This window comes from Hyaena hyaena, unplaced genomic scaffold (genome assembly GCF_003009895.1).
Source record: "Hyaena hyaena isolate Hyena2069 unplaced genomic scaffold, ASM300989v1 scaffold_891, whole genome shotgun sequence".
Classification (NCBI taxonomy): domain Eukaryota; kingdom Metazoa; phylum Chordata; class Mammalia; order Carnivora; family Hyaenidae; genus Hyaena; species Hyaena hyaena.
Window position 1 is genome coordinate 581,383 of NW_024081525.1, and position 144,179 is coordinate 725,561.

General features: G+C 43.3%; 1 protein-coding gene and 1 long non-coding RNA gene across 3 annotated transcripts; both read left to right on the forward strand.

The window, feature by feature from the left end:
• Nucleotides 1-27,045: 27,045 nt before the first annotated feature.
• On the forward strand, nucleotides 27,046-114,231 carry KIT (KIT proto-oncogene, receptor tyrosine kinase). Of its 2 annotated transcripts, none has more exons than XM_039220464.1 (21): nucleotides 27,046-27,193; nucleotides 63,608-63,877; nucleotides 66,661-66,942; nucleotides 68,043-68,179; nucleotides 72,444-72,615; nucleotides 77,531-77,720; nucleotides 80,667-80,782; nucleotides 96,825-96,939; nucleotides 98,582-98,775; nucleotides 100,188-100,294; nucleotides 100,390-100,516; nucleotides 100,799-100,903; nucleotides 100,993-101,103; nucleotides 102,345-102,495; nucleotides 104,593-104,684; nucleotides 105,171-105,298; nucleotides 106,358-106,480; nucleotides 110,037-110,148; nucleotides 110,263-110,362; nucleotides 110,733-110,838; nucleotides 111,953-114,231. In XM_039220464.1, the coding sequence occupies exons 1-21, from the start codon at nucleotides 27,127-27,129 to the stop codon at nucleotides 112,082-112,084; spliced, it is 2,937 nt and encodes a 978-aa protein (XP_039076395.1). In that variant the 5' UTR covers nucleotides 27,046-27,126; the 3' UTR covers nucleotides 112,085-114,231. The 2 variants fall into 2 exon arrangements, with proteins under 2 accessions (XP_039076395.1, XP_039076396.1); XM_039220465.1 differs by having other exon boundaries at nucleotides 27,072-27,193; nucleotides 98,582-98,763.
• LOC120222582 lies at nucleotides 43,287-49,975 on the forward strand. Its single transcript, XR_005526083.1, has 2 exons — nucleotides 43,287-43,374; nucleotides 49,534-49,975. It is a non-coding gene; the product is annotated as an uncharacterized LOC120222582 (long non-coding RNA).
• Nucleotides 114,232-144,179: the final 29,948 nt, after the last annotated feature.

Here is a 144,179-nt window from a genome sequence, read left to right on the forward strand (position 1 = left end):
CCTGATTCCTATCGGGTGCATTTGCCTGTGAAGTGACCCATTCAGCTGTAATGAGGTGTGGTTATTGCCTGGGGCTTTGGGAGACCGCCCTGGAGTGCTCTCCACCCACTGGTTGGGGGCAGGGGTAGAGCCGGTTTCTGGTAAGGCTCCTGGGTTAGACTAAGGCTTCTTTTGTTTTTCTCCGGGAGGTTGGCTGCAGCGTCCAGAAACTTGCCTGTGCCTGGTTCTCCTGCCAGGTAGGTGACTCTGTCCTTGGGAAGGTGTGGACTGTGAATGTAGGGACAGATCAGTTAGGACACACCGTTTGTAGTATTAAAGTGATCCTGCATTTCTTCACGTATACAGAGTCTCTCTCCAAAATCACTCTTTTCCCTTGACCTCAACCATAGAAATGACTCTCATTTGCTCTCCTTCAGGGATCCTGAGCTCATTAGTCTGACTTCCCAGCTTTTGCCCATCTTACCCATAAGCCCCAGATCAGAGTGTTCTGCCCACCCATGTCCTCAGTTTCCACAGGAGCCCCACTTCCTCTTAGCGAGGATATAAGTGGGTTTGGGAATCTCGTGGATTGAGTCCCTCTAAGCAAGTGTCGGGTCTAGTCATCCATTGCTGCCCAGCAAAACAAGCACTTTGTTTGTGCTTGATGGGGATAAATGATCAGGAATGGATAGAAAAAGCAAATTTCAGGAAGTAACAGATGACCACACATTCCTTTCTTAATTCCTTCGTCAACTCCTTCTGTGACCTCCAGTTTCTAAGACTTATCACAAATACAGAGAACCTCAGATAACTTCCCAGGGCTATTTTGAGTAATACACATTAACTGGCTAAGTAGTGCAGTGATTACAAATCATTCTGTAAAAACAAAGCTTTATATATACTAAGCAATTCATCTGCATGACGCACCAAATGATTGGACTGAAAACAATGGAGGAAGTCCACGTTGTTCTATGATAATGGATAAAATGTATAATATATATAAGAAGATATATAATAAGTACCCTATCATATGATAAGAGCTAACAGATATTAACTCTTTATGTACCAGGTGCTGAGCTTAGATTATCTCTTTTAGTTTTCCCAACAACCCTTGCTGCTCAGTACTTTCATTTACCCCACTTTAGAGATAAGGACCTGAGGCACAAAGAACTTAAATAATTTCCCCCAAGTCTTGCAGGCAGAAAAAACCAGAACCAAGGTATGGACTCCAGCATTTCATTTCCATGATTCCTCTTGCCTACTCCTCTGTAGTCCCCACCTCTGTCTAGAAGTCTCTCAAACCACCGTAGAAAAGTTTGGTAATTCTGTGTCATTAAGATCTTCAGTGCATTGGATGAAATGCCATTGACACGTGTTGAACAATGACCTTGGATAGTTACACATATTAAGCCATTTAATTCTCACATCAACCCTATGAAATTGGTACTTGTATAATTTCTAGTCTATGAATGAAACACAGAGGTGTAAAGAGCTTGTCCATGGTCATGCAGTTAGCAAGTGGCAGAGGCTGGCTTTGAACTCTGGGTGGTCTGGATTCAGAGTTCTTTATCAATGAGGAGCCCAATCAGTGACTGAAAGTATAGAGCGGCTTGTAGAATCCTATTACTGACCCAGGGGGTAGACTTGTGTGATCTTGAGCCCATCTGTAAAGTGGATGAACACCGTGCCAGCTCCATAATTCTTCAAGTTCTTCAAAGCCCGTAAGACTTTAAATGTCTGTGCTTCTTAAGAGGGGTCTGGAGTACAGTCATCGCAGCCTCAGGAACTGCGGATGGCCAACACTGAGGTTTTAGCAATTTGAAAAGAGACAGGAAGTCTGCACAAGTTTGAGTTTTACTCAGGAGCCATGGGACACTTGAATCCAGAGGTGCTGGTGAGACTCACAGGAGATAAAAGCACTGGGCAAGAGAGTGGTGTTGTGATTCCAGGGAAAGTGAGAGCCAGTGTGGGGTGTAAATGTGATATATGGGGGCACCTATAGAAGGAGGAGGGCATATGGTTTTTAAGTACATATCTACACTGGCATTGGTGTTTTGTGAATTTGGAGATATGCTGGAAGAGGACAAGAAATTACAATTGTATCATTTTTAAAGTATTAGTCTTACAGTGAGGGCAGCCCGTAAATCGGAAGCCGGAGGGCTTGGAATGAAACCGATTTCATTCCAAGAGGCTTGCATCCGCCTCTGCATGTGCCTGAGCAAGTGCCTTCCTTTTCTCCTTGATAAAAACAGAGATTAGACTGACACCGAGCAGAGACTCCATAAATGTTCCCTTCCAGCAGGCCAAGATTGCTTCTCTTCCCAGCTTCACCCCGAACCTAAAAAAGTCAATACTTAATTAACTCTTAGCCACGATGAAACGCTCTGATCTTCAAGAGGGATGAAGTCGTCATATCTGCCGTGTTTCTCCTTTCGGCTTCTCAGAGAGCCTGATCCCAGAGATAGGGAGGGGAACATGGTGAAAAGCAGCCAACCAAGCACCCCCAGATCAGAGGAGTCCCCCTGACTCCCAAAGGGCAAATACAGTGGGGCTCTGCTAGAAAAGTCATAATAGGAGTGTGCCCTCCTCAGGCCCGGGTCCTCACCTCCACCCTGGGTGGGGCCTGGTGTAGAAGCCCCCGACCGACCTGCTAGACTGATGGCTAACAATGTCCCCTACAATGTCCCTCCCCCTTCTCAGCGCACGCTGGACAGGCATTATGGGGTAATGGTTGGAGGAGGGGGTTGGGACACTTGGTGGCAGTCACGGGTTGGATTCCTGGGAACACAGACTTTGAGATTTGGGTGCAGGAAGTCCATTGGGGAGTGGTCTTAGGATCAACACCGGGGGGGGGGATGGGGTGCAGGAAGCAGGATTAGGAGGAGGTGGGCTGCTATTGCAGATGCATCAAAGGCCTCGACAGTGGGGGACTCGCAGTTGACTGGAGGTAGGATGGAGGGCCGAACTTCCATATCTTTACATCCTTGTACATGGGTTGCCTGGGGAGGGGCACGACATTGGCCTAGGTGGCTCTCTCCCACTGAGGGCGACCCTGGAGAGATACCGGTAGTCTCCAACCTGTCCAGCAGCTGGGAGGACAGATCCAAGTCCTGCAGCGGGGACCCGGGGACTGCATGACCGCATCCCCTACAGCTAACCCTCTTGTCTTATTGAGTGAAGACCAGAGAGGAAACAGATGATGAGCCCTAGCCGGGCGGGTAGATCACAGGCTAAGAGGCTGACAGTTTGTGCTCCCGAGCGAGTCAGCCTGACTTCCGATATCTTTTTTTTTTTTTAATATTTTTATATGTTTGTTTATTTTTGAGAGAGAGAGAAAAACAGAGCATGAGCAGGGGCAGAGAGAGAGGGAGATACAGAATCCAAAGCAGGCTCCAGACTGTCAGCACAGAGCCGGATGCAGGGCTCGAATTCACAAACCGCAAGATCATGACCTGAGCCAAAGTCAGCCACTTAACCGACTGAGCCACCCAGGCACCCTGAGTCAGCCTGACTTCCAACCTGGGTTCTGCTTCTTTGTGTCCTGTGATTTGGCGATGTTACTTAACCTCTCTGTGCCTCAGCTCCCTCATTTCTCAGTTGGGGGTAATAGCATTGATCCCTGAGAATTGTTGCAAGGATTAAATGGATAGAAATGCAGAATTCTTAGCACATCTGATGGGTCCCCTACATGTTAGATGTTGTGGTTAATACTATTCTCACAGTCTCCTTCCTGCATGAACCCTTAGACACAAACCCACATGTGTAAGGCGTTAGCTGGAAAAGAAAGGGAAGAATCCTATAGGAATACTCATCAGGACTTAATATACATGTCAGGAAAGCCAGCGTGGGGGCAGGATTGGGGGGTAGAGGGCAGGAAGAGGGGCGTTAAAGGCAGACACCTGCAGGCTTGCTGCTTAAGTGCCACTAACCAGCTGTTTGACCTTGCGGGCCATTGTAAGAACTAAAAGAGGTACTTTGAGTAAAGCTCTCAGGAAGCCGCCTGACAGCATAGGCACAATATGCCTTTGCTGTTCTCATCCTTAAGCCACAGCATGTCTACAGAGGCAACACTGAGGAAAGAAGCCCTTGATTCAGACCTTACAGGTTCCCCAGGATTTAAAACACTGGGGAGCATACAAGTTGAATTCCTGAAGTTGACTACAAACCGTTTCATCTGTTACGAAGTTAGCCCTGTAGGAGCCTGGATTCCCAGGATTCAGTGTTGGATCGTTTACAGTTGTTAACAGGGTGGTCAGAGAGGATGGTGGTGTTTTCTTTAGTCGGAGGTGGGACTGGCTGGAGAAACGAGGTTTAGGACGAATGACTCCACAGATCAGCTAAAGGAAGTGGTGTTCTTGGAGAGTCTTGGGCTTCCCTGCAAGGTAACGTAAGGTGTGGTGAGGTAGGCTGCACTCTTTATGTGTTTTCAACCTTTTCTTCCATCGTTTTGCACCTGGGAAGTTAAAAACTTGAGGAATTTCAAACACCTCAACCCTAATAAATCTGCCATGTTCTCTTGCATTAGATATGCCCCAATTTTTTTTTTTAATTTAAGTTTATTTATTTTTGAGAGAGCATGAGCGTGCGTGAACAGGGGCAGAGAGAACAGAGAGAGAGAGAGAGAGCATGAGCGTGCGTGGAGTGGGAGAGAACAGGATAGAGAATCTCAAACAGGCCTCGCACTGTCAGCACAGAGCCCGATGCAGGGCTCGAACTCCTGAACTGTGAGATTATGATCTGAGCCAAAATCAAGAATTAGATGCCTAACAGACTGAGCCACCCAGGCATCCCAGATACTCACCCATGTTCTTTCTCAGTTGAAACCCGTGCTGGAAAGCATTGCAGAAGATGGGAGTGATCAGGAAGAAGTAGGGTTTGGAGGCAGAGAGCGTGGGTGTAGAACATTCTGCACGCAGAGGCTCCTTGCCCCTTCTGCGTATCAAGTTGAAAAAAACATCAGATATTTACTTTGATTTATCTTTTCAAATATGCTTGATCTTCAAGCCCACATTGCTGGGAGTCCTGGGCCAGGCTCGCTTGACTGAGTTCCTACCACATGGAGTAAAAAACTGAGTCATGGGAATCCCAAGTCACAGCGTGATCAGGTTTGATGGACTCATTTAAACTTTCTCCAAGACTAACTCCCCACTCATTTTGTTTGGTTAAGAGTCGCAGTAAGGTTTCTTCTGCAATTATGGTGTCAGATTTATTTTAAATAAGTAAACAATAAAGCAAACACATAAGATATTTCAATAAAAGGGACAATCAGGCGGTTTATATCTTTCTGAATCCCAAGAACTCCTAACAACCCAAGTCTTTGGCTTTTAGGGAGATACTTAGAGAGGATCATGCCCTTGATTTTTATCTTTGTGAACTTAAAGTCCATGAAAGTCAGTTCACAGAGATGTCATTACGAGGCCAAAATGGACCCTCCATTTCCTGCACTGACCTTTCATATCAGAAAGCAGAGTTGACTTAAGTTCGTGTTTTTATTTCTTAGAAAAAAAAAAAGAATCGACAAAGAGAGTCATGAGACTTAAGAGGAAACTCCCTAAACCAAATGTATCTGAAATCTGTGTCCTTCTGGCTCCAGTGAACATTATCTTAGGGCACTCAACCATTATCTCTGAGACTACTACTTACAATGGCCTCCTAATTGATCTCCCCATATCAGTGTTTGCTCGACTCCTGTGTGTTTTTTGCATACACAATGGCCATGGTGATTTTCAAAAAGTGTAAATCAGATTATGTCACTCCCCCAACTGAAACTGTATGATAATTTTCCTTGCACTTAGAGTAAAAGCAAAGTTCTTATTGAGGACATGTGGCCCTGCTTTCCTGTCCAGGTTCAACCCACTATCTGCTAGCCTCACTAGACTTCAGTTCTTTTAGTAAGCTCTTTCAAGCCTCAGGACCTTTGCACATGCTGTTTCTTCTATTTAGACATCTTTACCCTATCCTCTCCTTTCAAGTGACTTTCTCTTCTCATTCTTCAGACCTCACCTTAAATGTCACTTCCTCAGGCAGAACTTGTCTATCTTCTCTAAACAAGGCTTCTCACGCTGGTCATTGGTCTCTATTGCATCATAGCATTTATCATGATTTGTCATTATTTTTACTTATTATTGATTATTAATTAGTTTTTTTTCTGATTTATTTTCCGTTTCTGGCACTTGAACATAGATGGCTAAAGTCATGTTTCTCTTGTTCACCATTGCACCCTTTCTGTCCAGCAAGCCACTTGGCACGGACTCCACAGATACCTGTCAGATGAAGAGATACTTTATTCTGATAGGGGGTTTTAAACATGGCTGCATTTTCCATGAAATAGTTTGCTTTTAGAGTTTACTCTTACTGAACTCTACTTGACATGCTCAAGTCTCTGGTAAAATTATCTAGTTCTAAATTTCACCAAGATTGTCTCTGTTGTTCAGTTTCTCACGTTTCATTGTCTTGTCCTTTATGAATTCAATGAAAATGAATGTATGCTAGAACGTTAGCTTCATTTTGTCTGTTTGGTCCACTGCTTGTATGTTTAACAGTGTTCGGCGCGCATAGTAGGCATTATATACATACTGCTGTTACCTAAGAGCCATCCAGGCTGAAATTTCTAAACTGATTTAGCATGAAGACGATAAATCTGCAGAGCAGTGGTTCTTATAATAGGGAATTTGCAAACTGGTACTATATTAGTTAGAGGCATCTTATAGAAGTGGACTGCTCGACTTGGATAGTATTTTAAATGGTTTTAAATCAGTTGCCTATGCTTTAAAACTGGGATTTCGTATCAGTATCCTGACATCAACCTTTCTGGAGAAACCAGAAGATCTAGCCACACAGGGGCCTCTTTGCCACGTGGCCTGATGGGCTGAACCTGGATAGCATCTGCCCCTTTTGTAGGTACACATCCTCTCTGTTTGCTTTTTCTACCAGTTTGTGTTGATGCAAGCATCCTGCCCCATTACAATTATTCTGAAAATAATAATAGGGGATTTTTGAAGTAGGTAAATATAGGGTTTCATCAGAAAAACCCACCAGAAACGAAGAACCAACTTAGGGAATATTGAAGATTGAGATGGAGTTAAGGGCTGATTAGTCCTTCCAAGATTTGTTCAAAGCTCTCTGTAAGTGGTAGTGTGGGTAGTGGCTGGAATCGAAATGATTTTCTTGAGATCTTCTACGTTGTTAAATTTTGGGCATGGCGTAAGAAGCTAAACTGATTCCTTTATCTTAGGACCAAGCTAACTCAGCTCATAAAAATTATTCAAGGACATCACGCCCCAACTTCCAAAGAAAGGAGGAAACAACTACAGGCATGATTTAAATCTGGTACTGGGCCACAGGCATTGAAAATTGCCGAACAGGGACGCCTGGGTGGCTTAGTCGGTTAAGCGTCCGACTTTCGCGTAGGTCATGATCTCGCGGTTCGTGGGCTCGCGGTTCGTGGGTTCGAGCCCCGTGTCGGGCTCTGTGCTGACTGCCAGCTCAGAGCCTGGAGCCTGTTTCAGTCTGTGACTCCCTCTCTCTCTGACCCTCCCCTGTTCACGCTCTCTCTCTCCTAAAAATAAATAAAACATTAAAAAAAAAAAAAAGAAAATTGCCGAACAGCTAGCCGGTCCCTGGAGAAGACAAGTCAAAGTGCATTTTTTATCAATTGATGATGAGTTAGCAGCGACAGAGCCCCGACATCATCCTATGCTCATCAGCGAAATCTGAGCGTTCGTCTGGGCATTTGAAAATCAGTAAGCCCCCCCCCCCCATTCAATATAAGCAACTGTTTGAACTTGATATAAAGAGGTTCAAGTTACACTCCATCGGGAAACACTTGAGCCATGCCGGCAATAAGGGCCAAAACAACAAATGATTTATGAGACCTAGAAATGAGTTCTTGGCCTAAATCAATCTGGGTTGATTTTCCAAGTGATAATTAAGTTTATTATAAGCATTTTGTCTTTGGAATTTAATTTTTTGCCTCGATTCCCTTATTGTTTTGGTCACTTTGGGGAAAAAAAAATAGGCCTGATAAGGGCAAAAACATCCAATTACCATGGAGTTTGATTTAGTCTGGCAATTAGATAGATTTTTTTTCAAGTGCTACTAATTGTCCCTTAAAATAAACTGGAATGCTATGAAAATGGATGTTGCAGTCTAAAATTACTCATCTATTTTGAAATCTAATTCACAGCTTCCCCTTAAATGTTTACAAATTATAGTTTAAAAAAAGAACTATTAAAATTATAAAATGTGGAAGTATGATTTATGAGGAATCTATCATTCATGATTTAATTAAGTAGATCGTCACAGCTGTTAAGGTTCATGCTGGAATAAAAATATCTTGCACCCAGCAGTACTGTTGAAAACCGAAAGTTTTACCACAACCGAACTAGCTTTTCTTTTTCTACCTAAAAGTGTTTGACACAAGAATCTAGGAAATTGGAGGGGCGCCTGGGTGGCTCAGTTGGTTAGGTGTCCGACTTCAGCTTAGGTCATGATCTCACGGTTTGTGGATTCGAGCCCTGCATTGGGCTCTGTGCTGACAGCTCAGAGCCTGTAGCCGGTTTCAGATTCTGTGTCTCCTTCTATCTCTGACCCTCCCCTGCTCATGCCCTATCTCTCTCTCTCTCTCTCTCTCTCAGAAATGAATAAAAAAAAATTTAAAAAAATTTTTAAAAAGACCTTCTTTAAAAAAAGAATCTAGGAAATTGGAAAAGAATGCTTTTTACTTTTTATTTATTTTTTTAAATTAAAAAATTTTTTATGTTTATTCATTTTTTGAGAGAGAGAGAGACAGAGCGTGAGCTGGGGGAGGGGCAGAGAGAAGGAGACACAGAATCGGAAGCAGGCTCCAGGCTCTGAGCTGTCAGCACAGAGCCTGACGTGGGGCTCGAACTCACAAACCATGAGATCATGACCTGAACTGAAGTTGTATGCTTAACCAACTGAGCCACCCGGGTGCCCCAAAAGAATGCTTTTGAAAGCCTGGGAGAAATGAGTGTGTGGTCACTCACTGGAAGAGTCACGCTGCTCCAGGCTCAGGGACCACAGGCTTGGAATGGGATTAATCTGGAATTCCTCGTCTGGTCTGCAGTTGACTCCTCTCCTTGTGTGGCCAAGCCTTAGACTCCCTGAAAATCACTGATGGAGCTTATTAACAATATGCACGTCCCCAGAGGTCCAGATTGCTCAGTTCCAGGAACCTGCAGATCTATCGCTCTGAAGATTCCCTGGGTCTATCTAATGGTCAGCCACATTAGGGAAGGGCTGGTCTGGTTCCAGAGGATTTGAGGCAAGAGAGGGGCCTGAAATGGATCTGTTATCCTGGTATCTTTCAAACTGAGTGAGTTCTGAACCACGTTCTGAGCCAGGATGATTTGATCCTTACACTACAGTTGTCTCAGATTCAAGGGACTGATCAGAGGTGAGGTAGGAGGATTGGCAATCAGAAGGCTGAGGGTCCAGCCATCTTTATGCTTCCCCACGAGTCCTGTGAATTTCTCTCTCTTGCAGCATTACCGTCTATAAAATGAGGGAGGTGGGCTAAATGGTCTCTGAGAGGAGGCTTGCCATCCGGGGGCCTCAGGCCACATCTAGCCTGCGGATTGATTTTACTCTGACCTACGTGATGTTTGAAAATAAATTTCAGTTAGTTTCCCAATAAGGAGATATTCCTCCACACCTACATTTTCAGCTTCTCTTGGAAGATTGGAAAATCTGGGCATCGATGGGTCCCCTTCATTCTTACCCAGCAACTGTCACCGGGGAAAAGTAGGGTTTGTTCCTTTTATTTATTTTTTTAGTGTTTATTTATTTTTGAGAGAGAATGTGAGCAGGGTAGGGGCAGAAGGAGAAGGAGACGGAAGATCTGAAGCAGAATCTGAGCTGACAGCAGAGAGCCTGATGTGGGGCTCGAACCCATGAATCATGAAATCATGACCTGAGCCAAAGTCGGATGCTTAACCGACTGAACCACCCAGGGGCCCCGCGTTTGCTCCTTTTAAAAGGGCCACCAGCTCATGTGTTCCAACAGTAGCCATGTTTCCTGCTGACCAGCCTGTCACATATCGATGTTTCTGCTGGGCATCCGGTGGTGATCTCACAGCTGGCTCTTGCAAAGGTCATTTTCCACACTAACCTCCTTCGATTCTCTCGATTACGTTGTAGGGGTGGATCCTTTATCCAGGCCTGTGCCTGCCTGACACCTCAGCAGCTGCTCCTTCCCCCCTAATTTTTGAGTCAGGAGAGCAGTTTCTGCAATTCCAGTTTGGGGGTGTAGGGGGGTCTTTAAAGAAGAAGCAAGGGAGTAGGAGCCTTGGAGGACTGTAGTGACTACTTCTCCAGAAAGGATCCAAAGGACTAAAGTTTCTGTGTTTACAAATTCCTAAGTACAATATACCCAAGTGGGCCTTAATTTAGGCCAAATGTTTGGATCACTGGTTATGTGCAATTCCAGCAAGAGTAAAGGCATGGCTAAATTGCCAGGTTTTTGCAAATTATAATGAAAATTGTATGGCACTGAGTCCAAAATCCTTGTATCAATATAATAATTACTGTAAGACTGGAATTACTGAAAGGAAGTGGCTTTTCTGGGAAAACACAAGTGGGAAAAATTCTTTTAGGTTTCACAGAAGCATCTTCAGCCTAAAGGTGGGCAGCTGGGATTGGGGGTCTCAGCAGAGGCCTTTGAACTGAATGAAACCTGATTATGAATTACTCAGATCTCGTGGCGATTAGAGGGACCAACCTATTTGGGATATGGCTTTCTCACCACTTCTACCTAAATCCTTTCAAAATACACCAGATGTGAGGAATGGCCAGTGTAGGGGCGCCTGGGTGGCCCAGTAAAGTATCCGGCTCTTGGTTTCAGTTCAGGTCATCATCTCACACTTGGTGAGTTTCAAGCCCCTGTGCTGACAGCGTGGAGCCTGCTTGGGATCCTTTCCTGTCCCTCCCTCTCTGCCCTTCCCTCACTTATTCTCTCTTTCTCAATAAATAAATAAACTTAAAAAAAATTTTTTTAAAAAGAGTGGCCGGTGTAGATCTCATTCTCAGCTTGCCAAGGCAAATGAGTCCCAAAAGCATACCCCCTGTGGTCACTTGACTCAATTCAAATCAAACATTTCTAGCGCCCCCCCCCCCCCCATGATGCACACGATTCTAGGTTACAAGAGAGAATTCACTGGAACCGGGAAGGCATGGTATGTTACAGGTAGCTATGCAAGTGAGGAAAATACCTGTTGGCTGTTTAAAGGATTCTGTTGTTGAGAAAGGAGCCACAGACTATGGGAAAGGGAAGAAGGCACCATTTAGGTTGGAGCTAGGAGGGTGGATGGGTGGAATTGGGTGGTGAAGGGACAAGGAGCATTTAGGCAAAGGGCCTGCCAATAGGAACACGTGTCTGGGGACCCTTAGGGGCCTGCTGTGACTGGGGGGGAAACTTCCTGAATGATGAGAGAGAGAAGTGAGAATTGGTCTGAATAAGGCTAGAACGCCAGATCGAGACGGCCATGCTGAATGAAGCCTTGGAACTTGATTTTTCGGTAATAGTGACAGCCACTGAAGCTTTCTGAGATGGGCATGGGAGGGATCGTATTTTTATTTTAGAAAAAGAACTCTCTCTGCAGGGTGCAGCATGGATTGGAGGGGTGGGGGTATGGGGCAGGAAGAGTCACAGTTATTTTGAGGGTGTTGAGTTGGGCTTGTTTTTATCTTCTGCCTTAAATCTAAGAGACAAAACATTTATTAATTTATACTTGCTCTGTGGGGTGGTTTTGTGTCAACTTAATGTTTATTTGAGTAACAGGCCTCCTAGCAAATGGAGTTATTTTGTTCAAGTATATATATATATTACTTTGTTCCAATACTCTCTGTCATTAAAAAGTAGTAGATGTGAAGAAAAATACCTAGAGTTCGGTTATTAAAAGTCATCCCCTTCTTCTTCATGATTTTTCTTTTACCTCTTCCTCCTCTTCTCCCCTTCACCGTGTTCTGCGCAGTTTGGTGGTATCTCTGGAGGAGTATGGCAAAGTCTGGGCGTTGGAGCAGAGATGGCCATGTTTCAGATGCAGTCTGGGGCTCTGAATGGCCCTCAGTGTCCCTGTTCTCTTTTGCTACAGAGACTGGAGAGGTGTGTGGGATGGAAACTATCAAATCAAATGAGGAATAAACCAATAAACAAGAAATCTGATTATGACAAGGAGTAGGAATGAAAAAGCATAGCCCGCTGAGAAGGGGAGAAACATAGCGCACATACTAATATTTCTAATATGTTTTATATTGGCCCATTATATATGGAACCTGTTTCAGCCGCATGGAAAATGGATGATTTCCAGTGGAGTCTACCAAGGACAGGCCTTTGGGGGCTTTGAAGAGAAAAGGGAGCCCTCACGTCTAAAATACAATTACAGCCGTGTGAAATACCTTATTGCTGCGTCTGGTATTATTGCCCTGCACTGGTAGAGATATACTTTAATGTTCAATTCTTGTAAAATATGGAAAATGACAGCGGATAAGGACTAAAAGGCTGTTTCTTGAATTTCACATAACTTGAGACACATTCTGCCCATGGATGTGCATGGCTGAAGAACATTCCATGGAATGAGGAATGGCTGAATTTAATATTTCTTTTTTTAAGTTATTTATTTATTTTGAGAGACAGAGCACATGGAGGGGCAGAGAGAGAGAGAGAGAGAGAGAGAGAGAGAGAATCCCAAGCAGGCTGTATGCTCTCAGCACAGAGCCCTACATCGGGGCTCTAGCCCACAAATCGTGAGATCATGACCTGAGCTGAAATCAAGAGTCAGACTGAGCCACCTAGGCTCCCGTGAATTTAGTATTTCATTATTTTTCTAGTACTTATGTTATTTTAGAGAACTATTTGTTTTCTTCATGTTTTTATTAACTAGCATTATTACTCATTATAACTCATTATCTTAATAAAAAAAGACTACAGTTTCAGAATGTTTTAGTTGAAAGACGGTAAAGAGAGTAAATGTACTCACAGAGTTCACATTTGGGGTCCAGAGAAGAGGTGGAGCCTTGGAGTTCTTAAAGAGGGTCAGCGATGGACACATGGGCCTATGGTAGCTATTCTCTGGTATGCAATCATAAAATCCACAGCGAATCCAACATCATCTGCTTCTTTCCCACCAATACACAGTGTCAAGGTGAGGTCATCCAGAGCCAGACAGGCTCGGGCTGAGCAGTCGCTCTGCGGCTTACAAGCTGTGTGGCTAGAAAGAGCTACCTAACCTTTCCATGCCTTGGTTTCCTCATCTGTAAAATGGAGACGATCCTGTTCTGGGGATGTTTTGAATGCCATGGGAGATAATTCATCTAAAGCAGTTTATTAACAGTTTATTAACCGTAGCACTAGCAATAGTTTGAGCTGGATAATCCCTTGTCATGGGGAGGTAGTCCTGTGCAGTGTAAGACGTTTGCCAGCACCCCGACCTCCACCATCTGCCAGGATCACTTCTCTTGCTCCCCTCTCCCTCGGTTGTGACAGTGAATATCTCCAGGGGTTGCCAAATGTTCCCTGTTGGGCAAAACCACCCTCACCCCTCAACCAATGGTCTTGGTAAAGTACTTGACACCTAGCAAGTGCTCTAAAGACATTCTCTATTATTATTATCATTTCGTATTGCTTTTAAGGAACAGCAACTTCAGCTTACAACCTCTCTTTGTTTCTTTCTTCAGCCTCCGTGAGAATGTGCAGAGAAATGGCCAAATACAAGGAGTAGGGAAGGATGGGCTACAGACTATATAATCAGCTCCTGACAGTTTTGTTAAATGCAGTGATTTTCTTTCTTTCTTTCTTTTTTTTTTTTTTCCTGCCACTAAGGAGAAGAAGGTGACAGAACCCTTGGATCCTCGCTCATATTTTCCAGATTTTATCAGATGCTCAAGTTAAGAGAACGTTGTCACTTTACCGAGGCCTGCCGTATGAGGAAAGGGAGCAAGATAATGCGGTTAAGCCACTAGCAGGCTATTAGATGAGTTGCGCTCTGGCACTGTCCCCGAAAGTAATTTCCATATATTTCTTCACCTCTCGCCTTCCAGCATCGCTATTACTTAACCCACTGACCCAGATAGCTGCTTATTAACATTTAATACATGTTGAAGTGTTAGTGGGCTTTGAACCAAACATGAAGTTTCTGACTTGCTTTTAGCTCTTTGCCCTTGAACCATTACATGAGTAATTCTTTAAAGCTCTGCTCTGCCATCGCTATGACTGTGGTGTGGATTTTCTTTGAGATACAAACGAACAGTTTATGAAAGGAGTTTATCCCCCTGATGCAGGCAAGCTTTCATCCATTCAGCGAATGTTGATGAGCCCCCATGTGCCGAACACCGTACGCAAGGGAGGGCTCGGGAGCAGATGTGGTGGCTGTGTTTGTGTTGCTTTTGGTGGTGACGCCAGGGAGGGGAACTCTGGGAGACACAGCACGTACTCACAGAGAGTGAGAAGTGGGGAGACACAGATGTGTCGCTGAGGCCAGCACGTGGTGGGGCCCCTAACTCAGTCTTCAGGGGTTAGAAATGTTGCCTCCATTTAAAAACACATGAAAAGAAAACTATCCCCACTGCCCTCTCCTCCTCAATAAAGTCACACCGGTGAGAAAAATACAAAGTTCAGTCGAGGTGGGGAAGCTGGAAGTTTGCGACAGCTGAAGTGCATATAGCCCTGATCTATGCAAAATGCAAACATATTTGAGAATAGGAATGTTAAATCTGACTTAATAAAAATTTATTAATTCGTAAGTTCATTCCAGAAGATGTTGGATGTAGCTAAAAGTGGCCAAAAACCCCTACCTTATTCTTTCATTTTTATTTTTTTTACTTTTATTATTTTATGTTTATTTATTTTTGAGAGAGTCAGCAGGGAAGGGGCAGAGAGAGAGGGGGACAGAGGATGTGAAGTGGGCTCTGTGCTGACAGCAAGCCCGATGTGAGAGGCTCGAACTCACAAACTGTGAGATCATGACCTGAGCCAAAGTCAGATGCTTAACGGAATGAGCCACCCAGATGCCCCTTTCATATTTAAATTATAAAAGCAATACATGAGCATACTTGAAGGAGAGTTCCAACAGCACAGAAAGGAAAGGGACCAGGGAGTGAACTCCCCTACTTACCCTCCCTCTTCCCCAAATCCACCCCCCTTGCCAAAGACGGGCACTTGACGGTTTGGTATGTAACCTGAAGAGATACAATTATTTATATTATACATTAGCCACGTAAAATTGCTGGTTTTATGGCTTATAAGTAGTCAAATTTGCAGCGCCTTTGTATATTTCCACCTAATATTTAATGCTTTGCATCATCCGACACATATTGTTCTGGGACTTCCTATTAAACAATAGATCTTTACACCTGATGTGCACACATAGAGATCGCCTTGAATTTTTGGGCACGTAGCATTTCTAAAAGTGTTACTAAGAAAGTCATCTTGAGAAGATAAATTAATGCTACAGAGAAGTGGAGAGGCTGACCATGGTAGAGCTACTAGAAAAATTACTCAGAATATGCTAGCATTTGGAAAATATCCTGGGCACCTCAGGTCAGCCTGCTCAGAAGTCCCAGTTCTTTCCAAGGGGCCCTGCGTACATGACGAAGATGATTTTTGGGAGGCAAACAGGAACACCCCCCCGCCCCCACCCCCAGCCCCTTTCCGGTGCTGCCTCACTTTTGCTGCTTCGGGTAATTTACCTCTCAGCCATCCAGCCTCTCAGGCTGCCCTGTGCAGGGCTCCAGGCTGTCTGGGAGAGGAGGCTGTCTGGCTCCAAGACACGGAGGCGGTAGTCTGCAACTCAGACTAAGTTTTTGTGTTAACAATAAATGTTAACTTAGCTTCTGATGACTGCTGGAGTCTTCGGCTAGTACCTGACCCTCCCAGATTGTTGTTTAGTATAATTTTTCATGATTGCTATTTTTCATAATAATGCCCTCAGAAGGCAATTTGAAAAGTGGAAGTAGCATTAGATTTATGGTCAGAAAACTCGCCTTTAATGCCTGCTCCGTTGTTTATTAAGACTGATAGACTAACTCACTTCTCCTTGCTGGACCACAATTGGTTTTAGTAGCTATGAATTTAAAATAATAAAAAAATATTGTATCGTTTGTTGGGTGCTTACTGTATACTGGGCACTGTTCTTAAGCACTTTCCGTATATTAAGTCATGTAATTGTCATCGCAGCCCTAGGGGGTGACCCTGTCCTTACCCCATTTTATAGATGAGGAAACTGAGGTGCAGAGGTTAAATGGCTTCCCCAAAGCCACACAGCTAGGGAGGAAGAGGAATGGAAGCAAGAGACACTATGCTTGAAGGTTAGAGAGAAATGAATGGTTTGAGCATCTTCGCTTGGCCACCACGGCAAGAAGTGGGTGACTTTTTTTCCTTCCACTATTGCCCCCAAATCAGAGAATCATAAAAACTTTGGAGCTGGACGGGACCTCAGAAATTGTCGAGGGCATGGGACGCCTGGGTGGCTCAGTCAGTTAAGCATCCTACTCTTGATTTTGGCTCAGGTCATGATCTCATGGCTCATAAGTTTGAGCCCTCGTAGCAGGCTCTGCACTGACAATGCAGAGCCTGCTTGGGATTCTCTCTTCCCCTTCCTCTCAGTCCCTCCCCCACTCATGCTTTCTCTCTCTCTCTCTCAAAATAAAGAAATAAACTTGAAATTTAAAAAAAAAAAATTGCCAAGGGCAAACTTTTCCTTTCAAGAGAGGAAGACATAGCCCCAGAGCATTTAAGGGAGTTGGGCAAAGTTCGAGCTAATGATCGTGAGGGGGCATAGATTTTGCCTACTGCCCTCAGTCGTTCCCATGGTTTCCCATTGGCTTAAATACTGCGAGCAAGTTTTAAAAACTGTTTATCGTGGACAAGGTTAAACTTCAACAATAATATAGGGGAACCCCTTGTCCCACCGTCCAGCTTCAGCAACAATCAACCACGTGGCCAATCAAGCTTTATTTATATTCCTGCCCACTCCCTGCTTTTCAACCCCCTCTGGATAATTTTGAAGGGACTTTGAGGTATCACACTCAGTATAAATCTAAACTGTAAGGACTCTCTGTTTTTTTTTAATTTTTAATGTTTTATTTATTTCTGAGAGAGAGAGAGAGAGAGAGACAGCATGAGCAGGGGAAGGTCAGAGAGAGAGGGAGATACAGAATCTGAAACAGCCTCCAGGCTCTGAGCTGGCTGTCAGCACAGAGCCCAATGCGGGGCTTGAACCCACAAACCACGAGATCATGACCTGAGCCGAAGCCGAGCATTTAACTGACTGAGCCATCCAGGCACCCCACCCCAGGACTCTCTTTTTAATATCAGCACAATGCTATCATCACATCTCAAAAATAACAATATTGCTTAATATCATCAAATAGCTTGGCAGTGTTCAAATTGCCCCCTTTACCACACACTTCTTTTTTTTTAATAGTTGGTTTGCAGCAAGCAAGCTTTGAACTTTTTTCTTTTAAAGTTTATTTATTTTGAGAGAGAGAGCAGGGTAGGGGTGGAGAGAGAGGGAGAGAGAGGAATCCCACGCACGCTCTGCTCCATCAATGCGGAGCCCAAAGTAGGGCTCAAACTTATGGAAACATAAGACCAAGACTTGAGCCAAAGTCAAGAGTCAGATGCTCACCTAAGGAAGCCACCCAGGTGCTCCAAGTCTGGAACTTGTTAACAAGTGCGAGACACTGTGGAGGACTCAGGGATGGTTTAAAAACTCCCTACCCTTTGGTTCTGAATACTCAAGAATGAATCTGAAAACCTACTAAGGTGCAACAAATGTGCATCATGGTGCTGGGGAAAGCAGAACATGATGGGGTTTGCCCACCGGCTGCCTGGGCCTAAGCCCACCTCCACCACCCACGCACCAGGTTAGGCACATGGCCCGTTGATGCCCTCCTCTCCTCACCTGTTGATGGGGCTGATAACAGACCAACCTCAAAGCGTTGTTTGGAGAAGAAATGCAATAGCGTAGGCAAATACTTACATCAGCACATGAAACATCATAATTATGCACTAAACACTAGATATTATTATCATATCCCAACATGGTTATGATCCATTAAGTCTTAAAGGCACTTTGTAGTAGAAGAGTGGATCGTTCAGTTATTATGCCATGAATAATAATACATAATAATAATCATTGTGGATGATGATGATGATTTGGGCCAGGATTTATTTTTTTAATCTGCAAGTCAATTAAAATTAATTGACTTTAATTGTCAATTACAAGGAATGTACGAGTGATTTTGCACTCATACTCTCTCTCTCCCTCTCTCTTTCTCTCTTGTTCTGTTCTCTCTCTGTTCACACTCTTGTCCAAGCTGAGGTCATAAGGACTCCATCCTTGAAGCCACATGTCCAAGGAATTTCTTCCTTAAAGGGCCTAAGGTATTCAAAAGATCTGGTTCCTAACTGGAGTGGCATGGCGGCCAAGAGGTTGCCATAATCCTTATGGTCAGGATAACCATTCACCCTGGATTGCTTGGTTTCTACCTGTTGTCCCCTCCCACTCCCCAAACCAGCTCAATTTGAATGATAAATTATACGATCACCCCACCTATACCTAAATCAGAACATCAGGCTTGTTTTCAAGAACGTATGGCTTGAAGTCAACCTTCTCCTATTCACCTCCTTGTCTCCCCCTCCCCACGCCCCACCCAGTGCACCCAGCATCCCCACCCTGCCCTGCATGTGTATGCCCTGGTCTCCACAGTCAACTCAACCCCTGGAGGCCTGTGGACAAGCTATGACCAGAGCAAGTTCGTTCTGTCCCTGGGAATCGTTTATGCTCCAGTCTGGGGCCATGCTTCTGCTGTTATCCTTTCAATTATGGAAATAGTTTCTATGGATCAAGAATGAGCGGTGAGTCCCTATGAGATCATTTAGTTGCAAATTTTAGGAGTTGCAAGTAGATTTAAAAAATTCTGTTTCCCTCTCCCTTAGCAATCAAGAAAATTGATTTAGTTGTACTGTGTGTCAAATACATTTTTTACTCCTTGTATTTACTAAACCATTTAATACTTTTAATCCTTATTTTTTTGTTTTTTAAATGTTTTTTGAGAGAGAGAGGTTACAAATAATCCTTATATAAAGCAATGAAAGATATATGACTTAAGAGAAGAGATGTCTGAACCATGGGCTGTGGGGATTTATGGAACTCAAATGGGACTCTGAAGTTTAGAAATACTCCTAATTCTGGGAAGTAGCATGGATTTAGATAAGAGGCCCTATCATGTTGTTTTTCATTTCTTTATTTTTGTACAGTGGCCCAGGCATATGAAATTTTCAGTGGTGGTTGTTGATAATTACAGTAATCTTGTGGGGTCCTATTTTAAGCACTGTACATATATAGCCATATATATTATATGTACATACATGTAATGCATGTGCATATAATATATATTATACATTATGCATATACATACATATATACTTATATATGTTATACGTATAAGGTATTAGGTGCTATATAAATATATATACAGTCAAACCTTGGATCGTGAGTAACTTGTTCTATAAGCATTCAGCAAGACCAGCAAACATTTCTAGTAAATTGTAACTTGATAAGCACATGATGTCTTGAAATACCAGTAGTATGAGATGCTGAATGTCACTTGATCACAGCTGAGCCTATGGATCTTCTCCCTCCCTCCCGCCTGCCCGCAGGCTGTGGGATTGTGGGTGATAGTCTCTCATGCACAGATGCTTGGTGTTTGGCAGTAATCAATGATGTTTCAGAACATTGCAAGGTGCCCACAATTGGCACTGGTGTGTTTTTGGTCCCTTCAAAGCACCTACAGACGGTCCTTTGCTTTTCCATACAAGAACGGACTTAGAAATACTTTGCTTCATTCTAGGTCATTGGCTGGGTTCTTTGTTGAAGTTGTATGAAAAGAAAGAGAATCTACTGAGCCAACAGATAGCAGTGATTCCGTTAGTGATAGTGAAAGGCGTCCTACACAATAACCCTCCTTTCTCTTGTCTCCCTCACACCAGCCATGAAGGTTTTCAAAGGTAAGTGCAGGCTGATTTATTTTTCTTTATATTTAGTATTTTCTTGATTATTTTGTATTATATTACAGTATTGTAATTATTTTTATATGAATATTTTTGGGTTGGGGAATGAATCACTGAGTTTCCATTATTATGGGGAAATTTGCTTTGATTTACAAGCATGTTTCTGGAACAAAGTATGCTCGCAAACCAAGGTTTTACTGTGTGTGTGTGTGTGTGTGTGTGTGTGTGTGTGTCTATATACAGAGAGAGAGAGAGAGAGTCATACATGTGTATGATTCTAGTGTTATCAGATTGCCCCCCACATTTCTCCCATTTCTCTCTAGGCTTGTCCCTTCTGTTTTCTCATGTTCTTTCCTCCATCTTGGCTTTAAATTGTTTCCCCCTCCCCTTTCCAACTACCATCCCCCACCAGCTGAATCCTCAGTATCTTTCCCTTCTGGTGCTTCCGTCTCCAAGTCCCCAGGCTCCCCTCAATCTCACATCCCATCCTCTCCTTTCTTATACCATTACATTTCTTTTTTTTTTAAGTTTGTTTATTTAGAGAGAGAGAGAGAGAGTGCGTGCAGGCTTTCACTCACTTGTGGGGGCAAGAAAGGGACAGGAGGGGAATCCTAAGCAGACTCTCTGCTGTCAGAGCAAAGCTGGATGGGGGCTCAAAGTCAGAAACCTTGAGATCATGACCTAAGCCCAAACCAGGAGTCCTATGCTTAACCAACTGAGTCATCCAGTCACCCCACCATTACATTTCTTTAAGTCTTATCAAGCAACACATCCTTGGATCTGCCTCTTTATTTTATTTGTTTATGTACTTTTTAAAATGTTTATTTGAGAGAGAGAGAGAGAGAGAGCAGGGGAGGGGCGGAGAAAGAGGGAGACACAGAATCCCAGGCAGGCTTTGAGCTGCCAGCACAGAGCCTGACGCAGGGCCCCAACTCAGGAACCTCAGAGTGTGACGCAGGGCTCAAACTCATGAGTCTTAAGATCATGACCTGAGCCAAAGTTGGAGGCTTAAGACTGAACCACCAGAGCACCCCTCTTCACTTTAAATGCATTGCTTCATCCACCACAGCCTGGATTCTGGCCCCACAAACTCTGTGTGTCTGTGAGTGCACGTGTGAGTGAGTGTGAGTATGTGTTTAGTCACTAAACACCTCTAGGTTAACTAGAGAAGTGAGTTATCACAGTGATTAAACACAGGGACTATGGACTCAGCCCACCATGGGTTCAAATTCTGGTGCAAGTTATCTAACTTCCTTGTGCCTTGGTTTCCTCAACTGTAGAGTGGGAAGACTGAGAAACCTTATCTGATAGAGCTCCTGGGAAGATCAAGTGATTTAATGTCTATAAAGAATTGTCTACAAAGAACTAGTTAGGCATTGTCAGTTCCTCGTATGGTTACAAATGCCACTGGATACTCTTCTGTCCTTATCTGATTTGACCTCCCTAAGGGACTGATTACCACTGAATACTCCTACTTTCCTGAAAATCTCCTTTGCCTCTGCTCTCTCTGTTATGGCCTTTCGGACCCCTGCTTATCAGGTTCCTTTGTGGAATCCTTTTTTCTGCCTGTCCCTTAAATGTGGGTGGTCGCCCTCTGCTTTCCTGGTGGGGTGCACGGTCTGGGGGTTGGGGGGCTCACCTAGTCCTTGGCTGCAGCCACCTCCGTACAGCCTGGTTCTGTCTGAGCTCCGGGCCTGCATCTCTAGCTTTCCAGAAGTCCGAGCACCTTGAACCCCACATGCTCAATCACTAGTCCTTCATCTGACATTCAAACCTGCTTGAAGGACCTGCACTGTAGTTTACGCTGAGAACTGCACTCACTTTCCTCAGTACTGTGATGGGGTCTATTAGGAACCTACCTTCCCCCCTGTTCATCCCCTCACATTCTCCCTTCCACAAACTTGATTCTGTGCCCACCTTATCCCAGGGATCTGGCTCTGTGCTATTTTCTTTAGGCCTCAAGCTTTAGCCCCTTTCAACTCATCCTTCACTGAGCTTCCCCGTTATCTTTCCAAATGCAAATCTCATCACATCAGGGGCCCCAGCCTAAAGTCCTTTAGTGAGTCTTCATCATTCAGAGGATGAAGCTCACGTTTCTCATTTCTCATTTCTCAGCATGGGTGGGTCTTGTCTGCCTCTTAAACAAGCGGCCTGGGGCCACACGACATGGGGGTTTTCAAAGTCCAGGTGTCCTTTCATGCCTCCTGCCCCTTCAGACCCATGCTTTCTACTGTTTGAACATTCTCCCTTCTCTGCTTTGTTTTCCTTTCCTTCTGACGCCTCAGAATCTACCTGCTATGGGGGCACCTGGGTTGCTCAGTTGATTAAGCCACTGACTCTTGATCTCACAGTTCATGGGTTCGAGCCCCATTTCTTGGGATTCTCTGTCTCCCTCTGTCTCTGCCCCTCCCCCACTCATGCTTACACCTCCCCCCCTCAAAAATGAATAAACACTGAAACATAAAAAAAAATAATTTAAGAGCTACCTCTCTGGGGGAGCTTCGCTGTACAATGTGAGGTCGGTGTTCATCTGTGTTCAAACATCACTCTGTGCATACCTCCCTTAGAGTATGTATAATGGGTTAATCTTTGACCCTTTTTTGGTGTGTGTCCCTTCTTCCTCTCCAAGGCCAATGAGGGCTGCATCTGGGTCTTCCCTAACTTTGCATTTCTAGCACCTCTGTAGCACATCTTGCACATTGAGGGTGTTCAATAAATACTAAATGACAGCTGAACCAAGAGCATATATTATTTTCTTTCATCTTCATAAACTGTGAGGTGGTTAGTGTTAGAATAGAGTCGACCAATAAGGATTATACATTCATTTCTTCCACTTAATGGGCAAAAGACTTTCAAATAGTTACTGGAGGGATGCCTGGGTGGTTCAGTCAGTTGAGTGGCCAACTTTGGCTCAGGTCACGATCTCAACATTCCCGAGTTCGAGCCCCGCGTAGGGCTCTGTGCTGACAGCTCAGAGCTGGAGCCTGCTTCAGATTCTGTGTTTCCCTCTCTGTCTCTGTCCCTCCCCCACTCATGTTCTGTCTCTCTCTCTCTCAAAAATGAATAAACATTAAAAAAAATTCAAATAGTTACTGGAAAAGCAAGGACTATTAAAGCAACCTCAGAAAGGATTATACCCCTGGTGTAGTAATTCCACCTCTAAGAGTCCTCCTAAATAGTGAGAGGCAGAAAACCTTTATTCACCAACATGCTCATCACCAAGTAATTTGTGATGGGGGGGAGGGAAGAGGAAAAAATAGAGAAATGTTGAAACACCCAAAATTACGGTAGCTAATACAACTAAAATTATACTGCCATTATACACTTTCCAAAGAAAGTGTAATCATCTGGGACAATGCTTATGTTATGATTAGTAAAAAAAGATGGATAGAAAACTAGCAAACATTGTAAAATCTTAAATTACATAAAGGAAAAAAAAATCTTGTAACAAGCAGAGAAGCAAGACTTAAACATACCAAAATTAACTCTTCAGTATTTATATATTGGGTGATTTTTTTATAATCTTTGGTGTTTCCTAAATTTTCTTTTTTTAAAAATATTTTTAATGCTTAGTTATTTTGAGAGAGAGAGAGAGAGAGAGAGAGAGACAGAGCATGAGCAGGGGAGGGGCAGAGAGAGAGGGAGACACAGAATCTGAAGCAGGCTCCAGACTCTGAGCCATCAGCACAGAGCCCGATGCAGGGCTCGAACCCATAAATCATGAGATCATGATCTGAGCCGAAGTTGGGCGCTCAACCGACCGAGCCACCCAGGCGCCCCTGGTATTTCCTAAATTTTCTATCATAGACATCTTTACTTTTACAATCAGTATAAAAAATTTCAAGTTAGAGATTTTGACTGTGTGACTATAATAAACATCTTTTGTTCTATTTGTGCAGCATTAGTACCCCTTCCCATGAGAGTAGCTCAGTTTTTCTTTGGGGACACAGCCTTCCTCATTTTTAGACCTCATAATGTGGATGAAATACACTTCCAACCCCTGACTCCAGGGGTGGGCATGTGATCCAGACCTGGCCAATCATCATGTTCTACTTATCTGGCTTCAGCGACTGATTCCAGATGGGCATGTGACTTAAGTCAGGTCGGACCTTTCGTAGGAGATGTTCATGGGGGCAGAAAAATTCTTCTTACATTGGTACTAATAAGCTGTAAGCCTGAGGGCACGGGAAAGCCATACAGGAAAGTGCTGCTGAAGGATGGACATGGAGAAAAATGCATGTGTACACACACACATGCACACACAACGCCACTTTCAACTTCCAATGACTTTGAATTCTTGAATCTAGGAAAGTCTGAGATGCTATCATGACTGGACTTTGCAGTTATAAGAAGCATTAAGTTTTAGGTTTCTTTGTTTTTTGTTTTTGTTTGCATAAGTCAGTTTGAGCTGGGTTACCACAAGTTCCTCACTAATACAATTATGAAAACAAAAAAATATGTAAAGTATAATTTATAAAAGCCTCCAGGGCTGTCACAAAAGAAGAGTACAGAATTGGTCCTGTATATCCTACGTAACAAGGTAAAACATTTCCACTGTTGTGTTTCTACTGGGCATGATCTAAAAATATAGTTCATTCCCGTAACACGTCACTTATAGCACCTTCTATGTGCCTTCTTTTTGCATATGGCTGGCATGAGGTATTACTAAAAATAGCTAGGAACCCTAAAAGCACAAGGACTGGAGGCTCTCTGCTAAGCCTGACATTAAACCTTTGTTGCCGGATCGAAGAGATTTGGGGGTATCTCAAGAAAGAAACTGGAGTGAAGAGGCTCTTAGGTGTTTAGGGGAGTGGCTTTTTTTTCCCAATCAGTACAGAAGGATTTCAATATTAAACCCACCAACATGTCCCACTAGATGTGTATTGGCTGAACATAAATCCTGTTAGTAGACATTAGAGTATCTTTTTGGGTGTCTGCTTACCCGCCCAGACTGCGAATTCCCCTAGGCAAGGACTTCATCTTACTGATTTTAGTAGGTCTTGTGCCTACCTAGGTGCTCAGCAGATATTTATTCGTTGGATGGTAAACATGACTGACAGCCCAGCATTGTATAATTCTCTATTCTGCTTTTTTTTTTTTTCCAGAAGTTTCCTGCCTAGAATTAAATTGCAAGGTGGTCTCTTTTCACCCACTCTTCTGAAGACTTGTTATCCTCTCCAATATCAGTTGATTGAAGAAGAAAATTGTAAATTTTCTCTCAGGCATAATGTTGATATTTTAACTTGCAGTGATTTTTTTCTTACTACAAAATGGATTTGAGAAATAAATCAAGATCCCAGAAACTTATGATTGCTTGGAGTGGTACCTTTTATCTCGGTCATCCGAAGAAAAAGATGTGGTCTGATGGCCCAGAGCACAGAGACCTTTGAATTTCAGTTTTCTCACAGCCATATGACTTGACACATTTCCTAGGACATTTGGGTGGGGGGGGTCCTAATCCTGACTATAAAGATTGCAGCAGGGTCCATGTCTATCTATTGACAGTGGCACTCCCAGTTCCTAGAGTAGACACTTAAATGCTTGTTGAATGAATACGTGAATTTAAGGAGAGGCAATCATACGTATTGATCTAGAAGTGATCATTTTTAAGCGATCAGCTTTTTTTAAAAAACTAACTTGGGTCCTATTGATAATAAACAGGGGAGCTTTCAATATTAAATAAAGTGGAGTGGAGGAGCTGATTGATTATAAATTTTGAATGTAGTTTTAGAGAAGAGTCTAGGTGTATCTATATTATTCCACTGCTTTTTCTGATGAGCACCTATTTATTTTCCACTCCTAAGCGCTCTGGTAAAGTGTTTTAGTGGTTTATTAGAATGCACAGGGAAAGGTCATCATACCTGGAGTCAGTCTTAAAATGACTGACTCTCCTCTCTATTTGCTGGGCTACCTTGGGTCACTTTTAAAACTCAAATAATAAACATTCGGCTCTATCTACCTCACAAAGCTGCTGTTGTGAGCATGAAATAATATTCAGAGTAAGGAAGAACTATAAAACCCTATACGGATACTGTTGTTACCTTGGATAAAGCACTTCCCAGGGAGTGGAACCTGGTTTAAGAGAATCATTTAACTCATTTTACTATTATTTTACTCGTGGTACAGGCTAGGGCAGCTAAGAGGACCGCCGGGACCCTCACCCCCACCCCAACTGTCCCCGGATACAGAGGAAGAGAAACCACATAGGGAATGGGGGTACGTTCCCAGAGGACTTAGCACAAAGGTTCTGGCGCAAATGGGTTTAAAAACTCGAGCTCCCAGCGCAAACTTCACTAGGCTCTCTCTTCCCCACTCGAAAGCCAAGCTGGGTTCTCCAGGAAAGTCTTGGCAGAAGCTTCTTTGGCGGGAGGCCACCCCGACCAATAGAAACCAATGGTGTGCTTACGGTTAAGAGCAGGTGGAAAAACTGAGCATGATTACCTACAGTTCGGGTCAGCATTTTACCATGGTGCCAGGCGCCTCTCTTGGGCCACTTGATTAACAGAAACGGAGAAGACTGTGGGGGCCTAATTCGTAATCCCTGCGCCCCAATTCCGGTGGGTTCCCGCACCATCTCCGCCACCAGCGGCGTCCCTTCTCTACCCTCGGGAACGTGCTCGAGGGCCGTGCGTTGGACCTTTATTGTCTGGGGAGCACCTGCCAGGTGGCGGGCCCGTGCCCTAAAGTGGACTGGGTGCCTGGCTTCACAAAGCGCGCGGGCAGCACCTCCCTCGTCCGGGAACCGCCTCTGGTGGCCGGACCGCATCACCGGGGAGCAGGAGAGGTAGAGAGATGAAGAGCCTCCGGGGTCAGGAACTGGCGGCGGGGGCCAGCGTGCGCTCCTCCTCCCCGCCGGCTCAGCCCCCAGGGATTAGCACGTCTAAGGCGCAGAGGCCAGAGCGGCCGACAGGGAGCAAGACCCAGGAGGGAGGGAGGGAGGGGAGGCGAGGAGGGGCGCGGGGAAGAGGCGTGGCCGGCGCGCAGGGGGAGGGCGCTGGGAGGAGGGGCCGCTGTTCCGCGCTCTCGGCTCTGGGGGCTCGGCTTTGCCGCGCTCCGTGCACTTGGGCGAGAGCAGGAACGTGGAACGGACCTCCGATCCCAGCGCAGCCACCGCGATGAGAGGCGCTCGCGGCGCCTGGGATTTTCTCTGCGTCCTGCTCCTCCTGCTCCGCGTCCAGACAGGTGGGAGAGCGCCGCGGGCACCAGGGCCGCGCCCCCCGCCCCAGAGCAGCCTGTGCCCTCGAGGGCTCGAACCCACAGGGGTTCGTCGGCAGAGGTGGCTGACGGCCCTCCGGCGCCTTTGCTTTCCAGCCTCCGGGAAGATTCGAGGCGTCCCCGGGACTCTCCAGCGCCCTGCCTTGCTCACCTGCGCGAGGAGCCCCTGCCGCTCGTGGCGGGGGCGCTGAGCTGGGGGGTGGGGGTGGGGGGCGGTCTTCCGGGCAGGAGGGCGCGAGGGGGCTCAAGAGTGGGCGAGGTGCGGCTGCAGGCTGCCTTCGAGTTCGGGGTTGCTTTTGTTCCGGGGGTGCGCGGGGGCACAGGCGGGCGGGTCCCGGGTCCGCACCCAGCGCGTTATCTCCGCGGTGCGAGGCGCGGCCGCTGCTTCCTTTTGTTAAAAGTTGCGCGTGTGTGACCGGTGCGCTGGAGGAGCAACCCGCAGGTTCTGAGCCGCTCCAAGGGCAAAGTTAGAGAGCCTTTTATTTGCTCTGTGGCTGCCGCTTTGCAAACCGCGGGCGCTCTTTGTGCCCCAGAGCTGGGGACCGACCCGCTGCCGCCCCTGCCCGCTGTGTCCCCCGGGCCCTCCGCTTAGGCATTTTGCCTGGGAAGCGCGCTGTGTGCGGCTCTGGAGCCGGACCCCGCGAACCTAGAGGTGGCGGCTTCAGGGACAACTTGCGCTGGGCGTGTGGAAAGCAGCCGCTAGGTTGCAGACTTTTTGCTTTTGTAAATCCCGTGCCAAAGGCTCGCCCCTTTCCGCCGCGGTGCCGTTTCTTTCCTGCCACGCGCCTCCGAGCGGCTGGTGGCCGCGTTTGCCGCTCCCAGAGGAGGCAGGGGCCGTGCGCTGGGACGCCTCAGGTCCTCGACCCGGTCGCCTCCCGGGTCTAGCCGGAATGCCCAGACAGGCTGGCCGGCCTCTGCAGAGCGGCTGGAATCGGTGTCTGCGACCTGTAATTGCGGGTCCCCGTTTTCTTTGGGAATTCTGAGATCTGCAACACCCTTTCCCACGTGATAGCTACACTACTTAAGGGCCGCCTGGGGCGGGGGTGGGAGGTGTAGTGGAAGTTTCTGCAAAATCTTCCTTGGATCTTAAAGCTGTAGTGAAAATCCAGTTATATCTGCGCGGGAACTTAGGTCTGAAGGTGGAGGAGGAGGATTTGCAGGCTCCTGGAAGCCGTCAGTCGGATTTCTGCCCCTTCGTCTCTCTCTCTCTCTTTTTTCTGGCTGTTGCTAGTGCGCGAGCGAGTGCAGGTCGCCCAGCTAACCCCTGAAACCCTGCACTCTCCCAGGTCATTTTTTAAAGACCTTCAAGGCTTACCCCGATGATGCAATGGGCAGAAAGTGAATCTGAACTGGGATTCATGGGCTACAAAAGGAAGCATCGCTTCGAACTATTGTGGTACTGTATTGACTACCCCTCAGTTTCCCGTAAAGTCTCAAGGTGTAGCCTCCTCACTCGTGGGCTTGATAGGCATTGTGAGGGCTTTCCGGTGGAGGAAGAGAGGCCTTGCATCTGGACCCCGGAGGTGGGGGCAGATCATGAGTGAGCACCCAGATTCCGTGGCGGATCTGACCGCTTTAAGCTCAAATGACACATTTGGTCCTTAGGTCTTTGTGCCGTGGCATTTTTAATTTCAGTTGAGTATGTGTGCGGACCGGAATACGGCACTAGGAAGCCAAAGGCAGAGAATAGTTCCGTGTTTTTAAAATTAAAAGAATCGGTTGCTTCTTTCCTTGCCCTAATCATCCTGCTCCCTCAAACAGATTTTTGGCAAAGGGAATTTGAAGGTCTGGCTCCTGGGGGGCAGTATGGTATAGTGACAGAACCTAGTGCTGCCTTTCTGGTTCTCCTTTTCCAGCCGTTTATTAGCTGTATGCCCTTGGCAGGTCATTTAAATTCTAGAGATCCCAATTTTCCTTAAGGGGACAGTGAGGCATCTGCATCATGAAGGACCCTTTGGGTCCCACATTCTCCTCTTCCAGTGTGCCAAATGTAGAGTACAATTTTTCTGAATTCCTTCCCTGATTCCTTTCTGTCTCCCTGAAATGCCTCTGCTTTTCCTGGCCACAGGGACCCCAGGGGAAGCCTACGGGTCCACCCCATCCCCACTCGCTGAAGCGGGCAGGTGTGGTTTATCCTGAACCTTCCTCAATCCACACGTGTGTCTAGTTTCCCTTTGAATTCAATCAAGGAGGTGCAGACTCTGTAGGACCCTCCATCACCGCCCCATCAGTGTTTACCTCGCCCAGCAAGATAAGCCTGCAAGCAATAGTGAATCATACTTTCCCCTTGTTCCTGCAGGTGTGAGGCCAGAGTCACAGCCAGAAGCTGGACACGGGACATTTTGGAGATGATCCTGCGGGAATAATATCATGGTCTTGGAAAGGGAGCCCAGAAAAGTCACTTCTCCCCATTCTTGCCTTTCCCACTCATCCACACATTTTTTTCTTATGACTTGATAAATTATGTATGCTGTGTTATTACAACACATTTTTCTGATGTGCCTTAACTTTCCCTTTATGTGTGTGTTGTACATAGTTGATCTTTATTCAAAACTGGGCCAGGCTAGTCCTCCCAGCAAGCCCTAGAGGTAGTGCCGTTACCATTCCTACCATTTTATAGCCAGAGAAACTGGCTGCGGATTAGTCAGTTACCAAAACAGTCAGTGGTGAAGCCTGAGATTAGCCCCGTGTGCCCAACTGTGTATCTCATCACATGCCTTAACTGAATCGGTTGTGAGATTCATTCAAAACTATTTAATGAGTACATATTATATGCCACGTATCGTTGGAGGTTCTGGGAGTACAGGTTGGTCAAGGTCATTACCTTCCAAATTTTGGTAAAAAAAGACCTAGAATTGCTTTCCTTTTGATCTCTGAGTGAAAGTGTTCTCAATTTGATGGAAGTATTTACAGGGAAGGGACATCATTAAATGTAGCTTATCTTGGAGGGGAGGCGGTATGTAGGTAATTGACCCTGGATGTGAGGGTTGTATGTGTTAGCTGTGCCATTCCAGAGGCCCTCAGAAATGAAGATAAACTATCTCTGAAACGATGGTGGAAGTCAGTTGAGATATTTTTCCATCCACCCTTCCAATAAATAAAAGTGGCCTTTGCATCATATACTTGGGGCATGCCTTCTAAAAGAGAAAACTCGCAGCAATGCGTTGATATCACTGGTCATTTGCCCCCGAATGGGCTCCATGAGATCTAAGGGCAGCTTACCGCTTAGGGCTTTACCACCCAAACAGATTCTTGTCAGAAATGGGCCGTCTTGTGGGCCCCCCTTGGAGCGCGTTTTGCATGCACATGTTGTTTTGGTGATGGATTTTGCTGCTGTTGTTGACAGCTGTTAGAAGCTGCCCTTAGGATTTTGACTCATTTCCTCAAGGCTCCCCCAGCTGATTAAAGAAGGACACCAGGAAATGAGCTGCAGGGTCCTGAGCGGAATTCTTGAGGCTGGCCTTTGCAGTATGGGAAGGCCCGAAAGGCTTTGGTCAAGGCTGCAGCAGCATGATCCGGACAGAGTTTAGTTTAACAGCTGACAGAGGGGGACGTGGGAAGTGCTGCCTTCTGCTGAATTCCTGTGTGGTAACTTTCAAAACAAGGGACTGAAAGACCTTTGAAGGGACTTTAAAGATGCAAAATTTCATATGCAGTTTCTGTGACCTGAATGGAGGGCTTCTTGGAGGCTGCATCCAGAGTGAGGAGGGCCTATAGGGAAGTTAGCAGAGGTAAGAGTGTGAATCTAGGGCAAAGCCAGTGTAAATCTTTGTTGAAAGTGACGGGACCGAGTAAGCCTGGCCTAGCATCTCTGATTTTGGACATTTTGGACAGGAGACAGCCCATCTTTGACCTCAGATTGTAAATAAGTAGAGCTTACAAGCTGAAAGTCCATGGACCCATTTGGTTTTGCCCCCCCCCCCCCCCACCGCCATGTGATTCTTTTTAAGGAAACAGCAAGGCAATACTTAAAAATCTGAATTTATGTCAAAATCTCGATTTCTCTGTTTCCTTGAACTCAGAGACCAGTCCTCTTTAGGAGGCGCTATGCAATACCATTCTCTCCTGCCCTTGGACATCTAGGCATTTAGCCTCAGGCCCTGGTGAGCGGGATAGGACCACGGTGGTAACTAGCTGTCGGAGCACCGGCCTGGAGAGCGAAGACAGTCTCATATTAGTCTGCTGGCCCCATGGCTGACACATTTGGGCCCTTGGAACAAGTTGGTTACCCTGCTGAACTTACTTTCTCATCCTTTTTTCAGCTGTGTGACTATGGCAAACCCCTTAACTTCTCTGGGCCAGTATACATGTTTCTACATACGAAGTTTTTAGAATGGGGCTGCCTGGCCCGCTTCTAGTACAAACATAATACATGCCAGTCATACTTATTATCTGTACAAGAGGAATTATTGTTATTCCAGAAATGGAAATGATACCTACTCTAAGATGATTGCCTTGAAGATTAGGAAGAGATTCTTGTACAGATGCTTGGCACAGGGCCCGGGATGGGACGGGCACCTAATAAATGAGTAACCTCCATGAGTATGTAGAATTTGACTGCTTCTCTTTGTAATCTTTGCGAGTAGGTAGCAATAGGCACTAATGTGATGGCTTTTAATGTGAAATAAACTTTCATTTTTGAGTCTTAAGCAGCTTTTGACCTAACAATTCAGAATCACTACTCAGAGTCTGAACAGATCTTGGACTTTTTCTTTCCCCCTTCTCCCAGAAAAACAACCCACAAGATTTCTCTAATGAAAACATTCACATCTGCTGATGTTTCCACTCACTTTATACTTTAGCCTTCACGCTTAACATTTTGCTTACGACACACTTTGTTAGATATCTTCCATTGAATATTCTGACAGCTAGGGGTTTGACACTTGCAAACTTTAAGCCAAATTGTTAGCCGGGGCAGGTGGCATCAGAGTTAAGAGCTCGGGGTCTGAAAGGGACAACCTGTTTTTTTTTTTTTTTTTTTTTTTTAACATTTATTTATTATTGAGAAACAGAGACAGAGCATGAACCAGGGGAGGGGCAGAGAGAGGGAGACACAGAATCTGATGCAGGCTGCAGGCTCTGAGCTGTCAGCACAGAGCCCGATGCGGGGCTCGAACCCACAAACTGCGAGATCATGACCTGAGCTGAAGTCGGATGCCCATCTGACTGAGCCACCCAGGCGTCCCAGGACAACCTGGGTTTTTATCCATTTGGCCCCTTGCCAGCCATGGGATCTGGGAGAAGACTTCACCCCTCAGTAAGCTTCTGTTCTTATGTGACCCAGGGATGACTGACCATGGAGTGAGACCACTTGCATAAGATGCCTAGTATCGCGTCCCTGATAGCGACAGCACAGGGACTTCACTATTAGGCTGATTTTATTGTTCCTCTTTCAGGTGTGTCTCTTAGAAAAAAATTGGAAATAGTTTAAAACCAGATTCTGTAGAGGGGTTTTATGGTATTAAGATGAAATGTACACATTTAATGTCCAGTGTTGTGTTTTGTTTTTAAAGTCCACCACTTTTCTCCCTGGTTCTTTGTTTCGCCTTATTCTTAGCCTGTTTTGGTGGATACAGATTCCTGGATGCAAGGTTAGGAGGGGAAAGCTCTGTAATATGACCATTTTCTCAAGGTGAATAAGTAAGGGAAGCCCACGTAGGGTCCATGAACCCTGTTACCTTGTGAAGGGGACATGGAAAGCACCTTAAGAGGGAGGGGCTTTTCTGTGATTGCCTTCCCTAGGAGTGAGGGGCAAGCTGAACTTGGCCGTTGCCCCAGGCTAGACACACAGTGGTGCTCCTGGGTTTAATATCTCCTGTTCTCTAGACTTGTACAGTGCTCTGAATGTAATAAATGCTCAATAAACATTTCAGACTCCGTTTAACAAAGATCTATGAATCCCTAGGCTTTGGTCCTTTCAGAGACTGTAGGTGTGGGCAAGAGGTGGGGGAGGGATGGAGTAAGAGCATAGCGTCTGACTGAAATAGAATTTGGTGTCAAAAGAAGTGCAAAGTGCTCAGGCAGGATTTCAAAAGAGAGGTTTATGTCTTGGTGGGCAGATGATAGCTATCAGAGATCTTTAAAAGTGTCCACATGGGAGGTAATACTTGAGATTAATTTCTGCGCGTTGGAGGGTAGAGTGTCTGTAGTTGAGGCTTCGATTGGAAGAATAGGGGATGTGGAAATAGGGGATAAGACATTAAGATCTTACTTGAGGATTGTCAAATCTTGCAATTGGTGTGATGGGTGCCGGGGGAGGGAGTCAGAGGGGAAGAGGCTGGAAAGGTGGCCTCCTTGAGGGTCACTGCAGGGAGGGGATATTTAAGGCTGAGTTTGGTCCAGATCCCGAAAAGAACTTAGAGGTCAGGGCCAAGGTGGACCTGACCCAGTGGTGGCTCTGTGGGCTTTGCTAAGTAGGCCAGGGCTGCTTGCTCCGCCTCAGTGTCCAGTCCCCAACCTGCTCTGAAAACTTGGGACACCTTGCTATCGGTTAATCAAGACTAAAGGAGGGGCGTGTGTGTGTGTGTGTGTGTGTGTGTGTGTGTGTGTGTGTGTTTACATTTTAGTAAAATACAGCTATCATGACATTTACTATCTTGATCGTTTTTAGGTGCCCAGTTCAGCAGCGTTAAGTACATTCACCTTCTTGTGCAACGCCATCTCCAGCACACTTTCCATCCTGCAAAACTGAAACTCTGTGCCCATTAAACACCAGCTGCCTATTATCCCCTCTCCCCGCCCCTGGCAACCATCATTCTATTTTCCGTATCTATGAATCTGACTATGCCAGGGAATCATTCGGTATTTGTCGTTGTGACTGGCTTAGTTCACTTAACATAATGTCTTCAGGGTTCATCCATGTTGTAGCTTATGTCAGAATTCCCTTCCTTCTTAAGGAGGGAAATGTATGTACATGTGTATGTATGCATATGCATATGCACGTGAGTTAGTTCCTATCCTATTTTGTTTCTCCATTCATCCATCCACAACACTGGGTTGCCTCCGCCTTCTGGCTGTTCTGAATAATGCTGATAGGAACCTGGGTGTACAAATACCTAAGGGAGAGTTTCTCAGGGGGCTCTTCCAGAATGGTTCGTGTCATGGCTAAGCTATGTGCTGATGGGGAGCTGGACAGAGGGACAGACAGACTCTTTAAATGGCCTCTGGGTGAAGGGGTGAGGGCCCGAGTGTTAGGGTGCGTGCTCTGGAAAGAAGGGAGAAATACTTATGAGACATGAAGAAGATAAAGGCGGCTGAATTAATTCACTTGGCAAATTCACAAAAGGCATCTTGGATGTGTCAGGCACCGGTGAGGTTGAGGGGAAGGGGAGCAGGAGTTATTGTAGGCGTGGGTAACTGGGAGAACCGGTGGGACTATAACTCCAGAGGAGGGGCAGCCCATTTGAGGGGGGGATATGATGTGGGATGCTGTTGTGTTTGTTTAGTGGCTATTTACCGGCTGCGTTTACTTGAAACTCCATTTCCCACACGTGATGGTAGATACAAATGAGATTCTTCTTAGATGGTCAGGTCCATGTGAGAGCAAAACTAACCCCCCAAAGTCAATAGAACTTAGCTGTGTAATATCAATGGTGGGGCATGGGGATTATAAAGAATTGTGTGTTGTGTATCAGTCATGTGATGAAAAGTAAATTTTCATGAAAAGAAGTCTATAATAGGAAGGTAATTCTGTATTCTCTGGATTAGGCCTTTATCAAAAAGTTTATTTCTGAGAGAGAAAACAATTGCACAAGTGACAGATAGAGAGAAGGGGGTGCAGAGAGAGAATCCCAAGCAGGCTGTCCGCCTTCACCATGGAGCCGGATATGGGGATGGAACCCATGAACCATGAGATCATGACCTAAACTGAAATCAAGTTTAAGATGCTTAACCCACTGAGCCATGCAGGCGCCCCTGCATTAAGCCATTTCTTTTTTTTTTTTAATTTTTTAAATATTATGAGAGACACCGAGACAGACTGTGAGTGGGGGAGGGGGGAGGGGGCAGAGAGAGAGGAGACACAGAATCTGAAGCAGGCTCCAGGCTCTGAGCTGTCAGCACAGAGCCCCATGTAGGGCTTGAAGCTATGAACTGTGAGATCATGACCTGAGCTGAAGTCGGACGCTTAACTCACTGAGCCACCCAGGCACCCTGCATTAAGCCATTTTTAAAGGATGTTTATTGGTTTTCTTAGAGAACAGAATGGACATTTTGAGTATTGAAAAGGACACAGAGTTGATTAAAGCCTTGGGAAATAGGCTCTTTGAAGGCAACTTAAAGAAATTGGATTTATTAAGCCAGAGAAGATAAGGTGAAGAAGTTTTAGTGAATGACAGTCTTCAAATGTTTGTAATATGTGAGTGAAGAATGGAATGAAACGAAAATAGTGTAAATTGCCCCAGAAGGAAATTGAGATTTTTTTTTTTAAAGGAAAATTCTTTGATTGAGGTTTGGAAAATAGTTTATTGCATTACCAGAGCTAGTTTTAGGGTCTTGGCTGCAAATATGAGGAAAGCCAAATAACTGTCATTTTGAAATAGTTGGACCCTGCTTACCTCGGCTGCTTTGAGGACCCTTTCAGAGTCTGTCTGGGAATCTTTTCTACATAACCAGCCCATTTTGCCTTCTTCACTGCCTTGGTTTTGTGTTCAATGCTTCTCTGAGTTCTGGTTAGACTCTAATATGATCTACCACCCGTCACAATTTTTGGCTGTACCGAAAATAGCCAATAAAGAACTCACAGCTTAAAAACAGGTTGTTGATCGTGGAGGGTAGTGGGGGGGCGTCTAGCCACAGATGGATTGTGCAGTGAGATAACTTTAGCCGAGTGCAAAGTAAGAGGAATGCGTGGAAGTTCGAGGTCTAGAGAAATTGCAGCGGATCATAATTAACCCTAACCTAAGAATGAATTGCTCTTTGATCTCCCAACTGACTGATAGTTTTGAGAGAAAGCCAGCCGTGCTGCATGTAGGCAAGAGATCTGTAAGGATGAAGGGAGTCCTTCTCCCTTGATTACTCAGGGGCGGATTGTTCGCTCTGTGGTTTACCCACCACCCTGACTTCCCGTCCCACCTGTCCTTTCCCTTTGGTCATTTCACGGTCATGGTTCGATGGTACATCTCAGATCCGCCAGCCGTCCGGTAGGGGAAGGTGGTAGAAATGAAATTGCAATTCAACAGCTTCCCGTTGATCACACCATTTCACTTGTGTTGAAATGTGTGATGATGTCTGAGATGTGAGCCCTGTGTTTAAGGAGCCTCGGAGCTATGGGAAGATAAGGGCTGGGGTGGGTGCTAATGTAATACGATTTGTAATAAGATTTAAAGAACAGTCCTGGTCCAGAAGCCGGGATGCATATTCATCACCACCGGATTAGAGGAGTAGGCATCGCTTTTGGGGGAGAGTGGCTGATTCAGAGGAGGATCTGGGGCCCAAGTTAAATCTTGGTTAAGGAACTAGTTAAGGTAAGAATCCAAAAGGGAAGGGTTACAGTTAGCCAGAAGACTCCCAGGGAAAGAATCCACAAGAAGGTGAGATAGGGTAATTTCTTGGGGGTGGTTTTTATACTTCAGTAATTGCAGTATTTCCTATAATGCCATATGTGATGAGATTTTTGTTAAGTGTAATCTGGTCAAGTGGTTACTTATTCAGAGACATTAACGTTACAGAATGGAAAAGTACAGACCTCACTTCTGCATGTATTACACATACTGTATGTACAATGCAAATCCAGAGAAGGTCCACGGATATGTACTTTGAGTTGCTTTTAAGTCCAGGGCTAATTACCCTCCCTCGCCTTCCTCCCTCATCACCGCCAGCGAGATTATAGATTTTGTAGGCTCAAATTCCAATAGTGGCAGTGGATGATTTTTGGTTCTTATTAGCAGGTTTTAAATATTGAGTGAAATGATAATCCAGGCATGTAGCAGTCTGCATAAATTCATTTGTTTAAAAAAAAAAACAAAAAAACAAAAATCCCAGGGGCACCTGGGTGGCACAGTCGGTTAAGCATTGGACTTCAGCTCAGGTCATGATCTCAGGGTTTGTGAGAGTTTGAGCCCTGCCTCAGGCTCCGTGCTGGCAACTCAGATTCTGTGTCTCCCTCTCTCTCTCTGTTCCTTCTCTGCTTGTTCTCTGTCTCTGTCTCTCTCAAAAATAAATAAACATTAAAAAAAAAACTCGAAACAATAACAAGCAAAACCCCCAAAACTTGATAAGGGTCCTGTATGGTTTAGGACATTCTGAGATTCTGCCCTGGGTTCTCCAGCCATGCATTAGAGGGTAATTAGAGGGTGATTAGGGACATTGGTTACTGCCCTTCCCAAAGCAATGAGCAGTGGGTGGGGGAAGGGGCTGTTTGTGGAAGGAAAAGTCAGTCACTTAAAGAAAAGGTATATGATGGTACTTGCCAGGGAGTGCTTTGTTCCTGAAAAATAATAATAGGAAAAAAAAAATAGGAAAAACGAAAAGAGGAAAAACCCTTACTCCTTTTCTTGTTAAAGTTCTTTAGTGAGGCAAAACACCTAGCTTCCTTTGGATTTACCCCAGGTGACTCAGGTTATTTCAAAGGGTGTTAAAAAAATTCTTCAAAAACAATCCCAGGCTGCCAGTAATTTAAATAGAATGACCTATGCAGGCTGGTCAGTAGCAGAATTGCTTAGCAAGGACTCGGAACAAAGGAGGGATTATCACAAAGAACTTCGGAAATTATTTGGTGTGTCTTTTTATTGGAAGGAACTATTTATAGAAAGGAATCTAATATAGATTTGGCTTCTGGGGAAAACACTGGCGATTTTGGAAGTGTGAAGAGGGATGGAGGGGAGGGGGCTTGGGCTCTCTGTTACCCTACTTGGCTAGTGCCTGTTTAAAAGGAAATAAGACCGTGGGGGCGGGGGGAGCGGGGAAAAAAAATAAAAGGAAACAAGACTGTGTTTTAAAAAAATTGAGAATTACTCTACTTGGAAAGACTGTGGGTACTTTTAAAGTGACTTGGGATTTTAGTTTGTAATATGTTTTAAATGCATTTCCATTCTGATTTTCCCAGATTTCTTTTTTAACGGGTGATGTTGAGTCAACGTACCTTGGGAAGATCTTCATTTTACAGAAGGGCCTGGTAAGACCACACGGCCCGGCCTTGAGGCTTTTTGTCATCGTTAAATTAAACCCGCATTCTTAATCCAAAATATGGCATTGGAACAGCGACTCGAAAATGGTTAATTGGGATGTCGAGATGTTTTTTTCTACTTAGGATAGTATTGTCAGGATATTTACCCCAGGGAAATAGTAGACACGTTTGTTTCCAGTTCGACCAAAACGCATCACTTTCATAAAAAAAAAAAAAAAAAAGAAAAGAAAGAACCCCCTCGTCTGCTTTTTAAAATAAACTAGCATATGTAGAAGGGTTTATGAATTTTTTAGTAACTCTGAATGTGTAGCCTAATTTACATTTCTGCATTTTCGAGGGATATTACTTAAAATGATCACCTTAGCTTCAGAATGACTGCGTTCGGAAGAGAGGCTGGCCGAGGGAGCGGAGTGGACCCTTGAGCGCTGAGGTGGGGACCTGCCGGCCAGTGATGACAGCCCTTAGCAGGGTGTAGCCAGCTTCCCTCTCCCTGCGAGAAGTCAGGGGCAGCAGCCCTGGCCATAAAACTGCAGTGCTATAGACTTCGCACCTTCACTCCCTTGGTCCCTTTTGGTATCTTTGAAACTGACCTTGCACCCAGAACTCGTAGCTTTTGTTCATAAACAATTATTAAAGCATTAAGGAGGCTGATGTAACAGTGAACACAAGGAGCAAAAATCTTTGTCGTGTTGGGGCTTCTGTTCCAGAGAATTCTTTCTGTTTCCTGAGCCCAGGCCCACAAAGAACCCAGAAAGAAAAGTCTTGGGGTCTCTTCATAGAAAGCAGCTTAATTTAGATTCATTTCAGTTCCACATTATGGTCAGTTAGGGAAGGAAGCAGAGACAGGTAAGGTTTCTCAGCGAGTCTGGGGGCCTAAGTTCATGGGGACGGAGGGGCTAGAGAAGGCAAGAAGAGAAACAGGGCAGCGGGAAGCGGCCGACTCAGGGAGAGCTTTCTGGAGTCCTATCTGCCACAGGTCCCGCCTTCCGAGGGGCTGAGCTCTCACTTCTCTTCTGCCTTTTCACCGCCCCAGTCTCTGTCACTTCAGAGCCGGGAGCCGCTTGAGCAGTTCCTGGAAGGACTCACCGAAGGGGGCTGAACAAAGTATGTGTCACACGGCGAACACAGGCAGGTGCCTTCCCAACCAGGGCGTCGTGGAGCCTTTCCTGTGCCAAAGTGCGTTGTCAGTCTGGAGGCTTGGAATCGTTCTTCTCAGAATGTACCAGAATGCTTTTTCACAGCTGAGAGAGATGCTTCAGGGGTCCAGGCTGAGAGCTCTTTCTTCAGTGCGTCCCCAGGGATTAGAGGCTCTTCACCTCCATTTTAAAGTCTTCCATCGTTTTCTTGTTAAAATCTGACCATCTTTGGGTTTAATAATAAGTACGATCCACAGAGGGCACTTTGGGTCCGACTCAGTGCCATTCAGCCACTGACAGGTGTTCTGTGCATCACGTCCCACTTTTCTGTTCCTGTAGGTGGCCCGGGTGAGGGGATAGCATGTTGACTTCATCTGACTTTTTTTCATCTTAGCCTGAGAGTGGCCTTTCAGAGATCCATGATACCCTAAGCCCTCCAGTTGCAAATCGAGCACTGCCCCTTGGGGTTTGACCCTGGTGAATTACTGAGAACTATAGAGTTCCTTCTCTGTCAATTCTTGGACATCGAGTAGGACTCTGGTTGCCTTTGGCATTGTTAGTGTTGATCCTTAGGAAGGAATCCAAGATACAGACTGCCTAAGTGATACTCCATTGAGTTACATGGGCAAGAGGGTATTCCCACGGACCACAGCTTCGGTGGAAGGCCGTAAGGGTTCCTCAGGGCTTGGGAGGACATCAGCTAACCGTTTTGATGAAACAGCCCTACTTTGGGCATACAAGCGTGGGTACTTAAGTAATTAGATCAGCTGCTATGATAGACTTGTTCTAGGATATGACTAGTGTTTGCAAGTCAGAGAATTCTTCTTACCCAGTGTCGTCATCCTTGGTTAGTACTGACTGTTTTGGGTGAGCATTTTAGGGCCTCGTTTAAATAGACCCTGTTTAAGTTGGCTATCAGTTAACTAGAAAAGGGTTAAAAAAAAAAACAAACAGTAGGGGGTCTGTGACTTTTAGACTAACTCCTCAGATTGTTTGAAAACCTAGTGGTAGCCATTTTAAGATGGAGCAATCAGACCTCACGTTAACTTTAAGTTAAGTAAATTATGGGGACAGTTGGGACATAGCTAATAGTGTCAGGAACCTTCATATGCCTATCATCCAGCTTCCACAGTTGGATCAACAACCAGTGTTTCTGCGTTATCTCTGTCCACCTCCTCCTGCCATTATTTTGAAGCATACCTCAGCCCTTGTGAAATTTCATCTACAGATGTTCTCAGCATGTAGCTGTAAGATACAAAGATCCCCCCTTCCCCTAAACATAATGATAATGCCAATGTCACAGCCTTCCAAGTGAGTATAATTCCACAATGTTGTTGATGACCCAGCATTCACATTTCCCCTACTGAAATACAATAAATATAAAGATCTATACAAATATGTCAACATTTGAGACTCCAAACAAGATTCACATATTGCATTTGGTTAATGTGGTCTTTCAGTCATTTCTTATTTATTATAGATCCCAGTTCCCCATTTTTGTTGAAGAAACTGAGTGCTGGCCCTAGGCGGTTTTTCGTAGTCTGTGATGGTGGTCAACATGCTCTCTGTTCCCTGTATTCCCTATAAATTTGTGATTTAGAGGTTGGATCATATTCGTATCGAACCCACAAACCGTCACATCATGACTTGAACCGAAGTCAGACACTTAACCAACTGAGCCACCCAGGCGCCCCTGTACCGATACCTTTAATATAATACCGTTGTTTTGCTCTTACGGGTGTGGGGTGGGGGTCATCCTCTCTTGGTTTCCTGCTGTGAGTAACATTGAAATTATCTAGAAGCCTGTTCTTTCCTCTCCCTTTTCTCCCCCTAGCTTGGCATTTGAAGTCCTATTCTTTCACCTCGGTTACTATCTGTACAATCAGCAAGCATATGCTACTTTTCATATAGTCCTCCTGTCCCTAATTTTGCTGATACTGAAATTGCTTTATCATACTGTATAGCCATCCTACATTCTATTTCCTTTGTTACCACTCTTTGTTTTACTAGTAAATATATGTTTGATCCTGGCCACTGGTCCTTATGCCCTGTCTTTCCTGGCACTTTGGTTTTCTGAAGCGCATCCTTAACTAGATGCCTCAGGAAGCACTCATGAGAAGTATCTCCTGAATTCTGTGTTCATAACAGCTTGTCTGTCGCCTTTATACTTCTGAGTCAGGTTGGCTGATAGAAGGTCCTTGGCTCATCTTCTTTGCTCAAGTATCTGTAATATTTTATGGTACTGTCTTTTGCCATACAGCATTATCAAAGTCTGCTGAGAGTCTGATTTTCTTTCCCTCACGTTTCACTTGGTGTGTTTGCCTAGATATCCCAAGGAGTGTATTTTACTTTTGTTCTTTGAAGCCCAGAAGTATTTTGTATTTTACTTTTGTTCTTTGAAGCCCAGAAGTATTTTGTATTTTACTTTTGTTCTTTGAAGCCCAGAAGTATTTGACAGCATTGGGTGCTTTGCACTGATTTTTCTCCAGACACAATGCACCTCTTAAATAGGTACTTATCCAGGGATGTTTTCTTGGGGCAAAGCTTTTGCTGGCTGTTCTAGTCTTTTTCGTTGGCTTTAGGAATGCCCATTATGTGTATGTTAGATCTTCTTTGGCTGTCTTCTATGTTAACCATTTTTCCTAAATCCTTGTAGTGTTTTCATAATTCATGTAAATTTAAAAATTTTGTTCCTCTCCGTCTTCTGGTTCTTTCAAGGCACTATTCACTTTATTTGCTCTTGTGCTTGTTTTTTCTTTTTTCTTTTTCTTTTTAAATTTACCCTTCATTTCCAAAATGATTTTTTTCCTTTTACTTCTAATTCTGTTCTCAGTTCTTTACCTCCAGTCTCAAATCTTCCATTTTCTCCAGTCAACTAATTTTTGAGTTTCGAAAATTCTGGTTTTATGGTTCTTTATATCTTCTTTGATTTCATGTCTTTCAGCTTATTTTGAAAATACTGGGTTATAGTTTTCATCTGTTCTCTTTCCTTCTGGCATGATTTTATTGTCTATGCTAGGGATGTCATTCTGCACCTTGTTGTGTCTTTAAATAACAATTTGGAATTCAACTGTGATTCTTTTCTATTGTTCACCGTCAGTTTCCCTGTACTTTTAGTAGGGCCAGTGTAGCCTTTCTGGCCTCACAATTCTAGAATACCACTTAACGCTGTTTTCATGGAGTGGTATATGGACTCTATTTTCTTTCTTTTTTTTTTTTTTTTTAATTTTTTTTTAAATATTTTTATTTATTTCTAGGCGAGAGAGAGAGACAGCGTGAGCAGGGGAGGGTCAGAGAGAGAGGGAGTCACAGACTGAAACAGGCTCCAGGCTCTGAGCTGGCAGTCAGCACAGAGCAAGACGCGGGGCTCGAACCCACGAACCGCAAGATCATGACCTAAGCGAAAGTCGGACGCTTAACCGACTAAGCCACCCAGGCGCCCCATATGGACTCTATTTTCTACAGGCTAAGATCTTACACTTTCAGTCCCCATTCCTATCCACTCCAACCCCTGCCCCTGTTTTGCTCATCTTAGATTCATTGCCAGTAGTTTCTCCTCCCTCTGGGACTTTCTCCTTTCTTGTTGATTCATAAGAATCAGATTTCCCCCACCCCAGAACATTCCAGGACTTTAGACCTGCATGGGTCACAATTCCCTCTGCAGGTACTAGTGAAATTGGGACCCTCAAAGCCCCTTGCCAGTTTGCGTGGGTGTTCTCAGAACATTCTAGAATGGCTCTCTGAACATTCTAGTGAGCATCTAATGGTGATGCTTGGAGCTGTTAGTAGGCTGGTTGTCCTCATCTTCTCACATACAGGGAACACCTTGCCACCCGGTTTTGTTATCGATGTTGTCCCTCAGTTTCTGGCTCTGCTCTGTTTTTATGGTTAGTATGGGTGTGGGTCGGGTACACTCAATCATTATGCTGCTGCCACTGTAGCTGCCTTGAAAGAATCTCCATAGACTTTTTTTTTTTTTAAGTTTATTTATTTATTTATTTTGAGAGAGAGAATCCTAAGAAGGCTCTGTGCTGTCAGCAAGGAGCCTGAGGGGGCGGGCTCGAACTCACAGACCATGAGATCATGACCTGAGCTGAAATCAAGAGTCAGATGCTTAACAGACTGAGCCACCCAGGCGCCCCTCTCCACAGACTTTAAAAAAAAAAATGTTTATTCTTAGAGAGTATGCGCGAACAGGGGAGGGGCAGAGAGAGGGAGACACAGAATCTGAAGTAGGCTCCAAGTTCTGGGCTGTCAGCAAAGAGCCTGATGTGAGGCTCGATCCCATCAACCATGAGATCATGACCTGAGCCATAGTTGGACACTTAATCGACTGAGCCATCCAGGGGCTTCCATAGACTTTTTAACGTAGGATTTGGTAGCCTTTTCATCTACCAAATTGGGACCAAAGTAGCAAAGTCTTGAAGCGTTACATTACCGGTAGCTGACTTTATAAATCATTTTCTTCCAAAATAAGTTATTAAAAATGTGCCACAGAAAGAAAAGTTTAGTGGTTGTGACTCTCCAAAAGACTGGAACCGAACATTTTATGGTCTACCTAGCATTAGCTTTCTAAGCTTATTGTTTATGACAAAATGTAATGGTTGAAATCATCAGAGTACCAGGAAGCTCATATCTGAGCTATCATTTCTGAGGAAAATGCATAAAAACCGACACACTCTGCCATTGTGTGGTATAATATTCCTTGAGTTCTGAAGGAGATAATGCCTTTTTATGGTTTTAAAAGCATTAGACCACATTTAAACTTTAATATCATCTAATAAAGATGAAATCATTAGTTAATTAGGTGCGTTTTTCACTTTCGGCTTTTTTCCCTTTGTGAAAAAATTTGCATATCTCTAATTATAGTCATTTGAAAAAAATGCTGCCAGGACTTGACATAATATTAATTTAGATTTCCAAAAATACTAAATATGCCTCCTCCAATTTGAGCTTCCTTCAACTGGCTATTGATTTAAATTATGTATTAAGAGGTTACGATTTCAGAATTGACCTCTCCCCCTACCTTTTAAGGGATAGTCATTACTCTAAAGTCATATAAGAAAGAAGTAAAACTTTCTCAGTGGACATACTGGAAACCTAAAAAAAAATTCTGGAAAACAGAGGTGATTGAGTGGCTCAGTCAGTTAAGCGCCGGGCTCTTGGTTTCAGCTTAGGTCATGATCTCGCAATTCGGGAGTTCAAGCCCCGAATGGAACTCCATGCTGATGGTGTGGAGCCTGCTTGGGATTCTCTCTGCCCTTCCCCCGCTCACTCTGTCTCTCTCTTTCTCAAGATAAATAAACTTAAAAAGAATTCTGGAAAATGAAGTAAAATCATTTTCAGACATTTCCTCGTATTTTCTACAAAAAGATCGAGAAGAAATCATTTTGAAAACAGAGCTGGTCATTACGGATTCTTTGCAAGAGAGCAGGCTTAATGTATTACTCTAAGTGAATGTCACCCAAGAAAAATTAAGGGAAAAGTGAACACTCATTAAGCAAATTGACCAGCAAGTGTTCGGATGAATGTCGCAACAAATTTGAATAAACTAATTTTGTCCATTAGTGTGCTTTTAGACCAGTGTGATTGTTTTGGTCTAATTATTTTTTATTTTGTTTATTCAAATGTAGAATGGCTGCAGAATTAACTATTTTGCAGCAATTTTCTGATTAGCAATTTAGAAAATTGGTGAATGGTATCTGAACTCACTAAGCCACGTCTGTACTCGGTAGGGGCTGAGCCGCAAGAAGGCTTCTCGACTCAGGGGAAGCCTGCACTCTCTGCTCTGTTTCTCACCCACTGCAGATGGGGGCTCCGAGGCCCGTGCTGGGTTAGCATGGGCTGTGGGCCTGGGCTCTGGGCCCTGAGACGGAGGGCACCAGATTGAGGTCTGATGTGCTGTAGAAGTCGCATTTGCCACCCAGTGTCACTGTTCTGGAGTCCTGTAGCTGTGCCTGGTGAATTCTGCAACATTTCCCACTTCCAAAGCTTGGGGATTCGAGAAATCTGTGCCCGAGTGGCTGCCAAAGCTTGTCAGGGGGACCCAGCGCGAGGCCGATTTCTAGGTGTAAAAGCCAGGCAGATTTGCTCACTCAAGAAAATCTGTTTTCGTAGGTTTGCTTTGACTTCCAAGATACAGATACTGGTAAAATTTCCTTTCTTTTTCTTTCATTTTTTTTTTCTTTTTCTCTTCTTTCTTGTTTTCTTTTTTTCTTTTTTTTCTCTGCTGCACAAATGCGGAGTTTCTTCTGGTAGCTGTAAGCCTTACTGGGTTGGGGAGTAACTGCTTCTCCAAGTGTGGCCCTGGACCACAGCAGGGGCATCACCTGGGACTTTTCAGAAGGCCAGACTCGCCCCCCACCCCGGACCTGCTGAAATGGGAAGTTCAAGGAGCAGGGCCCACCCAGAGGTCCATTTTCATGACCTTCCAGGTGACGCCGGTAACAGGCTGAGGCTGGCGAACCGCTAGTCTAGTTCCCGGGCTTTGTCGCAGTGTCAGGCAAGGGGCAGTTGAACAGTGAAGGCTCGTGGGGCCTCTTGAGTGAGAGGCCAGGGTGCAATTCTCCGTTCTCTTCTGTTGCGCTTAGAAAGATAGATATGAATTTCGGTTAGTCCAGACAGGAAAACAGACAACTGCAGTGCCGTGGGCTGGGCCTCCGTACAGACTGCAAGGGGCCTTTAGAGCCTGCGTGTGCTGGGGGAGGGAACAGGAAAGCGCCTTTAGAGGTGGTATTTAAAAATGGTTTTTTAATGCATATTTATTTTTATTTTTGGGAGAGAGAGAGCATGAGCAGGGGAGGGGTTGGGAATTGGGCCAGAAGATCTGAAGCTGGCTCTGAGCTGTCAGCACAGAGCCCGAAGCAGGGCTCAAACTCAGGAACCAGGTCATGACCTGAGCCCCTCACTTACCTGACTGGGACACCCAGGCGCCCCTAGAGGTGGTGTTTGAAAAGGACAAATAGGATCTTGTTTGATTAGCTCAGGTGGATCCCACTCAGGGCATCAGTGTCTCCCTTGGATCCCTGTTGTGCACACAGCACCGTAGTGCTTTCTTCCCTCCTTACGGGTGTCCTGCTCCTTTAAGCAGTACTTCTGCAGGAGGTGGCCCTCGGTGGCCCTCTGCCCGCCCGCAGGGGACTGTGTTACTCCCTGGTTTAGTGCACTTCAGGTCGCAACTGGCTTGTTTCCTTTGCAATCCTTTTCGACCCCCCAGGGTGGGTCAGGTCAGCTCCCACTTTACAGTGCGCTTCATCTCACTCATCACATTGTAATTATACAATTGTATAATTATTGGTTCATTGCTCATCGGCAGAGCTAAATATAAATTCCATGGGGGTTGGGGGAAAGACCTTGTCTATGCCCTGCTGCCCAAGGTCCCAGAAGTATCAAGCATGTAGTAAATATTTTCAGGTGAATGAATGAATGAATGAATAGTGGAGGGGGGGCAGTCCCCTTTTTTCCCCTGGGTCATGGGGCTGGTTAATGCATGCAGTTGGAGAGAGGTATCACCAGTAAGTTACTCACAGGAACAATTGCTACCACCATTGCACCCTACCACTGAAAGGGCCAGTCGTTTGCACGCTGGCAGAAGAATCTCATAAGCTGATTCTAATTTGGGGTCTGGCTTTTGGGACCCCTGAGAGAAGCAGTTCTTGAGTGTTACTATGTAGGCATATGGGAAAGGAGAGGAGTCCTCTGCTCTTAGACACGTTCATAATACATGCGCCAGAAACTAGCAGCTGGAGCGGTTAAGGTGGCATCTGAGAAGTTTTCAGGGAAACGCCTGTTGTCCCCTCAGAGCATCCAAGAGGGGCTGCCTGCTTTGCTTATAGATTTTGATGCCAGGGCACTGTATGTCTCCCACCCACTTCCAAATCCATTTAATACAACAACAGAGATGTCTTCCTTTGCCTTATTTTTTTTAAAAAAATTAATGTTTATTGTTGAAAGAGAAGGGAGACAGAGTGCAGGTGGGAGAGGGACAGAGAGAGACATAGAATCCGAAGCAGGCTCCAGGCTCTGAGCTGTCAGCACAGAGCCGGACGCGGGGCTCAAACCCATGAACCGCAAGATCATGACCTGAGCAGAAGTTGGACGCTCAACCAACTGAGCCACCCAGGCGCTCCCTCCTTTGCCTTATTTTAGCCTGTTTGTCTTGACCTGGAAAAAGTTGGCTTTTTCATTTCTGTTCCAGAAGGAGAAAGCGTGGCATATGCTTCCCAGAGGCACCAGCTTCAAGGTGGGGGCATGTGTCTCAAATAAGACACAAAGTAAGCGGTGCTGATATTTAATAGGATTGACAGTAGCATGCACTGGTGTTATTATACAAATACATATATGGAGAATGAGGGCTCAGGGTTTTGGGAAGATAGGGTTTTCAAGACGTAGAGGGTAAAGATGCTTACATGTTTATGGAAAACTTGCTTTTAATAGAACAGATCTATTGCCTATTTGTAAATTAGTTGATTGCTGTGGTTTTTCATTTCTTTATATTTGAGGCACAGCATACTCTCTTATAGTTCTTATAACCCCCTTTTAGATTAAGTGAATGTAATAAATGCAATATATTTTGGAACAAAAATCATAAACACAAATGCCCACTCCAATAGCTATAATCAGAATAGCTATGATCTGCTGAGCTGGCCAGGAGTGTGGATGGTGCACATGGCTATAATTTTATGTTTTGGTGCCTATGTCCTTTGTTTATTAGATGCTATTGTCACTCATAACGGCCATCCATCCACATTCCCCCCACCTCCTTCCCCTGCTTTCCTGCCCAGACTGGACCCCAGAGTGGCTCTTTCTTGGGCACCCCTTATCCTCCTACGGTCATGCACAGTAACTGTAGCTGTAGTAACAGCAAGACCATTCACTGCAGCAAGGCACGTGTAGGATTTGAAGGTGAACTAAGAATCCTAAAATATTGTAAATCACATCGCCCCACTGGAGCTGGGAAAACCGAGGCTTGGAAAGGTCAGGTAACTTTCCCAAAGTCTCACATAGTTTGGATTGGAATCCACCATCGTCTGCCTCTAAAACGAACACCTTTTTTTCATTCCTGTTGCCTAACTTGCTCACCCAAGCTCAGAGAAGCACCACCATCTCCTGGCTCTGAGCTTGCTTGGAGACTTCAAATGTTGCCAAATAAAGTTACAGAAGTTGCAAGATTAGTGCAAAGAACCCCAGGATACCCTTCACCTAGACGCTCTGATTGTTAACATTTTGACACTTTTATGTTGTATATATACATACATACTATTTTTTCTGAACCATTTGAGAGTAAGCTGCTACTATGCCACCCTGAACATCTGAAGGAGACCAACCCTGCCTTATGTTTTATGAGAGCACAGAGGCCACCCAGAACGAAGTCCTTCTGCCCTCCACCCAAGTGTGGTCTTTCCCCTTTTCCTCTAGGATGGGACCTTGGTCCAAGGAGGGACAGTCTGAACTTCTTGCTTTTGCCCTTGAACTTTGTCTGAGTCCTTCAAATTCTACTCAGATCCTACTCCCAGAGATTGGTCCTCTCTAGCACCCAAAAAAAGGAATCTCTTCTTGGCAAGGTAACACAAAGGCAAATAAAAAGGGAGCTTTCTGGATGTTTCTACCTATTCTGTAAAAGGGGGAGAGAGGGGATTCCCCTCAGCTTGTTATCCAGAGCTGCAGGGAAACTGTCATCCATGCTAATTCAAGTCTGTTTGCAAGACAGTTATCAATGCCGGTAACCTTTTTTTCTGGTAACTGCCCTCAGATAAAATTCCCTTTTGAAAAAAATTAATACTTTTGTTTTTACTTCCTTTGGTATAAAGCAGCTCGGTGGCTATAAAGTGACTTTTTGAAAGTAGAAACAGAAGGAAAAAAGGTTCTGTCTGCTCTGTGCAGGGGATGGAGGCGAAGGTGCAATTTCCCTTATCTGATAGGCCCATTAAAAGCAGGATTTACAATTTATTCACTAATCAAATGTATTGATTTACCCATTATGGGTGAAAATTAGCTTAAATCTCTACTTAAGCCAAGCATAATGCCTAGCATTTTTTTTTTTTTAGAACTAGAAAATCTGAGAGGTCTTTCAAAAATGCAGATCACCTTTGAAGATTTGAAAGATGCCTTAGGAAAACAGCCCACAGGTCAAGATGAATGGATAAATACAAATGGGCTTGGACCTGCAGTGGAATATTACTCAGTTTTCAAAAGGAGATTTTGACCCGTGCTAGAACATTTAAGAGCCTTGGAGACATTCTGTTGATTTAAACACAAAAGGACTACTATTTTCTGGTTCTGCATATCTGAGGTTTCTAGAATAGCCCATTCATGGAGACAGAGAGTAGAATGGTGGTCCCTGTGGGGCAAGCGGTGGTGGGAGGGGGAGTTTCTGTTTAGCGAGTACAAAGGTTCAATGGTAAGAAAATTCTGGAGGTGACTTCATGGCGGTGTTGGCCAACGTTGTAATGCCAATCAACTGTATAACAAAATGGTTAAAATGGTGGATTTTATGTCATCTATGTTTTGCCTCAATGAAAACAAAAAAGTGAAGTGCCCCGTTGGCATAGATTTGCGTGTATAAATACAGGCTGACCCCTTACTTATTGGCATATTATTTGATGTCATTAGAATTAGATGCGGGGGAATTAGAACTAGAGCTTATGGCTGGCACACGTATTACCATTTCTTAAAGTTTTCATGTGCTGTGAGCACAGCCTCGTTTCTCCTCCTAAACCCAGGGGTGGTATTTTGAGGAATTCTTAGGTCCTAGTAGGAGGAAATGGTATGGTGATTCATTAGCATGGGAACACGCTGTGCCCACACCGGCCGGCGCTGCCAACTCCGCCCAGGACAACAGTAATGGGACGGTGGGTGATGCCCGACAGGTCCTTCTGCAAAGTCTTGCAAGGATCCGCTACCGCCTCTGTCTCTGGAGCACGCAGCCTGAAGGTGGGCCACACACGGCACTCTCCCTGGGTCCTAGGCAGGTCCTGGGGTAACGCCGGCCTCTGACCAGTATGGCTGACCTTCCCCATGCTCTTGTATGTATTTATTTTTAATTTTTTTTAAATGTGTATTTATTTTTGAGCAGGACAGAGCAGGAGCAGGGAGACGGAATCAGAAGCAGGCTCCAGGCTCTGAGCTGTCAGCACGGAGTCTGACACGAGACCCAAACTCACAAACTGTGAGATCATGACCTGAGCCGAAGCCCGACGCTTAACCAACTGAGCCACCCAGGCGCCTCTCCCATGCTCTTTGGACTCTTTACACTGTTCCCAGTCCTTCTTTAAGTTAAGGAAGTTAAAGTTGAAAGAAGAGCTCCTCCAGCCCCACCTCCAACTTCACAGATGTTGAGGGTCTTGTGGTGGTTATTGTATTCAAATTCTTGATGCTTCTTATCTGGTTCAGATTTCAGTAAGTGCTTTCCAGAACTCAGAAACACGGAAATATATGTATTTACAACAGGAGCTGTACCGGGCTGTTGGGAAAAAACCCCTGGAAATGAGAAAGTTCCTCTTTTCTGTTGCAGGGATGGATCCTAATATATTGTGCTTGTCAAAGCCAGACCTTATCTGATTCCCCAAAGACCGACTTCATAATGGTGGAGAAAAGTTTCCTCTCCTTGTGTGTCTTTGTCTGAGATCAAAAGAGGAAGTCCTGCTTCCTCAAACATTGGGTTGTATTTTTCTTAGGATGAGTGAGTCGGAAGTATATTAAGTAGTCCCATGAAAGCTTCTGGGGCTGGTGAGGTATGCAAATCTAGAAGAAATTTTGCAAAATAATCAGCTGAGAAGGGTCCTTCTTTCAGAGGGTCCTCCCTTCTGCACACTTTCTGCTCACTTTATAAGCAGGAAGAGCCAGGGATCAGATTCCACATTTCGGCCCTTATTCGATGTTCACCCAGGAGTTTTAAAACAAAGTATGTGATTAGTCATATTATTTATATCCTAAGAGAATCACTGCTATTCATTCTTGCCTCAGTTAGTGGAGTACCTTTTAAGTCTAGCCACTGGATCTTGACCCTTTTATGGTTTGATTACAGATCCTAAAATCTGAGGGCTTTTGATGGCTTTTGATGGGCTCTTAAAATTTTTCAGAAGAGGAAACCGAGGCCTAGAGAACCTAAGTGACTTGCCCAAGATTTCGAATCCAGAACTTCTGTATTTCCCTACCATTACATTTTTCCTTCACGCCCTTCAGTAACTGCTGAAGGAGGCAGGGGGAAGCAGTAAGACATTAAAAGTATATAAATATTATTTAGCTTAGCAGAAGCCGAACAATTAATACTTTTGCTTATTTCCCACAACCTGAGAAAAGCTTTGACAGATGTCCTGTCTTTAAAAGACATTTATTGGAAGTTTGAATCTTTGCTCCTGGGTCCTCTTCTTAAGTTTCCTTAGAAGAAAGCAGAATATTTAACATCCCCTTGGTCTGGGGTCTGATTTCTCGAAAAGCACAAACATTTCAAGGCGGGGTGGGGTGGGGTGGGGGTGTCTTCTGCCACCAGATGGCATGCTTGTGAATCAGGAAGCAGTGGATGAAGGAGTTGAGGGTACAGGCGAAGAGAGGCTCCCCGTTGTACAAGGTTGAGGAATCCGAGTGGGGAGGTGCTTTACAGCAGAGGACGAGATGTGAGATCCCAATAACGGCCACCATGAAAGCAGGAAATGCAAATGCTGCAAATAAGGTGCAATCAGCAAGGCGATTCAGTAGTTCTGGCTTTGTCCAAGCACGCACCTTACTGGTTCTGTGGTTAAGGCAGAAAATAAAGGAGCTGACTTGGCCCCCGGAAGGAAACCACTCTCCGTAGCAGAGGCAGGAAGGACCCAAACCACAGGTGAATCCACCCAGACTGAGAGCCCACAGAAAGGTGAGTGGGTGAGAAGGTAGGATGTGGGTGTCGCCAGCCTGGTCCTGGCTTCCGAGAAAAGAGCACCCCTGTTTATGGTGGGACATCACTTTCTAGCACCGGGGAGCCTGGTGTACCTCTCTTCCCGGGGCGTCCAGGAGAATGGAGGACCCACATGTGGCACCCTGTGGATCCTTTTCCTGAAAAGAGCAGATCCAAAGAGAAAAGACCTGGAGGGGCGCCTGGGTGGCTCAGTTAAGTGTCCGACTCTTGACTTCGGCTCCGATCATGATCTCCTGGTTCGTGGGATGGGGCTCTGTGCTGACAGTGCAGAGCCTGCTTGAGGTTCTCTCTCTTTCTGTCCCTTCCTCTCTCATGCTCTCTTCCCCCACACCCAATAAACATTAAAAAAATGAAGGAAAAGGACTTGGAAAATAAGTGTTTTCACCTTAGCTTGCGCGCCTTTGAACCCCAGATGGGCTCCTGCACCTTATGGCCACATTCATCAGCCCCTGAACTCAGGCAGCAGCAGCCCCGGAGCCTGTGACAGGTCAGCGTCCTGACCTTCTCTGCCAGTCACTCCTCTCTCTGTCCCTGCTACCTTTTCTTTCCATTTTCGTTCTACGGCCTCTGTGGATACCCATCCCCCCTTCTAACTCCGCCCTCTAGGACCCACTGCCTCCCATGCTCCAAGAGTCCTCCCGCCCCCTCCTCCCCCTGCCCCCTGTGGCCCCGAGGTTGCCGGCCTTCAACAGTATGTGCGGTCAAGGCTCCTTTTCTCCCACACTCCACACCCCACGACCATTGTAGATTCTGGTGCGAATCGGCGTAGAGTGGGGCTGGGGCGTTGGCGATTCCAGTGTGTGGCCAGCCTCGTAATGAGTGATGTAGGATAGGACATGTCTGTCTGTGCTGATGATCGAGGGCTGACTCTCTGCCCACTTCTGCTCCCCCACCTGCTGCATGTCCTCAAAGACTATGGGATCCATCTAGAAGATCCAATGTACCACTTTATCTGGAATTTCCTCGTTCTCCTTTACCAACGTAGTCATGCCATCTATAGCCTACTCCAGCCACCATGTGTCCGCCATTTCTTTTTTGGCCCCTCTGTATTCTCTACTCCTTCCCTGGATGGGCCTATGGACACAGCTGGTTAGCCCTCCTCCCCCACTCACCTGCTGCCCACTGGTATGTTTGTGGCCCTGACACAGCACCCCCTCCCCCAAATTTCCAGGACATTCCAGTGCCACCCACCGGCCCAAAAACTTCTAAATCTGTTCTTCCTTCTCCAGTCTGTCAGCACCCCATCTCCCCATCACCTAAGCCAAACACAGGTGTCTTGTCTTCTCCCTCTCACTTTTTCACTGCTCAGATGCAACCTACTCCAGGACCTTTACTCACCCATCAGTACCAGCCTTCAGTGCTCCCTCAGAAATCTGACAAGCACACATCAGTAGCTCCCTCTCAGGCTGGGCTCACCCCCTTACTGTGACGAAGGGGGTCCTGCGATGATCTTGCCCTTCAGGACCCTGATGCTGCAGCGATTCTGAATGATACTGTGCTACTAAGCACACACCTTCCTAAGTCTGTGATATTTGCTCTTATGTTCTCCGCACCTAACAGACCTTTCCCCTCCTCTACCCTGGGGCTTGGCCAGGTCACACACGTTCTTCTTTATCCTGAGCTCTGGGAATTGTTTTCTGACCCTCTTCTTGCCCCACCCCATTTCCCTTCTTGATGTGTTGCCTTCATCCTAAGGCTCTGTATTCCTGGGCCCCAGCCCCACCCAGGACAAATAGTAGGAACTCAAGTACCATTTCATCAAAAAAGACCATTTCCGAAGTGCCTGCTTTGTTCCCCGTCCATCTCTGCCACTAATGACTAAGGCTGCAGCTTTTATTTTTCTGCCTATTAGTTCCCTTCTGTCAATTAGTTCATAATCTTTAGACCAACATTGAAATATACTTCAGGAGCTGCTTTAAAAAAAAAAAGTGCTGCAGTGAAGTCTCTGTTATTTTGTGATTTTAAGCTGACTTTCAAATGGCCGATTGTTTTACAGTGGCACATTGCTATGGTTGGAAACCGTAAACTGTCTCAAATACTGAAACAAATTTTGTATAATCACTACAAATCCCATACCTAGTGTAGTACCGAGGCTGGGCATGCAGAGAGAGAATTTCTTTCATTCTTAAGAACTAAGTACAAATTGCACTGTGCCAAGGGATTGGTTTTGAGGCTGTGGCCACAGGAATATTGCAGCGGAAGACCTAAGACCGTGAGATTGTGTCAATTACTTGTTATTTATCTTGTGTCTAACCTGAGGAGATTTTAATAATGAGCTGTATCCCGGTAAGTGCTTTAATCTCGGTATTACAAGGTTAAAGATACATCTGAACTCTCTTACCCAGAAAGTCCTTTGAAAATAGCAGAGTTGTGAATCTGGAATCAGGTGATCCATTAGGACTGTCCTCCAACTTGTCCATGGAGGTGCTGTTAAAGGTTGGGGGCAGTAGGGATTTGGGTGATAGGTTTGGGAGGATGTAGCTGTAAGGTGGTTTGGTTTTGTTAAAGGCTCATGTTGTTTCCACCTGAAGAATGAACTTATTTTACTTTCTATTTCATGATATGTCCTATAAAAGAATGTATAAAATTATTTGTCGCTGAAAGAAATTGACCTGCAGGAAGACTGCTTAAAAAGCACCCTAGACCAGAAGACGTGCCGCTCTGTAGGAGGATGTCCCCAATTACCTTCCGCTGTCCTGCGCCTCCACATTTAATATATGTAGTGATTCCTTCACCACGCGTTTATTGTCACCTTCTGTATTCCTGGTGCTCTGCGAGGCTTTGAGGACAGAGAGAGACACACAGTTAGTTGGCTTTGGATTCTGAGAGCTTATGTGGAGGTGGGGTAGGGGTGAGGTCCTTGTAGGATGAGCTTTTCCTGGCTTCCACACACACCTTCATACTCTGAGAAATTTGCCTTTGCCTTTCCCTTTCGTGAAGACACAAGCACACATAACAGTGACAAGTGCCAATGGACAAGGTCTTACTGGCTCAGCCCTCTCGGCCCCTTCCTCTGGAACTTTTCATGGTCCTTTTGTGTAGAAGAGTAGCTACTCCCTTGGAGTCCTGGGATGTCTTTATTACCTTTCAGTCTTTTAATTTCATTTGTACTGGGTTTGTCCCTGAGATCTCCATCAGCATCTAGTTCACTACCATTGTAATAGTTAATGCAGTGTTGAAGCAAAAGATTTGGATACTTATGGTCGCTCGAACTCTCAACAGTAGGCCGGGGGCCCTCCTGGGATCTTCCGTGGATGGCTTCCTTCACTCGGGGTGATCCAGAGTGGATTTACAGTCTCCCTGCCACTGGGCCAGAGCATTTTTATGATTTGTTTGGTTTTCACTGAGCTCATACTCCCCCTCCCCCACCCCCAGCTTTATTCTATTTCCAGTATCATCTACTTGTTTTTAAAGCCTCACGGGCGTTGCGGGCAATTACTAGGATCCATCTTGGTTTCTATCCAGTTTATTCCTGTGGGGATACAAAAGTATGTCAGAAACAGTAGGATATACACATCATTAGCTTTTTTTTCTTTTATTACGAAGTGTGGCAAAATAGCACTTGAACTAAAGAGTAGTTAGACTACAGTGGGGGCTTTGAAAGCTTTGCCTTAGTAGTGACGACTCCGCTCTACTTCCTCAAAACCAGAGGAGGCCTCTCTACGTGGGTTTTCCTCCCTGCCGTTATTTTACCTGGTTCCTTATATTCATGCCCTTTACGTCCGAAGTAAAGGTTTTGAGATGACTTCCTTAACTTTTAACCCCAGCTATAAATCCAGTCTTTGCAGCTGAGACATCTGTGAAGGGTACAAAGCCCTTAGGAGGCTCTTTGAGAATAGATTTGCAGCAGCAGTTGGCAGGGTCCAGCCACTGCTGAGGGGGGTGGCTCTTATTTACACTGGTCACTGAGAACCTTCTCCAGTAGAAGCACAGCCTGGACTCGTAATTAGTCTTCCTGGGGCTTGTGTTGTACCCGAAGCGGGGCTCAAGCTCACCGATGTGGGATTCGAACTCACAAACTGTGAGATCATGACCTGAGCCACCCGGGCGCCCTCGATTAGTCTTTCAATTGACAGGTCACAAAGACTACAGGTATACCTTGAATATCTTAGTTTCACTTAAGAAAAGAAAGAAGGACAGTCGCGTTCTTTTTGATGGAGAAACAGAACCTGGTCTTTGAGTTTTGGTGGACTGAGTTTGGGATGACTAGCGGGAGTTCTCCCGTATGCCACACCCAAAGTGCAAGCAAGGTCTTCGGTTTCTAACTTCAGTTTCCTTAAATGTAATGCTTGTGAAACTGTTAGGGTGCAGGTCCCCCTACCCTGTTTGTGAATCGGAGGGCCTCCTCCAATCTTCTATTTCAGCCACGTTTAATTTGACGCTCCGTTTAGTTGAGCCACCTTTATTTTTTTTTTAATTTTTTAATGTTTTTTATTTATTTCTGAGAGAGAGAGACAGCGTGAACAGGGGAGCGTCAGAGAGAGAGAGAGAGAGAGGGAGACATAGAATCTGAAACCCGCTCCAGGCTCTGAGTTGGCTGTCAGCGCAGAGCCCAACGCAGGGCTCGAATCCACGAACTGCGAGATCATGACCTGAGCCGAAGCTGGACGCTTAACTGACTGAGCCACCCAGGCGCCCCTAGTTGAGCCACTTTTAGGGTGTTATCAGAGAGTCAAAAGCCCTTTCTCCCGCCCCCACATACATTTCACCAGTTTTCATAACATGCTCTTAATTTATGTATGTAATACACCGCAAGTCTAACTTCTGTAAACAGATTTGAGAATAAGACCATGTGACTGATGAGTAGGAGAGCAGAGGTACAGAAAAGAACCTATTGGTCTTGAGTGATCAGAGTCTCCTGGGTAGGAGCCCGCATTGCTTAAAACAATACAGCATGTTCAACCCAGAAGGTCAAAAGACCTTTTATGAATGCCTGTCTTGTGTAAGGTCGTAGAGAGATGGGAACCAAAATGCTCTTCACGCCCTCAGGCACAACTGTGTGGAACAAGTAAAAATAATGATAGCAATTAATTTTTTAAATGATATGATTTAAAACAAAGGGGGCTCACAGAGGCTGATACCAATGGTCAGCTAAGAAAGAGCCAGTATAGCTGAGAAGGTTTGAGCTTTCACCAGCCAGGCCCTTTAAAGAATTGTTGATTTTGTTTGTTTGTTTTAATTTTAGGCTTTTTTTTTTTCTTATTGTGGTAAAGTACATATGATATAAAATGTACCATTTAAAATTTTTTTTAAATGTTTTTATTTATTTCTGAAAGAGAGACAGACAGCGTGAGCAGGGGAGGGTCGAAGAGAGAGAGAGGGAGATACAGAATCTGAAACAGGTTCCAGGTTCTGAGCTAGCTGTCAACACAGAGCCCGATGTGGGGCTCGAACCCACGAACTGTGAGATCATGACCAGAGCCAAGGTCGGAAGCTTACCCAACTGAGCCACCCAGGCGCCCCTAAAATGTACCATTTTTTAAGTGTCCAACTCAGTGCCGTTCACATTCACAATGTTGTGCAGTCATCACCAGTATCCATTTCCAGAACTTTTTTTTCCTTTTTCTTTCCAAATGGAAATTCTGTACCCATTAAATCTATGAATGCTCCATTCCCTCCTCCCCCAGCCCTTGGTAATCTCTATTCTACTTTCTGTCTCTATGAATCTGCCGACTTTAGGAGGGTCATGGAAGTGGAATCATACAACATTTATCCTTTTGTTTATGGCTTATCTCACGTAGCATAGTGTTTGTGAAGTTCATCGAAGTGGTAACAGGTATGAGAATTTCCTTTTCATGACTGAATAATATTCCCTGTATGCATATACCATATTTTGTCTCTCTGTTGATCTGTCGATGGGCCCTTGGGTTGTTTCTGCCTTTTGGCTGTTGTAAGTAATGCTGCTATGAACATGTGTATGCAAGTATCTGTTTGTATCCCTGCTTTCAATTCTTTTGGGTATGGTTGAATTTTACTAGTGAAAAAGGTTATAGAAGGTATGTTAGCATATATCTTGATATCGTTAGTCTTGCAGTATTATTGACTGTTCATAAGTGCTCCTTTTCTCCCTTATTTATGCTCTTTGAGGACTGCCTTCTAGGTTCAGGATGTAGCCAGGTACCTGGGATAAGTATATAAATATTTGACCAGTTCCTGGAGTTACTAGCCCAGAGCCATCATTCACTCTGGTAGTCGGATGGTCCCACAATGGTAGGACTTGCCTTTTTTTTTTTTTTTTTGGCTCATTAATTACCATGTGTTCAGGGAATAGAAAACAACTCATAAATTAGCCTTAGCCAAACATAATCAGGGAAGTACATTTTCAAATGCAAAGAGACCTGATGTAGATAAAACCCAATTCAACAAACATTTGTTGACAACTTGCTTTGTGCCAAGCACTTCTGCTAATGTGTGATTTCAGAACAGTTTCAAAGCTCAGTTGGATTCCTTATTGGTGTTGAATTTAAAAGATAACAAAGGCAGGTAGATGTGGGTGTGTATATACTTTTTTTGAAGTTGTTTATTATTATTATTATTTTTTATTAATCTCTACACCCAACATAGGGCTCGAACTCACAACCCTGAGATCAAGAGGCACGTGCTCTTCCAACTGAGCCATTCAGGTGCCCTTTACATACCTTTAACATGTCTCTCTAGTCTTTTTTTATTGTGAGAACATTATAACACCATTCAAGATAGTTTGGAAAAAAGAGAGTAAGTAATACACAGAGTCCCACTGTAATATAAGCTCTATTTTCATTTTACAGGGTGAGTTAGAGGGTTGAACTTGAAAATAATTTATTTTGAAAATAAAACCCTTAATGCATCTGGTGGCAACTATTTTAAAATTTACCTTTGGAATCTCTGGAAGTAAAGCATACACCAGTGATCTCAAATTTGGAGGCTTCTTTCTGGAGGTTTCCGTAGCAGTTTAATGGATAAATGGAGCCACTCCTTTTAGGGGAGCAGCAGACGTGACATCCATCCTCTTTTGGGGATAGATCAGTAGGCTGTTGACAACCTGTTACAGGGGCTGGGCGTTTAGGAGCCTGTCTTTCCTCCTGTCCTTTACATGTCCAGGGACCTAAGGGAATGTTTTTATGACTATACCAGGGGAAAAATACAATTTAGGACTAAGGGGAGGTAAGATGTAGAAGTAGACCATGTGTGAGCATCAGGACAAACCAAATGGGTGGTGAGGCTGGGCAGGCTGGACGAATTTAGTGAGGACGGGTGATCATGGGCAGGTGGTCACGGTGAGGGACTGAGACCCATGAAAACACGGCTTTCCGCATGGCACAAAGGTGAGTTGGTGGAGTAGGTGTGTTCTGGGGACACGGGCAGGAAGATGGGCCGAGCAAGGAAGGGAGCCAGCCACCCTGCGGATGTGTCTTATTGGAGAGGCAGGTAAGGGTCCGGAGGAAGCAGCTGTAAATTGGTCCCGTGGAAGTGCTTTGCAAACCATACATGACGTCAGTGTTAGCTGCTGCAGCCCCTGTTGGGTTTCTGAGGCTGGAAGTGGGGTTGTTGAAGGGCGGTGCTTTAGGCTGATAGGTCTCAGGGTTATGAGGCGTGGGGCGGCAAGAGCCATGGAGACCTTTGAGGATAGAATGTTCTCTCTCTGTGAAGTAGGAAGCGACTAGTCTGGGGGCGGAGCAGTGGGCGTGGAAAGACACAGGAGGGTGAGTGACAGAGGCTCCAAAGCAAGGGTGGGTAGGATTTGCCTTCAAGGAAGCAGAAGTCAGGCAGGAACCTGTTTGCGAAATGATGGAACCATTTGCATTCATAGAAAGTGACTAAGTCAGGACTTGTTGGAGGAGTGATAAGAGGTTCCGTTTTTAGAATGATTGTGTTTCATATTTACTGTGTATTGTCAGTGTGCCCCCAAACAGTTCTGAGTGCTTTTCTATAATGGCCTTCTGAAATAGGCTCTGTTCCTGTCCCTCCTTTGCAAATGAGCAAACTGAAACACAGTTGATTAGTAACTGGCCTAAGGATCACATGCTTAATAATTGGCAGAGCCAGAATGCAAATTTAGACCATCTTCAATCCAAGCTCTTACCAAGTACCCTTAATGGCTTTGCTCTAACAGCCAATGCTTCTTAAAGGCACCCAGTCCTGTACTAAGCACCTTACATGTATTTGCCACATTTGATTCCCATAAGAACTCTGAGATGAGGTTGTTGGTTTTTTTTATAATCATTTTCCAGATGTGGAAATGTGGGCACAGAGAAGTTGGGTGGCTTGCCTTAGGTCACACAGCAAGGCTTAGCATACCTTGGCATGGTAGGTGTCTGCAATATTTATTCACCTGGATTGTAATATCTACATATACCCTTAAGATCCACTCCTGAGAAAATGGAATTGATCAAAATATATTGCAGTATAAATTCTTTTAAGAATTTTTGGATTAAATTTACTGTTCAACGTCACTGGCCTTTACTTAGAACTATGCCCTTTTTACCAGGGGATACATAATTGAAGTGATAGTGGCTTCATTTATTGCTGTGCCCATTTTCATTATTTAACATGTCAGATAACTTTAAAAATAATCCCAAGCACTTTGTTTTTATTATATTATTATACATATTATAATAAATTATTTATGTAATATATAAATATTATAATATTTGTTATATTAATATCATATTATTTTATTACACATATTTATAATATATTTTATTATATAGGCCCCTCCATCTAGATGCCGAGCCTAGTGGGTATAGGGAGCCTTGGCCTATAGCAGTTCTTATATTGTTGGTGCTTAATCACATCTGATGATTATAATTGACCTTGCTATTACCTTCTGCAAATCAAAGTTGCCGAGTGTCTTTAATCTGGGATGCTCTTCTCATGATCTCATGGAGCTTCGATTGAAGCCATGGTTGAAAGGTGCCCGATGAAATATTTGTCTGGATGACAAATTGGAATTGAGACTGGTCATCTATATGTACCTGCGGGGGATGGTTTGAGTGCCTCTTCAGAGCGTCTTTGGTCTGTCCCTCTCTGCAGACTCTCTTCCTTCCGTGTTCACATGTTACCAGATCTCTTCTGTAACTTTTAGCCTCGTCTGACTACAGATCTATTTCTCTGCCTTCTCTTGCTGTAGCTCGTCAGAGAGAGAGGTCTGCCCTTAGAGCCCTTTACCCTGGAGCATACAGACATTCCCACTCACCTGAAATTGTACTCTTAGATTTCCTGTGATCTCTTCCTCACCAAATGCAGGGACTTTTGTCCATGCCCTTGACCTTGCTCAGCATCTGCCTTAGGACCGACCACCTTCTCTTTGAAATCTTCTGGTGTGTTGCCTTCCCTCCCCTCTTTAGCTTCTCCCCTTCCTTTCTGGTCATGCTTTTTTGTTGTTTTTCTTGTTTATTTTTGCTTGAGTTTTAAATCTTAGCTGGAAGAGCTCTCCAAGAGTGGTACTGGGTGTTCCTCTTTTTTCCACAAGCCCTTACCCTTGACTCTGATCCTGTCTTTTAACCTCACATGTTATTGCAGGCCTCTCACCCCTCCTGTCCCCATCCCTTTATGATCCTGTCCCCTTCTCCCCACCCCCGATCATGCCAAACGTGTGGAGAGTTTCCTGGTGTGGCTTACTTGCTGCCTTTGTCTCCCACCTGGCTTGGAGGGCTTTTACTCCTTCAGACCTCAGGTCACTTCCCGTCTCCGACCTTGTATGTGTGCAGAGGGGGTAGGTATCCTGTTTTGCCCACGACCTTGCAGAAGTGATTGAAAGCGCCCCAGGGGGTTCTGTTACCCTGCTGCTCTAGCCCACCTCCTCCAGGGACTCTTTCTTCCATCTCCCTCACCCAGGTCATATGTGAGTCCATCTGTGTAGCTTTCATTGCACTATAACCATTGATATGTTTTTCCTCTGGCAGTATATCACATCTTTAGTCAGGAATCCTTACTGTCTTTTTTTTTTTTTTTTTTTTTAATTTCTAGGAGAGAGAGAGAGAGAGACAGCGAGAGCAGGGGAGGGTCAGAGAGAGAGGGAGACACAGACTCTGAAATAGGCTCCAGGCTCTGAGCTGGCAGTCAGCACAGAGCCCGACGCGGGGCTAGAACCCACGAACCGCGAGATCATGACCTAAGCGAAAGTCGGACGCTCAACCGACTAAGCCACCCAGGCGCCCCAGAAATCCTTACTGTCTTATTGCTTCTGCCTACCTGAGGACCAGAGCTTTTCAGTGATTTCCTTGAATCTAGTTGATCTCTGGTATCTTACTCTGCATATCGCTTTTCTACTGAAAAACGCATATGGCCTCAGTGGTCTCTGGTATATATCCATGGCACGTGTCTCGCTTTCTGGTGCAGCCCACCTCTTACTTCGTCTGCAGCTTAAAACTAAACTGTGTAGCTATGATTCACTTATTCTGACACGGAAGCAGTATGTTCTTTAAACTCTAGAGTGTGTGTTAGAACCACGTGTTGCACTTAACGTGGACTTTTCTCCTAGCTCAAAGCTTTTGCAGATCATAATTAATGCATTTATGCGATGGACAGATGAATGAATGAATGAGTTGGCTCCTGTGAATTTTCTGAGGTCCAAGTTTCCTATTCGGAATCTAAAGTTTGCATCTTTAAACAAGGACGTCTGTCTAGGCATTAGTTTGAGTAGGCTGCAACCTGACAAACGTCCTGAAACATCTCATGGTCTAGTCTTTCAAATGGGATTTTCATTTTTGGCCTTACTGTTTGAAACTCATAAATAGTTCTCCTTTTGATGAACATCACCATAGAAGGAGAATTGCATTGTAATTGCAAATAAACAGTTCACAGCCAAGCTGTGTCATGGTCATGTACATTTTGCCAGAAGAGTAACCGGTCAGGAGTTTTTGTTTTTTTTATAGTGTGAGGTTTTGTTGCCTTTGTTTCTAAGCTGGGGGTCAGCATGTCAGTACCATTGCGATGGCCGCCATTCCGAGGGGAAACTTGACCCAGACTCTGGGTGTTTGACCCAAAGAAGGCCATGGCGTCCAGCAAGTTTGGCTTGCATACCAAGTGTGACCCTCAGGATCAGTTGAGAGTTGAAGCAAATAATTTTCTAGATGAACTCAAGAAACTTTAAACAGAACTCTTTTCTGACTATAAATAACCGGGCATCGCTATCCTATTTTTATTATAGAGCGCACAGAAGATGGAAATCAATATTGGAAGAAATGCTTTCTTTCGCCAAGGAAAAAGATCATACTCAAGACGATTCTTATTTTTCTTGGCAGGCTCTTCCCAACCATCTGTGAGTCCAGGGGAACGGTCTCCCCCGTCCATCCATCCAGCAACATCAGAGTTAATAGTCAGTGTTGGCGAAGAGATTAGGCTGTTGTGCACCGATCCAGGATTTGTCAAATGGACTTTTGAGACCCTGGGTCAATCGAGTGAGAACACACACTATGAATGGATCACGGAGAAAGCTGAGGCCACCAACACGGGCAATTACACGTGTACCAATGGAGGCGGCTTAAGCAGTTCCATTTATGTGTTTGTGAGAGGTAAACGTGAGCCTTTCTTTCATGCTACGATTTAGAGAACGTAAGATCCTGTTCTTAATCATGGATGACATCTACGTGGCTGGGCTGTAGATAAAATGTTACTCGCTGGGTCCAGAAAGCCTATAACAAATTTTTCTTAGTTAGCTCCCCCCCGACCCCCGTCTTGTGATGCATGGTGGCTGTGGTTATGATTCCAGCTGAGGGTGTGCAAGGCTGTGAGGCTCTTCCTAATGCGATTACAATATGGTGAGCCCATGTGTCCTGGCGCTCTGAGTAAACCCTGAGAATAAATTAGGCCCTTTGGGAAAGCTGCATTTTAATGCCTTGAGATTCTAGATACTCCCACTTAGTAAAAACACTTCAGGGAACTAAAGGCCTCTAAAGGCCTCACCAGACCAACACTTCAAAGGAATTGACCCACTTTCAGGGAGTAAATTCCAGAAAAATCACCCAGTCAGCTAATCACCCCATGTCCCTCTTAGGTTCTTAATAGTTGTCAGCTGATTCATGTTAAAAAAAAAAAAAAAAAAAGCCAAACCCGAAAAACAAACAAAAAAACTGCGACCTCTTAGAAGAAAAATATGATGGTTGGATTTCTGTACCACATTTCCCATGGCAACCTCCACGATTCATCTGTAGTTGTTTTTTCTTTTTTCACCCCCTTGTCAAGAGGAGGTTTGCCGAAGGGGGGGCGGGGGAGGCAGGAGAATCTCCTTGTTGATGTGAAAACAAGTAATTAAAGCTTAAGAGATATACTCAGGTTCTAGAAGGACAAAGAGAGTCCCAGTTCTGGTCCTGAGTTTGTACCTCAACTGGGGCTACCATTGAAAGAGGCTGCGTAGGAGGCCTCCCCTGTGGTTATTGTGGAGGAATAATGAGTAAATTTGTCCTAGATCGTAGATCTGAGCAACCTCAAGAGCTTCAGTTTTTCACTGAAACCTTCAGATAAGATCACCTGCTCTGTTGTCCTGGTGTAATTGTTTTCAGGAGACAGCCTTGTGCAAATTCTAGCACGAGCAAGGGTTAATACCGTTGACTCACTTAGTGTTCACTCGAAAGAAGGTTGCCATGAAATTGACTCTGCCTCTCCTTAGTTTATCTGTTATTCTTTCCTAGGTGGCTAGCTGAAAAATACACATTGATAAGGCACAGCTTAGCCTCTGGGTATGGTTTCGTAATTGTTGAGCTAACCTGTGCACTGTTCTCTGACATTCAAAAAGGGACTCTGTAATTTTCAGGTGATAACGAAGTATCATTCTGCACATTAGTACAGTGGGTAAACCCCTGAATAAATGGGGACTGAATTAGCCAGGTTGGTCCGGCTGAGTTCATGGGTTTTCTTTAAAGGGAAAGTCTTCCTTAACTCACTTAGCCCTATGCTGAATTATTGCTGATTTAAGATGCTTGGATACTTGAAGTGATTTATGTTACAGCATTGAAAGAAATCAGGGCATTGTAGGAGCTAAGACTCAGCAACTGAGAAAGAGCAGATGGAAAAATAACCAACTGGCCTCAGACCATAGGTCAGCCATCATGAAGTACTTTATTCATAGAATGAGTTAATAAGGCTGGGAGGTGCAGAATTTATTCTGGAAAACTCTTTTGCAAAGTTGGTCAAAATTAAATGGTAAGCAGATTTCATTGATGTCAAGTTGATTTTTGTGGAACACCTGAATTCCAGGTAGAAAGGACAATTAAACACATTTTAAACATAATCTATTGGCCCAACCATATATCTGTATTATCTTTACACAGTAGAGGTGGAAGCATATTGTGTATATAGGATGAGGTTTGTCTTTGCTTCTATGAGGTCCCAGTCTGCCTGAGGCTTTTCCAGTCCACCTGGTATCCTGGAATAATTATTAATCGCACTCCCCTTCACTCACAAGTGTCCGGGTTTGGACGATAAAGTATTTGCCACTGGATTCCTGGAACTCATGAGCTCCCCTTGGGAATATGGCTTCATTTGATTTCCACAAGTTTATATTAATACGTATCTTTCAAGAGAGTATGAATAGAGTGGGGCCCAGATGACATGTGTATGGGGGTGGCCTGCTGATAGTTTCGCAGATTCTACGCAGAAGCTAAAAGATCCTGGAGATTGGACACTCTGGAAAGAGGTCACCACAGAACAGTTAGAGGACACCTTTCCTCCCTGATCCTGACAGGTGTTATCAGATGGCTTAGTCTTGGCGCATGTTCCTTAGAGTGTCCTGTGTTATAGAAAAAGAGTAAGTTTTGTACTAAAATATCCTCAGATTTTAAGAGCTCAAGTTGTGGTATCGGTTGGACTGTGGTATGAGTTCTGCCCAATCATTCTGGACCATGTCACTTAAAAAAATGTTTTTTAATGTTTATCTGGAGAGGAAGACACAGAATCTGAAGCAGGCTCCAGGCTCTGAGCTGTCAGCACAGAGCCTGATGTGGGGCTAGAACCCACAGACTGCGAGGTCATCACCTGAGCTGAAGTCAGATGCCTAAACGACTGGACCTCCCAGGCATCCCCTGGAAGTGTCACTTTTTCGAGACTTCAGTTTCTTCATGTATAAAAGAGTGATGATGATAGTCCCCATCACATAGGGGTGTTTTGAGGATTAAATGAGAGAAAGTGTAATGTCCAAGCTTGGTATGTGACACACAGAAAGGGTTTAACAAATGCTGTTACTTTATTAGTAGTTGTTTGGGTAAATTCTGCTTTTGCTCACAAAGGAAAACATCGGAGACGTGAGGTTTTTAAAAAATGTTTGCAGCCATTCAGACTACTAATTTTTGACATGTTATAGATCCTGCAAAGCTTTTCCTCGTGGACGCTCCCTTGTATGGGAAAGAAGACCATGATACACTGGTCCGCTGTCCTCTGACAGACCCAGAGGTGACCAATTACTCCCTCCGGGGGTGTGAGGGGAAGCCTCTGCCCAAGGACTTGACTTTCAACGCTGACCCCAAGGCTGGCATCACAATCAGAAACGTGAAGCGTGAATATCATCGCCTCTGTCTGCACTGCTCTGCGGACCAGAAGGGCAAGTCTGTGCTGTCAAAGAAGTTCACCCTGAAAGTGAGGGCAGGTACGGGACCCCTTCTCACTTTCTCCTGGGAGGCGGAGCAGCTGTTGATGTCGATTGATACACGATTTCTCTCTTCTCGCTGGTCTACCTCCCTACCTATCAGCAGTCGGGCAGCTGGCTTTCCTCCTCCCCCAGCTTCATACTACTGTCAGCTGTTTGCGAATTCTTTGTTGCATAGTGCCCACCCTACACGACCAGTCTGGTCCATGGTCCACGACTGCCTCCAGCGAGGTGTGCCAACCAGTGACTGGCATTTAGACCATACAGGGGGAGTGAGGGGAGGGGACAGCCATTAAACCTACTGACCTTGGGACACCCCGAGTTTTGTAAATGCATGAGGTGTTCCTTCCAAGAAAAAACTCACTGGGAAGCTTCCGTTATGCTGTTTGAAAAGATTAGCATACACATTATTCACTCCTTGATTTACTGTTGATGGAGGAATTGACTTTCTCCTCGGGTACTTAATTTTAATGCATTCCCAAACTATTCACAATCTGAGGAGGCAAGTACCAACCAAGCGAGTATAGACCTTGTTGTCATTGTGGTGTTATGTAGATTATTTTGGTGGCTGGAAAATGTCTAGATTTCGTATCTCAGATCAAGTTCGACACTAGTTGCCATTCAGCTACTGGGTGGCTTTTACGAAGGCTTTTGAAAAAGGGTGCTTGTTGGGATTAAGGAAAGTTTGATTATTTCAAATGGAGGTTTTCAGACATGAGCAAAATATTATTTGTACGGCCTGTGGAACGGTGTGGGTCACATCCTCGCGAAACCATCAAGGTTGTGTGAGGTAAAGATTAAAGCCACTTCCCTATGCCAGGGTTGCTGCCTGTATTGAAACAGCATTGTCAAGGAGCATTATAATCTCAAAGCAGACAGTCCTATCTCTTTCACCCAAAATTAATGAATTTGCTTGAAGGATGCAAGATTTAATTGCTGATGCCTGCAGACGTGCAAGTAATACAGAGCAGTCAGCCGCATACCTGATATTTTATTTAACAGGCCACCAAGTAAGTTGTGTGCATCTGAGGACAAGTGGTAAGTGAAAATGGCATATAATAGAACAGATTACTTGAGGGTCACATTTCTTTTTATTCTAGCCATCAGAGCTGTCCCAGTTGTGTCTGTGTCCAAAGCAAGCTATCTTCTTAGGGAAGGGGAAGAATTCTCCGTGTTGTGCTTGATAAAAGATGTGTCTAGTTCCGTGGACTCGATGTGGATAAAGGAAAACAGCCCGGTGAGTGGCATGTTCCCTTTATTTTCCCCCAGTCGATGGTTCTGTCTTTGTGGGAGATTTTAAGGTGTTTTCTTTTTTCTTTTTTTTTCTTTTTCTTTTTTCCTGTAAAAGGGTCTATTCATTGTCCCGGGGATGGCTCAGCTGGTGTGTGTGTATGAGGTGGGCTGTCTGGGCGTGTGTCGAGATGCAGATTTTCCCCTTCCGTAACACCATATGTGGATGTGTGTCTTCATCATTAAGGACAAATACATGTCATTTGGTAAATGTATGCTGAGAAAATCAGAAAGAGAATTTGAGACTTCTAGTACCGTATGCTGTTTCTTTGGCTTTCGTGAGGAAACTTTTAAGAAAACTGATGGTTGCGTCCAGTACCTTGAGTTTTCAGACTATTATCAAAACTGTCCAGGTCAGATTATTTAAAATATTGGGAAAAGTTGCCCATTTTTTTCCCTTTCATTTTTAAAAAGAGTAAGTGGTCTCAGATACTAACCAGAGAGCTCTTTGTTTTCCCACAAAGTGGCCTATCCATTTAGAGATGGGTTTCTTTTTTTGTATTGATCTGACTTCGCCCTCTGAGGCTGGTTACCTGAGATCAAGTTGCTAATGGTTTTCTGTTTGTTTTAGTCACTATTAATAAAATGGTTATCTTTAATCTGAAACATTTGGACATGTTTAAGTTCTCATTCATTTAACAAATGCATATCGAATGTCTACTAGATGTCAGATAGGCATCTCTAAAGTAAATTTTAGCCAGTTATATGAAGTTTTCTTCCCCCCTCTAAATACTCCTTAATAGCAAAGTCTTTAAAATGTCTAAATTCCCAAATATTTTGTTTTAAAATTCCCATTGACTGAAGTTTCAATAATTTTTATTTGCATAATTTTGGCCATCTAGTTAATTAGCTATCACCATGGTTTTTCTTCAGTGTACACAGATGCATTGCACTGAAGAAAACATAGCATATATTTTCCTTCTCTTCCTCTTCCTCTCCTTCCTCCTCATGCTCTGTATTCAACATTGGTAATTTCATGCCTGTTTAAAGAATGCTTTGCTAGGTAAGTAACCATGGTGATTAGCGTAATGCAAAGTACTATGATGGTATTCACATAGACTTGTGATGGATGATACCTTGCTAATGAAGCCTGCCATTGACTAGGAGAATGGATTGTACTAGACTTGTTCTTTCAAACCAGAGAAACAAGTTTTAGTTTCCATATCATATGATTTAATAAAAACGATGGCTTATGTATGGGTTTTTGACTGACCTTCTAAAACACAATCCTCTATCAATTGGCTTTCTACAATCCTTGCTTTCAGATGAGAGAATAGTTTATACCATGTGTGTTTTTGAGCCTCTGTATAACTTGGAAATTAGCCTTTTTTCGATGAGAAATTAAATTGCCCCAGGCAGTTTTGTTCCGAACCATTTTTCCCAGGAGTACTGCATGCCATTCCCAATTAATCCACTGGCACTGGAAGATAAGCCTTCAGTATGGGGAGCTCTTTGGGGAAATCCCAGTGTGCACCTCAAGGGTTAAGGAAAACCAAATCACATGCAAACAATATGTAATGTGTGACTTGCAGATGGGGCTCATGGCTCTTGGCCAAGGTTCTTCCATGAATCTTTTGTTGATATCCTTTGGCTGAATTTGAAATACTGAGCACTGTTAGCACTATGAAATTATTTTAAAAATCCATGCTATTTGATCCTGACCCGTTAGACTAATGAGCTCACAATGAAATTTAGGATAAGATGACTGTTCCAGAGTTTTTGCTGTTGTGTGTTTTAAAACATAAGAGAGTCTTGGCATTTATTCAACACTTGTGAATCTTGGTTAGCTTTTCTAATGCTTCTACACCCTTGTAGTTTTACTTTAAATTGGGACATTTGACAGTATCCTAAAAATGGTCTTCAGGTTTGGTGCTGGTACCGCATCACAGAGGACTGAGGTATTCCTTCCCTCTCTGACATGTTCATTGTTCCTGTTTAACTCCCTGTTAGAAGACCTTTGGGCTCTTCGGAGAACTAGAAGGAAGAGATCCCATAAATCTAGAATGTGGTAGGTTACCTATCCATCGTCGCTCTGCCTTGGCAGAGAAGTCTATGACATGATGGACCCAGAGAGGACAGAACAATGTCACCTAACCTTACTGTTGCATCTTACTGATTGATCTTCTGCAGCGAGATGGCAGATTTCTGCCAATTAGTAGTAGAACCGCTTGGAAGGGAGTATCTTCAAATCTGCCTAGTGCTTCAGATGGGAAAGGCCTTTCAAGACATTTCTTTCAAGACCTTTTTTTCCTCCCTTTCAGAAACAAAAACTGAGACTGCTAGTATCCCTTGACTTGCTCAAGATCTCACAGTTCGTTAACAGAGCAGGTTTCTCTTCTTTTTATTTCAAAACATTCAGCTTTGGCAGTCTGCTCTTATGTATGCTCATTTTAATGTAAAACATTTTTTCCAAAAATATAATAACATGAGAAAAAAAGAGAAACGGATACAATTCTATCATTGCATGTTGCAGTGCTATGCAATGGAAATGTAATGTGAGCCTCCTGTGTAATTTAAAATTGTCTGGTAGGCGCATGACAGACAGTAAAAAAATAAAATTGATTGTAATACATTTTCTTTAACCTTGTATAGCTAAAATGTTATGTAATAAAAAGTGTCAATGGGTTATTTTGCATTACTTTTTGATATTAAGTCTTCAAAATCTGGGACATATTTTATATTTACAACACAACTCAGTTTGGACCTCAAGCATTTCAAGAGCTCTGGTAGTCTTTATGTGGCTGTTTTTTGTTTTTTAATTTTAATTGTGCATGCAAGCAGTGGAGAGGGTTGGGAGGGGGTGGAGAGAGAGAGAGAGACAGGAGGCAGGGAGAGAGAATCATAAACAGTCTCTATACTCGGTGAGGAACCTGAAGTGGGGCTCAGTCCCACAACCCAGGGATTGTGACCTGAGTCGAAATCAGAAGTTGGATGCTGAACCGTGTGACTGGTCTTTCTAAACACTATATTGCCCACTTTTTTTTTTCATATGTCTTTTCTCTCTGCCGCCATGCATATGTATTATCACATGGTTGCAGTTTTAAGGTACATTCAGTTTAGGCATTTTAAGTAGTATAAACATTTTTCTTATTTTCACATTCATGACTTTGATACTTGGTATTTTAGGTCATTCTCTGAGATTTCACTGCAGTAAATACTCTTGAGCTATTTTTTTTTAATTGAATTATTTCCTTGAGCTAAATTTGCTGAAATTGATCAGGGGTATGAACACACTGCCAAGCTGCTTTCCACAAGGATTGTTCTGATTTACAATACTGTCAGAATGGTCCAATGCTAATAGGTTCACCATGGCCTGGCCAGCGAATACCCTTGATCTCATTCCATGTCAATATCAGCTCCTGTTTACTTTCTTTTTTTAGTTGTTATTTTTTCAATAGGAATGTGTTCATATTACAGAAAATTTGGAAGATGCAGAAAGCTATTTGGTATTCCCTTTAATCTTTTCAGAGAGTGGCTATAGTTTACATGATGTTTTATTCCCGTGATATTTTCCACATAAGACTTCTCTCCATGGGCGGATGGTGATATCACAACAGTAAATTTGTAGCTTTTTCTCTTCAGCTCATGCTTAAGTAATTTGGGGCTTGGTCTTACATGTCTTACATACTTTGGAACCCCTTTTAATAGTTGCCAAAATTCTGCTGGGTAAGAACTGTAAGATGAACTTCCAAGCTAGTTTTAGACATTGTGATTCTACTTTTATTCATGAAAATAATATAAATATTAATAGAATGTGATTATTAGAGATGTGCTTTCTTTCAATCACTAGGATATAAAATTAAAAATACGTGTCACAGAAAATATTGATATGATCTAACTCTGCTGACTCATTGCAAATATCAGTATTCCATGGTATTTCCTATATAGTAACTTCTAAAATTTGGCACTGTTAAACAAATATTGAGTGCTGAGGAGGATTTGGAATTATGCATGCCATGCTATTAAGAAATGAATTTTCATGTTTTTTCCAATCATAAATAGTGACTATCTTTCAATATAATCCAGTAATATGAAGTGTTCCAATGACAGACTTGTCATGATGCTTTATTATTCTTACTTAAGTAGTGTATAATGAATGTTAATATGGAGAAGTTAATTGCTGCTATTTTTAATTTATCTAGCTAGGAAAGATCCTGAATATAAATGTTATGGTAATCTTTGATTTTTTTTTTCTCTCCTTCTGTAACCAGCAAACGAACGCACAGCCACAGAGTAATAGCTGGCATCAAGGTGACTTCAATTTTGTACGTCAGGAAAGGTTGACTATCAGCTCAGCAAGAGTTAACGATTCTGGAGTGTTCATGTGTTATGCCAATAATACTTTTGGATCAGCAAATGTCACAACAACCTTGGAAGTAGTAGGTAAATATCTCTATGGGAATGTATAAAGTACTGACATTAGTGAATGAAGAAATTGCTCGAGAGTTCCCTTTTTATGTTAATAGAATGTTGAAGTGATTCTTAGAAATTTTATTATCACGGAATGAATGAATGAATGAATGAAAAGGATCATGGTGGTCTTTTCCAATGAGAGCACAAAAGCAAATTCTACCAGTTGAATAGAAGGGAAGTGGAAAGATGTAACTGAAGTTGTTTAATAAATGGACCATTTTCTGCCATCCAACCCTCCCCACTGAACAAATAAAATGTGAAGTGGAGCTTTCTCAAAAGTTCTAGTCCTTGGTGGATGACTTGATATTTGAAATGGGTATAGACCTTCTCTATGGAGGAGAGCAAATGCTGAGAGCCTAAAGTATTTCTCTGCATCTTTTAGAGAGATGCCTCAGTCTTTGGTTATCTTTTTACTGTGCAGGGGTCTAGTTCATTTGTCACAGGAAAGGCTGAATTGGCCTTTTTCTTCGTAGTTCCCCCGTCGCTTCACTCTGTCCTCCAACCTTAGAGGCTGTAGCATAAATCTTCAGGAAGGAGGTCCTCTGGGGTTAGTAAGGTCATTGGTTCTCCCTAGCATAAACTGGATCATGGTACCCTGTGGTCCTAAATGCCTTGTAGCCAGTACGTACAATGCAAAGGTTTAACCTTTTCTTCCCTACTCTGGAAATCTCACGAAATACTTCTTTTCCAAGATCCACTTAATGGGAGCAGAATATAGTGAAGTGCTGTTTTTGATTTACTGGAAATAATAATAATTTTTAAATTACTTTACACCTTTTTTTTCTTTTGAGTATTGTTTGAATTTAATCTATGTTCTCATCTTTGTAAGGCAGTTATAGTCTTAGTTCTTGACTTTGATTAGGTACTTGCGAGGTGGTGAAACTTCATCGTGAGCAATAGTAAAATGATGTGATATTTGTTTTCATTTCTCCTCTTTCTCCCATGTTTCTTCAATAATTTATGAAGCAATGTTAGAGGTCTGTGATTTATTCCACAATAATCTCCTATAATTTTGGTGTTTCTGCCCATGTTGTAGTGGAAAGCATTACTGACTAAATGTGGAAAAGACCCTTTACTTGCAATTATACAGTCAGCATGCAGAAAGAGTATTATTACTTTTTCCCTAAACGTGATTGTGAACCATTTATTAATTTGAATAAAAAGCTATGCTTTTAAAATATTAAACTCCATAAGTGCTAATTTGCTAAGTTGATTAGGGAGCATGTTGATATATCAGCTTCAGCTCCAGAAAGCAATTAGTAAGGATGTTTTGAGCATATTATTGTATGTAATCAGATTTTTAAAATCCATTCATCAATTTCCAAGAATATAACTGTATAACTGGAAGGACTTGTGGCTGTGAAAACTGAACCTGGTTTTATATTGTTTCAGAATGGGGTGGGATGGGATGAAAATGGGGGAGACAAAGAGAAAAGTCCTTTCTTTTGAGGCTGGATTTGAAGATGATGTGGATCTCTCTTCTTGGCCTTTCAGCTAAGATCAGGTGTGCATAGGATGTGGAGTGGCTTTGGGACGGTCCCCACCTGGTTTTGAATTGGACCTGTGCCACCTAACCTTTCAATGCACCCAACTTTACCTCTGCCTGCATTTCCTCTTCTGAGAAACACAGCCTCTAACTCCAAAGGCTGCGGAGAGGAGAAAAAGCAATAGATTTTATAGACGTGCCTGGCATAGAGCTTGCACTTGATTAAATGTTATTAATGTGTCATCTATTTCTTATTGCAGAAGTACCTGAAAAAAGTCATACTTTATGTTCAAACAACCCTGATGGAGTTCTTTGATCCTAATAACTCTTATACTTCATGAATCTGAAGCTCTATTCCACTCTAGGACATAAAACTATGTTGAGCCTGTAAAGGACCCTAGAAAATTCTAGAGGAACTTAGGTAGTTTATATATGGTGATGATGAGAGAACTCACTTCAGTGCAAATATTGTCTGTTGTCTGTAACAGTTGAGTGTTTTGCTTTGGGTATGTTTGAATGGATGACCTTAAGAACCTGGTGGGGCACCTGGGTGGCTCAGTCACTTAAATGTCTGACTTCAGCTCAGGTCATGATCTCACGGTTCGTGAGTTCGAGCCCCGCGTTGGGCTTTGTGCTGACATCTCAGAGCCTGGAGCCTGCTTTGGAATCTGTGTCTTTCTCTGTCTCTCTGCCCTTCACCACCTCATACTCTGTCTCTTGGAAATAAATATTAGAAAAACAAAAAAATGAATGTGAAAATGTAACATAGCATTCAGATGAAATATTTATTCCCTCAAATTAACCTGAATTTGCTTTAAAAATGACAGGAGGCTTTAATTATGATTTAGGTATTAGAAAAATGTGGTGGTTTCCATTTTCAACTTTCCTTTGGATGATGTTTTATTCTCACCTGTGAGAGATCCTTTTCCATTACTGCAAAGGAGAGTCAGACTCTACTTTTGCTTCTGAATCTATAGGAAAACCAAAGGGCAGTCGATGCTGTAATGACAACTCCTGGGCGACCTTAATATCTGTAGCCAAATAGTGCCAAAAATAATGAAAAAAATTATTTAAAATTTTACAATTCCTAAATTTGGAAAAAGAATTGAAAGAAGAAAATGAAAACTCTCCCATAACCCCAGTAATGTGATGTAACCGTTTTTAAGATGTGGTTTATTGCTTATGTTTCTGTATGCAGCAGGGTTTCAGTGATGCATACACCTTTATTCTGTCTCTCTAACTGGAAGTATTAGATGGAGAATCTAGGGATAGGTTACAGTGAGAAGAAGCCAACCTTGGCTGCTCACAAACCTGTATTCAAATCTGGGCTCTGCCCTGGTGCAGCTAGCTCTAAGCTTTCCAGGGACTGGCTGTCTTTCAGCTCTAAATTAGGAGTTCTAAGCTTTCTCCCTCAGTATTATTATGGAATTAAATATTTGTCATGATTATTAATTAAAATGTAATGCCAAACTACTTAAGGCAGTTCTTGGCACATAGCAAACATTCCATAAATGGTGGCTATAAAAATAATATTGGCAATTATTTTATTACTTTTTTAAGGTCTTTCTTATATTATTGTTATACAACCATTTCTAAGGACAACTTTATTAACCAATGCCCTGATTTTTTAAAACGATTATATCCAGGGTAGACAGCCATTCATTTTGCATGTAGCTATCCACTAAGAAGAGTTCTCCAATGGAAATCACAGGGTTAATTGGAGAATAGATAATTATAGAAAATCTATATTGCTAAATGCTTTCTGAAAGAGTTGTGCCAACTTACAGTGTGTGATTCGGCATGCTACTTTTACCCCACTTGCAAAATTATTGAGTTTCTTTCAAATCAGTTTTGCTATTTTTCCATAGGATAGATATACTTTATGTTTTAGCAGCTCTATTGAAGTTTTGCTATTTTTAATAAGTGAAAAGTGATACCTTATTTTAATTACCAGTTTAGGGGCACCAGGTGGCTTCGTTGGTTGAATGTCTGACTCTTGATTTGACTCAGGTTGTGAGATTGACCCCCGTGTTAGGCTCCATGCTGAGTGTGGAGCCTGTTTGGGATTTTCTCTCTCCTTCTCCCTTACTCGCTCCCTCCTTCCCTTCCTCTCACCTTTCCCTTCCCTCCCCCTTGCCCCTCTCTCCCACTTGGGCTTTCTCTTTCTCAAATTAAAAAAAATTATTTCCTAGTTTAAATATTTTTCCATCTATTGATTTTCATATTCCTTTTCCTATTACCGTAATCCCTATTACAGTATAGACATTTAAAAATACTTATGTATTCAGATTCTTAGGACTTTCATGATTTTGATTTTTTTTCTGTTCTTTTTTTTTTTTTAAATGTTTATTTGTTTCTGAGAGAGAGAGAGAGAGACAGAGTGTGAGCAGGGGAGGGGCAGAGAGAAAAGGAGACAAAGAATCCAAAGCGGGCTCCAGGCTCTGAGCTGTCCGCACAGTTCAGAGTGGGCCCCAAACTCAGGAACCACGAGATCATGACCTGAGCCGAAGTCAGACACTTAACCGACTAAGCCACCCAGGTGCCCCTCTTCTCTTGTTTCTAAAAAGTCTAGGAAACTGTCCCCTCTGTAGAAGTTTGACAGGAGTTAATTCTGTTGTTAGTTAAAAATACAGTTTGATTATAAGAATGCTGTCCTTGATTTCATCTGTGATATATTACATAATGAGATAATAGGTTTATTTTTCTTCAAATACTAAATGACATATTTCAGCCTCTTTATTAACCATTTGACCTCTCTTCCCCTCTTAATTTCTGACACCTTCTTACCAGATATACAATTACACTGGGTCTGGGTGTGGGCTCACCACTGAATCCCAACACTTTCTAACCTAAGAAGTAGTTCTAGAAGACTTACAGGATGGTGCTAAATCTTTTTTATTTTAATTTTTTTTTTTGTCATTTTTTAAACATTTACTTATTTTTGAGAGCCAGAGCATGAACAGGGGAGGGGTAGAGAGAGAGGTAGATACAGAATCCAAAGCAGGCTTCAGATTCTGAACTGTCAGTACAGAGCCCGATGCGGGGCTCATACCCACAAACCACAAGATCATGACCTGAGCCGAAGTCGGATGCTTAACCAACTTGAGCTGCCCAGGAGCCGCTGGATGGTGCTAGATCTTGAAGAAAGTTGCTAAAGAGACAGAGATGGAAGAATAAACATTTCAAGTTTGTCCTTTCTGACTTTTTGACTGTAATTCTACAAGATTAAATAGAATGGGGGAATAAAAGGTACAATGGCAAGTTAAAACATTCTTACTCATTATTGCCTATTAGTACCTGACACCAGTCCATTATCTTTGTAATCCAAAGGTGATGTTGTGTTTTCTGTCAGGTAGCTGTGGATAATAGTTCCTTCCTGTTTTGTTCCATTATAATCAGATAAAGGATTCATTAATATCTTCCCTATGATGAATACTACAATATTCGTGAATGATGGAGAGAATGTGGATCTGATTGTTGAATATGAGGCATATCCCAAGCCTGAGCACCAACGGTGGGTCTATATGAACAGAACCCTCACTGATAAATGGGAAGATTATCCCAAATCTGACAACGAAAGTAATATCAGGTAAGAAGAGAGCCTTATACGGAGGATTTGATATTTTCCCCATCTTCCCTGGGCTTCCCATGGTCTATTTCTGTGACGCATGAATGTATAAGAAGACACTTGGTGTAGAAAGTAGTTTAGGCCTGCTTCCTGAGGCTTCAGACCAGTATTTCCTTTTGCTTTGTGTTTAGAGCACGCACAGAAGTCTGTGCCTCCGTTTCCTCATTTGTGAAATGGAAGATTGTTCACTCCCAGAGTCTGAGGCTAGTTCAGAGCAGTGGCCAGCAAATACTAGAGACACATTAAAAATGTTTTTTTCAGAGAAAGAGGAGAGTTCGTGCCTTGAATTCTTTTTTTAAAAACCGTAAGAATTGTTGGTCGGAATGCAAACTGGTGCAGTCACTCTGGAAAACAGTGTGGAGAATCCTCAAAAAATTAATAGAACTCCCCTATGACCCAACAATAGTACTGCTGGGAATTTACCCGAGGAATACAGGAGTGCTGATGCATTGGAGCACATGTACCCCAATGCATCATGTTCATAGCAGCATTTTCAACAATAGCCAAAACATGGAAAAAGCCTAAATGCCCATCCACTGACAAATGGGTCAAGAAGATGTGGTTCATCTATACGATGGAATACTACATGGCAATGAGAAAGAATGAAATCTGGCCGTTTGTAGCAACATGGGTGGAGCTGGAGGGTATTATGCTAAGTGAAATAAGTCAGGCATATGTGGATCTTGAGAAACTTAACAAAAGACCATGAGGGAGGGGAAGGGGGGAAAAAGTTACAGAGGGGGAGGGAGGCAAACCATAAGAGACTCTCAAATATTGAAAACAAACTGAGGGTTGATGGGCATTGAGGAGGGCACTTGTTGGGATGAGCACTGGGTGTTGTATAGAAACCAGTTTGGCAATAAATTATATTAAGAAAAAAAAAAACATAAGAAAACTAAGCCTCATTCAGTAGCTCTGGGCCAGGTAGTGAACCCAAGTAGTGTCATAGCACACACACCTCTCATTTGATCCTCAAGACATTTATGATGAAAATAGAGGCATTCATAAAATAGTAGTAAGTGCAAGAAAACTAGTAAAGAAAAATAAATACAATAAAAATAATTTAAAAAAATTAAAAGAGTAGTCAAAGTAGCTTCTTTCTTGTAAGCTGCAGGTGCTTCTGCCTGTGCTGCATTGTTCTAAGTACCCGACGTGTAGTAAGTCAATAATTTTAGTCCTCGCAAGCCCCATGATCAGGCACTCTTATTTCTATCATTTCTGTAGAAGAGGAAACTGAGACACAAGTGAGTGAAGTAGCTTGACCAGGATCAAAATGGCTACCTGAGGTAGATGCCCAGTTGGAGTTTGTATTTTTTTCCAGTCAGGAACTATGGGCTGTTGTAGCAATGTGGGTGAGAGCTGACGTCCTGGGCTAAGATGCAAGGGTGGGAGGGAGGCGAACAGATTTGGGAGGCGTCCAGGCTACCTCCATAGGGAGACTCGGTGGTTGAGGGGGGCGGGAGAGAGAGGTAGCTGCCAAAGACGGCCCTTTGGATTCTGTGTCCATCAACCAAGTTGGATAGTGAGGGGTGATGCCATTCAAGGAGGAGGAAGGGTTGGCAGGAGCAAATACTGCGAGTTCAGCCTGGAGTTTGTTGAATTTGAGGCTCACCATGGGCTCTCAAGTAGAGGTGTTCAGCTAGAGCATCCTGGGTCAGGTTCCTTAGAAGTACGGCCTGGGACAGGGATTCTGGGCCAAGGGCTTCATTAAGGGAAAGAGGGACGTGCCAGGGAGTAGGAGAGCAGGGCAGGGGGGATAAAGGAGGAAAGAGAGGGTGTGGGTGAGCAGCAGGCTGATCTCAGGGGTCCTCTGGAGCTGGCCTTTAGTCCCTCCCCATGGGCAGTCACTCATTGGCTGTAGACCTGGAAACAACAGTCAACTTTCAAGTGGGCCGAAGTGTCCAAGGGCAAGACTCATGAGGATGTCGCAAGAATGAATCATTATTTTTTTTATTTTTTTTTCAGTTTATTTATTTATTTATTTATTTTTACAAATAGTTTATTGTCAAATTAGTTTCCACATAACCCTCAGTGCTCATCCCCACAAGTGTCCTCCTCCATGCCCATCCCCCCCTCCCCCCCAAGAATGAATCACTATTAGCTGTACCCACAGGGCAGGAGGTTGGGGGCATGAAAATAGCTCTGTAGAGGAGGCATAGGGCTGAGAAATCTGAACCAGAGGTAAAGATTTGAAAGTTGTGAGCAAACAGCAAGTAGTTCGGTGCGAGAGTGGATTGCTCAGGGGCACGGCTAGACGGTTGTGTAGCTCCTGCGGGTCCGGGGCTGCCCAGGGCACTGTGTCCATACCAGTGTCCTTGTCTGTAACTTCTGGCAGAACTCCGCCCTCCGTCTACACAGCCGTATCTGGGGGCCCTGCTGGAAAATAGAAGCTTCCATAGCAAGTACCGCAAAGGGCACTAGAAGAGGTGGTGGGGGTGGGGGGGGGAAACCAGGAGATGATGGAGTCGCAAGAAGGAAGGTATGGGGCCACGGCGGTGACCTCGCTCTCTGCGTGGAGACACCTCCATGTAGACGCCTGCCAGTCTAAGGTTCTGCCAGGTGAGCATCATGAAAACATGGCGCAGCGGGTGAGCTCAGGACATGGTGGGGAGGAGACTGAGTGAGGCAGAGAAGGACATGGCCGTGAGGACAGCCAGGGACGGGGAGGCGGCTGCATCATCTCCCCCCACTCAGCACCCTCCCCGGGCAGCCATTTGTCCCAAAGTAAATATAGGGGTATAGGTTTGTATTTGCTAATCTCGATCTTGTTAGTACTGAATTAAGGCTTAGTTTTCCTCCAACAGGCGTATATTTCTAGACAGAAGTGGTGGAAAAGACCCTCACTTGAGGCAGGCCCTTCACGGGTGATTGATGTATTGTCTTTTTTTTTTTTTTTTTTTTTTGTAGATATGTGAGTGAACTTCATCTAACCAGATTAAAAGGGAACGAAGGAGGCACTTACACATTTCAGGTGTCCAATTCCGATGTCAATTCTTCCGTGACATTGAATGTTTACGTGAACAGTGAGTAAAATGAATGGGTCCTTATCTGTTTTATTTCTGTTTTATTATTTTAAGTTGTGGCTCGCGTTTGCAACAGCTGCAGAACTGAGCTCCTTGTGTGCTGGGTAAATAATGTTTCATGATAATTTTGACCTTAACAAAGACCCTGTGGTTTGGTGGTTGGAAGAATGTGTATGAAAACCAATTCCTTGTCCTACATCTCTCTGACCATATGACCTTGTCGAGGGCACTCAGATTCTGGGTTCTGCCTTTGAGGTAAACAGAGGAGCCACAGAAGTTAAAAATAACTGTCGTCTGAGGGAAACGCGTATTATTATTGATTGTTGAAATGGCGAGCCAGAGGTTGAATAGGACTCGGATTATGGTGTTAGGTGGGTAAGACATGCTATCAAGCTCTGGCATGATTTCTTTGTGACAGTGCTTTCTATCTTGGCGTTGAGATTATTTGTGTTTTGTGTTCTCCTGCCAAAAGGAAGGCAATATCGATCCAGCTCCACAGGCCCCCTCCTACGTAGTATGTGGGTACCAAGGAGAGGGAGCAGGTGGCCTAGGTGGGAGACTGGCTCTGGACATGGGACCGGAACACCCGAATCCTGCCCCACTGTGGCTGCTGCAACATCTTGGAGAAATGTCTTTGCCCAGAGGTTGATGCCAAGGGAGCATGCTCACAGGCTGGGGCTTCTGCCGTGGGCGGGGCTTCTGCCGTGGGCGGGGCTTCTGCCGTGGGCGGGGCTTCTGCCGTGGGCGGGGCTTCCTCTGGTGCTACTCCCGGGCCTGTCTGCTTTTACCAAGGCAGGTGCCTGCCATGCCAGCCAGGGGACCAGGGCACAGGAGAGTTCCAAAGACACAGAATTCCAAGGAGTGGCCGTCCTGAGTGTGTGTTGGGGGGGTGGAGGGTAAGAAGACAACCTGGAACACTCCCTAGGAGACGACTTAGTAACTGGGAATTAGCGGTCCAGGGTGTGTGTTGGGGGGCGGAGGATAAGGAGACAACCTGGAACACTCCGCAGGAGACGACTTAGTAACTGTGCTGGGCACTTACATATGTGCTGGGCTGCAGGAAGGGGCTGTGGGAACAAAGACCGGGTACCCGTTTCCTGTCCTGAAGGAGCTTGCTTGTTCAGAAGTGATTTTACAAGTTCATTGATGCTGCAGCTGGGTGGTATGGGGCAGGTTGCATGATCCATTTCAAGTAAAGACAGGAAACGGCCAGTAAGTGATACTTAAGGCAGATTTTTGATTGCTAGTCTGGAGTACCTTCATTTCCAAGAATAAGATGCTCTTACGTGTTTAGATAAAGAGGGCCACATCTATGGAGCTCAACAAGTTTCTGAACTACAGGCCTTCTCAGCGTCCTCAATGTGTATATTATGCCTCCCCAGGAGGTGGGGGGTGGGGTATGGGGTGGTATGTGCAGCCCAGGCTTGTTTGACCACAGAACTTGCCTGTTTTTGAGGAAATCGTGTTAACATCTCAGTTCCTCAGAGCAGCGTTGATTATATGGTATCTCATTGGCCTGCATCCCACATATCTCTAGATTAATTCAGATGTTAATCAGAGGAGTTTAGCATATTACACATGGGCAAAATGATCTGCTTCTGAAAAACCTCCAATATTCGAGTAATTTAAGAGATGATTGCAGGCAAGTCAATATCCTTAGTAGCATAATATGCACGTTGTCCACATACAGCTCGAATTTTGGTGCTCTGGTACAGTGCTTTCCAGTCTGTGGTAAAGGACCTTTCCTTTTTATTTTCTAATTTATTCTGGATCAGGGGCGCCTGGGTGGCTTAGTCGGTTAAGCGTCCGACTTTCGCTTGGGTCATGATCTCGCGGTTCGTGGGTTCGAGCCTCGCGTCGGGCTCTGTGCTGACTGCCAGCTCGGAGTCTGGAGCCTATTTCAGAGTCTGTGTCTCCCTCTGTCTCTGACCCTCCCCTGCTCATGCTGTCTCTCTCGCTCTCCTAGAAATAAATAAAAATATTTAAAAAAAAATAATTTATTCTGGATCAGTAGTTTCTATAAAATGCAGTAAGAGCCGGGACACCTGGGTGGCTCAGTCGGTTAAGCATCCGACTTTGGCTCAGGTCATGATTTCATGGTTCATGGATTTGAGCCCTACGTCAAGCTCTGTGCTATCAGCGCAGAGCCCACCTCCGATCCTCTGTCCCCCTACCCCTCTCTCTGCCCCTCCCCTGCTTGTTCTCTCTTTCTCTCAAAATAAAAAAATCATCTTAAAAAATAAAGGACCAGTCACTAGGAAAGTGAAATGAAAAAAAGGACAGACATGCAAAACCCAAGTTTGAATTTTTTTTTAATTATGAGACTCAATAGATAGAAAAATTACTCTGTCAGATTGCTCCTTGTAAATACTGATTACCAGGCTGTTTACTTAACTCTCACTGACCAGTAACAGCAGATCATGGCCATGGCCTGCTCCACAGACCTCACTTTGAGAAGCTCAGTAGTTGGGAATTTTATAAAGTGAAGCGCAATTTGTATCTCTCTTTCCCTGGCTTCAAGGTCAAGGAGACATTAAGATCTGTCTCTTTCCCCTTTTTCATGCTAGTCTGGTCTGCCGGTTAGCTGTGAGTCACTGACTTTAGAAAGATGTCTCTAAAGTCACCCTTACTTTTCTCTGGTGACAAAATTGCTGCCATTTTACTTACCAGGCTAATTTGCCATCCAGCAGGGTCAGTATTTGTCACCTCTGCGGGTGAACCCCTGCTTGTTTGAAACTAGATAGGAAACGGCATTAAGCGTCCCAAATGAATTTTTTCTCGGATTCCCCGTTGGTGCAGATGCCCTTTTGTTTATGCTGGGGCCTGGGTCACAGACGCACCCCTAGCATTTCCTGAGCTCCCACTTCATGGCACTGGGCACACAGACAAGGGTGGTGTCTGCCCCTGTGGACTAAGTTCTTCAGGAAGTCTTTCACTGATGCTAGTTCATTACCAGCACTTAGCTAACAGAAGCCATTTCTTTCACTAACCCACTACATTGGATTTATCTCCAAATGCTCTGGCAGAGGTAGCATTTTTAAAAATATTTTTTAATGTTTTTTTTTTTTTATTTTTGAGAGAGTGGACAGACTTGAGTGGGGGAGGGGCAGAGAGAGAGGGAGACACAGAATCTGAAGCAGGCTGCAGGCTCTGAGCTGTCAGCACAGATCCCGACACGGGGCTTGAACTCACAAACCGCAAGATCATGACCTGAGCTGAATTTGGGCACTCACCAACTGAGCACCCTTGTCCAGGCACCCCAGTAGTATTTTATTTTTAAGCTTATTTTTTATTTTGAGAGAGAGAGAGTGTGTGACCAGGGAAGGGGCTAAGAGAGAGGGAGAGAGAGATCGTTCCAAGCAAGTTCCACACTGTCAGCAGGCAGGGCTCGATCCCAAGGACCATCAGATGATGACCTGAGCCGAAGTCAAGAGTCAGGTGCTTAACCAACTGAGCCACCCAGGCACCCCGACAGAGGTAGTATTTTTGTGTGAAACCTAAAAACATCATAATCTCTTGTGAAGTATGTTCAATTGCTTTTCACAGATCCAGTTAACTAATTTCTTTGTTGATTTTTTTTTATAGAAAAAGATTTTTTATATGAAATTTTAAAGTCAAACGGTAAAAATAGTTTTAAAATTTTAAATTAGAGTTGTGTCCATTTTGACATAACACTTTAGCTGAGCCAAATCCATATGTAGATCTACTGTGTGATTTATTCCATAAATAAGCTTAGCCCCCAGGATGAAAGGAATTGTGCTCTGCAAAAATTAGAATTGATAAAAAAGAGAATAATAAGTACCTAGTATTAGTGCAGAAATTCAGTGACTTCTACTCAGTGGCATTAATGCAAAATTGCTTAATAATTTTTTTAATGTTTTATTTATTACTTTTGAGAGCAAGAGAGACAGAGTATGAGTGGGGGAGGGGCAGAGAGCGAGGGAGCCACAGAATCAGAAGCAGGCTTCAGGCTCTGAGTTGTCAGCACAGAACCCGACATGGGGCTCGAACTCACAGACCACGAGATCATAACCTGAGCCGAGATCAGACGCTTAACTGACTGAGCCACCCAAGTGCCCCCATAATTGCCTAATAGAATCAGCTGAAATGCTTATGAAAATACATGATTTTGAACAGTTAAATGTTTGATGGTTGAAGAATTCACTTGTTTTAAAAACTCCACATGTAGATTTGAGTACACTGAATGTGTGCATGTGTGTGTGTGTTTTAATTGCTTATGTGGGAGGCTTTAAAAAATACCATGTTCTGTCAGTTTGTGTTAGAGAAAAATATGTAGCATATTAAATTTGAAAATGTTTTAAGTCTGTTTTTAACTTCTCTAACCAAGCCATGATTTACATGGGTCCGTTCCGTTGGCTGTTGGCTCTGTGGTATTAAAGGTGGTTTATAAAAGCCAAGCAGGAGCTAGACCATGTTGCCATTTTTGAGCAGAACTTCCAGTGGAAACTGATGGGGGTTTCCACTAGAAAACAACACAGAGGGGCGCTGGGATTCTGTCTTTCCTTCTCTCTGTCCCTTCCCTACTTGCTTTTTTTCTTTCTCTCTCTCTATCTCAAAATAAATAAACTTAAAAAAAAAAAAAGGCAGTGATTCTTTGCATTGAATTTTCATTACCATAATCACCCTTGAACTGCTTATTAAAGATGCATACAGAAATCAGATTCTTAGTTCTCTAAGGAAGCTCGATATCTTGGGTGAAAATGTCCATTTTCCTTTGCCGATTAAAATTGGGAAGAATGTGGAGTTCTGAAATGTATAGAACTACCCAAAAGTGTTTTCTTCTTTATATATATATTTTATATATTTAGATACAATGACATAATAAGTGTTCCTTTTCTTTAAAGTTTATTTAGAGAAAGAGAGGTGAGAGAGCAGGGGGAGTGGGGAGAGAGAGAGAATTCAAAGCAGGCTCCATGCTGTCAGCACAGAGCCCAACTGGGGGCTTGATCTCATGAACCATGAGATCATGACCTGAACCAAAACCAAGAGTTGTACACGTAACTGACTGAGCCACCCAGGCGCCCCAGAAGTGCTTTCTTATTTTTTTTTTTTTAACATTTATTTATTTTTTAGAGAGAGAGACAGAGTGCAAGCAGGGGAGGGGCAGAGAGAGACAGAGGCACAGAATCCAAAGCAGGCTCCAGGCTCTGAGCTGTCTGCACAGAGCCCGGCACGGGGCTCGAACTCACGGACAGCGAGATCACGACGTGAGCCGAGGTCGGACGCTTAACCAAGTGAGCCGTCCAGGAACCCCTCAAGAAGTACTTTCTTAATAGGTACTGCTCTTTCCAAAACTCCTGGAGGTATAAAACAAAACAAAACAAACACGACACCAGCACCGAGATTCTATGGGTAGCCTGTGATACTCAGAAACTTCTGGTCTCCTTGCTTACCATAAATGTCACACAGTAAGGTTTTTACTAGATCCAGGACAAATAAAAGGCCAAATGGACATTTAACTCTAAATTACCCATTTGCTCTTTTCCATTGCCACCCAGTAGTTCTTGAATACATTTCAAACCTTATAGTGGGCTTAAGTGTTACTCAGTAGTGTATATATTTTTTTAGTCTATTCTGGCATACAGTTTCAAATATCCCCTGTGAGTCCTGAAGTAACCTACATAACTGTGGAAAGAAAGTATGATTGATATGATAAAGCCGATGGTTTTCAAACCTCTGGAATGATTTTAAGAAGAGCCAGTAACGTTTTTTGCCCAGCTTTATTGAGGTATCCTTGACAAAATTGTGAGATATTTGAAATATATACATGATGATTTTGATGTATGTAAACATTTTAAGAAGATTCTCCCATCCAGTTTGTTAACATATTCATCACCTTACATATTTACCCTTTTTTTTTTTGCGCGGCGGGGGGGGGGGCTAATTTGTTTTGGGTTTTGGTGAGAATGTTTAAGTTCTACTTTCTTGGCAAATTTCAGTGATCTAATATGGTGTTATCAACTATGGTCACCATATAATCCATTAGATCCTCAGGCCTTGATTCATCTTATACCCGACTTTTTGTACTCCTTTAATGCTTCTCCCTAATTCCCTCATCCCTTCAGCCCTGAAAACCACTTTTCTACTCTTTTTTGATGAGCTTGATTTTTTTTTTAAGACTCTGTTTAAGTGATACCATGCAGTTTTTGTCTTTCCATGTCTGACTTATTTCATATAATATCATGCCCTATGGATTTATCCAGGTCACAAATGGCAGCATTTCCCTCTTTTTCAAGGCTGAATAATATTCTTGTGTGTGTGGTGCACATCTTCTTTACCCATTCATCCACTGAAGGAAATTTAGGTTGTTTTCATACCTTGGCTATTATAAACAATACTGCAGTGAACATTGCGGTGCAGATATCTCTTCGGGGTAATGGTTTTGTTTCTTGGGGATATACACCCAGAAGTGGGACTGCTACATCTTTTTTTTTTTTTTTTAATGTTTTATTTTTATTTCTAGGAGAGAGAGAGAGAAAGACAGCGTGAGCAGGGGAGGGTCAGAGAGAGAGGGAGTCACAGACTCTGAAGTAGGCTCCAAGCTCTGAGCTGGCAGTCAGCACAGAGCCCGACGCAGGGCTCGAACCCACGAACCGCGAGATCATGACCTAAGCGAAAGTCGGACACTTAACCGACTAAGCCACCCAGGCGCCCCTGGACTGCTACATCTTACGGTAGTTCTATTTTTAATGTCTTAGAGAACCTCTGTGCTGTTTGCCAGAGTGGCCGTTCCAGTTTGCATTCCCACCAACAGTGCGTGAGGCTTCCCTTTTCTCCATTTGTTATCTCTTCTCTTTTTGATAATAGATGTGCTAACTGTGCAGGCGATACTTCATTTTGGTTTTGATTTGCCAGCAACCTTAAAATGCCTCTTTAAAACATTATCTGACAATATTTCCAGATCAGCCTTGTGAATCTAATATTTGTGGTAAATGATATCTAGGGGCTATAAATAGATCTCTCTCCAGTCTTCAAGGTGTGCCCTTTAATGACAAACCTGGCCAGTTGAGTCAGAGTACTGTGGTACTCAGGTGGCAGTAAAGGGAGGCAGACAGGACAAGTAGATACCGAGAACTCCGGGGTTAGCCCGTCACCGCTGGGCACTGTGGGACACATGGAAAGTTAAGCTAGATTGGCTATCCAAATGACTGCTGAACCTCACCAGATTCACTCTCAAAGCTGCCAGCTTTACTTTATTTACAGTAGAGTGTTAACAGGGGGTTGAAATAATTTAAGGAGATGCTAAATAATACATTGTTTCCATATCACCATATCATGTAATTAACCTCCTGTCTGGCACGAGCACTTATTTATAGATCATGCAGTGTACCTGTATCAAGTCGAAGTAGTAAATCATCTAGAATAAGGCCTCTTGAAGATAAAGTTTCTCTTTGACCACATTTGCAAAATCTGGGCTGCCTTTTATGTATTTTTGGTTATAGGTTTTTAAATTTTTTTTAATGTTTATTTATTTTTGAGAGAGATAGAGTGCAAGCAGGGGAGGGGCAGAGAGAGAGGGGGACACAGACTCCAGAGCAGGCTCTGAGCTGTCAGCACAGAGCTTGACACGGGGCTCGAACTCCTGAACAGCAAGATCATGACCTGAGCCAAAGTCGGACTCTCAACCGACTGAGCCACCCAGGTGCTCCTGGTTATAGTTAAATCTACTTATGCATGGCTAAACTATCCTTCTTGTAAGGGGAGCCACTCTAAGGGTAACTCCCTGCAAACAAGGTACATGCCAGCGTGTGTACCACAGGTGAGGGCAGACCTGTCCACGTTGGCCATGTAGGTAGATGGCTTAGACTGCCTGCCAGCGAGCCCTCTGGGTACCCACCTGGCTGGAGGTCTCAAGAACCTTCCCCTAAGATAAAATGGTAATGTGGGGTGGACTTCAAGGATTGCTCATTTGGGGGACTTTGGGTCTGGGCCTTTCCAGATACCCAGGAGACAGCAGCAGTTACTAGAACTTTGCCTCTCTGGAAGGTGGAAATGTTTTTCTGCCTTTTAACCTGTCAGCCTTTCTGACCCCATTTTTTAAGGATTGAGAAGACCTTACAAACATTTGGGTTGGTCCAAGCCATACTTGGGTTAGAGGCTAACCATTTATTTATTTATTAAAAAAATTCTTTTTAATGTTTTATTTCTGAGAGAGAGAGAGAGAGAGAGGGAGAGACATCGTGAGCAGGGGAGGGTCCAAGAGAGAGGGAGACACAGAATCCAAAGCAGGCTCCAGGCTCTGAGCTGCCAGCACAGAGCCCGATGCGGGGCTTGAACCCACGAACTGTGAGATCATGACCTGAGCCGAAGTTGGATGCTTAACCGACTGACCCACCCAGGCCTCCCGAGGCTAACCATTTTAAAGCTTACAACTAACACTGGGTTGTTGAGTTTTGCTTGAGAGGCTTTGTTCTTTAGTGTTTTTTCTTTTTTTCCTATTAGCTAGAGTCTATTAGGTCTTCTAGATTAAATTACTAGAATTCTTAAACATTAAATAAAGCCAGTGCTATTTGTATAGGACTCCCTTTTGATTTATTGCTTGCTTTTGAGGGTTTGCTGTAAGGCTATCACAGGAACCAGAAATGTAACTTGGTTTGTGCAAATATTTGTGTACGTGTGTTTTTAAATTAAAACAAATTTTTAATTACAAAAATAGCGTGTGAAAAATAGTTCTAGAAAAACCAGATGTAAATAAGCAAAAATAAGAAGCAAGTTTTAGGGGCTCCTGGGTGGCTCAGTTGGTTAAGCTTTCGACTTTGGCTCAGGTCACGATCTCACTGTTAGTGGGTTCGAGCCCCACGTCGGGCTCTGTGTTGACAGCTAGCTCAGAGCCTGGAGCCTGTTTCAGATTCTGTATCTCCCTCTCTCTCTGACCCTCCCCTGCTCACGCTGTCTCTCTCTCTCTCAGAAATAAATAAGACGTTAAAAAAAAATTTAAGAAAAAAAGAAGCAAGTTTTAATTATACCTTTTTGAATATTTTTGTTTATTTTTGAGACAGAGACACAGAACAAGTAGGGGAGAGACAGAGAGAGACAGACAGACAGAATATGAAACAGGCTTCAGGCTCTGAGCTGTCAGCAAAGAACCCGATGCGGGGCTCGAACCTGTGAACTCTGAAATCATGACCTGAGCTGAAGTCTGACGCTTAACTGACTGAGCCACCCAGGCACACCTAATGATACCTTTTAAAGTGTATTTACATTACCATTGCTAACATACACCTTATTGTATATGTGTTCTTCCTGACCAATTTTTTTAGCCTTTTTATTTTAATAAAAATGAGGTCATACTGCTTCGTAAGCTTGTGTTTTGGCGCTGAAGAGTGAACGCATTGTACGCATCTTTCCACATCATGAAATACTCTTCTGCAACCTCATGTTGGCATCTCGTTGCATGGATAGTGCATATTTTTTTTAACCCATGTCTATGTCTGGTGCAGTTTTGAGACATTGTGGAGAATGGGGGGTGGGACACGGCTGATGTGACTGGGGTTTTAAAGAAACCCATCAAATGCTTATTTAAGGTTTATAATTATCTTGTTTAATCTCAAGTGCTCGACCTTGCATAAGTGCCTGGCAGTAAATAAGGTTATCATCTGTCATTATCTTTCATGCTTCCATGTCTTAAACATATGTCACAAAAGATCCTCTGTGCTGGCTTTTGGGATGGTTCTAAATTAAGGAATAATTTTCAGATCTTCTTAGTGTGGTTGCTAATCTGTGTAAAAATAGTCACTTGTCTTTTTACATTAATCTCTTTATAGGTAGTGGGTATTCATTTGCAATATCTGACGGTGTCAGAGCCCTGTTTTTATTTTCCCTTCCCAAATTTGAAATGAGTTTTTGTTGTTAAATTGCTCGGGAGTTGTGACTGTTGTCTTTGATGTGACACTTTAATGTCTCCTCTTCCTAATGAAGAGAATCTCTGTGGCTGCACGGGTTGCTGGAGACATTTCAGTGGAAAGAAAAAAGGAATATCATGGGAACCTACTTTTAATGTAGAATTTGATTCTCTTACATTCTGAAAACATTCAGGAAATGTGTTGGTATCCTTTTTCCTTCATGTCTCATAAGAAAGTTGGTCTGGGGGCGGGTGGGTTGCTAATTTGGGGGGTCTAATTAGATGCTGGGCCCGCCTGAGAGCAGGTAACCTGCCTAGACTGTTAAGGCCCTTTGTTCCTATGATCTGCCCAGTCCTTCATGTTTATGGCAGAAAAGCAGGAGAAACAGGTTTAAGTTATGTAATCATGTAAACTGCTAGAATTGACCCTGAACTTGGGGCATGCTTTTCTAAAAACAGCATGAACTCCTCTTCATGTTAGTGGAACTTCTACCCTATGGAAACTTCCTTTCCAGTTGAGGCAGATATGTTTTTACATCAGATTAACCCCCTTCATTTATACGTGTAGATACAGGCTCACCTATAATTTAGTGTAAATTTAAGTTAACTCAAGAATAGGTACGTATTTTTCCCATGAGTTTTATGGCAGTAACCCTTCTCCTCCATTTCGAATTATGTGGCAAAATGAATTCAGTGCTTGTACTGAATAGAAAAATAACATTTTATCACAGGCCTGCACTCCACGTGTGCCCACATCCGCCTCCCCCCATGTCTGGGTCATGTGGCAGTGGTACCCCTGTAAATTGAGCCTCGTGATTCTGGCTGAGGAAGGCTTTCTGCAGGTAGTTTAATTACTTTTTAAGTTTTTAAACTTAATCTCAAGATTGGGAGAACTTTAATGACTGTTTAGATCACAGATTGGCAGGGGCTCCTGGGTGGCTCAGTCGGCTCAGGTCATGATCTCACGGTTCATGGGTTCAAGCCCCGTGTCGGGCTCTGTGCTGACAGTGCCTAGAACCTGCTTCGGATTCTCTCTCTCTTTCTCTCTCTCTCTCTCTGCCCCTCCACTGCTCACGCTCTGTCTCTCTCTGTCTCTCAAAAATAAATAAATGTTAAAAAAGAAAAATTAAAAAAAAAAAAGGAACAGATTGGCAAACTATAGACCTAGGGCCAGATTTAGCCTGCAGCCTATTTTTTGAAGGGCCCATACACTAAGACTTTTTTTTTTTGAATGGTTGAAAAAAATCAGAAGACTTTGTGAGATATGAAAATAAAATTTCAGTGTCCATAAGGAAAGTTTATTGGAACACAGCTGTGCACATTTGTTTGCATGTCTGGCTACATTTGTGGTACAATTGGCAGAACTGGGTATTTACAAGAAAGACTCTAAGGTCCACAAAGCCTAAAATATTTACTGCTTCACCCTTTCATTAAAGGGTAGTTTACCTTTATCTAGTTTAGAACATCACTTTATTAGGAGGGTTTTTTTTTTAATTTGTTTTTGTTTTAAATTTTATTTATTTTGAGAGAGAGGGAGAGAGAGAGGGGTTAAGGAAGGGCAGAGAGAGAGGGAGTGAGAATCCCAAGCAGGCTCCGCAGAGCCCGTCGCTCAGAGCCCATCATGAGGCTCAAACCCATGAACTGTGAGATCATGACCTGAGCCGAAACCAAGAGCCAGAAGCTTAACTGACTGAGTCACCCAGACACCACTGTTTTTGTTTTTGTTTTTTTTAATGGTAGACACTCTGTTAAAGACAGCTGGATAACAGACACCTATAGTTGAAGTTTTATTTCATTTGTTAAACGTCTATCAAAGTGCCCATCTACCAGATTCTGGCCATGTTTAAGAATGTGTAAAACAAAATATATTTTCAAAATATCTATTCTGGGGATATTTTTAAGTATAAGTAAAAGTTAGCCTGGATTGTTTTCTACTCCTATTTTAGCTGACTTAAGTTCCTTTATCTTACCAGTGTTGTGGCAGGAATACAGATTTGACCCAGGCGCAGATAGTGACAGATTGTCCCAAAGTCTTGCTGTGTTGCCATTAAACACCAGCAGACCTACAGTCGTAAAAACAAAATGCATCCTTACGAGCCCTCTTCATTTAGTCTTTTATTGCTTGGGGACCTAAGTCCGTGTTCTTTGCTGATTATAAAGCACGGGCAAAAGTGTGTTCATAGCAGGAGCTGGTCGAAGTGGTCGGGAGCGAGAGGAGTTCAAGTCCAAGACACATCCACACTGGTTACTTGTGTGTCTCTTCTCACCCCCGCCCCAACTCTTATGATCTGTGCTGTGTTCTCAAAAATTTGTTTTGTTCTTGCTTTCCGTATGGGCCCGATGGTGATAAAAAGGAATATTTTTCATGATCACATATTTTTGGGGTAAATCAGCAAATGGTTAGGATTTTTAATTGCATGAGCCATAAATTCTCTGTAGAGTCATTAAGCGGTCTGAAATCAGCCTACAAGCTGATCGGTGTTGCTGGAGACACTGGAATGACTCAGGTCCGCGAAGCTTTGAAAGGAGAAAAGGCTATTTTCTTAATCTCTGCAGGAAATACATAACTCATACACCTCTTAGGCTTATCTAAACCTCCAACTTGGGAGGAATTAGGGAATGTGTCATTTGGTGTAGTGCTGATTGCAGAATATCTCCGAAACCACAGCTCAGATTTAACCTGGAGAATTGCAGAGTTATGTATCTTTAAAAGCAAAATGCATATTTAATGCCTTACACAGTGCACTGAGGCACTTACAAAATGCAGATGAGCCCAGATTTTCATTTTTGGGAATCAGATTTATACCTAGCTCATTCTTTATGCATTAAACATTTTCATAGTGCAACTTGCCATGTAGAAGCTGAAAACTGTACTCGTGTAATTTAGCCTTTTCAAAACGAGGTCTGTCATCACCAATGTTAGGACAGGGCTGGGATTAGGGCGAGGCGCTTTGGGTGCAAAATTTAAGGAGGTGCTCACTCACCATGCCAGCCCTGTATTTGCAAGACCTTGAGGAGGGTGAGTGCCTTCTTAAATTCCACACCCTATGTGGTTTTCTGGCCTCACCCTAGTCTCGGCCCCCCAGATCAGGGTCTATCTTAGGTACTTTAAGAAGGCACATTGCTGGGTCAGATCCTCAACTTCCTGAATCTCTGGGGTTGGAGTTGGGGGTTGGAGGGGGCAGGAATCTACATTTTAATTTCTTTTCCTCTCAGTGACTTCTTCTCGGTGACTTCTGAGCTCAGTTGGCCAGGCTAAGTACCAACAGGATGAAAGCTGCTCTGTGAGCCTCAGGTTACAACCGGCCTGAGACAATAACTTAAAAATCTGCCCAATTAACCAGCACTGGAGAACAAGTAGGCCAGCCGGACCATGCCACTTGCCAGCCCTGGCCGTGATGTGACGGTCACCAGGTGTCACGCTGGAAGGCTTGGATCTCGAGCACTTGTGGCCAGAGCTAAATGGAACTGATTATGTAATTTCGAGCTGTTCCAGTTTTTTTAAATTAAAAAGTGGTTTATCGGTTTACGATTAGCTCTATGTTCGTTGTTTAAAAAAAAAAATGAGAAGATAAGTCAAAAGAATAAAATAGAAACTCTCCATAACCCAGGAATGACCACTGTTAACATCTGAAAGTATCCTTTCAGTTTTTTTTCCCCCTACTGGATTCATATTCAGTTCCGCGGACAGAATCTATTGTGTGGCATAAGGAAGGATGGGTGACGAAAAGACTGTTAGTACAAGGTGATCTGTCTCAGGATCTCGATTCCCATCTAAGCCCTATCCACTTACCATCACCATCTCTGTGTAGACCCTCCCTCCTCATCTTTAATCTCTGTGCTAAAGAAAAATTCACTTGAGCAGGTGGCTGTGGCCCGCTATTGCAAAATAGTGGAAATGGTGCCCCCACACAGGAAGGTCACCAATTCATCTCTTCTTCTAGGCCCCTTCTAATCGGATTCCTTTGACTCTGGCGACCTTGTTCCTTTGGAGGAGACTTAATCGTCCAAGCTGGTCTGGTCTGACTCTGTTCTGAGTCAGAGGCACAATCAGTAAGACGTGGTTCTGCCCTTGAGTACATGGAGTCTGATGGAGGAGGCAGACCAGGATGCTCTGCCCTTGAGTACATAGAGTCTGATGGAGGAGGCAGACCAGGATGCTGTATAGTGTCAGGTGCTCTAACATGCTGTGGGAACAGGGCGGACAGACCAACCAACTTGGCTTTGGAGAGTTGAGCATGGCTTGAAAAAGGAGATGACACTTGAATTGAGTCCAGAGAGACCTGCCTTATGGCGCCTGCCGTCTCCGGCAAAAAGCATTCTCCAAAAGTTCCACTGTTTTTTTGTGTTCTGTCCTACTTTTCAGCCCAATCACACAGTTGCCCATGATAATTAAATGAGACTTGCCAGATGGATGCTTTCGCAAGACGATGGCTCGTCTTCTTGCTCTATTTGTGAAAGCTGGCATGGGATCCAAACTCTCAAGGATGCCTCTACCTTGAGATCTCTTTGGAGTGCTGCTCTTTCGGGTGTATTAGCTACATGGCCCGCCCGTCCACAGGGCCAGGCTGAGCCCAGGTGGGTGTGCCATGCGTGCGGACACTGATCTCTGCGCGGCTGTTTTGCCTGCAAGGAGATGAGGTGCTGAGAGGTGGTTCTACATCGTTCCCTTCCTTTGAAGAAATAATCTCGTAAGCTTTTGATCTGTCAGTCTTACCTTCTCACCACATTTATTTTCCCTGTCAGTTGCAACATAATCAATGTCAGATTCCCAATGCATTGGGTTAAGACACATACCCATCGTCACATCATCTCAAGCAATTTGTGCATCACCGAAGAGAATATTTAGAGTGGCAAATACAGTTAATTTAATCTGTAGCAAACTGGATGCACCAGGGAGGGTAGGTACTCTGAATTGAAAACCATAACTGAATCGTTAATAAATTCATAACAAATAAATCTATTTCATTCCTGCGAATCATTCTTCCTTCTTGGTGTGCTCTATCTCATTTAATTGTAAGAGCATCACTATGAAATGGGCACTGTCATTATTCCCACGTGACGCACCAGGAGGTCTGATGGGGAGCAGGTTCGTGGTTAAGTGTGGGTACCCGTCTGCAGGTCTGGCCATCACACGTGCGGCCTCCCAGAATTCTGTGCCTGATGCTGTGCTAAGGATTCGGGGTGAACATCTCCCCGCCCCTGCTGGCGGATGCTCACAGTCTAGCCCACTCACTCTCAGAGGGTTAGCAACCTTCACATGTATTTCCAGTAGAACAACTGAATGTAATAAGTTCATTTTCCTTTCCCTTTAGAAATAATTTCAAGAATTTGCAGTGCTGTAGGGCGCTCTTGATTGAATACCAGTTGATTATTGTAGTTATCCAGAAATGTCAAATTAGAGCATTCCTGCTGACACAATTTACTTTTTCAGTGATTGTACACAGGCTTAGGTGTACATATGAATAAAAGTCTCGGGCTGGTTTCCTCTTACAATTTTCAGTCCATGTTTTGCATTTGAAATAAAACTTTGGAGTTCAAAGCCCATATTGTATTTTACTCTTATGTTTGGGTTTCTCCATAAATAAGATGATTCAGTTCTTTTATTTGCGCCCATTCCCTTCTGTGCCCATCCTCCTCCCACCCCCAAAAGAGGACCTTCCTGAGATGGGCAGAGGGGACTTCTTTTCCTGTAACTCCTCTGAATTTCATCCAGTCCAGTCTGTGCCATAACTTGAAATTCCTGTGGCGGGTTCAGTGATTTGAAATTCTCGTGGCAGGCATCCTAAACAGGATTCCCACCTTCCCAACAGTTGGGAATCCTAACATTCGGGTTAGAAGCGGTCTTTCAGATTTCCCCTCACTGGAAACAGGAACCCGGCCAGGTGGTCTGGGATCCCCGCTTCAGTCCTCCCGGAACAGGGAGCCCTCAGGGACCCCCCCACATCTGCAGTGTGGACAGTCCATGCCGGGGCTGGGCAGCTCCTGCTGTGTAAGCCCTTCTTGGTCTGAGCCTCACCTCTGCCTCCCTCACTGCTTCAGATTCTCCCCTTTGAACGTATTCCCTCAGGGTCATCTTCAACCTTAAGAAAGTTGTAAGGATTTGAAAACGGTGGAGGGAGGAGGTCTTGGTGAGATTTTCCAGCCATCTGACATACGACCCTTTCTCTTTTCCTGCAGCAAAACCAGAAATCCTGACTCATGAAAGTCTCCCGAATGGCATGCTCCAGTGTGTGGTAGCCGGATTCCCGGAGCCCACAGTAAATTGGTATTTTTGTCCAGGACCTGAGCCAAGGTGAGGTGATTGGTTTGGGTACCACTTGACATGTGTAAGGGAAAGACTGTAATTTAGTTGAATTTCAGATACATTTTCAGATTTTTTTTGAAGTTTTATTTATTTATTTTTTCTGTCCATGTGGCTTTTGGGGGGGGGGGGGACATAATTGCTGTATTTTTTGTGGGAGACATTAATTTTGTTTGCTGAAAAATGATTACTGAGCGACTTCTCTCTTTTGGTGGTTATCTTTTGGATTTATCGTGCAATTTCTAGCCTGCAGGTAGATAAAGCAATTTTCCAGGACAGAGTAATTAGATTTCCATTCTATACACAGGAGGTAATGTGTGTGGGAAACGTGGCTGTAGTTATCATGAAAAAAATTACCTCAGAAGTTAATTGCCAAGTTACCAAAAAGTAATGATCGTGCAGTTACAACATACATATGGCATTTGTAAGCTGCGTGTTTTTAAAAGGTTTTCTCCTTGATTAGGTGCCCAGCCCCTGAGCAGAGCACATCTGGCATTGTGTTTTCCTCTCCCTCACAATCTGCACTTAAGCCTTAAATTGTCCTTTCACATTACCTGAAGAAAATGGGGTCAACGTTGCTGTTTTTATCCATCAAATGCTATCTGGTGCTTTAAAAGCCCAGTGTAACATCACAATTGAATAGTCGGGATAATAATAGAAATTTTATTTTTCACAGAATAGACCTTTTTATCACAACGAGTTAGAAGAGGCTACGCAGGATTGTTGTTTTGAGCGGAGTTTTAGTGGTATGTTTTCTTTGGGGAACAATAGGGAAGGGCTCGGGACCTCTGGCAGTGTCCCGACCGTGGCAGTAACCTCAGCAGTTACTGCTGTCCGTACAGCAAGTGTTGATGGAGCGCCAGCTGTATGCCAGACACTGGTCTGGTGAGCAAAACGCACCTGAGTCCCGGCTTTGTGTGTTTATGTCTAATGGGCAGAGGTGAGCAGAAGATGAAATAAACAGCTACCATATGCGGGTGTTAAGTGCTAAGGAGAATAATAAAATGAGGTAAGGGAATAGGAAGGTATTGAGTATGTAGTGTCATCTGGGTCTAGGCCCTGACGGGCTTTGCCGCCTGGAGTAAAAGCTGCCCATGGTACAGCTTCTGTCTCCCAAGTGAAACCTGGAGCCATGGGGTCTCGGCCGCTGGGGATTTGGGGGCCGCCCTGTCTTCATGCTTGTAGACTTTAACTCTTTCCTCCTCTAGGCTCTTTTTCAACCCTCAGGTACCATTTGACAGTTGCTTTATAAAGGTCTGCTGAGTGCTAACCATCGTCTCCCATTCATTTCTAATCCTTTCACTAAGCTTCCAAAATGGGTATTACCATCCTGATCTCCTAGCTCTGGGAACTGAGTCCTGGAGAGCCTGAAGGGTCTCGTCAGTGATGAATAGGTGTTTGAATCCGGATTCGAACTCCTGTCTCACTCCCCGTTTCTTTGGGTCCACCATGCTGTTCTAGCTCACCGCCCCAGGGAACCTAGTGCCCCCTCTGTCCTCTCGCTCTTGGTTGTGAAAGGGAATTTCTGATCACGACCTGCTAACTTAGTTTGAAACGTATGCCAACTCCAGTGCGTTTGATTGATGGTTGATCCTTCTAGAGTAAACCCGGGTTGTTATTTCCTTCCCTCTAGATGCCCTGTTCCTATCGGGCCGCTGGATGTGCAGCTGCAAAACTCATCTGTATCACCATCCGGAAAACTAGTGGTTCAAAGCTCCATCGATTATAGTGCTTTCAAGCACAACGGCACAATCGAGTGTAGGGCTTTTAACAATGTGGGCAAGACCTCTGCCTTTTTTAACTTTGCATTTAAAGGTAACAGCAAAGGTATATTTCTTTTTAATCCAATTTAAGGGGATATTTAGGCTCTGCCTGCCATATCAATCATGATTTTCAGTCCATTCCATCAGTGGCCATGTCATTTCTGGTAATTTCTACATCGCACCATGCTGTCATCAAACTCACTAAGTTTCATTCTGTGCTGTTTGTTAATAACATGTATGCAGTGATTTTAACCACACACATACATATTTATGTGTGTGTGCACATGTGGATGTATGCATGCACACGTGTGTGTATGTATGTAATGAATTGCATATTTCCAGTCCTTTCCATTAAAAGGGGTCAAGAAAGAAAATAGGAGAGTATATTTACCTTAGAGTCACACATAACCAGAATTAGGGCAATTTAGAAACTCAAAATTTAAAATTTTAGTTATTAAAAAAATGTTTTTAATGTTTATTTTTGAAGGAGAGAGAGAGAGACAGTATGAGCTGGGGAGAAACAGAGAGAATCCAAACACAGAATCCAAAGCAGACTTCAGGCTCTGAGCTGTCAGCACAAAGCCTGACACGGGGCTTCAACTCACAAGCTGTGAGATCATGACCTGAGCCGAAGTCAGATGCTTAACTGACTGAGCCACCCAGACGCCCCATAAAATTTTTAGTTACTTAAAATCACATGTTTTAATACATCGCCAGGTACTATATCAGTCACTATATGACTGCCTTTTATGAAGTCATGTCAGTGAGCTATTTCTTTAATGTCTGTAAAACTTGATTCATGAGTGACTACCTCTGCTAACATAAGTTAAATGATCCTTGTGGACAAATTGATGAATTGGTATGAAGTTAGAAGACAAAGAAACCAGGCACCTACATTCTAGGGCTTAGTTTTTGTTTTCTTGAGCTGGCAAAGATGTGTGCCAAAAAAGTGGTGTATTTTCAGTTTTTGAGTAATGAGGAGAAGAATTTTACACTGTTCTTCATCATAGATTTTCCCCCCTCAGACAGACAATGAAAGAACATTTAAAAAATGTTTTCTCGGTTGTAAAAGAAATTCTTACTCCATGTAGAAAATTTGGAAAATACAGGGAAACATAAAGAAGAAAATTTAAACCCTCCGTAAAGGAAACTTCTTAAAGTTGTCCAAGGCAGGAATTTGGTTGAAGCACAAAACTCATTCATATGTTGTTTTTTATTGAAAAACGGCATAAAATTATTCTTGTGCTACAGAAATCTCAACCTCCACAGGAGGCTGGTTTAAGTTGTTATTTTAAAAGATTCCTTTGAATAACAAGAGTAAGCTAATAAGCGAGGCAAGGCGCTGAGAATGCCCATGGCTTTGAATCCTGCCATGGGCTGTAAGATAGGAGATGGGTGAGTTGGGATTAGGTGGCTGTGTGGTGAATGTCTGTCCTTGCTAATAGATTGTGATTCCACGTTCCCCTTTCGTTTTAGAACAAATCCATCCCCACACCCTGTTCACACCTTTGCTGATTGGTTTTGTGATTGCGGCTGGTATGATGTGCATTATCGTGATGATACTTACCTACAAATATTTACAGGTAATCATTTATTTGCTCTCTATCCTAAGGACTTAAAATGATTGAAACGTTCATCATTAAAAGATGATATATCTTTCCTTTTCTCCCCCGACCAGAAACCCATGTATGAAGTCCAGTGGAAGGTTGTTGAGGAGATAAATGGAAACAATTATGTTTACATAGACCCAACACAACTTCCTTATGATCACAAATGGGAGTTTCCCAGAAACAGGCTGAGTTTTGGTCAGTATGAAAAAGGGAGCTTTCCGTGTAACCTCTTTGTGTACACAATGACTTTAGGGAACCCCAAGAACTTCCTTTGTTCTGTTGCACCTGAAACAGAACAGTTTTCTGTGAAATGTCACCACCTTTGACGGGTTTGGCATACTGTGCATTATAGGGAAATGTCTCTAGGCAGATTTGTCCTTAATTCTGTAACAGTGCCTTCATTGTTGACTTTGTGATGACACAGGTGGTCCTCTGGTCCCAGCACCACCACATACTGTCTTCTCTTCCTTTCTGCAGGGAAAACCTTGGGTGCCGGTGCCTTTGGGAAAGTGGTTGAGGCCACTGCGTATGGCCTGATTAAGTCGGACGCGGCCATGACCGTTGCTGTTAAGATGCTCAAACGTAAGTCTTTTTCCTACAGGCTACTGCATGCCCTCAACACCAGCTTGCCAGATTTATTTTTTGCTAAAATGAGATCTCTCTAATTTTAGCAAGTGCCCATTTAACCGAACGAGAAGCCCTCATGTCCGAGCTCAAAGTCTTGAGTTACCTCGGCAATCATATGAATATTGTGAATCTTCTTGGAGCATGCACCGTTGGAGGTAAAGCCATGACCACATTACCTTTTATTATCTTTCAAATTCTCAAAAGAGGGGAAATTTTCATATGATTTTGACAATGCTCGATTACACCCTTCTTACAAGATTTTTGCCCAGATTGGTACCTCTTGCTAGATGTCACAGCTCTGCCCCCAAAACTGTTCTTCTTCAGAATGTGTATTTGAGTTTTATCGTCATGGGTGGGACAGCCCAGGACGTACCTTAGTTACTGTCACATGTTGCATCGACGTTGACCTTCTGGGGACCTTGAGAATGTCTCCTCTCATCCAGAAAGCTTTTCTTTGATCTTGCAGGGTTTATACTTTGTTGGATCATTTATAGTCTCTAAAGGGTTAATATTCATTTGCATATCATAATTAAAGATAGACTTTGAAGCCTACCAGTTCTCAAATAATGCACCAAATGAGCCAAGCACTTCACTTCTATTAAAAAAAAAAAAAAAATTTCCAATCTGAAGCAGTTCTGAAGGAGAGCCTTCCATCCAGGATTTCTGTGATGTTTCCAGAAAACGTGTTGGTCTAAAGGACCAGAGATGGGTAAAATGAGCTGTCTTCCTCAAGATGTACAGAGATTCACAGTCAAGTTGACAGCTTCTATAATTTCGTAAAACAGCCCCCATAAATGCTGCGTCCACATCATGCGTGGTTCACGAACACGTCTGCCCAAGTTAATTACTTGCCTGTTAACTTCAGGGCTGTGGTTTTAGGCACAGTCAACAACACCGAAGACATTTTTGACCAGGAGCTGTCAGAACACAGGTGATGCCCCGTCATTTCAGGTTTTCACCCATTCGCCAGTCTGTTCGCTGGCTGTTCCGTGTGGTTGGTTTTCCTATTATGCGGTTTGTGCTCTACATCATTTCCATAATAATGATAGGAGAGGGCGTGGAGCCCCCTGCACACAGAAGTGAATCAAAGGATTCATGGAGGAAGTTTGATAGTGTACAACACTGAAAGCGGTAACTCTTTGTAAACCTAAGACTGACATCACTTAGAAGGTCAGGTAAAAGGGGCTTGCTTGTTCAGTTTTACTCCACAGAATGCTATTTTTTGCCAAGCAGTGTCAATAGATAGGATTGTATTGGTACTAAGTAGGCTTATCAAATGAACTTGAATGTTAATGGTCACGATCACCCCTGAGTGTAATTATGGAGGTGGGGGGGGGGCCGGCATTGTCTATATATCTCATCTCTCTTTATCTAACCTTCTCTTATATGCCTGTAGGGCCCACCCTGGTCATTACTGAGTATTGTTGCTATGGTGATCTTTTGAATTTTTTGAGAAGAAAACGTGATTCATTTATTTGCTCAAAGCAGGAAGATCAAGCAGAAGTAGCACTTTATAAGAACCTTCTGCATTCAAAGGAGTCTTCCTGGTAAGGCTGATTTACATAAATAGCTGTTGACAGGCAGTTCGCGGGGTCATAAGGGTTTGCAATCAAGACCGATTGTTTAAAAAAAAAATTAACAGAGATACTTTGAGGCACGAAATCAGAATTTTTAAATCATTTAGATGTCACCAACAATTTAGAAAGTTCGAGTAATGTTTGTAAAGACTTTAATAGTGTTAAACTTCGATTTTCTTTGATTTTTTTAAAAATGCATCTTTAGTTCTTTTCAAGGCATTAGTTCTGTTCAGTTGAATGAATTCTGTACCTGTTTCTCTTATGGCTCTGTTCTCGTGTGTCATTTAATTGACCCTGATGGGCTTGGTACCGTACGCGTCTTTATAGTGAGACACTGTTTATAGGGAAAATGCTAAAGCCTGTCAAGGTGTCTCAGTAAATTTCTTGAAAACCTTTAACAGAGTGGCAAAGAGCTCTGAACATTTCTCCGCATGTAGGCTTCTCACCGTCTACCTCTGAATGATTTCTGTATACCTTGCCCTTTTTAAAAAAAAAAAACTCATCATGCTATAAAAAGGCACAAAGACTAGCACATTTTTAAAAGTTCTATACCTTATTTTTATTCTGAATTTGAATGATGTGTAAAGAGCTTCAGATTCCTTTAAGGAGAATGAATGTGGCTTATAACCAGAATAGGATTCTTCTCTACCATGCCTTGCCTATTCTTTTTTTTTTGTTTGTTTTTAATGTTTGTTTATTTTTGAGACAGAGCAGGAACAGGAGAAGGGCAGAGAGAGAGGGAGACACAGAATCTGAAACAGGCTCTGAGCTGTCAGCATGGAGCCCACTGTGGGGCTTGAACCCATGAACTGGGAGATCATGACCTGAGCCGAAGTTGAACACTCAACCGACCGAGCCATCCAGGCGCCCCTTGCCTATTCTTTCCAAGGGTTGAGATCCGCCATTTATGAAGATTTCCTAGATTCACCCAGCCCAACAGAAATCCTACTCCTCATGTCCAGTCCCTGATGCTTTATATCTCTGAAGCTGTGTGTTGGATTTCTCCTCTCCTTTTTATTCACTCTGCCCCCTACATTTTGAGATGGCAAGACTTTGTCTTTCAAACTTAACTCCAGGCCATCAAGAAGACATCAGCAAATATAGTTGGTGGACAGTTCCCTCTTAAAACCCTTTTCTGTACCCACCCTGACTAAAGTTTTGAACCCCAGGTGAAGGCTCTTTTTTTATTTATTTTTTTTCAGCCTGGTAACTTGGGGCAGTTTCAAGTGGTAGTAAAATACAGTACAAACCACCTTTGGTTAGTTTCTCCAGCACATATGCTCTTTATATAAATAAATGAGCCACTTTGCCTTATTTCTAAAACCTTGGCCCCATATATATTTTTCAACTTTCTGAAATAATGGCCTAAATTGTTCAATCTGATGCGGTGTTCTTTGTGCGTTGGGATCCCATATGGGACTGGAACCACCAGCATACTCTGAAGGAGATTGTTGTCACAGTGTTTCTATGCTAATCAGAAGCAGGAAGTACTAGAAATCTTGAAGACTTTCCAGCCAAATGCTGCAGATTCAAGAGGTCCAGATGGTTCAGAAAATCATCAAAATTATTGGTGTTTATCTGAACTAAACTTGGTTTTTTTAAAACCTTCTTCCATCAGTCGCTATATGTTAACAATTCCTGCCTTCCCCCCATTAACACGTCTCAGAAGCTCTTATTCTTTGTGTCTTTCTTGTCTCTTTCATCTGGCCTCTTGGGGCCAATTTAGAGAGTTTGAGGGGATGGGGGATAATGCTTTTGGCTCTCTGTTTCCCATTAAATCCCTGGTATCAAGAGATGGGAAATTTCTAACCTGAGTCCCATCTAAGATTGAACGCAAAAAAGGCCATCTCGTTCCTCCGGATTGGACCCTAATGTTGTTGAATATTAAAACCTCCTATCTTATGAACAAGATTTTCTTCATTCAAACTTGGCAGGACTTTCTTTGAACGAAATCAGCCTGTTCTGTATAAAAGGGAATGAGGAGCTAGAGCCTGCCCCGCGGGTACTCCCCTTGTTTCCCATTTTGTTCGGTCCTGATTTGATGGATGGATATTTCCTCTCTCCCAGCAACGATAGTACTAATGAATACATGGACATGAAACCCGGCGTTTCTTATGTTGTGCCAGCCAAGCCAGACAAAAGGAGATCTGCGAGAATAGGTGGGTACCTATTTCGGTTACAGGGGATTTCTTATCCTGCTTTGAAATATAAGACCATGACCCATAGTGACTGATTCTCCTTTATAGTAGCGTCCAATGGCAATGCCAATGTTGAATGGCAGTGAAGGGTTCCAAATGGGTATCGGGGTCAGGGCATTTGTTACTGTGTATGAGCATCTTACTGCATGTATGAAAATATATGTGTATCAAATATGTATTTTGCATATCCGAATATACCAGATATATATTTTACATATCAAAAATGTGAGATTTGTGTAGTAATCCACCATCCCTCTCCCCCGAGGCCCCGGGTTGTGAATATTAACTTTGTGCTTGAGCACTTACCTTTCCTTAGCACTGGGGAGGGGACCGGCCTGCACATTCACATCAGTCCCTTCGTGACCAGCCTTTGGTATCCTTGTCACTGTCTTCTGTTTTCCTTGCTTTGACATTTAATTGCTAAGAAAGCCCTCCTCCTCCTAACAGGCTCATACATAGAAAGAGATGTGACTCCCGCCATCATGGAAGACGACGAGTTGGCTCTTGACCTGGAGGACTTGCTGAGCTTCTCGTACCAGGTGGCCAAGGGCATGGCATTCCTCGCCTCGAAGAACGTGAGTGGGTGTGGTTCCCGGGAAAGAACTCCCACACCACTACCCCCCGCCCCTACCCCAACCCCACGGAACATTTTTGGAGCCATAGTTAGAATGCACAGTGCCATTTTGAAGTGCAGTTACCAAAAACAGAGGGAATTTAGTTTCTTCATATTCCAACTGCTGTCTTTTTGGAATTCCTGTTCTCATTTATAAGCTTTAAAGTGCAAGCCTGTCTAAATGAGCTTTCTATGAATATGTTTTTTAATGCAATGAATTCATTTAAAAACTTTGGCTTTTAGGATACAGGAGCTGCTCTTAGAAAATAGAATGAATTCATCAGCAAAAGGAAGGGGTACCTCATGCAGTTGCAATGCTTGGGTTTTATTGAAGTTGGACCTCAAATATTGTATGGTTTATGAAGTGGGGGAATAAGGAGTCAGAGAGAATGATAAACATGTGGGGGAAAGATGGGAATGGGAAGAGAATGGTAGAATCAAAACAAGGAACAGAGTCTCTCTCTGGGAGGGTGAGATGGGTGCCCTGGCAAATGGGACTGGCAGACTACGAGGAGGTAACAGATCCTACCCGTAAGTGTCGTTGGTGACATTTCCAAACAATTACCAAACTAAAAGAGGATGTAGGATGGCTGAAATAAAGAGCCTTTTCCCTGTGTCCTTGGGAGACATCAAACTGAAGTTGCAAAGACATTTTAGAAACTCTATAAAAGGACATTCAAAAAGAAGCATGCAAAATGAGTTTTCAGTTTAAAAAGTATGATATGACTATTTATAATGTATTTTCCTATGAATGAAAGCAGTCCTAAGAAGAAAAAAAAAAACGTATCCAAGTTGGTTTTGAAAGCGATGATAGTAATTAAGGTCCTAACGATGTGAAACACACATCATTCAAAGCGTAATTTAGATGTTTATTTTTGGTGCACCGAATAGTTTCAGTGCAAAGCCAAGTTACTGGACCTGTGTGACAAAAGTAGCATCCTAACGTTGCACGTAGTTTTCATTCTTGAAGAGTTTAAAATAAACGTAAATGGTTTTCTTTTCTCTCCCACTCTCCTAATAGTGTATTCACAGAGACTTGGCTGCTAGAAATATCCTCCTTACTCATGGTCGAATCACAAAGATTTGTGATTTTGGTCTAGCCAGAGACATCAAGAATGATTCTAATTATGTGGTCAAAGGAAACGTGAGTACCTGTTCTCTGCCTGACAGTCCAATGAAAGATATTAGTTTGAAGTTTTTCTAAGAATTGCCTTTTGTGAGTTTCGTAATGCACTTCCTACCTTTGAGATAGCATGCACTTTAGCAGTCAAATTAAGTGTCCTTCAGCAAAATTTGCATGGTATACTGAACATTACTACAGCTAACATTCCGACAATAGAATTCCTAATTCTAATTGTGTAATTATGGGGCACGTGAAGGAAACAGAAATAGCCTTAATTTTCATTATAGCCTGAGAATAGCAATGAACTCTGTTTTGTTCAAGTGAAACAAATGTGGGCCTGAAGGTCACAGCAGGGGGATTTTATCTGGAGATTGACATGCTATGTGAAAAAGATTAAAATCTAAGGTTATGTTCAGAATTAGGTGTGTAGAATGTTGGATCTTATAATCAATAGAGAGCATATTAAATAGGTTCGTAAGTAATAATGGTCTTCTAGAACAGAGTGATTTTATTTCAGAGTGCTTTATTTCATTGCCAATTTTCATGATATCCTCAGAACAACCCTCCGGTGTTAGAATGCAATGTCTTCAGGATTTCAGCATTGGAGAAACTAAAACTCAGTATATTTTATATATTTTAGTGGTAAACATCACTAATTCTGAGATGACACAGGTCAGTTAAAGGCCGACTCCAGAGCCCATGATCTACAAAGCAGCATCCCATTAGGATGGGGACCATATAGTCCCATATATATTCTTCTACATCTATTTCCTAGGCTGGTTTCCCAAGTCCACATTTCTTCCTGATGGGAGCTGTGTGTGTGCCTTATGATAATGTAATATCTTCTCCTTCATCACTGTGGCATCTCAATGGATACGCTGTACTTGACTGGGTTTTGTAGAAGTGTTGCTGGCTTTACTTCCTGATCAATGCATGTATTTCTAAATCTAAATCTCTTCTGAGACTGGATTTCATCATTAGGAGGGTTAACGAAATCAAGTTCTCTCCATCCGGGTGCATGCACTACTGGAAAAAAGGACGAGAGGTAGTTCCTTACCCAGGCCTTGGCATATTGACAGAAGGGCAAGAGGAGGAAGACGGCAGGTTCTGGGTCTGCTCTTGCCAAGCTCGAACCTGGTTCCATCATTAAAGGCTGTGTGATGTTTGGCAAGAATTGCCCAGTGCCTCTCAACCTTGCTTCTTTTTCTCTTCTTGGGAAATAATACTGTCACCTGACTCATCAAGTTGTTGGGAGGATTCAGTGAGTTAATCTATGTGAAGTGCGTAGAACTTTACAGAGTTCAGGTGCATTGCAGCCAACACGCCCATGGCACTCCTCCTTCTGACTGTTCTTTATGGATGTCTTCTTTGGGATATAAATAATCATGACACTGGTTACACTGCAGCTTCTTAATAGCTTGTGATTGGTCAGTGACCTGTAATGAACAAGGAAGCGTTAGGTCCCAACAGGCTTCTAGACTGTGGGCTCCAGCTCACGTCTGTTGCACGAGCCAATTACAGGCCTCTCTTCCTCAGGCTCCTGGGCAAGGAGAATTTATGGGACGAGTTAAAAGCAGGAAAACTCACACAACGTGTTACTGCCTCAGATTTGCTACATCATAGTCATATGACATCTCCCCGTGTCAGCTTCTTAGAATGTTCTTCCACTCCTAATAGGTTCTTAGTCATTTTTCTGCTGGTGAAGCCAGTGGATGTCTTGGCAGAACGTGGTCTTAAATGCATAAAATAAGATATATAGGATTACCAAGAAAAGCAGTTCAATTGGAATATAGGTATCAAAACGTTAAAAGGATATTTTTTGATGTCAGTACATGTGTTTCTTTGTTACACAGAACAGCCTGTTTTAGCCATGGGTCTAAAACCCGATTTCAAAGTGATGAATGTAAACACTAATCACGGTGGAGGTGTCTGCGGTTACTGCTGGTGACGAAGTCACAGGACCTGCTGACATTACTTTATTGTTTTCATTCAGAACTTAAGGAAATGCTAAACTTCTTTTAGAAGTTAGTGAAAACAAGGATGTATGGCATTTTCCCCCCTTGCGAGTACACAGGCCCCTGAGTTCAGGACACCTTTAATCTCAGGTTAAAGCTCCCTTTAGGAACTTTGGTATAAAATCTGGGAAGGGATACTAGAAGGTGTCCATCCTTTCATCTGTCCTTCTCTCTCGATCTCTTTCTCTCTCTCCCCTTCCTTCCTTCCTTCCTTTTTTCCTTTTTTCCTTTCTTCCTATCCCTTTCTCTTTTTCTCTTCCTTTCTTCTTCCTTTCCTTCTTTCTTCTTCCTTTCCTTCTTTCTTCCTTCCTTTCTTTCCTCTTTTCTTTCGTCCCTCCCCTCCCCTCCCCTTTTTCATTCCTGCTGGCTAAAATAACTTTAACATGGGGGGGGGGGGGCGGGGAACAACCCTGTCTTCCAGTTCTAATCTTAAATGGATTAAGAGAAGGACTGATTTCCCTTTTTATGGTACATTAAGATCTGGGAATCCAGAATGTCTGTAAGAGGAATAGTCCCAGCAAGTTTGGCTCGATTAGCGGTGAGAGTTCAGGATGTGAAGTTCAGCTGTTGGATGTAAAGCCCAGTCGGCCACTCGCCACCTTGGGATGGTCCTAGTCACCATGAGCCACCCCTGTTTATTGTATGCTTGCTTGTGCAAGGCAGCTGTTTAGAGATTGGTCAGTCTGCAGTACTGTGTCAAGCACTTTTGCCTGCATGATCTCATTTAACCCGCCAAACAACTCATGAAATCTGAAGTATTATTTTTGCATTATAGAACATATTGAGGCTTAATTACGGATACTTGTGACCTTTCCAGTGTATCTGTAAAGGGTAGTTTGGGTTTCATATGACAGAAGACCCAAAAGAAAAGTAAAAGAAGTGTAGTAGTGGAGGTTCTGTGAAGCACTCAGGACCAAGTCCTTCTATTCTTCCATTTTCTTACCGCCTCTGGTGTAGCCTTCCTGTTCTTGGCCCAAGGCAGCCTCTGGGTAGGCAGCTACCACAATTGGAAGGCAGGGTGGAGGAGGGATGAGAAGGAAAAGAGCAAAGGGCACATGCCAGCCATGTTTTAAGGGTTTCCTATAGCTGCCATGTCATACTTACAACTTAGTGTCCAAGCTTGAGTCACATGGCTACACCAAGCTGCAAAGGGGGTGGGAAATGTAGTCTTTAATGTGGGAGGCCATGTTTCTCTTATCAAGGAAAAAAGGGGAACACCTATTCCGTGGTAACTAACAAATCTCTGTTACTCAAGGCCAATGGTGGAGGCAGGATTTGAACCCCTGTGTCCGCCTCGCCTCTGACATCTGTGCTCTTAACCACCAGGCTGTATTGACTCAATGTCCCCATTTTGAAAATGGGGATAATAGCATGTGAGCCACCATTACAGAGGTAGGAGGAGTCCTCTCAGGTCCCAGGGGAAAAGGCTTTTGTGAGATGGCAGGCAGTCAACTTCTCACCCTCACCCCTTCGGCAGGAGCAATGGCTACAGGGATATTTTCTATTCTTTTTTTTTGAGCTTCTTAATTAGTATCGCCAAATCTGTTGTGCTTCCATTACAGGCTCGGCTACCTGTGAAGTGGATGGCACCTGAAAGCATTTTCAACTGTGTGTACACATTTGAAAGTGATGTCTGGTCCTATGGGATTTTTCTGTGGGAGCTGTTCTCTTTAGGTAAAGTGCCTTGCCAAAGGCACCTCGGTTAGACTCAGAGCATCTTCTTTAAGATTTTGCCAGTGTCCTGCTTGCTCATTATTAACAGTGATTTGCAAACCGTTTGTGCCTCAGGAAGCAGCCCCTACCCTGGAATGCCGGTCGATTCTAAGTTCTACAAGATGATCAAGGAAGGGTTCCGAATGCTCAGCCCTGAGCATGCACCTGCTGAAATGTAAGGGTCGACACATTTTCCTTCAGATCGTGCTTCCCCTTTCATTTTCCATTACGAAGACAGAAACCCAGATGTTAAGGGTTTTCACTAGTACGGATTGAAATGCCAATGTCACCTGGTTCCTTTTTTATGACGTCTGGATCAAATGTCATTTTGGTAGCTTATTTTCATGATCTCTTGTCACCAAATATGCAGAAAGTTTCAGCCGCCTTGCATATAGACAGTGTTTTGTTTCACTCTGCATGTTCCATTCAGTATGTCCGGTTGCATGGCACTGGAATTATTTTTGAGATTGTCACATGGCCTCCACCGTGAGAAGCCAGGTTAATGGCATTGGGGAGGTGATCAGAAATGGCTTCCTGTTTTGCAGGTATGACATAATGAAGACTTGCTGGGATGCTGATCCCCTGAAAAGGCCAACATTCAAGCAGATCGTGCAGCTCATTGAGAAGCAGATTTCAGATAGCACCAATCATGTGAGTGTCCTCTGGCCAGGCGTAGAATCCCCCTTCTTTCTCTTGGTTCCAGATACACCCTTCTGAGGCTCTGGGGGCGAAGACCATTACCCATCCCTTCTCTCCTTGGCTTAAGTGGCAAACTGGGCTTTGGGTAGGCACGTAATGCAATGGAAACAGGTTCTTTCTGCTCAGTCCCCCCTTTCTGAGCTTACAGACATGAGATGAGGAGGAAAAAGAGTGGAGGGCTTTGCATGCAGAAATACGGAAGCAGAAGCCTCTGTAAGGATTTGCTGTGTTTCCTCCCCCACCCCAAGTGCTGGTCATGGGGTCGGCATGTTCTCTGTGTCATGTGCCATGGCCATTCAGCCTTTGGATGGTTGGGGTAATGTCAACTAGAATGAAAGCATAGAAAAGACAGCTTGTTACTACAGTGAAATAAGCCTTCTGCTCAAACAAGCATAGCCAGAAAATGGTAGCTAGCTGTCATGCCCACAAGCCATATAGAATGAAGAGCTATTTGAAGTTGGGAGGCCCCTCCCAGTGATTGGGGAGGGGGGAATTCAAAACTCAAATCCATTATTTCTTCTCCTGCTCTTAAGGAAGAATTCACGATCCTTACTATAACTCAGATTTATCTAAGCTGCTCTTTTTGATGGATTGTGTGCGTGGAGCTACCTTTTCTAAGAGTATATCACTGATGTTTTGGGGTTAGAGCTTGCTCCTCTGGGTGTCCGAGCAGATTTCAAATACAAACAACAGCATTTCCCACCCTTGGAGAGGCTACCAGTTTCCCAGCAAATGACATCAGCCATTGGGTTAATCATTGGCCACAGAGGCTTCTAAATCTTTTTAATAGGTTAGATAGTACTTGTTCCCAAGTGTGTCCCAGCACATTGTTCGCCATCATTTTGTATGTATCAGACCTGGGAGGGAGGGGGAAGGAGGATAAAACAAAGCTTGGGTGTCCTTTGGTCAGTGTGATTGGGGATTTGGTCACGAAAGTCTTGTAAATCTCCTCCCTTTAAAAGGCTTTGTCAGTTATTTGGGATTCTGATGCTGCAAATGTGTCCCTTTGTTACTGTGTTCATGGTGATGGGGACTGGCTTATCAACTGTGGATTTGTTTTCCCCAGATTTATTCCAACCTAGCAAACTGCAGCCCGAGCCGGGAGCGCCCCTCGGCGGTGGACCATTGTGTGCGGATCAATTCTGTGGGCAGCAGCGCGTCTTCCACTCAGCCTCTGCTGGTGCACGAGGAGGCCTGAAGCCCCCAGAGTGCCAGGGCCTTGCCAGCAAAAACGAGCCCTTTTCTTTTGGTTTCTATACTGGTTATTTCGTTCGACTCGCATCCTGTGCCAGGGTAGAGGACACCCTGCTGTAATCCCGTCTTTACAAGCACACTTTAGTGGCTAATGACTTTTGTCATCAGCCACCACACTGTTGTGAGGGTTTGAACTGCATATATTCCCAATAGCAAGGTAGCCCCCGTTAATGGGGGGGAAAAATGCAGACTTAGAGCAAGGGTGGGGCAGGCCAGACACCCTGGGTCCTTTCCAAGGCTTCTCCAATTTCTGTTTGAAGAGCATAGTTGAAAGTTTATTTGGATAAGTGGCAGTAGTCGCCTTCGGGGCTCATAACCATCCATAATGATACGATGATGCAGCACGATTAGAAACTGAAACCTGATCTCTTGATGTGGAAAATGGAATGTTCTTAGAACAAAGGGCAGACGTCAATGAATATCTGGGCTTAAGAAATCTAGGATTTCGTGCTGGGAATGAGACACAGGCCATGGAAAACTGCTCCCCAAGCAGGAATAAAGAGTTTGCTGCTGGGCCTCCATACTACTAACCTGGTCTGTAAATAGAGTTTGCTCTTAGGGCGCCGAATTCGAGAGAAGGCCTCCCAGCCAGCATTTGTATATATTCATCTATAAACTGTACATGTTCATATATTTGAGGGGAGAAAACCCACAAGATGTAGTTTCTGGATATGACCCTGGCTCAAGTCTGCTGTGTGTAGAAATAGATTAAGAGCCAGACACGTTTGAAGGAAACAGTACCTTTTTTTTTTTTTTTTTTTTTTAAGGAAAAAACCATAATTGCCAAGCACAATCTTAACAAAAAAATCTCCTTTTGTAGCCCATGAACTTGCTCTCCAGAGTCTCCAGAACAAGCCTACCAGCTTCAGAGTGGCATTGTGCTCAATGGATTGGATGCCATTTGAGAAAGTGACTGATTTACTGCATGGCTCCCTCGGGAGTGAAAAAACCGTGCTGTTTTAGTTTGGATCCTTCTGTAGCCAGAAATTAAATTTAGACTCAGCCTCCTCTGCAGGCATATCCTGGACGCCGGGCCAGTACCTATATAAGTGTGTATGTGTGTGCGTGTGTGTATGCTTGTAGACAAATATTTTTGGGGGTATTCTTGCCTTGAGCCCAAGAGGGTCCTTAACACCCAAGAAGTAGCTTGGCCTTCATCAGTACTGCCCTTGTTTCTCTTCACCCAGCTGTCTAGAGAGCTTCCAGAAAGCTTACATAGCAGCCATATAGGAAGCAGAGTGCTTAAGTACTTATTTATTTGCAATCCACCTACACTTAAAGCACTCTGTTGTTTATATACTCAACATACTGTATCCATTCCTTAGACATAAGGCTACTCTCCTGCTGAAACATATTTAAATTTTACCCTTTGGGCTGTAGCCTGGATATTAGTCTTAGAGGTAACCTTTTTTTTTTTTTAAACTCACCGCCCAACTGCCAGAGGTCCCTGTGTGCGGCCATGTTTGTATGTTGTCTCGCGAGATTCAGGTATGCCGCCTTCACGGTTCCCCTCCTGGGTCCCTTAGACTACATTTAGAGAACTGTGGTCGTTTAGCTGGAAGTAACCATTTGCACTGGAGTTCTATACTCTCGCACCTTTCCAAAGGTAACAGGTTTTGGGGTTTTGTTATCACATAAGAGATTGTCGCTGTTCGCCATACTTTGTCGGAAAATTTCCTTTGTGTTTCTGTTGACTTTGATCTTAGTAAGAAAAGTAGCTGTTCATTTTGAGTGTCTAGGTACTTTAGGGGCACTTCACTGAGAGTTTTGTCTTGGATATTCTTGAAAGTTTATTTTTATAGTTTTTTGTTTTTTTGTTTTTTTACATCAGATGTTTCTTTGCAGTGGCTTAATGTTTGAAATTATTTTATGGCTTTTTTTTGTAAATATTGAAATGTAGCAATAATGTCTTTTGAATAATTCCCAAGCCCATGAGTCCTTGAAAATATTTTTTATATATACAGTAACTTTATGTGTAAATATGTACGCAGTGCAAGTTTAAAGGGTGTTGATGTTCCATGATGTTTCCTGGTGTATTGTCCAACTGTTGACCGTTCTTGAAGAATTCTAATAAAAATGTACATATATAAATCAAGTGGAATTTTTCTGATTGTTTTTTCAAGTTTAGTGAAACTCAACTTCAAAGTGTTAAAGGGCATTCAACCTGACATTAGAAAGTTTGTACCTAGGGTCACCTGGGTGGCCCAGCTGGCTAAGCATCCGACTCTTGATTTCGGTTCAGGTCATGATCTCATGGTTCATGGAATTACGCCTCATGCTGGGCTCTGTGATTCTCTCTTACCCTCTCTTCCTGCCCCTCCCTCAGGCTCGATCTCTCTCTCTCAAAATAAACAAACATTAAAAAAAAGTTTATGCCTAAGGTACACAAGACTATCAGATCACTGGGATTTATATACTTGAAGATTCGACAGACACTTATTGAGAATTTAGTATGTGCTATATTTTTTTTTTCATTTTATTTTTACAATACAAGGTCTCCATTTATTTTTTTATTTTTTAAATTTTTATTTTAATTTATATCTAAGTTAGCAGGCATATAGTACAATAATGACTTCAGGAGTAGATTCCAGAGATCCATCCCTGTGTATAACACGCAGTGCTCATCCCAACAAGTGTCTTCTTTAATTCCCCTCACCCATTTAGCCCGTCCCCCCACCCATAATCCCTCCAGCAACCCTCAGTTCTCTGTGTTTAAGAGTCTCTTATGTTTTGCCCCCCTCCATGTTTTTACATTATTTTTGCTTCCCTTCCCTTATGTTCATCTGTTTTGTATCTGAAATTCCACATATGACTGAAGTCCTATGATACTTGTCTTTCTTTGACTAATTCCACTTAGCATAATACCCTTTAGTTCCATCCACGTAGTTGTAAATGGCAAGATTTCATTCTTTTTGATTACCGAGTAAAACTCCACTTCTTCATCAGTTGATGGACGTTTGGACTCTTTCGATATTTTGGTTGTCAATAGTGCTGCTACTTGCAATTGCACTACTAGGTATATATCCAAGGGTTACAGGTGTGCTGTTTCAAAGAGGCACCTGCACCCCAAGGTCTCCACTTAACTTGAAAAATAAGTATAAGAAACATTTTGAGAATAATCCACATTGCTACAATTATTATTAGGTTGATTTGTGTGAAATGACCAGTTTGGTGGGCAAAATGATGGCTAACCAGCAACAATTTCATGTGGTCCACTCTAATATAACTAGTGCGTTTCCTCCTAAAAGAGATTGCCTGAAAATTAACGTGAACTGTAAAGTAATTCACAGGGTTGACATGAGGCATCTCAAAGTGGTTTGTGTTCTTCTTGGCTTGGATTTTGAAGAGAGGTTAGTCCATTGTGAGATGTTCATACTCTACCCTTCAACCTTATTCTCACTTGCTTCTGGAATATTAAGTTCTGTCACTTGCTTGGAGGGAGGGGATTGTGCCAGGTGGCTGGGTACTGTCTTGTGGCCAGAGCCTCCTTTGTGATCAGGAAGTTCTGTCCAGAACCTGCGCAGGGCCCAAGAGTCCTCCCCGCCTGAAACAGAACAACCCCAAACTACATGATCTTGTTAAAAATGGGTTAGGCACATAAAACATCATCAGTTCTGATTTTCTTTATTGATGTGGCATCTATACCTACGGTAGAACCTCCAGAAAGGGAAAGGGAAGAGGGCTGAAAGGTGACCTGTGATGAAGAGGAATCTTCTTAAACTCAGGAGGGAATTATGTGGCCAGGGTACATCAATAGTCCGTGAAATACAGACCCACATTTCTGTCCAGCATTTTCCATTATTGTAGTACAGACAGAAATGAAAGCTAAGTGACCACAAATCAAAGAAGTCCTTTCTTTCTGAAATGTTTTCAGTGTCATTTAGACTTTTTCATGTGTGTGAAATCTTGAGTTAAAAGCAGTCAATGGCAAGGGAACCCGGGTAACTCAATTACCATCCAACTTGGTTTTGACTCAGGTCATGATCTCACAGTTTCGTGAGCTGACAGCACAGAACATGCTTGGGATTCTCTCCCTCCTCCCCTCTGTCTGTTCCACCCCGACTTGCACTGTCTCTGTCTCTCTCACAATAAATAAATAAACTTAAAAAAAAAAAAAAGCTGTCAAAGGCCCTTATATTATTAGCCTATAGTTATTTCCCTCACTGGCCCAGCTTTTAGTCACAAAGGACCATCACGTGTTTGGTGTCCTGGTTCAAACTAGGTTCAAATCCTAGTTCCAACCTTGTCTCAACCACTTACTGATGTGTGATATTGAGCAGATTGGCTCTGGAAATCTCAGTTTCCATAATAGTGGGATCTATTTCAATGTACTAATATGAAGCTATCAAGACCATATTCATATGCCTAATACATAAATGGTGCACACAAGTGTTAACTTTTGTTGTGGCTAATTAGGCTCCCTAGGAACTAAGAAGGTGCTCTGTACCAGCATATCCCAGTTGGTATCCCATGTAGATTTTAGCCAGGAATTCAGAGTTCCCTGATCAAGCCTGCCTTCCCACCTTCTCTCACATTACCATAGACCCAGGAACACCCCACTTTTTCAGCCTCCACCCATTCAGGCTTCATATCGTCTCTTCCCTTCCAATCAGCTCCCACCTTTCAAGACCAGGGAAATGATTGCAATTGGAAGTTAGTTGCCTCTCAATTCCCATGGCACTCTATACCCATACTTCTTACTGCTCATAAAATCTATTCTGCCTTATACTGTTAATTATTTTGGTTCTTACATCTCACACACCCACTTTGTCCTGTCTTAAAATCAGTCAATACCTATATGTGCTAGGATCGCTAGTTTTAATAGCTATCATCCACTTGTTAAAATATTTATCCAAATTTTCAGGGGTTAAGTTGCTCAAAAGGTCATGAGAGGTTAAGACTTGCCTAAGTTCACTTAGTAGAACATGGAGCCAGAATTTGAATCCAGGTGGGAGTCTCTATACTTCTGTGCTGGTCGTCCCATGCTGGCATCCCCCACTCCATGTCTGTATGGACATCACTCATCCATCTATCACTCCTTCTCATGGAGCCACGATGCCTTAGAAGTCCCTGTCTTCTCCAGGAAGCCCTTACAAATCCATTGGATTTAGCCTAAGGAGAGACTTACCCATCACCCTTAGATGATTACCATGGTTCACGTTAAAAACACAAGTGGTCTCTGTCTCATACTCCTGACGCTTCTAGCACAGTGCCCCATGAGTGATTAATTAATATCCTTTAATGAATAGTAAAACATTCCATCAGCATGGACCAAGGGAGAGTCATCTGGGGGAAAAAATGGGCCCAGGAAAGATAGGAAATAGAAGACAGCACAACTTTTATCCAAAGTGGGACCTGAGAAGGCAGCTTCATTTTACACTCACTCGGGGTGAGCCTTGGGGGAGAAGGGGAAAGGGGAACTAGGAAAGTTCTTTTGGGCAGCCTTGTTGAGGCATGCACACCTGCCTTGTGGGAAGGAGGAGATGAGAATTAGACAAAAGGGGTGACTCAAACGCGTAGGGAGGAAGGGAAAGTGGCAGAACTTCTCTTCCTTTGTCAGAATGGGGGAGACACTAAAGTTGCCAGTACGTCCCTGGGCTGGAAGTACAGAAATTGAAGACAGGAGGCCTTCCCCAATCCAGGCTTGATCTTGGGAGCAGGTCGTTGGGGGCAGCGTCTGCATGGGGAGACACACTCCCCCCTAGGAGGGGACCTGGGGCCACCTGGGCTGTATCCAGAAGTACCAGCCGGTCAGCCTTCTAGTGAAGTTTTGTGAAGGAAAGTTCTAGTCTGCTGGGGCTGTTGGAACAAAGTACTGCACACTGAGGGGGCAGGAGGGGGGAGGGCGAGGCGGTGCATGAACAACAGAGATGTGTTGTCCACAGTCCTGGAGGTCACATGTCTGAGAACAAGGTGCTGGTAGCGTTGGTTCCTTCTGAAGGCTGTGAGAGAATCTGTCTCATGCCTCTCTCCTAGCTCTGGGTGGTTTGCTGGCCATCTTTGGCATTCATTCACTTGTAGATCTCTACCTTCTTCACATGGTGTTCTCCCTCTGTGTGTATGTCTGTGTCCAAATCCCCTCTTTTTTATAAGGATACCGGTCATGTCAGATTCAGGGTCCACCCTACTCTCGTATGACCTTACCTTATCGAATTGCATCTATAATGACTTTATTTCCAAATAAGGTCACTTTCTAAGGTACTGGGGGTTAGTTACCATTATGACTTCCATAGGAATTTGGTGAGATGTAATTCAATCCGCAACAGAAGGGCCTCAAAAACCCTCTGTATTGTAGTAGGTGGCCTGGTCCTCACTAGAGTAGTAAAAATGGCTCTCTAAAAACTTTAAGAATATGATCTCCAAAGTAAATCTTTCAAAGCATCCTTTTCAATTTTTCTATTGCTTGGAACAGTGTCTAGAGCAATACCTGATCTGTAGCAGACACTCCATACTCATTGAATGAATGCAGCTTCATGCAATGGGAAACCTCCTCGTTGGTTCTTGACTTCTGGCCTGCGCTGCCTGGTCCTCCCATTTTCCTTAATCACCCTTTAAATGCTGGAGTGCTGGGTCTGGTCCTTTATTGCCTTTTTTCATTTGACGTGCTCTCCGCAAGCTCTGGTCTATCTTATCCAGTCCCTGGGATGTAGCTGTCACTTAGAAGCTAACAATTTCCAACAATATCTCTGACATCTCTCCCCTCAGATAGACTGTGGTGGCCATGTAAAACAGACGACACCCGCTTAAATGCTCTGTGTGCTATTTGGGACTCACAGATACTAAGTATTATTTATCTGAAATGCCAATTAAATTGGGCGTCCTGTATTTTGTTTGCTAAATCTAATCACCCTTGTCAAGATTTGGGGCATCTGGAAGTTAGGGACTGCACCTAATTAATCATTGCCTATTCAAGGCCCAACCCATGAGAGAAATGTAGAATTTTAGTGATCACACACACACACACACACACACACCGGAAAAAAACAAGAAAAAAAAAACAGGAAGAATTTGATTTTCAGGAAGGTCTGTAGGTGGCAAATCTTAAGGGGATTATTTCACCTTCATTCTTGAACAGTATTTTCACTGGAAATCGAATTCAAGAACAGCAATTATATTTCTTCGCTTCCTTCATTTCAGCACATTTATTTCCACTCTTCTCTGATTTCCATTGTTGATGTTGAGAAGTCAGATCAGTCTGTTCTTTTGAAGATAGTTATCTCTCTTTCTTTGTTGATTCTAACATTGTGTCTTTGGTCTTTGTAGTCTCACTATGATATGTCTAAGCTCAAATGATTTTTATTTATCTTATTAAGGATTCTTTGACTTCTAGAATCTGTGGATTGGTGTCTTTCATCAATATTGGGACATTCTCAAGCCCTTTTTTTTTTAAATTTTTATTTATTTCTAGGAGAGAGAGAGAGAGAGACAGCGTGAGCAGGGGAGGATCAGAGAGAGAGGGAGATACAGACTCTGAAATAGGCTCCAGGCTCTGAGTTGGCAGTCAGCACAGAGCCTGACGCGGGGCTTGAACCCACGAACCGCAAGATCATGACCGAAGCGAAAGTCGGACGCTCAGCTGACTAAGCCACCCAGGCGCCCCTCTCAAGCCCTTTTTAAGTTGCCTTTGTCCATTGCGTTTCTCTTCTCCTTGTAGGATTCCAATTCACTGCACCATAGACACTTTCACTCTGTCATTGGTGGCTCTTAATCCAGCTTTCATATTTTCCCTCTTTTTGTCTTTCTGTGCTACATGCAAGGTTGTTTCTGTTCTTCCTGTTTTCTGAATTCCTTTTCAGCTCCCGTCCATGGAGAATATTTTTCGGCAATTTTTATTGGGGTATAATTAACGTATCATAAAACCCACTCGCTGTACGTGTATAATTCAGTGACTTTATTAACTTTATAGAGTTGTTCATCCATCCCCGTGATACAGTTTTAGAGCATTGTTGTCATGCCCCAAATTTCTCTCATCCATGTTTACAGTTAATAGATAGTCATATAATTTTAATGAATTAATTTTAAATATTCTTGCCTCATAAGATGACACCACATATCTGACTCTCTTAGAGCATACAGATACTCACTGAGTCTGACTGTCTCTGGGATCTTTCTAGATATTTTGGTCATATAACTAATGGGTTATCTTGTTTGGATAATTATCAGTGATGATGATGATAACTACATGTATTGAATGTCTACGTGTACTTGGTGTATATTACCTGTTTTACACGTATTTCCTTATGTGAGCCACAAGATAACACCAGGAGGTAGATATTATTTATCTCCATTTGAAGATGAAAAACCTTTACCTCTCAGAAGCCCACTGTCTTGTCCTAAACCTCATGTTTAAGAGCAGTGGAGCTGGGAGGAAAAAACTAGTTAGTTTGACCCTTGAATCCTAGGATTTTAAACAGTGATGTCACTGTTATAGTGGGTATATACCAAGCCTTTTATTGTCCTTTAATGGGCTTTGGATGATCTTTTAGCCATTTTATTCACCTTCAAAAATGGAAGAAAAGGTAAAGAAATCAAATCAGCCACTTTGCTACATATTACCAACTCTTCTATTTGAACGAGAATGGTGGTTGAAGTAAAAGTTAATAATGAGGTTCCAGAATTATCTATCGATCTCATAGCCTTGTGAACTGTCCACTTCCTTACATACCCTGTGAACTTCCCCGGGTCTTCCAGGAACATTTTCCCCCTTTTCCCTCTATGTTGCAAAGACCAGTCTTATTCATCTGAGCCTCATGAGAAAAACAAAGCAAAACATTGGGTTTACAGAGGGAGTGGGGTCTGAAGTGCAGAGTAGAGCATTGGAGAGAGAGCAAATCCAAGAATTTCAGTTCAGGGAGAGTGGGGGTGAAAACACCACTTTGCCTTTGCATCGACAGTTGTTATTGTTGGTTATAAATTAACAAGCTGTTATCCATACGTCTTCTTCACTGTTGATTCCACTTTTGTTGGTTAAATGCAGCTTTTATGATGTGGGCTCTTCTATGAGGGGTTTTACCTCACAGGGGCTGGGTCCTCAGGGTAAGTAAGTGTTCCCAGTTGAAATAAACATTCTCGAGTGGCTTGCCTGTGTGTCTCCGTCCATGGTTGGCTTTGAAGTGTGTGTGCTTTTTCAAGCACATCAGCAGGACTGTGGTGCAGTTTATGAGACTGACCTTTTTCTTTGTGGTCTGTGGCTTAGCAGCCACTCTTATTCTGTAGCAAATGAAGAACGAAGACAGGCAAGCGGCCATGAAAATGGCCATGAAAATGGCCGCTTGCCTCAGGATGCAAGTAAGCATTCTAGCTGAAAACATTTGTGTCCACACAACAGGCTGCCTGGCCTGAGTGCCCGGTCTCCCTTGTATGGCATCATTTGCCTGTAATCAGAATACATTTTACTTTTGTGGAGTGTTTGGTAGGGAAAACTGTTATGGGTGAACTGACTTTCCCTACTGCTTCCTGCTAAATATTCCAGTTGACATTATAATATGATATGAAAATAGTGTTCATTTGGTGAGCTAATCAATTAACAACTGCACGGAGTGGCTTTGTTCAGAAAGATACAGAGACCTCAAGCAGATTGAGTGAAAAACAATGCTGTTACTGATTTATGGCTCTATGGACACGGGTATGAGAAATGTAGCATATGTGCTAACTCTTACAGAGTACACTTACATAGCTCTTATGTTCTAAGCACTTTGCATACATTAACTAATCTGATCCTCTCAACAACCATATGCAATAGTTACTATTTTATGGATAAGGAAACTAAGGCACAGAGATGTCAGGTAACTTGACCAAGGCCATGCAGCTAGTAAGTTTGGGTTCTGAGCACTATGTCAAACTACCTCTCTGTGTATTTACTATCCTGTTTTGATCAAGGAAGACTGCCTGGGTCAGTAAGGCCTTGTGTTTTGTCCTGGCTCAGGAGAAAAAAAGGAGTCTTTACCATAATGCTCATTAGACATGCGCTTCGTGTCCTGTTGGCCTTCTTTCCTCCCAGGCTGACCAGCATTTAGGTCGGAACCTTGCAAAATGAGACAGCTTTTTCAAAAAGGGAAAGAGGAAGTTCCTAGGATGAATAAGTGCTCAGAGCACATGCTGGTGACCATTTACCCCAGGTCTCTGAAATGATTAACGTCTAAAAGTGACAGGGAAAGTTGAAAACAATGGCATAGTCTAAGGCATTCCAAGCCTGTCATTGTTCTGCGTCTCTATTTACCATGTGGGCGACCCCTTTTTTCCCCTTTAAGTGGCCTCATATTAAATACTAACTGCCTAACTGCATTATTTCTTCTTATGCCCATAACAGTCCTAGAACGCAGAAACTTATCTGCATTACACAAATGAGGAAGCTATGTAAGAGCGAGATTAAGTAAATTGTGTTGGACTCCAAAGTCCCTCTCAATGGAATTAGAAATTCTCAACTTCTTTTGTTGCTGTTGCTGCTGCAACCCAAGGTCCATGAGAATCCCAATAAGCAAACCAATGGCAACGGGGTCCCAGAAGCCCACCTGCCAGGCTCTTATCCCCTGTCCCATAGCTATCCCCAGACTCTCTAGGCTTACACAGACCACATTTGGAACCACTGAAAGTCCCCTGCATTTCAGCAGCTGAAAATCCCATCCCACCTGCTGTGGTTGCCTATGGCTCCTTCCTCCTCTTGCTGGAAGACTTCCTGGCCTGACACACTTTGGGGGCAGCCCCCAGCCACATAACCACAGACTCCCCTTTTGACTTAACAGGGAAATAAGGAAGTACACCTTCCTTGTCTGCAATTTTTCCAGACTTCTCCAGCCCCAATTTGTTTCCAAATGTCTTTTTAATTCGTATGCAATATACTACTATTTTGAAAAGATTTGCTTAACTGTTACTCCTCCCTTAGGTAATCAATGATAAGTTTGGTGTGGTTCCTTCCATATCTTTCTACCTATCTGTCTATTCCTGTCATTTAGAGAAATGGGAATATTATTGAAACTGCAACTTATATTTTTAACTTCCCATGTTTTGTGATGATTACTCCAGAGCATCACACATAAATTGAACCTAGAATTTCCTATAGTATAGACATACCGAAAACCTGATCTTTTCAGATAAGAACTTGTCACATTGGCTACTGGAAGTCTAAGACCTAATAAATCTGGTCCACTTATAACAAATGTAGAGTATGGCATGCATTTTTTTGAGTTTGAAGCCAAGTCAAGGGGAAGTATGGGATAATAGATTTTAGTCAGTTAATTAAATAAAGATGATCCATATGAGAGGGTACCGAGCAGTGCTGGGCAGGTGCATGTGTTCATTAAAGGTTAATGAAGTCTGAAAGTATAATATCCTTCGGTAAGTAACAAAAGGACTAAGAAAGTAGAAGGAATATTAGTTAGCCTGGATTGGTTTTTATTCAATGTAGTTTAACTTTTTTATGCTTATTTATTTTTGAGAGAGAAAGAGAGAAAGAACAAGTGGGGTAAGGGCAGAGAGAGAGGGAGATACAGAATCCAAAGCAGGCTCCAGGCTCTAAGCCATCAGCACAGAGCCCAATGCGGGGCTTGAACCCAAGGACTACGAGATCGTGACCTGAGCCAAAGTTGGATGCTCAACCGACTGAGCCACCCAGGTGTCCCAATGTATTTGTAAAAGATTATTAACTTTTCTTAGATGTCTAAAGGACATTGGAAGAAAGCAGTTATTTCTCAATCACACACATTTCTATAGCTCAGTTGCCTGTGATTAAAATAAAGGCAAATCATACCAGGGTTACATTAGATACAAAATGTTCAGACTACACAATAGGCCATCACTTTCTCTTAGGATTGCTGTCCAATGATTAAAACTCCCCTACCCCCAAGAATGTCAATCCTTACCCCTCTTTGGACTGATTAGTAAAGCTTTAGCCTGCTCTCACCCAATGATGACAATAGGTGCCCTCCAGATACTTGTCCAGGCAGTATAACCTCCAACTCCCTGACATTCAGAATCCATTGAAAACCTCACTGATGGAAACCATGCTTAAGCACAATTGTCTAAAGAATAATTAGTTCATCCCTCCCCTTGTTTGAAACTCAAGTTCTATCCATGCACAGAAGAAAGCTGTGTGCACAGACTAGGTTGATATTGTATCATAACCCCCAGAAATGCTTTCACTGAATTAGACTTTGGAGTATTCCATCAGCTTCCACTTTAGATTAAGGCTATTGTAAAAAGAACATTATTGCGGCTAATGTTTGGAGTTGAGAAGACTCCAGTTTTAATCCCAGCCTTGCCATCAATAAGATTTTAGGCCAGGCATGTAATTTCTCTGAGCCTCGGCTACTTTATCTATTAAATAGAAATAAGAACAGCTTCTAGCTCATAGGCTGTTCATAGAATTAAATGAGATAATCCATGTTAAGCTCTGGCAGTACAGTACTCAATTCTGGTCTTACTTGAGCATGACTTTCACCAGAGTGCTCTAGACCCTCTGTGGATCGTAGAAACTGATGTCCAGACCCACTGGACACCCTGGGCCAATAGGACTGTTCTCCAGTCTCCCTGCTCAATTCTGCTCATGCCAACCAAGCTGTCTTGCTCTTAAACATATTTATGTCAGTTGAACTTATCTTAGTAATATATTTTGATATTTATATTCATATACTCCAAAAAGTATTACTGGAGTTATTTCAATAAAAATCAAGGGAAATACTTGGAAAACTTCATAAAGGTGAGTGGCCAAGAAAATTTTGCTCTCAAAGTAGCTAAGGGTATAATAACTACTAAAAAAATGGGAGAAAACCTGTAGAAAACTTAGAAGAAATACACTCAGAATGCATCATAATTTGTTTAATTTCACACTCCAATTTAACTTCAAATCATAGATACCATATTGTGGATGTGATTATAGAAGAGAGATGGCAGCATAACTCAAATCAGGATTTAGAATCAAAGAAAGATTATTGCCCTACCAAAAGATTGGGGAATGAACTCGTATTCATAGGATTCATTTAAATAAAAGGTGTAAGGTATGCCTGTATCATGATGTTTTTGTAAATAACTGCATCCACTTTAACCAGTGTTGATATTTTTGTTTTTAAATCAATTAGTGAGTTACTGTGCCCAGATCACTTCTACCATATTATTATCATTTAGCATTTTTAAGACCCATGAGGGAAATTTCTTTCTGGTCCTGGAACAAGTCGTGCTTTTCCATGAAATGGAATGTTTTGGCTTAATGGATTTTGCAAATCAAATACTTGTTTTTCTTCTTTGCAGTCACTCCTAGAAAGCTTAGGAACCAAATTGGTGATCTACCCTCTGCAAATGGAGACACTTTGATGATACACACTTTGTACTGATCTCATGGCTTGTCTCCCCCTCATTTCATTTTCCAGGATATTTTTGCAAGGTTTATGTAATTTTACGGAACTTTATGTACCATTCAAGGTACTGATACAAAAACCCATAACTGTTCTATTTCAAGCAGAGAGAGATTTAATACAGGGGATTGGGTGCTTATGCATGGAAGGCGGGCTCTGGACTAGTCCTACAAATATGCCTCCTGAAGAACACTCCTGAACTGACCCACCAAAGGAGCTGCGGTCTCCAGGGCCACCAGGAAATGAAAATCAGGAGGCTCCCGCTGGAATTGTTGACTTCAAAAGCTCACCTCAGAGCTGCCATGCAGGGTTGGGGAGATGGCTATTGCTGGATTGCTGCTCCTGACTTTCACACCCATTCAGCTAGGGGCTAGACAGGGATACCATGCCAGAAAAACATGGCCCAGTGCCCGTGTTTGCCAATAGCAGCAGCCGAAGGAGGAGGGAAATGGTGGCCCTGCTCTCTTCCACCTTCTCAACCTCACATAAGCACTTCAAACAGGTGGAATCAAATTCCCAACCAGAACCCTAGCTTTGAGGGAGCCTAGGAAATACTTTTAGCCAAGTACTCTGCAGGGCTACAAATCGCCAAAGAATTTGCAATGAATGCAGAGGGCCAATTCCCGACAGTACACTTTAAATATTTTTGTGAGTCACCATACATCCTTCCTGGTACAAGCTTGAGAGAATCTAATTAGAAAAATACTCCCACCCCTTTCCTTTCTTAAAAATAAGAGTAACTATTTCCCATGACATCGTATTCAATATACCTTCTCTTTCTGGGACAAATCTTAGAAGTGCTACTCAAAGGAAAAAAGAGAAGACTCCAAGCTCCACCTCTTACTAGCTGGGGGAGACCCAGTTAGTAAGACCCAGTCTCTTACCAGCCCGAGACCCAGTTTCCTACTTGAGAAAATGAGAATAAGAACAACATGTGCTCTAACTACCGTACATGACAGTGCAGAGATCAAAGATAACGTGTGAAGCATATTTGGCCTCCTCGATCTTGTCTATGATGAGGATCTTTTTGTCTCTAAAACACAGGTCGCATTTACTTTTCTCAATCAAATTTTATCTGCTCTACACCCCATCCTACCAAGCTGGCAAGAGATTAATCTTAAGTGTTCCCACAAAAAAAAAAAAAAAGAAAGAAAGAAAGAAAGAAAGGAAAGGGCATATGTGAGGCGTTGTACACTTTGAATATAGCACAGTTTTATTTGTAAATTATACCTCCATAAAGCTGGGGAGAGAAAGTCATGCACAGTCCTCTGAAAGCCAGGCATTCTTGCTGCTTTGGTGCCCGCTAGGGGACCTGACCTTCACCTTGGGTCTGGCTATGTCATTGAGGACCTGCCTCCTCTCAGAAGTGCGTGTGGGTGTTGAGCACGAGTCCTAGCTACTTGACGTCCCACAAAGCTTCTAGGTCCTGCGAGGCCCAGAGAGCCTCCCCAAATACCCGCTAGCTCCCATAAATGTCCCCAGCCACTGCCTCACCCCTTCTGGGCAAACCTGCATAATGTCTTCTGCCTTCCGTGAACCCGGCCCTTAGAAAACAAGAGACAAAAGGGAGGGGGTGCTGTCTCTGGCAACAGCTGCCTGTCCCACAACTTACTCTTGCAACAAATTACACCGTCACATCCGAAAAAGTGCTCTGCCTGTGAGGTGTCACACAGTGCACAGAATAGAAGTTAGGGCTTCCAGTTTGTCTGACCTGGCGGTGGGCTGGTTCTAACAAGCAGCAGCGTGCCAGGCTGCAGAGAGTGCCCTGAAAACAACATACTAGAAACTACAGAGCACCATTTTCATCACTGACTGTTTTTTAAATGTTTATTTATTTTTGAGAGAGAGACAGAGACAGAGTGAGAGTGGGGCAGAGAGAGAGGGAGACACAGAATCCGAAGCAGGTTCCAGGCTCTGAGCTGCCAGCACAGAGCCCAATGCAGGGCTCAAACTCACTCACTGTGAGGTCAGGACCTGAGCTGAAGTCCGACGCTTAACCGACTGAGCCACCCAGGCGCCCCTTCATCACTATTTTTAGTGGATTTGTATTTATTATAAAAGAAGCAGAGGGACACATTGGGGAAAACTCTTCTTCACATCTGGTGAATCCCACCTCTAAACTACTCAGCACCTAGGTCATTTCCTATGGGTCATGTAAGCTCTGAGGGGGTGGAATTCACCATCTTTCTTTGAAATGAGCAGGCCATGATATCTCAGTGGTTTTCAAAATGTTCAGTGATGTGAAGATAGGAGTGGGTGGGACGTTGAGTCTTCACCCTTGCTTTAACCGGAGCTACCTGACATTTATCTGGTGCGTATATCTGGTTAGAAGAAAGAGTCCCGCTACTCAAAGCAAGAAAAAGGTTTTACAAACCACTGAATTGGTTGATCTCTGGGGTCTGTGATTCTGTGAACGCAGCCGGATCTGCTGAGAACAGGCGAACCTTTCCCTTACATGTTGTCCTCACCGGGCCCTCTCTTAGACATGAGCAAATGACAGCTGAAACCCCCCTATCGGCTCGCAGCCCAGAGATGCATTGTCAGCGCTGATCCCTCCCGGGATATGCACTGCTCCTTGGGGGATCTGAACTGCCGATGCAATGCCTCCTACCCCAGTTCTGGTGATTTTCTCCCTTGCTCCCCTCCCTGCCCCAATCTTGCCATGGGCTGCACAAGTTTGAGGTCAATGAATCAGGACACAGACAGGCAACTGCACACTGCCTTCTGGCTGCCTTAGCTATTGCTTTGGCATTTTCCATACCAGCCAAGTGAAGCCCACAGCTCTAGAATCTGAGGCACTACCTCCAAACTCACGACAGATAAAATTAATAAATCAATCATTTACTCCTTATTATTCAACATTTTCTGAGGACCTGCCCTGTATGAGGCCCAGGACTGGGTGCAAGGCACACAGTGATAAAGAAGGCCTAGCTAGAGCCCTCAAGCAATGTAAGGTCTCCGTGGAGGGACCGATCACATAGGTACAATTTATTACCATGGGACCCAGGGAATGCACTTGGGAGCACAGCGAATAGGGTAATTAATTAGGTACGCCTGGGGAGGTGGAAGAGACATCAGGGGACCTAGACTATAGTAGCTCCTCACTACGGAATGAAGGGATGTTTGAGAAAGATAGACTCTGGAGCTCGACTGCTTGGAATTGAACCCCAGTTCCTCACTTCATCAGATGTGTGACGTGAGGCAAGTTACTCACCTCTCTGGGTCTCAGTTTTCCCATCTGAAAAATGGGGCCACCGGCACTGGCCTTCCATCATTGGGTGGTTGCAAGGATAAAGAGCTACTACAGAGAAGAGCCCCTAGGTGGCTCAGTAGGTCAAGCATATGACTCTTGATTTTGTCTCAGGTCATGATCTCACAGTTCATGGGTTCGAGCCCCGCACTGGGGCTTCACAGCGTGGAGCCTGCTTGGGATTCTCTTTCTCTGCCTCTCCTGCTCTCTCTCTCTCTCCCCCTCTCTCTCAAAATAAATAAATTTGAAAAAAAAAGTTACTACTTGAACTTGGAGTTGGTCCTTCAAGCAATGTTTGGCACATGGTAAATCCATATCTGGGCTTGTTCTTCACTTCCAACTGGGAGGTTGGACAGGAGTCTGTAGGGGAGAGAATGGAGAGAAAGAGAGTGCATGGGATCCAGATGAACCATATAGGAGTTCCTTCCAGTAACTCACTGAAGGAAATTGCTCTTACTGGAATTAAAAAAAAAAAAAAAGTGGCGTGAAATCCACAGTTCTCTGGACCTGTTCCACTCTTTGGTCTCACACTCTCTTCCTCCTTCATCTCTTCCTTCCCTTTCTGCTCTTCTCCTTCCTTCCGTCTCCTTTCCCTCCCTCCATCCTTTATCTCCTCTCTGTTGCATTTACCCCTTCCCTCCAGTTCTCTTCCGCCCTCTGTGATCTGCTCTTTTTCTCCTCTCTCAATCCCCTCCTGATTTCCCCATACCTGCGTTCCGCCTCCCCATGCCCACCCCAAACAGGCTGGCCCGATAAATATTCCTCCAAAAGCCTGAAAAACCAGATCCCTCTCTTCCCCTTCCTCCAGCAAGAAGCATGCTAATAGGATCAGGACAGACCAGAACAAAGAAATAAATCTTTTTTGTTACTGTTGCTTCTCAGTGAAAAGTACCAGTGGGTGCCCTTTGTTGCCAGCACAGCCAGGGCTCTCTTGTTGCCATTTGTAGCTTGGGGTGGTCGGGGCTTTTGGCTTTCTAACTTTTCCCTGTCTGACATGCCAGCAGTTTTCAGAGTTTAAATGGCAGTAATCGACATGGACAGAACCACCCCTGCTGGCACCCTGAGGGGGGATAAAGCCTAGATCCTCAGAAAGAAAAAATTCATGAGTTTCCTGCACTCAGAAATTAATGCTTGGGCATGAAGAGTGAGCCCTGGAGCAGGGCAGAGTCTGGCCTGGGCGCTTCCTACGAGGGGCCCTCATTGTTTTCTATTCTGCAAATGATTTCTGCAGGTTGTGAGCCAGATGCCACTCGAGGTTCTGGGGATGGAGCGTTGACGAGGCAGAAAAGGTCCCTGCTTTCCTGGGATCACTTCTGATGGGAAAAGAAGCATGTAAAAACGTGAACAAGGCACTTTTAGATAGTAACAAGCGCTATAAAGAAAATAAAATAACTAATGGGGGTATCTTGGTGGGGAAGGGATTTCTTTAAGTCACACGGTAGGAAAGTCCTTCCTGAGAGGAGCCCTTGGAGCTGAATCCTCAAGGGCAAGAAGGAGCCACCATGTAAAGACCCAGGAAAGGCCGGGTGGCAAAGACCCAGGGTGGCAAGAGTTTGGAGAAAAGGGGTCCAGAGAGGTAGAGTGTAGGGACCACGTGGGAAGAGTGGAATGTGATGAAACTGGGCAAGGAGGTAGGGTTTATAAGGCTTATGAACCACGTTTACAAGTCCCTTCATAAGCCACTGAGACTGATTGGATGTTTATATCATAAAAAGAATTTATCGAAAGGCATTTAGGTACGATTCCCAGAGACAGATACGGAAGAATGATGAGAGAAAGGGGGTGGCATTTGGGCACAGCCAATGCTACCTCCCCTGCCACCACTGGTCACTGGATACTTCACTGGATGCCAACGAAGCTGCTTCAACCCACCACTGGGACAATTCCCCGAGGTCACCAAACCCAGATTCAAGTTTTGGGGGTATTAGGGTCCTTCAGAGAAACAGCACCAATAGGATGTTGGACGTTATGTGCACATGTGCGAGGATAGATCAAGAGACTTATTGTAAGGAACCGGCTCACATGATGATGGAGATGGAGAAGTGCCAAGATCTGCAGTTGGCACAATAGAGATCCAGGAGAGCCGATGGTGGAAGTACCAGCCCCAGAGTCCCAGTTTGAAGGCGGGGAAATAAACTTACATCCCAGCTCAAAGGCATTCAGGCAGAGAGAGCGGATTCTGCCTCACTCAGCCTTTTGTCCTATTCAGGCCTTCAGTGATTGAATGAGGCCCAGCCCCGCTGGGGAGAGCTATTTGCTTCGCTGAGTCTACCGATTCAAATGCTTATCTCAGCCAGAAACACCCAGAATAAGGGTTTAACCACATATTTGAGCATTCTCTGGCCCAGTCGAGTTGACACATAAAGCTAATCATCACAGTTGACACATAAAGCTAATCATCACAGTGGGCAAGTGCAGCCCATTAGCTGAGTGGTCACCTGTCCACATCTTGGGGACAAAAAAGCCTGGCATATGAGTATCTGAAGTATTCTTGAGTGGGAAGTAGACTCTACCACATATCAGAACTCAAAAGTCAGAGAATTTCCCAAATGCAGAAAGTGGGTGAGGATTCCGAATAACCAAAGAAATGACAACTGTCCACTCTACCATGACAAGAGTTAGCTTTTTATTTGAGCACAATGGGAAGTCATTGGAGGACCTTAACCAGGAAGTGATATGATCTGATTTATGCTTTTTAAAGGCCACCCTGGCTGCGAGGTAGAGATGGATTGTCAGGGGCGAGAGGGAGAGTGAGAGGCCACTGCAGGGGTAATGTTGCCTTGACCAGTTGGGTTGCAGTAACAAGACATGGTTAGATTGAGGACTCAGTCTGGTGGTGAAAGTTGCAGGATGGGATTAGGGAATGGGGCTAGTCAGGGGCGACTCTAGTTTTTCAATGAAAAAATTGGGTGAGTGATGATATAAGTTATTGGGAGGGAAAAAGAGGGGAAACAAGAGTTCATTTCTGACGTGTTAATCTTGACATGAAAGAGATGCCTATTAATCATCCAGTCACACTATAAAGTGGACATTTGAATACCACAGGTATGGTGTAGGAGAGAAGTCAAGGTTGAAGAGAGAAATTGGCAGGATGGGCTTAGGAGACCCTCAACTTTGCTTTGACTTATGGTTCTGCTACTAACTAGCTATGTGAACTTGAGCAAGTTGTATGTCTTTGAGCTTCGGCATCCTCCACGACAAAATAGGGCTATGTTAGTTTCCTAGGGCTGCCATGATGAAGTACCACAAATGGAGTAGCTGGAAACTTCTAGAGTCTAGAAGTTAACGGTAGAGATGTAGGCGAGGCTGGCTAGCCTTCCCCTAAAGGCTCTAGGGAAGAATTCTTCCTTGCCTTTTCCCAGCCTCTGGTGGTTGCAGGGAACCCATGGCATTGTTTGTCCTGCACCTCCATCACTCCAGGCTCTGCCTCTGATGTCAAGTGCATTGTCTTCCTCCCTTTCTATATGTCTTCATGTCTCTGTGTCCATGTGTTCAATCTCCCTCTCCTTTCTCTTCTAAAGACACCAGTCACTGGGTTACAGGGCACCTTAATTCAGCATGACGTCATCTTAATTTGATTACATCAACAAAGATCCTATTTTCTAAATAAGGTCACCCTCATAGGTAGCAGGGAATAGTTATTCCACATATCTTTTTGAGGGGACACAATTTAACTTGTAATAAAGCATAACATTTTAAGCACCTGGTATGCAATAATCTCTCCATGGAGGAGGGTTGTTTTAATTCCTTTTGTTCTCTTTGGTATGGACCCCATCGGCAGCTGCTATGGGAAGCGACTCTGAATGTATTCGTAGAAGGCAATGACAACACACTTCCTTCCTTAGAGCGGTAACTCTGGATCCTTGAACATTAAGTAGACAGAATCTTTATAGCTCTATTGTTTTCATAGTTAATTGTCATTTGAAAACTTTTGTCTTGCATTGAAATCCAGTCAATAAACATTTGTAAAATAAATACAGAGTTCAGGTAGCATATACATTCTCTACATTTTAGCCTTACCTTCAGTGCCTAACACAGAGCCTGGCACATAGTAGGTGCTCAATGATTGAACTGATAAATGACAAGAAAAGTTATGCAAGCATTACAGACATTATACGTTTCCAGATTCAAGGGATATCAAAAATGACTTGTAAGTCATTACTAATTCTACTTGTAGGGATCTGACGGGGTTACTGGGGACACCCTTGTCATTAAACCTAGTTGGGCAGCTGGGATGGGAGTACTTCTCAGTAATCGCATACAGTAGGCTATGCAAGCTGCTCAACCATTTATTCAGTTGTTTGTAACACTTATAAACTCAGAAACCACATCAACTAGTGTCAGTGCAGTGAAAGTAACCAATAAGCCACTGGAATTTTAGAAGTTTCATGATTTGAAATAACTTAACTTGGAGAAAATATGCTGGAATAAGAATAATACATAAAACACAGCAAATATCCTTTACCCAGGTTTACCTGTTAACTGTATCTGTATATGTGTAAAATAATTTTTTCTGAACTATCTGATAGTAATTTTCTTTCATCATGGTCCTTTATGCCTAAATATTATAGTGTAAATTTAACAAAAATACCACTGTTGTCCAGTTAGATCTACTGATCTATTCTATTCCTTTTGCACAGAATCAGGTATGGTATTTTGCTGTTGTGTCTCCTTAGTTTCCTTTGATCTAGAATGTTTCCATAGCTTTTTAAAATAGATAATTCCTGGGATGCCTGGGCAGCTCAGTCAGTTAAGCGATTTTGGGTCAAGTCATGATCTCATGGTCATGAGATCTAGCTCCACCCCAGCTGGCTCCTCGCTGGGCATGGAGGCTGCTTGGGATTCTCTCTCTGCCCTTCCCCACCCCCCTAGCTCACGTGCACATGCACGCTTTCTCCCCCTGTCTTTCTTTCTCAAAATAAATAAATAAACTTTAAAAAATAAATAAAATAAAATAAAATTGATCGTTTTTCATTTGGGGTTTGACTGAGGTACCCCCAGGGTTAGATTCAGATTTCACTTTCCAACCTGGACACTTACACCAGCAATGTGCTCTTCTCAAGATTCACATCTGAAGGCAAAGGAGAGCCACCTGGCCCACATTGGAAAAGTGATTGCTTAATAAAAAATTTTTATGGAAGTGTAATATACATACAGAAAAGTGCACAAATAATAAATGGAGATTGTGTCAGCAATCTCAAAGTGATCACAGCCATATCATCTCCACCCAGATGGTAACAGATGAGTCGCAGCCCCAGCAGCCCACCTGTGACCGCTCTCAGTTAGTTATTCCTTACTCCTTCCCCTCCCTGAAGCTAATCTCTAATCTGCCTTCTCATATCATAGAGCGATTTTGCCTATTTTTGAACTTTTAGAAACAGACTACTACATAGGTTTTGGTGCATTTGGCTTCCTTATCTCAATATTATGTTTGTAACATTCATCTATATTGCTGATGCAGTGGTAGTTCATTCATCCTCTCTGCTCTGTATATCATCCCATTAAAAAATATATAGCACAGCATGTCCATTTTACAACTAAGTGACATTTGAGTGCGTAATTCAGGGCAACTAAGAATAGTATTGCTATCAACAGATTTGTACATAGGCTTTGTTGAACATGAGTATGCAATTCTATTGGATAGATTCCTAGGGACACAGTTTCTGGGTCAGAGGCTAAGTATACGTTCAATTTTAACAGGCATTGCCAGATAGCTTTGCAACGTGATCATGTTAATTTTTACTCACACCAGCAGCAGCAAATGTGAGATGCTATTGCACATCTGTGTGCTAGGGACACAGTTTCTGGGTCAGAGGCTCGGTATACGTTCGATTTTAATAGGCATTACCAAATAGCTTTGCAAAGTGGCCATGTTAATTTTTATTCACACCAGAAGGAAATGTGAGATGCTATTGCTCCACGTCTCTCTTGCAGCTGTAATTCAGTGACTTTTGAAGATTTAGCCAAACTGGTGCATATGTAACACAATTCCATTGTGGTTTCAATATGTATTTCTCCTACTGAAGACTTTTTATTAGGCATAATGGTCATTGGTCATCCACTTTTGTCAAGTTTCTGTTCAAGTCTTGTGTATTGTTCCATTGGTTTTTCTGAGATTTTCTTACTGACTTGTACATGATCTTTGAATATTTTAGATCAGATCCTTTGTTGGTTTTATATATTGCAAATATCTTCTCCTCTGTCACTTGCCTCTTCACCTTCTGAATGGTATATTTTCACACCTCAGATATTTAATGTAATCTAATATATTGTTTTCTTTATGATTATTACTCTTTGTGTTCTGTTTAAGAAATATTTTCCTCTTTCAAGGCCATGAAGACATTTCCATACTTTATTTTTTTAATGTTTTATTTATTTCTGAGAGAGAGAGAGAAGAGAGAGAGAGAGTGAACAGGGGAGGGTCAGAGAGAGAGGGAGACACAGAATCTGAAACAGGCTCTAGGCTCTGAGCTGTCAGCACAGAGCCCCATGTGGGGCTCGAACCCACGAACCGTGAGATCATGACCTGAGCCGAAGTCAGACGCTTAACCAACTGAGCCACCCAGACACCCCGACATCTCCATATTTTATATTCTAGAAGCTTTAGTGTTTTACCTTTCACCTGGAATTCTGATCCACCTGGAATTAATTTTTGTACGTGGGGTGAGGTTAAGAGTCAAGGGGCATGTTTTCCTAGATGGATGTTCCAATGGCATGGCTTCATTTACTGAAAAGAGCATGCCTCCCTCTCTGCTTAATACTTTGCCACTTTTATTGTCAATAATATTTATTGTCAATAAAAGTGTCCATTTGTGTGTAGGTCTATTTCTTGCTCTCTGTTATGTTCCTTTGGTTTATTTGTAGATCCTTGTACAAAAATCACACTGTCTTTGTTACCAGGGCTTTATAATCAAGACTGGATGTCCGGTCATCTAAATTCCCTAAATAAGAGGTTCTTCACAGTTTGGGGGTGTGGGCAGAGCTATTCTTGACCCTTTTTACTTTCATATAAAATTAGAATTCCCTTGTCAATTTTTAGCAAAATTACCTGTGAGATTTTGATTAGAATTGCATTAAATCTGTAGATTAACTTGAGGAGATTGACCTCTTCATGCTATTGATTTCTGCATCATGAAAATTGGCATATCTTTCAACCTATTTAGGATTTCTTTTTTCTCTTTCTCTTTCTGTTGTTGGTGTCACTGTCATTGACATAGACTCCTCCTCCTCCTCCTCCTCCTCTTCCTTCTTCTGCAGATCTAATTGGCTTTATTAAAGGATTTGTGAACTGGGCAGCGTCCAATTTAGCAAATATATGGGCGCTCCCTGTCTAAGATTTCTTTAATTTCTCTTGGTAACATTTTATAATTGTCAATACATTGATCTTAACAGCTTTTATTATATTTAGTCCTAGATATTTGATTGTTTTAATACTATTATAAATGATGTTAGAAAAATGTTATTTATGAATTGTGACTGGTATATAAAAATACAAATAATCTTTTATGTTGATGCTTAAGAAATAACTACACACATTAGAGGGTTAAACAACAACAATTTATTATTTTCTGTGATTCTGTGGGCTAACATGGCAGTTTTTCTGTTTCACATACAGTGTCAGCTGTGCCTATAGTTGTGGTGGGAGTCAATGGACTGAAATGTCCAAACTTGGTTTGTTCCCATTTCTGGGACCTTGGTGGGCACGGCAGGAAGACTGGGCTCCATTGGATGCTGGAGTTACTGGGCCATTCTCTCACGCTCCATGTAATCCCAAGGACTTGTCCCCTTGCACATGGACTTTCCAGCAGGGCAGCTGGACTTCTTACATCTGGCTCAAGTGCAAACGGCACTTTCTTTCCCATGGCCCACAGATGCCCTCTGACAGCTTTATTGGGTACCAAGTCTTTTGGCCATCAATGAAGAAGGCAACAGGAGAGAAAAAAGCAGTCAGCTTTTCTGACCTTGGGGGATTAATTTGGCAGTTTTTAGAAGATTACCAGGGATGTTCCTAGTCCCTCTCAGTCAAAACGTTTTCTAAAAGTATTTCCACTTTCTAAAAGTGAGTGAGCAAAGGATGAGAAAGAAGGAAAAACAAGAATCTGTTCAAATGAATTCATTTGCAACGCTAAGAAAATTTTGGTTATGTCAGCTGTTAACTCAATGATGTTTTGGTATTTTGTCTGTATTTAGAAATACCCTTACATACTTATTTAGGTCTTGTCTTTAAACTAGCAAAGCACTTTATCTTTAGCCTTTGACATCCCCCAAAAGATAAAGATGTTTTCATTTTAATTTTAAACATCTAGTAGGAGATGAAGGCAAGCTAAATAACTTCCTCAACATCATTCAGCTAATGAAACTATCTTAAATCTATCTATCTATCTATCTATCTATCTAATTATCAGTTAATTTTTAAAATTCAACAAGAAAATCTTAAAATTTTAGAAATGTATTCATTCTTTCAACATATACTGACATATATTTGTAGATTACCACTATTCATCAATTGCCAATTTCAGTGTATATTTCCTGACTACTCAGGTCCTGGATATCTAGTAGTATTAGACCATTCATTAAGCTTATATTCTAAGAGATGAGCAGAAATTAATCAAATAATCACACATATTCAAATCTGATTATGACAGGTAAGACATAAGAGGAACCATGAATGCATATTGCAGAGATACATGATCTTCCTTGGGGAGTCAGAAAAAGCTTTTCTGAGAAATGATTTTGTGCTAGACGTTAAGCATAAGCAGATGGAAAACTAGAAGAATACCCAGACAGGTCGATGGTGTATTAGGCCCCACTCTGCACCTTTGAGAAGTGGACGGAAACACAGTGTGGCTAGAGATTCAACAGAAAAGGGAGTCATGGATGCAGCTCTGGAGAAGAAGGAAGCCACCATGGGTGTCTATGAGGTCACGCTCATGTGCTGTATGACCTTAGTCACATCTGACTGCTTAGTCTTTCTAAGTCTCCATTTTCCTAAAATGAGGATACTTTTCAGGATGCTAAAGTTCTAGCCCTGACTGCTCCTCTGAGCTCTAAGTCCTTCAATGCCAATTTGACACATTCATTTAGAGATCTAACAAGTAGACCAACTCATTTTCAACATAGAACTACTGATTATTGTGGTTCCATCCCCAAAATGTCTTCCTCATCTATCTTCCCCTATTTCAGCGACCGCCTCTATGAATCACCCAATGGCTCAGGTCAACATCTCAGGAGTTAGCCTCCATTTCTCACTGTCCTTCATTCTCCATATGAAGTAAGTCTTGTGGGCTCTGATGCCAGAATAGATCCCAAACCCAACCACTTCTCACCATCTCCCTTGCTGTCACTGTAGTCTAAATTTATGTGTCTGTTTTTCCTCATCTGGGTTACAATAACGTCCCTCTCTGCTCATGCTTTCCTATGGTCTATTATCCACTCAGCAGCCCTAATGTTCTTTTTTTAAATGTATATTTTCAGGTCACCCCTCTACTTGAATAGTCCTACAGTTCTCCCCTCCCCGCCCCCACTTAAAATGAAACGCAGAATCCTTACCATGACAACTCCCCAGGTGACCTGGTCCCCTGCCTGCCTCTCTGATACTGTCTTGTAACCTCATTGCCCACTGTGCTCCAGCCGTGATGGCCTTCTGTTTGTTTCCCACACATGGAAAGCTCACTGCTGAACTATATGTTCCTGGATCCTTCTCATCCAACTTCAGTTAAAGAATCACATTCTCAGAGAGGTCTTCTAGTCCATCTAAATCAGCCCCTCTCCAACCTCCTACCAAAGAGTCACTATCCCCTTATCTCTTTGCAGTTTCTCAATAGAAACCCATTCTCTGCAATTATCTTATCCATTTACTTATTTCTTGCCAACATCCAAATACAAGCTCAGTGGGAGCAGGACCTTGTCCGTCTAATGTTCCTTGTGTGGCAAAGTGTCTGGCAGAGAATAGGAATACAGTATGAGTATTTGTTGGACAAATGAATATATATGTGGTTGAAGCCACCTCCTAAGCATTTTGTTCAGCCCAAGAGGCAGGATGCTCTGCTTTCATGGCTGAGACACACCAAAGTAGTTGGTTCTTGAATCAAGACTGGCACATTACTCTCGTAGACTCGGTGTCAATTTTCAAGGCCCCAATCCATTGCCTTTAGTACAATTTAGGAACTGGTCTCAGCATCATAGTCTGCATCTATAAACCTATCAGAGTTCAGATATTCCATTTTGATGTGCGAATTCCCTACCAGTGGGCAGTTGTTTTTTTTTAATTTTTTAAAATGTTTTATTTATTTCTAGGAGAGAGAGAGAGAGAGAGACAGAGAGAGACAGCGTGAGCAGGGGAGGGTCAGAGAGAGAGGGAGTCACAGACTGAAACAGGCTCCAGGGGCTCGAACCCACGAGCCGCCAGATCATGACCTAAGAGAAAGTCGGACGCTTAACCAACTAAGCCACCCAGGCGCCCCATACCAGTGGGCAGTTTGTACCTGTGATCACAGTTTTATGTATATTTCAGTTTAAAAACAAACATAAAAGGCTTCAGGAAAACCATCTCCCACGGAAGTGCATAAACTTCCAAGTAATGGCTTAAAACAGCTATTGATTGCCCAGTGGATGATTTGTAATTACAGATTACACATTTGGTTAATAGGTCTTTGTGGGCCCTTTGAAATTTGTTTTATTGGGTTAACAGATAATTAGGGGCTTTTATGTAGATGCTCTATAACCGTTCCTTTGGAGCAATTAAAGTTTGCTGAATGGATCCCCAGCTCTGCTGTTTCTTTGATGCTTCCCTCCAGCTCCTATTATAGCTCTTGGAGGAACAGGGAGAGGGCCAACCTGGTGTTTAAGAAGGGAAGTGTTTTGCGTTCACAGTAGATCCCAATAGCCATAGGCTGGGCGGAGGGAGGGTGAGGGATTTGGTCCTATACTCCCTGGAGCTCCCCCAAGCCAGCCTAGGGCGCAGTGTAAACTACTGCTGCTTTTCCCACCATGTGGGCCTCGCCCCCCACAGCCAGATCAGCTCAGCACATCCTTCTCCAGGCAGGAGGCAGATTTCTGTTTGCGGATTTCTGTTCCAATAACTGTTACCGAGCTGGTGCCGCGTCAACCCCACCCTCTCTTTTTCATTTATGACTCTTACTTTGAGAAGTGCTTTCGAACGCTCACCCCAGTTCTATGCATTGTTCCAACTCAGGAGAAACATCCTGGATTAGAGTCTGGGCTCTGGAGTCTGACAATTCTAGGTTTGAATTTGGGCAAACAGCAGACACACTTACCACCATGCTGTACCTATACAGCCATTTTGTTTTTCAGTTGCAGTACAGGATTCCATACATCACACAAAACAGTCAACACTTTATTATGAAATAGGCTTTGCATTAGATGATCTTGCCCAGCTGTAGGCTAATGTGAGTGTTCTGGGCATGTTTGTTTAAAGCAAGCTTGGCTAAGTTAACGATGTTCAGAAGGTAAAGTGTAGTAAGTGAACTTTCTACTTAGGACATTTCCAGCACACAATGGATTTATCAGGATTCAGCCCTCATCAGTCGGGGAAGATCTGTAGTCTGCTCTGAGACACTCTTTTTACCTCAAGACACTAGAGAGGATTAGGAACTTCCAAGGATGCTTCCATAGACTCTGGTACCCACTGATGAGAAGAAACAAGTCAAAGGAAAATGTGTATCTTAGACCTTGGTGCCCAAGGTGACCTCTTTCCCTAGCAGATGACCTCTATTTATCCCGACCTTTCCCCTAATAATTACTGACACTGATAGTACTAATAGTACTGACTATTAGTCAGTACCTAATAGCTACTGACAATACTGCTTTTTCAGGTCCAGATCAACAAGAAGGAAAAAGGTTTTCATCAAAACCCCTGGGGAAAGTCTTAGTCCGAATCGGACCCAGCCCTTCCTTCCAAACAGCTATAAGCAGTTAAGAGAGTGATGTCTACTTTGAGTACAGATAAGAGCACTGTGTTTTAGGTGCCTGCATAGCCTTTCCATCATTTTGTCACTTAAAATAACCACAAGTCACCCTGATCCTCCAAAGACATGTGTTCTGTTGATACACATGGCCTTGTGGGTTTCCCTTTGGCTTTGTGCTTTGGGGGAGAAGTCAGTTAGGAAAGAGGGTGAAAGGCTAATAGGAGGTGGCTGGGTCTATGAAGCCTAAATAGGCAATGTGAGCATCTAGCTCAGTTGAGGGGCCAGTGCCCTCCTCAGGGGACAAGCTGGACCTGTTTCACCCCTTTCTGAGCCTCTGAAGGCCCAGGAGCCCAGTTACAAGCCTTGTGAAAATTGCCCACGTGTTGTCCAAAATCAGCACCTTCGGCAAGCTTACTTTAGCACTTTGCACTTAGCAAAGTGCCCTTTGCTTCAGAGAGGTGAGGCTGAATCTGAAATTTGCAACTTTACATACAAGGTCTAATCACTTTTGAAGCTTTTTTATGTACATATCATATATCATACATTATTGTATAGATTCTGTGACATAGTTATGGTGAGTTCCATTCAGCAGATGAAAGACAGAGACTTAGGGAAGTTGAATATATTTCCAAAGCAATTAGCAATTAGGTGGTTGATGAGGAATCAGACTGAGAGTGACTCAGCTTATCAAATATTTCTTCGGTACTCAGCATGGTCAGGCAATGTCTCAGGCACTGGGAATCCAATAGTAAGGAAAGGGATAAGGAATTTTCCCTCATGGTGCTCGTTAGACGGGTACTCAATAAATAGAAAATAAATATGGATAAGAGCTATGAATGAAAGGCACAGGGCATTAGGAGAAAATGTAGCAAGGAGAGAATTTAGGTGTGTGTGTGTGTGTGTGTGTGTGTGTGTGTGTGTGAGAGAGAGAGAGAGAGAGAGAGAGACAGAAGACCGAATATAACATTTGAGACCTGAGGCTGGAGGAAGGAACTGAGAGGAGACTGAGGGTAAGAGGTTTCAGCAGAAGGTGACAGCATCTATAAGAACCCTCAGGCAGAATGAACTTGGTGTGCTTGAGGATCTGAAAAGGTTGAGCGAGTCAAACTGGAATGGACTGGGCCAGGAAGAGTGGCAGAAGATGGGGACAGGTTATTGGTAGACTTGGTTAGATCATGCAAAGCATTCAGTTGTGGGTTTTATCATATATATGATGAGAAAGCACTGGGAGATTTGAAGCAGAGAATTAACTTGGTTTCACGATCATTCTAATGCTAAATCAATATGAGATTGTAGGAGACAAGGGTAGAAGCAGGGAGACCAATTAAGAGAGGATATCGCAACAATCCAGGGGAAAGATGATTTGAAGCTCTATAGCTTCAAATACTGGAAATTTTGGCTACGGTACATGCTGCAGTTGTAATTCTAGAGAACTGGCTGACAATTGAGAAGGGTTCTCATTTGCTATGTTTTCAAAATCACCCTTGAGTTTTCTCTACTTACTAAGGTGTCAAGGGACAACCGAGCTACCCCTTAGCACACTGAAGAATTGGCAAAGATTTCAGCCACACAGTTCCAGGATTCAGAAGTCCCTCTCTTCATGATCTAAGAGGCTGCATAAAGTGCCATGAGGATTACATTTGGAGAAGTAACTGATCATCAGAAATTGAACTGACTGGCCCTCACTCAATAAGGGACACAAGCACTTTTAATAGATATGTGACAATGGGCAAGTTACTTAACCTCTCTGAACCTAATATACGTCATCTGTGAAGGAAGGATAAAAGCAGTACTTTTCCCAAAGAAGCATCCTAGGATGATGCGAAATTTAGATTAGATTCACAGGAAAATTAAATATGCAAATTCATGCAAAGCACTTAATACAATTCCTAACAGAATAAGCATCTGCTTTCAATAAATAATAGCTTTTGGAATTATTAATGGTGATACTGTTACGGTGTTAGTGGAATAAAATTGGATACCCACATCACTGCCATAGCGTAAGTAATTTGTGGCCCCAGGCAAAGGATTGGCAAATGTAACATGACTTCTGAAACATTACATTTCCTATCACCCCAAACGATTTTAAAATGCTTTGAGATCCTTGGATAAAAGAACTTATAAAAACATAAAATATTATTATTCCAAAGAGAAAGTTTATCCTACAGAGCTAGACTTCCCTAATGATCTAAGTCATCTTTAGAGTAGCCTATTTTAATTGTCACACCGAACAATGAGCAGTATTGAACACAATTATAGATTCCACTTTAAAAACCAAACATTAATTGGATTTCTGAATGTCATTTAGCTACGGAGAGAGACAATTTTTCTAGTCAGCTTAGTATAGGAGTTTCACGTCTCTGGAAGTCTCCTAATGGCTTCAGGTGAGGCTGGAACTAAAGCATTAGTTTCTCAGTAGAGGAAGGATATATCAAATATCAAATGCACAGGGGTGCCATTTATCTCTTTCCAATTCTGCTAAAATGACTGCCCTTTGAAAAAAAATCTGCCTGATGAGAGAGTACTGTAGGGGAAATTCCAGTGATTATCACCCTTTCTAAACCTCAGTGGTCAGAGCTTAATCTGAAGACATCCCAGAAATTCCTGTGCTTACCTAAACTCTGGTGTGTAACCTGTCTGCCCACTTGACCCACATGGCTCAGTTTCTAGAGACTTATGTTCAAAAATGGATAGATCAAATAGCCAAAAGTAATCAAGAAGGACTCCAGCCTCTAAGTTGTATCTCTTATTTAAAAATGTCTGCGGGGAGGGTCAGGCACCTAGGTGGCTCAGTCAGTTGAGCATCTGACTTCAGCTCAGGTCATGATCTCCCAGTTCATGGGTTCGAGCACCACGTTGGGCTCTGTGCTGACAGCTCAGAGCCTGGAACCTGCTTCAGATTTTGTGTCTCCCTCTCTCCCTTCCCAACCCCACTCACATTATGTCTCTCTCTCTCAAAAATAAATAAACATTTTAAAAAATGGCTATGAGATTCCAACATATTATCCAAAGACACTTTTCCCACCTTCTGCTGGTCTCCACAGCTCTCCTGCCCCCCACGTTACTCTGCAGTACCCTCTCACTAACACTGGCCCCCTCCCCACAAAACACTTCCCCATCTCCTTTGCTTTTTGTCTCACACTCAATATTTAGCACATTAATTTGATTTGTCTCTCTGCCTTTTTTGCATAGCCTCCAAACTGTGATCATTTTTTTTTTCCCTTTGCCCGTTATCCAGTTCTGTGTTACAGATGTCAAGGGATTCAATCGACAGGCTGAATCTCCACGGAGAACAAAAATGTCCCATCCTAATAAGGGCTTGATATTTGATCCTCTGGTCTGCTGAATACCATGCTGGTGTTTAGTGTGCTGTGGGGGTGGGGCATCACTGGGTTCCTTGTTGATTGTAATTGGTCCCAGTTTAGACATAGTCCCCTTGCCCTCTATGGGCAGGAATTGAAATGGGACAGACAAGGAAGAGCAGAAGGGAAACATGAGTGAAGCTGGCTGTATGGA

Coding starts and splice junctions, on each gene's coding strand:
- KIT (XM_039220464.1), top strand. CDS start 27,127: ATGAGAGGCGCTCGCGGCGCCTGGGATTTTCTCTGCGTCCTGCTCCTC. Junction 27,194..63,607: donor CCTGCTCCGCGTCCAGACAG/GTGGGAGAGCGC, acceptor TTTTCTTGGCAG/GCTCTTCCCAACCATCTGTG. Junction 104,685..105,170: donor AAGGAGATCTGCGAGAATAG/GTGGGTACCTAT, acceptor TCCTCCTAACAG/GCTCATACATAGAAAGAGAT.